The sequence below is a fragment of the Dermacentor andersoni genome, chromosome 1 (genome assembly GCF_023375885.2).
Source record: "Dermacentor andersoni chromosome 1, qqDerAnde1_hic_scaffold, whole genome shotgun sequence".
Taxonomy (NCBI): domain Eukaryota; kingdom Metazoa; phylum Arthropoda; class Arachnida; order Ixodida; family Ixodidae; genus Dermacentor; species Dermacentor andersoni.
In genome coordinates this window covers 93,362,218-93,506,396 of record NC_092814.1, presented here as the reverse complement: position 1 = coordinate 93,506,396, position 144,179 = coordinate 93,362,218, and the positions used below count along the sequence as shown (strand labels likewise).

The following is a 144,179-nucleotide window of genomic DNA, read 5'->3' as shown; positions in this document are numbered from 1 at the left end:
GGGTGTTAAGTAAATGCCACGCATTGATATATTTTGCCATCGAAGCCTGCTTTTCGGCTATACAGCAGGCTAAAGTTGAAGTTTGAAGTGCTGCATAACATCCTTGGCAAAAGATAGCTTCCAACAATCAGTCACCTTGTGGAAGAGTCTTCGTCAGCGAATTCAGTATGTTCGTCAGGTAAAATCCGCGAAAAAGAAGATCCACAGATGGACCGACACACACAAAGCAAATTTGTTGGAAGTGGAACTTCGTGTGCCTCGGTCTATCTGCGTGTCGTCGTTTGCACGCCTTTTACCTGAATAGGCAAAACCAACATGCACAAATTACCCGCCGTGGTTGCTCAGTGGCTATCGTGTTGGGCTGCTGAGCACGAGGTCGCGGGATCGAATCCCGGCCACGGCGGCCGCATTTCGATGGGGGCGAACACACCCGTGTACTTAGATTTACTGGCACGTTAAAGAACCCCACGTGGTCAAAATTTCCGGAGTCCTCCACTACAGCGTGCCTCATAATCAGAAAGTGGTTTTGGCACGTAAAACCCCATAATTTTTTTTAAACATGCCCAAATTTTCGTCCTAACGTCAGCATGTGTTCGGTATGCAGAATGTCCATGCAGTGCATGACGCTAAATTTATCACTGAATTTAGTCTCACTGATAGGCACAAATGGCAATGACTAGAGTCAGGCACTTGAAGTCGCCTATGCATGAATCACGAATGAACTATAAAGCGCAGTCAAGCTGTTTTAACGATAGAACTCGGCACGCATGACTCGCCGTTATCCTTCCGCGTTATAATGTCCGAGTGGCTTCGTACGTGTTCTGCAAGTATTCAAGCATGCAAGTGCGTGCGCAAGTATTCGGCGCCAAAAGAAGTTTATTTCCTCCTTCTCTCTTAAAAGACGAGATTAAATGTTCTCGGCAAGCCGAGAACTTTTCCTCCGAAGCATTCCGGTGATGTTCAATGCTAACGTATCTTTACCGAATGATGCATCTGCCAAAAATATCTTCCTAGACAGTCGGTTAGGCCAGACAGGCATTTCTTTATGACTGAATTCACAGACCGCGTTGTTGCCTTACACAATGTCAGGAGAGAGCGATCATACAAGATGTAAGGATTCGTATCTCAGGTTGCGACAATAACAGTCCGGAAAGGTTCAGCTCGCCTATCAGTGCGTGCGTGCATTCGCAGTGAATGGGTAAGGCATCTATGAAATAGATGTATTTTGTATCGCTTTGTTCCAGTTTCTTTCCGGTTGTTGAGCTATCGCGTCACATAGCGGCAGCGACACTTGCGAATTTTTACAGGCGTCAAACTGTATGCAGTAAGTCAAAGCGAGCACCGAGGCATACATCCGATGGTCAGTAATCGCAGAACAAGAAAAGCATATAGAGTACTCATGACTCAGGCGGTAACGCCAGAGGATTATTTTCTTTTGAAATTCGAACGTTGTAAGTAGACTATATTGTCCCGTAGTAGTGACGGGGAAGAAAACAGCAACAAAACTGTGAATATCTTAAGTTTTTATCGGGCGAACCTGTGCCCACAAAAGCAAGTGCTGCACAAGCATCGCAGTCGATCGTATACAGCGCACGATCTGTCCACTGGCTAAGTGGGCCTGATTGCTACGTGTGGGCAATCCGTTGGGCACTGTTCTATGCGCAGAGTTTCCTACAATAGATACTAGAGGGAACTCTGGATCTGCGATTGCTCAATCACCATAGGAATGATGGGAAGTACATGGATTTGTCTGATCTTCGGGCCTGTGGCTTCGTTTATTACGCGCCACCTGCCTTCAATGGCCTAAATTTCAAAGCAATCTGCGTGTGTGTGTGTGCATGTGTGTGCATGTGTGTGCATGTGTGTGTGTGCGTGTGTGTGTGTGTGTGTGTGTGTGTGCGTGCGTGCGTGCGTGTGCGTGTGTGCGTGTGTGTGTGTGTGTGTGTGTGCGTGCGCGTGCGTGCGCGTGCGCGTGTGTGTGTGTGTGTGTGTGCGCGTGTGTTTTTTAGTGCAGAAGGCAATAAGACTCTGCGAACACGCATAATAGCTGATAATTCCAGCAGTTCCACTTGTCCATGCGTCCGAGGCGTAATGCTTTCAATATCGGGCGTCTGTGTTATAAGTCCTGTGTTCGAATCCTGCCGTCGGGCAACTTTAATAATCTTTCCTGGATTATTTATAACGCAGTACTTTCTTGAAAATGATCAGTTCGCAAAGTCGCGAAGGAGCTTAAAGCCAGAAGGACGAAGTTCAGGCAAATCCGTTTACTAATGTACCATCATTTCCATGCTATAGCTGAACCGCCCTGCTTGCAGCTCCCCTAGACACTAGCGCCACAGCTCCCTCAGTAATTGTATGAAGCTCTTGTATATTTTTTTATTGCGTGAACATTATGTCTTAAAGACAAGCTGTTGAAGCAAAATGAAATCAGAAAATACAGTTTCATTCTCTGCATCTCCCCGTGAAACCGCATAAGAAACCATGCCACGAAAGACGAAGCGAGCACCGTGGCTGTACGTATATGTTTGCATGCCGTCAGACGTGTCCTCCCTTGAAAAAGAAGTCTGACTGCATAGAAACGTATACGCCGGCGCAATCGTATTTGAAGTTGTTGACAAAAGCATCGCAATTTGTCTGGAGTCGTTATAATAAACTTCCGAGATGAACTGATGGCGCCGTATCTTAGAAACTATATACACGACATTAATTTCTAGCCTCTATTACCCATCCTGCAGCTCTTTATCCTTCGTGTAAGCCAAATTTGACTAGAAGACACATACGCTGAAAAGGAAGTGCCTTTCCAGAGCTATATATATTCTTCTAGTTTCCGACTTACCACACGAATTTTACTCCGTAAAAATTAAGTATCAGCGATTGTCGTGCAAGATATACATATAGTGCGCAGGATGTGGACTTTGGCGCGACCAATGTGAGGTCGTGATTCGACGTTTTCTGAGTTCTGCACTCGATTCAGGCTCACCCAAAAGGTCATACCTGATTCGACGAGTGCGCCGGACTCGGGACATCCAACACTTTTTTACTCTTTTGGCTCCGGACCCGGAAGTGTACCTTTGTATCAGACGGGAGGAATGCAAATCATGACCGTAGCTCGACAGCGATGCTCGAATTGTTCACGCTCCGCTAAGAATGTTCTGTAAGACTGATCTAGTGCGAAAAAAAAAGTTATATATGTATAGCGCGTGGCATCGCGCCATATCACTGTCACTCCTCTGCACTTCTGAATAATGACTTTTGTCGCATTGTCTATTTTCCTTTTCTGGTAGTTTCTGCAGTGTGAAAACAAACGAAGAATCGCATATAGCAACCGGAATTAAAAGCACCCCAACTTGCCCACCGCATGCATAATTAAATACCGCTAGCTAACCAATCAATTCTACCCCTTTGTTCTTTCTCAGATCTGGCAGCTATACACTCCCTGTAAGACGCCTCGCTGCAGGGCTACAGTTGCTGCTGCGTATACCTAGCTAACTAATAACCCGAACACACGCGCAGCTATTGAGATTCAAATGCGCATACAGTGATCTGCGTGACCTTGGGTGATGAGGAGAGAGGGAGCCAAATGGCCGGGCACTCCGCGGGATGCTCCGCAGCACCAGCAGCGCTCGTGGCAAGGCGCCAGCAACCGCGCGACCTTGGCAGACCTGGGCTGTCGTATTGCGCTACCGTTCGTTGCCGCCACCTGCAGTCACGACTCACCTCCCACCGGCGCCGCGCGCTGGCCGAAGGCGACCGCCACAGCCCGCCTTAAACCTTCGAGGTTCGAGAACTCGGACGGCGCAAAGGATCGGAATCCCTTCGGCCACATCACTGCCAGAGAGATTGGGAGATATCAGGGACTCACTGAGCGGGCGGTGCACCTCGTCTATACCGCCGTCATGGAGAAAGGAGATGTAAGACAATGAAGTGCGTGGCTTCGCACGAGGAATTTGCTAAAATAAACCCGGCGCAACAGCGTTTCGTAAGAACGGCGTCCGACCAATGGGGAACGGGATGACAGCGACGGTACCGATCAGTGACAGTCCTTACGAGCGAAAAGCTTCGTGAATCTAACTATCAGGCATCTCTCTCTCTCTCTCTCTCTCTCTCTCTCTCTCTCTCTCTCTCTCTCTCTCTCTCCGGCTATGCCACGGAGGCTAATAGTAAGCAGTAATTAAAATGTTTTTTTTCTTGGAATATGACAATATTTCATAAGTGAAACAAAGTAAAAAAAAAAAGGTATATGCAGAGGTCATGGGTCCGGTCTCTACCGGTGCACTCCTGCGCCATGTTTTCTTCTACTGCGTTCATCCTAGATACAGTTTTAGCTCTAACTAATGTTTCGCTGCCAATAAAACGCTTATTTAGAAATAACGGTGATTGGTTAGCGGATGCCATCGTTCTTGCGTACAAAATAGTCCGAATGGCTTCTTGTAGTGCGCATGCGCAGCGCAGCCGGCGCCATTTCTTGGTTATGCTAAAACTCCCACCAATCCACTTCTGTCCGCTGGTTCTAAAGCTCTCCAATTTCCTAGCTTCATCTTCCGCGATAGTTCTAACAATAATGGCAACGTGCCGACCGCTAAGTTAACTCAGAACTAGGCTCAAGAAAGACGTTTCGGTTTCAAGCAGTAAACAGCGCTAAACAACAGGACGAATAGAGGGACACAGAGCACAGCGCTATCAACCAAGTGTCTTTATTCTTTCAGTCAGCATATATATACTCTACCGCTATCTCAAAGCACAGAAGTAATAGAATTCAGCACGCGCAGGGGCAATAAATTGCAATCAATGAGATAGGAAGGCTATCTCCTTCGGAAGGAGAGAAATTGAGGGGAGGCTTACACATGCTTCGCCGCTATTATGCATGTGCAAAGCTTCAGAAATAAGACTTGCGTGGTTATCGCGGTATTTTGACAAATAAGTCACATCTTTTTAAAAGATGGCTTGCAGCCGCATTCATTGCAATGCAGTAATAATTGACTCAATTGTCACTGCATTGCAATGAATGCGGCTCATGAACCAACCAGCCAAACTGCGTACTCTTCTGCAGTTTTGATTTCAGCACGACAGCTATGTTCGCGTTGCTTAATAATGGCCGTACATGGCTGCTGAAATTGGATGATGTCGGCACTTTGAACTTCCACGGTCAAGCAGATGTGAGTGATGGTATTCAGGGGGTGGCGCTCTCCAGTCGGAAGCCTTTACAGCTCTCAATATTAAAGCAAGCCTGATAACCAAATATTACTACGCAAATGTGCAACTTGGAGACTGATTCGTGAAATCATTTCAGGTGCAAGCATTTTGAGTTGACGACTCTGGCGCTGTCGTATGGCTCTCTCCATGGTTGACGCGGTTGCTAAAGTGCCATTGGGAATAGAACCCATGAAGGTTTGGTCTCACTGGTCTGAAAGTCGAATTCATGATTTGCAAGATTTGTGCGCACCTGGTTTTACCGGCATTTCTCGGTAAGATGCCTTCAGGTGTCCGAACTGACTCACATCTGGGAGAAAGCTTTGCGGAATATAAAAATTATATGGCAGGCAGTATTGTTTTCTTTACTTTCTTAGTTTTGAAATCCTCAAGATAATTGTGTTAAGAGGAAGCTTTAGCTCGGGCCTAACTCCGACGCGGCCTATTCAAATACATGTAAAACGCAAAAACGTTTTTCTGAGATAACCCCTGGACCGATTTTGATGAAATTTGTTGCATATGAAAGAGAACGTTAAATTCTAGTGACTGTTGGAAGCGGAATTTCGATTTAGGGCTTGAATTTTCTTAAATAAATTTTCAAATATCTGACCGTTTGAAAAAAATGGAAGCACGAAGTTTACAAATTCATAGCTCTGCATCAAAAACAGATATCGCGGTTCTGTAAACGGCATCCATTAGATCATTCAAAGCGGACAAATTCAATATGTCATTTTACATCTTACGTGAATTTGTTACGTCGGTTACAACGGTTTTGCAAAAGTTGTATTTCGCTATGGTTAATTTTTTTTATATTCATGTGTAACACATCAATTTTGTCCGCTTTAGATGTACTATTAGATGCAATTCACAGAATTGTATTATCATGTTTAGTGGTTGAGTTACAGAGCTGTAAACTTCATAGTTTCGTTTTTTGAAAATTTTCGATTTTTGGCAATTTTTAATAAAAAATTCACGACCTAACTCAAAAATTCGAAACCAACAGTCACTAGATTTTAAGTTTGTCTTTTAAATGCAACAAACCTCGTCAAATTTGGTGCAGTGGTTGCCGAGAAAAACGAATTCTCCTTTTACATGTATTTAGATAGGAGCACTCGAGCTAAAGCTTCCTCTTAAGGTTCGTTCTCTCTTGGCGGTATGGGGAGGGATGGGGGCGAGACGAAGTGAGGGAGGTGGATGAGGGGGGAGGGGAGGTGAGAAGCCAGCTTACCATCGAGGAGTTATGTGCCTTACCTTCCACTTCCGTGCGTCATTCTGAACATCGGCGAACAATACTATTTTGATAAGGAAGAAAGTTTGCGTATGTCATTGGACGTGCTATAGCATTAAGCGCGAAATGCTTTTAGCTCCCGTTGTCGGCGACCTTAAAGTGCCCTTGAGCCAAACGCCAGAGCCGTTATCCTGGCACTCAAACGAGAACATACGGGCAAGTTGCGCGAACAAAACTAGATCATCCGGGCAACCTGTTAAGACCACATTGCATACGCTAGTTACTTCCCAAACAAGTTACAAAAAATATTGCTTCCGAGTTCTTCCAAATGTTTGATCACAATATCACTCAAGCTGTAACTTCTTGTACGCTGAAGTATTATATGTCATTTCCAATAGCGACGTTCAAAAGGCAGGTACAGGGCACTATACACTCGATTGTTATCTCTTGGCGTTGAGACAGAGTTGCCTGTGCTCTGTTCAACGCCAGCGGTCCGTGAGGTCCGCGGCGCGTCCCCTGCGCCGGCAACGTCCGGCGCACCGCAGATGGCTGTTTGACCGGGACGAGACTTCCAGTGAAAGCTGCGTCGAGATTTCGTCCGAGATGCTACCTTACAGTCGACGACAAACGTTTACGGGACGCGGGATTTGCGGAAATACTGATTTCCGGTGAATAGGCACATAAGAACTCAAAGTTTCTACATCCGTAGTATAGGTCTTGCAGCCTACCCAGTTGTCTATTAAATTAGAAGCACCACGCTTTAACAGAACGGAGCTTTATATTTGCCGTAAGGTCCGTGTTTACGTAAACTTTTGTGGCCGACCGTGCTTCCCCTTTATTTTTCTCTTTCCCCCTTGCATAGGCTCCAATGTATCTGTGCAAGTCCTACGATTCCGATATTTCACGGTTGTCACTATGCATATGTCCATCGCTGACACTGAGAAGACTATAGGCACCCTGCAATGCAGTTTGCCAGCGACCCGTACGTCAGCCATTACACTTGTACCGATACTCTAAGAGGGCTCTGGCGGCCGTTTGTCTATACACTCTAATCTTGGTAACCTATAAGTATACCTACAAACGTGAGTAACGAATAAAATAACGGTTACTTCGCCCGTCCTTTTGATGTTTTCATTATATTGCTCATGCTAAGGGTTACAATGACGAAACTGAGTGAGACGGGTGCTGCTTATTAGTTACATTGATCTGCTGCCAGCATGTAACCTCTATATTGTAACCTATAGAATTTTAGTAACCTTTAACCGAGACCCCACGGAGACATTATATATGGAGGGGAAGTTCGCAATTTACACATTAACAAAGCGCAGGATAAGTTACCTGCGTGCACACATGGTTGATCCACTTGATAAGCACTTGTACGGGTGTTCAGTCGCAAATTTTGACTGAAAGCAAATTACTCATTGAGCCGGCAGAGCCGCATATCGGAAGTAGGCCGCGGGAAAAGAACGCTCTGCAAGAATAATGACGATTCTTGCCGGAAGTACAACCATCGACTGAGCAAGTATTATATACAATTAGCACTTTTCACAGACCCTACATGTGTCCTGCAGAAATCTATCTCGTTGCCGTCGCATGCCGCTGCCGACACATGCCGCCGCAAGTGTTTTTGTTGTTTCTTATGGGTCTCACATTCACGGATTGGGGAGCCCTTTTGACATACGTTTAGCTTATAACATGATAAAATAATGCTCCTCTGGCCCTTCTGCCTTCTTCATGAGGCGAGAAAAAAGAAGCATGGTTATTATTATTATATGGTAGGAACCTGGAAGGGCCTTTTGCCGTGTTTACTCAGTGCGAATTCGGTTGGTTGCATTCATGGAGCAAGCTCAATCGCAGACTGATGTACGAACATTTTCCTCATATTACAGCCATCCAGCGCAATGCGTCGTTGCCCAGAAAGCGTCCAAATAAATTAATGAGTGTTGCCCCCAACGGAAGATATATTAACTGGGCATTTTAGCAAACAATCTCTGCAGCCGAGGTGCGAATTCGGAGCAAACAAAATGCAATCATTAAAACGCTTGGCACGTTTCTCCCATTATTTTTGTGCACTCAGCCACGGTACGAGTCAACGTCTGCAACACGCCACATTTCCCTATATTGTACAGCAGCAACACGGTTGATGCAACGCGCCAATGCATGTCACCGCAGCAAACCCAGCACGGAAAAGCCGCATACAGCCGCTCCATTACCACGGAGCCCTGTAGACAGATGAAAAGTACTGTTGGCTGAAGTTCTACCACCATGATAGCTATAAAGAATAATTATGTTCAATGCAGCAGCATTGTTTCCAAGAGCGCACTATGTCCATAAGATTTTGTTTTTGTTTTACCCTCAACGAACCTCTGTTTTCGTTTGAATATGTGCAGCCGGATCAGAATGTCCCCATCGTGCTTCAGTTACTGTACTTCAGTACAGAAGCAGCGGCCATGTTGTTATGTCATCTCTCCGCGTTTCCGTATATAGTTTTAGCATTGCATGACGGGAGGTAGTTGCAAACATGGCGTTGTGAGCTGTGTATATGCATGTGTTTTGTTGCTAGTTTCGGCGCCAATTTTGTCAGTGGCAATGGCAGTGACGAACAGAGACTTGTTTGGGATAATGCGCGGCCGCTGCAAAGAGTCATTTTGTGACTGTGAGCGCTTCAGTGTCCTCATTTCGGCGAACATTTGCTGTGACTACTGCGACCACAGCCCCGGATCGCATGGGAAAATAGACGAACATGGTAAGTGTTCTTGCATTGTTCTGGTTTGTCTGTATTCAGCATATAGCTAGGCTGCAGCTTTTCCTTCATTATAGGTCAGGGAAGTGCAAAAAAAAGAGAGAGAAAGCAAAGGGGTAAGCAGCGATTTGCGCGGAAATGCATCCATGTTTCTTCCACACTCAAAAACGACACTTTAAGGCTTGTCCACGTTACCGGCACGGCAGGCCATCGCGCGCCGTTCGCGGGCCGCCGTTCGACGGCGGCTTTCCTCGCGAACGGCGAGATTTACTTGCCGTAGATAGGATGTGATCATATGATGTTACCGGGACCCGTTTGTGTCGCATTCGTACAGCGAAGTAGCGACCGAGGAGTGGTCGTTCTGGCAATGTCGGCAGCCTTACCGCCGCTCATCGCTCGGCGGCGCCGATATCGTCGCTAGGCCTTTTCCGGTTCACGTCGAAGCGAAGGCTGGCGCTTCGGAATGAATCACCGACGCTCACAAGCCGCAATATTACATACCGTTGCTGTCGCTCTTCGCAATAATTATATACAATTCAGAAAATACGCTAATATTAGCGGCGCCGTTGGCAGTGATGCGAGCACAGCCGCGCCCGTCGTCTGCCGTCGGGAGCCGTGCAGTGCAGCTGAGCTGGACAGGTATCCGTGCTCTCGTTCGTGTTTAACGTTTGACAGTGGATATTGTGACAGTGGATATATACTACAGTCCCGCCCTACACAACGACCTTATTCTTCCTCCATCATACATTTCCCCTCGTTTCGATCATGCACAAAAGGTGGGAATAATGTCGTGCTTAACTCAAACATGTTATCAATCATTTGTACCCCGCACCTCACAGGACTGGAACCACCTTCCTGGAGCAGTTACGTCCACTGTTCAATATTCCCAGTTTCATAATGTTTTAAACACTAATGTATTGCAATGTAACTAACCAACTATGTAATTATATTTGTTATCCGTCAATTGCTTGAATTTTTGTTGCTTCACGTTTCAGCTAACATTGTATTAGCAGAAGAAAAACCTGTATAGTGTCTTTTTTTTATGTTCCACTCCCCTCTGTAATGCCTCTGGCCCTGAGGGTAATACTAATAAATAATAAATAAATAAATAAATTGTTTTGCGTAACATGTACAATGTACGCATCACTTTATGTAGTGGAAATTATTTTGCGGGGATTTGCGTGGAACAGAAGCTGCAGCCGATGTTTGCGTTGCCGGTGGCGGAGGCGCGCAGCTTCGCGGTCGTCGATTGGCCCGTCGGTCGTGAGGCGGCAAGGTGGCTTTGGCGGCGGGCGGTGCGCCGGCCGAATTTCCGTCTACATTAGACACCTCTCGCGCGGCAGACGTTCTACGTCAGTGGAGGCCGGTTTGCCGTTCAGGAATATTTACTGCTAGTGTGGTGTCGTTGGGATGCATCTTTGCTGAAAAGAATGCAGACGTAGACCAAAGTGACCACAATATTCCAGAATAAGCTGAGGTATGCTAGTACAGTGCAGGTGTCCTGAGAAATGAAAGGAATTTGAGTTAGTGCCTCTCTCTGAAGTTGCTTGTCATCCTGACAACTGCAACAACTTTGAAACCAAATGACAGACAATCTCAATTTACGCACTGTACGTTAGTTCATGCATATATAATGGATTTGATTCTATATTCAGGGCTCATCTTTCTATTATACTTGAATTCGATATGAAAGTACTGCTGCTTGAACAGCCCTGCTTTTTTACGACGATTCTCATCAGCTTTCAGATACAATCATGTGTCCTAATGTGTATAAAATGAAATTGATCTAATGGGCTCTAATAGTAATAGTTTTTGCTTAGGTTTTCTTGCAAGTAATGTTGGTCTGGACAGATCGTTTATATGTAGTGAGGTCAGTATAATGAATATGAGTGCGTATGAAGAAAAAAAATAGTGCGACGTACATTTTGACTGGTGGACCAGCCTTTGTCAAAGCGAAACGTTCGGAAAAAAATGCACTGTGCAATAAAAGTGTGTGGCGTACCATCTTTTTTCTTTATTATACTACCAATACCAGCCCGATATACATATATATATATATATATATATATATATATATATATATTGGTTCATATGCCATTGATGGTGCCGATATGTGGTTTACATCTATGCCGTGGGAGAAGATCTTGTGCATTGTCTTGCTTGTTGTGTGACCTCTTCTTGCCTTTCATTTACGAGCATTAAAATAATGGGCTACAGATGTCAGCAGATAAATAAGTTCTGCTTATATCCTGGGCTGAATAAAATTTTTTACACAGATAAGAAGGCACTTTATTCGTTCTTTTTGTGGAGATATTTCTTCCACGAAAACTTTGGTAAGAGATGCGAACAATTAAGAAAACAACGCAGGGGAACTGGCTCAACCTACACTAGGCTACAGATGCGAGTTTTGAGCGTTAGTTGTTTTCAGTGAGTTAGGAAATCCAAACTACTAAGGCACAGTCAATGCATGTTGAATGTGAGTAACACACCTGCCCGTTTTACTAGTGCCACCTTTCCTAGCTGACTTCTCTCCTTTTGCCCTTGTTCGTACATCTCTTTTGTTTTATTATGTGGGAAAATGCGACATGCATGCCGTGCTCTAAACTACATAAATAAATTTCGGGCAGTGGTTTATATCATCTTTAATTTCTTTTCATAGATGGCATTGCCAGCTGATGAGCTCCAAGTAACAGCACCTCACATTTACTGCGCTCCTGAGAAGATATGTATTTTTGCTGGCAGCCAAGCCGAAGTCATCACTGTCTCCACGTCTGAAATACAACGGGCACTTATCTTTTGCCTTTTGGCATATTATGTTAAAAACCTAGAATATCCATTTGCATTTTACCAAATGCTTGCCCTCGTGCAAAAAGTTGTGCTCCCATAAGACAAGCTAGTGAAAGGACTGCTTTCCCGTCTCAAACGTCTCTTTGCGCTCCTAAGCAGCAAAAATGTAATCTAGGGAGTAGTGCTGTTCGCGCTGCTTTCCATGTTTTTCACCAACTCTGAAGTGAAAGAAAAAAAAAACAACATAGTGTGTGATTTACTTCAATGCGGTTGGTTAGCTCCAAAGATGGGAGAGGCTTACACCATAAGCAGCTGTTTTTTTCACGTCATACATTGTTTAATTCTAGTCACAAACAGTGCATTTACTTGCTCTAGTCATTTGTTCCTCTCCCTTGTGGTGAAGGCTGGTTAATTTTATTTCATTTGTGTATTCATAGGCCTCAGAATTTCTTATAAACATAGCTTAAGCATTTAACTCACCCACGTAAATGGTTGTTTTGCAAAATGTAATGCACTCTATTTGCCCTTTGCTCAGTGAGCAGATCGGTATATATCTCTGTGCCTGTGCAGAAATCTAGTATTGCAGTTATTAAATGGCATCAATTCTGATGTTTGTCATTTCACACAGTGGTGCTTCAATGACTGTATATGGGAGGTCTCATGGATGGTATTTTTGTATCAGACCTTGTTCAACAAAAAACTTGTAATAAAGAATTCGTACCTGAGAGTACTCCAACTTATTTTTCGAGAACATTCACAGAATATTAAACGGAACAGCTTATTACAAAGGCTAGGTGCAGAGTTAGGAAGTGAAATAATGACATTGCCTTCAACTACATTAAAACAACTCATTGTCACAATATTATTGCCAGCAGCGCTTTGCAGTATGCTTTTGCTCACCTGAACTAAATTATTATGGCCAATCTACAATACTCATGCATATGTTGCTTCCCCAAGTGTTTTTCTTCATTGAGTGTACTTCAAGTAATTTTGTGCCTTTGGAAGATGGATTTTTAATAAATAGTGGCTTTTCTGCACAAGTATGTAATACTCTAGGAACTGAAGGTATTTTTGGCTTCCACATATTTTAGAGGGACATTAACTCAGAGGCAGTATATGTTAGAAACACACAGCTGAGTTATATTGGCAGTCAAGCAGGAACTGTCCCCCAAAGGCTATGTTAAATTTAGGGGTTACTTCGGCTATTTATTCAGATGTCTTTATTGTGATTGCGCTGTATTGTTATAGCTAACCTATAAAATCTATCATGGCGTCATGATTGAAAATGTTCTGCATCTCGAATGGGGCCAACATTGTGATGCCTGTCAGTTGCCTCTGATTTCTTCTCGCCACAGATTGTCATGTAGAAGTTTGAATTATGGGACTGAAAGACAAATGTTTGGGTCGACACCAACCCGAGCAAATTACTTGCTGTCTTTAAAGCTTTAATGAAATGCATTGACAGTGAAAGTCTCTTCTTTTATAGTCCCACAATTTAAACACCAGCATAACTATAATCTGAGGTGAGAACATAGCTAGCTGGCAGGCATGACAATATCGCCCCAATTCGAGATGGCAATATCTTGTAGTGGAACAGTGCAAATTTTCTAGTTTGGCTATAAAAATGGAATGCAATCAAGAAGAAAATATCCGTATAAGTTACTGAAGTAACCCCTAAATTTAACACATCCTTTAGAGGTTACATTTGCTTTTAGAAAATAAAGGACTACAGCGTAACCTCTAAAGCTTCATATTTTTACGGGTAACAATGTACCCTGTAATATAATGGTTACAACGTACCTTATATTTTGTATTAGTTACAATGTAACTTATAATATATTAGTTACAATGTACCTTATAAATGCGAATTTGTGCACCTATACTAAGGGTTACCCAGCTAAGGGTGTACAGCGTAACCTCTAAAGTTGCATATTTTTCAAGGGTAACAATGTACCTTTTATTTTATATTGGTTACAATGTACCTTATATTTTGTATTAGTTACAATGTAACTTAAAATGTATTAGTTACAATGTACCTTATAAATGCGAATTTGTGCACCTATACTAAGGGTTACCCAGCTAAGGGTGTATAAGCAAACGAACGCGAGCATATCGTTTTGCATGCATGGCGCAATGCAAGTTCAAGACATTGGTCTCCCAGAAATACAACAGTGCTGCGTGTTCGTGGGACGTAATTCCCCATGAACAAGGTGAATATATATATATATATATATATATATATACAGCTCATACAGGACGCCATTGGGCTGTGGCACTACTGTGTGTCACTACATTACCTGAATGCTTATCGCATTAGGGTATTAACGTCGACAGTCATCGTCAGATCTGTTCTGCGGGAATCTTTTTTCCTTTAACATTTTAGTACCTTGACCAATACATGTTTTCGGTGAATATCTTACTCTTCTTGCACTTTGAAACGGCAATGACTTAGTGCCATCTGCTCTCGTGTGTGAAAATTCCGCAGTCGCCAGTCCTGTACAGCTCCGGAAAGAACGATCATCATGTAAACAACCGTTTTAACCAGCGCGACACAAGACACAGCAAAAAAAAAGAAAAAAATGAAACTGGGGACAGAGCGCTGACCAAATGCTTTATTTCTAGTGGCAGGGATGTCAGCTTGCTTCTTTTTTTTTTTCCTCTTTCCGCCCCTATTTCCTATCTTCCATTTCTGTTTTTCTGTCCCCCCCTTTCTGAAGTAGGCAGGTGTTGTGCTCCTTCCGGTGACAGTTGCCAGCCTGCTCCTCGCTTTCCCTTTCCTGTCTAATGTATATATGTTTTCAAGACAAATAATAATAATAATAATAATAACAATAATAATAATGATGATGTTAACGAGTCAAGAGTCCGGTTGGGTGCCCCACACTGCGGAAAGGGAACAGGGGAACAGAAGGGCGAGGAGAAAGAGAAAAGAAAGCGGCGCGTGTGATCACATGCACGGACAGCACTCCGCGGTCAAAGGCGCTCGCACAGGTCAGCCGTTTTCAGAAAGCACAAAAGTGCTTGCAATGCCTTCTGAGCTGATGATCGGTAGAGATGGTGTTCCAGTATTGTCTGTTCACTCAGTGGACTGTCATCTATAGGCTTCTCCATGCGTTCGGCATAGGTTGTCTTTGTGTTTCAGATTGAGAACAGTGGCACAATAGGTGGTTCTCCTCGCATCTGCAAACATCACATGCGGGACTGTCAGCCATTCCAATTAGGGCTGAATAAGCTTTCGGGAAGGCAGCTCCTAACCACAACTGACACAGAAGAGACGCGTCGCGTGGGCGCAGTCCAGCCTGAGGTCCGAGTTGCAGCGAAGAGTTTAGTCTTGCAGTCTGGTGCGGCTTGTATGGGTGGTGTTTCACCCCGCTAACGGGAGTGCGCGTTTCAGGATGCGAAGCTGTCTCGCAGCGTCTGTCCTTGAGAGAATAATGGGGACGCAGCGGTTGACGTCCGACCTGCAGCTTATCTGCGTCGTCCTTTCCAATGATACCGCTATGGCTTGGCATCCACCGAAGAGAAATATCATGGCCTTTTCATCTGAAGTGATTTTTCATCTGAAGCTCCAGGATTTCGCACGTTAATTGATCGTAGGTTCCATGTCGGAGGAACGACTACATACATTGTAATGCCGGCTTTGAATCGCAGAAGAGTGCCTATTTTCCAGGACTCTTTGTATTAATCCCATAAAGCACACCGCGGAGAGCCGTGCACGAGTTCTATAGCTGTAGACGTAGTGATATGACAAGTCTTGAACCTTTTCGTCATTGCCCTTGTTGGTATAACTACAGCACCACCAGAAATGGTTGATGTAGTGGAGTCACCAGTGTAGACGTGTGTGCAGTCGCTGTATTTCTCGTACAAGAGGGCTAAACTAAGTTGCTTGAGTGCAGATAACGGTAAGTCCGACTTTTTCTCAAGTCCTGGGATTGTGAGGTTTACTTGGGTAACGCTCACACACCATGGAGGAATCTCAGGTTTTGCCGCAGGTCCGTAACCTAACTTAAGAGAGGCACGGTGCGCGCAGATAGTTGCACTGAATGTCGTGTGGGGCCTTTCTACTGCGAGGCTTGCGAAGTGGTGGGTAAGGGTCCGGGCGAAGTGTCTTTCGTGCACACGCATTGTTTCAATGGCGATGTACGTTTTGATTGCGTAATCTTGAGCGATTGCAATAGCTTCTGCCGCGCTCCGCGGTAGACCAAGGTACCTCCTGAGGTCTTGGGTTTGGACAGTTTGGAATGTATTAAGGCTAGTTCTGCAAGTGTTGGAGATGACCCGTTGGCTGTAACGCAAAATGACCCTGTACAGTTGCAGCATGCAGTGTATTGAAGCTCCCTAGGTCTTTCTTGCTAGGAACCTAAACATTTAGCAGATTCCCGTCAGACGTTCTTAATGTAATTCCCATGGGGGACCTAGGGGAGAGTTCTGTCAATAACCACCCCTAAATATATGTGACGTGTTGTATGAGATCAGCTGTCCGTCGATGGATATCACGTACGGAGACATGTTTCCTGGTAAATGCCACCACTGCACCCTTTTCCCATGATATCTTAAGTCTTTGTTCACGAAGGTAGGATGACGATAAAGTGACTGCTTTTTGAAGCCGCGCACGAAGCTGAAGTCACGTCACACCTGATGTCCAAATGCAAATGACGTCGGCATTGACGGAGAGCCCAACGGTGCATGGAAGGATTTCGGTGAGTCCAATGAGTGTTATATTGAAAACCGTTTGGCGCAGCAGTCCACCCTGACGCGGACCCCATGGTTATTATAATTCTGGGTGGTAGGGCCATATTCGGTAAGCTTGAAAAAGGATCTCGTTTGTAGGTTGCTAAATATCCACAAATAGAGCTTGCCGCCAAGCCCTACTGCTTCTAACGTGCTGGGGATCGCTTTGTGAGTTATGCCATCATAAACTCCTTTAACATCCAGAAACAAGGCATGCAGATAATCTTTTTCGGGACTTCTGGTGCTCGAAGTACGTTACCATGCACATCGACAACGTCGTCTATAGAACAACGGTCACTCCTGAATCTGGCCATTGCGTCTGGATACACCTTGTAATGTCCTATATATCATTCTAATAGTGCTAGAATCATCCTCTTCATTAGATTTCCGACGCAGATGGCAAGCGCAATCGGCCGGTATGATGGAATATCTACAGGCCACTTGCCAGGCTTGAGCAGCGGAACCAAGCGATTAGTCTTCCATTCCTGGGGAACCGTGCTTGTTTGCCAGGAGTTGTTGAACAAGAGCAGGAGTACTGTCCGAGCCTCTTCGCCATTACATAGAGCACGGTAGGTTATGCCATCGAGTCCTGGCACTGATGAACAAGGCAAGGCACAAGGCAAGTGCAGCTTCGAGTTCGTCCATAGAGAAGGGGCTGTCCATGTGGGGGTCGCGTGAGATTGTTGAGTGGTCGAGCATCGATGTTCCAGCATAATTAGTTTCACCAGCAGTCCTCTTCCATCAATCGTCAGCGAATCGTCAACGAATAGTTCGCTATATGTGATACAACGGTTTTCTTGGATCTGAATACTCGCAGAACTACATCCATCTTTTTGATGTTCGTTTGGGCATGCGACGCTGAATTTTATTTTGAGTGCGTCTGGCCAAACTCAAGTCATGTACGGACTTCGTACACCTATCTTCGCCCCACAATGCGACAAATCGCAAGAAGCTTCTCCAACTAAATGCAGTAGTTGTTGCTTGAAAACGCTCTCGAAAGCGAATGCGTGGCAGCGTTTAAGGAACCTTTTATAGCGTCCTCTAGGTTAGAGCCATCCTCTAGCCATGACGACAACAGTCTTTCCACAATTGATTTGAACATCGGCCATCGATAAATTGGATGACGCCGGGTAAAAGTGAAGCCTGTCAGCCATTCCATTCTAAGATAAATGGGGAAGTGGTGTGGGGTCTTCGGGTCTCACAGGAGCACCGACCACCGCGGGTTCGAGCTTAGCGAGCCACAGGGCCGCGTCAGCCGTCAGCCTCTAGCGCCGCTGCGCGCGAGCTCAGGCTACAAGGGGCTACCGAGGTATCCCACGCAAGAACACAGTATTGCCCTAAGTTGACGGGAACCGTTTATTGTGTCCGACGGCACCCGACACTGCACAAACGCCCGATCCCGGGACGGTGGGGAACAAAGGGGTCCCGCACCAAGGGCGGAAAATACAGTGAGGGGCGCCAGTAGCACGTCACTGCGAGAGCACAGGCTGAAGCTGGGACACGCCGCTAGGAAAAGTCCCGGCGGCTATGCTACTTGCTCTCGCGATAACTGATGGGCCAACTCGCGAGAGTTCGGGCAATCTCCTTCGGCTTGGGCCTCCGATAAGTGCAGCTCGGCGTGGTACGACCTCGCGCGAGCACTAGGCACCCGTTCTTCGCCTTAGCGTCGGGGTAGGATCAACACGAGGTACGCGCTCCCCGCATGGGCAAAGGCACCGTGCGTGAGCTCAGTCCTAGTCACAAAGGTGTCGGCGGACGAAAGGAAGCATGTACGTACCTGGCGCCGTCCCAAGGAGCAAGAGAGTCGCTACTGTCACGGCAGTAGCCACCAGGGGCCGCTTCGTGACGTCACTAGCTCCACCCTCACCGCGAACCATCGCGAGTGGAGCGCCACCGCTGACAACTGGCTCGGAGCGAGGACGGCGTGGCCTAAGGATTGCAGAACATGGGTGAAATGCGCCCGCGCAATGGCGCGTCGAATTCCCCAAATCCCCACAGTGGTCACTTCCCAACGTTTCAGTATCCGAAAAGCGCCTAACCTTGCTGGTGAAGGAGTGAAAACAAAGGTGATGTCTATGCAGCTACTGTAGACAGTCCCACGCAGACAGATGGGGCTTCTACCATTTAACAAACACTGCTTTTGGTCGAAGGCAAATGACACTAATCTTCTGCCGTTCGAGTTCATCTTAGAGCTTCCCCAGAGACAGGTGGGCATTAAAATCTGCAGTCATCCCCCAAGGTTGTGGAGTCACTGTGATGATTCGCCGTAACCGGTCGCTGTTCAGCCAACTTGAGGCCGATATATAGGCTCCAACTACTGTGAAATTTAACTTGCTGTTCTTCAGTGTCAGATACACGTACTGGTTTTCATGGTCAGGTGACACTGGATGGCGGACATACGTAAAATCACTTCGTATGAAAACAATAATCTTGCTGTTTTCTCCGTGTGTGGCGGACACAAAGCACTCGTACCCGGACAGTCTGATGCGAGCTGATAGGTTGGGCTCGCAGATGACGATAATGAGCAACTGATTCATGAACACAAACTACCGAAAGTCAGACATGCATGACTTAAGTTCTCTGGCGTTCCACTGAAATATGTACGTGTTCCGGACCTCGTCGTGAAATGACCCCAGTCTGGCGAGCCATGATTTCACTCAAGGGCTGCAAGCACTGCACTCAAAGTGTCGAGCACCTATAGCGCTCTTTGCGCAGACAAAATTTTTATATTGTTCAGTATTACGCGAATTGCATTCATGAGAAACTGCAAAATGTTGATGACTTGGTGATCATCCGCCAACGTCGCTTCAACAGTTGCTGCAGGCATCGAGGTCGGTGCGTTTACAGGTGGCTCATCAGAACGTTGTTTTCTCGCTAACTCAGGCCATCCTTCGATATGCGCGAGTCTTCCCGTTTTGTTTTCCTTCTATCCGCCTTGGTGGTGCTGTGCGTTGAGGCGCCAACCCCTGTGACGGAAGATGGCTTGTCACTATCTGCAGCTGCGGTTTTTTTTGTGAACGTCTTCGGTGTCGATGCCGACGTCGCCTAAGAGCGGCAGCGGCCTCTCGATGCATTGAATCGCCCCGCATCATTCGTTTGAGGGTCGCGAATTTCTTCTGCACCCGCGGGCAATCCTTTGATGCAGCCTTGTGCGCACCACTTCAGTTAGGACACTTTAGAATATCTGTGCAACAGGCGTCTTCTGAATGGGACTCAGAACACCGTGGGCACACGACGTTGTTCACACAAACACTCTTTACGTGGCCGATCTTGCAACACTTGAAGCACTGTATAGCGCTTCGGTACGAATGGTCGTACTGGATGGCGGGCATGTCCTACTTTGACGTGGAAAAGAAGGATGTCTCCTTCAAACAAAACCTTCACGCGACGTATGTTTCCAAGTCTAGAAATCTTCGTAATGAAAGTGCCACCTGTCGTTAGTTTGATTAGCATTGGCAAGTCGTCATTCGGGATGACAGTGTCGACATCATAAATGACGCCTGCAGTGCCACCACTGCCTGTAGGGATCATTGATCATCCATTGCAGTGTCGATCTCAGTGATAATACGTATACGTCACGTGCGGTAGGACATTTTTCCGCGAGTTCATTCTCACTACTTTAATATGATTTCTGAGATTTTCTCGAGCAACAAAGAGAGGACATGCCTGTTTCAGGGCCTCATATTGGTCTTCGGGTCCACGGGCGTGAATGACGCAGTGTGCGGCCAGCGCTGCGGTGCACTTTTTTTGGTAAAACACTTGCCCACGACGACACCTGCAGTAGCCTTATTTTTGCTGTTCTACTCATCACAACTTTGAAGACGTCCGAGCAAAACTCGGTGGCCTCGCTGTCTATCGCTTGATGCTCTTCCACGTTTCCTGGACGTTATCCGACCGGACGGCTCTTCATTTCTTGCCACAAGGATAGAGCGGCAGCTCCCAGACTGGAAACAACGCGAAAAATTAGATACAAAAGTGCAGCGTTCTACTAAAGAATATACATGAAAAAGAAAAAAAGCCATCAGCATGGCAGGTACTATATTTCTTTGGTATATAGGCAGAGGGTCGGAGAACTGACTTACGTGTCGCCGCGTGTTGAAGATTGTGAACGCTTCAAAGATCTCGCATGCGAGATTTTCGCGGTACTTCTTGACTATTTTGCATTTTTGATGCGAAAGCAGCAAAAGCCCGCTGAGCGAGAAAGCCGGCGTCTGTAGCAGCAAAATGGCACTTAAATTCCCATTGGCTGCCACGCCACGTCTCATGCGCGTTTCGATGGAGCAGAGCGGGCGAAAGGGTAAACTGCTGGCGCGACAGGTGTCGCGACGTCACCTTCGCTCTTGGAAGCCTGTGTTATCCACGCGTTCTTTGTTCGCGCTAGCTCTCGCCTGCGTTCTAATTTCGCCTCGGTAATCTCTATAAAAAATAATGTATAAAAGAACAGAATAAGTTCGAAAAGAAACACGAGCTTCGAACCTACGACCCCACGCTCAGCGTCTTACCCACTGGGCTAAACCAGCGCCTGCTATATATAGCAGGCCTGTGCACTCCGCTTTATGACATCATGTTACTTGTATCAAAATTTCCGCTGCCATGCACGGCGTGGCTAAAGCGGTGACGTCAAAGTCACCGCGGCTTACTCGAGAGCTTCCCCACTAGATTCTATGGCAGTCGGGCAAGGTGGCATGACGTCACGGATCGAAGTGCACCGGCCTTGTGCTATTTAGGAGGCGTTGGCCAAACATCTCTACGCGCTCGCTTGCCCGCGACGACTTCACAACTCGAAGGACCGCTCAGCGACGTTCAATTCGACATTAATGCTTTCGCATTCACAACGCATAAGAAGGGCTTAGGTATCCTCGAATATTTTCTTTCCTTTCTTTTTTCGCAGATAGGAGAGAACCCACCCTTCTGGCAATGGGTGTCCAGATGGCTCTACGGCGAGCCTTTGAGTCAAGCCACATGTTCACGTATAGGTGGTCATTAACACATATCCCTGGGCCGTTTGACTGACGCAACAGCGCTTGCACGGGAGCGGAATCTCGCAGACAACCCGCGTGTGACACTCGCCAAAGCGACGGGCATGCCTCTTCGAGCAAGACTGTTTTGCATTTTGTTCATGATTCACTCTTCTATACACAATGTACCAAGCTTATTAGGGGCGCTAAATACAACCTTCACTTCAGCCTTCACCGCTGCCTTCATTATGTTGTAGGACTCGCGGTGTATACATATAGGTGATAACTGCAATGCTTGAGTGCTGTGATGGTTGTTTCCGCTTTGTACCGTTTTTCATTTCATTGACTAACGTTACTGCAATGCTGCGCAGGTCATTGTTCGGATATCCAGCACATCTTATAGCTTGTCAACTTGTGCTGAACGTTTGGTTCCACAGAGCGCTCGCTAGAGCGCGTCAGAGCAGCTCGCAAACGTAATTTTGCGATGCCTCGTTTTACGCGCTTAAGAACTTGCCGAAGACTAAGGAAGACCGTTCTTTGAGCGAGGTGCGTAACTCCAGCACATTTGCCCAGGCTTCAAAATTATTAAATTATGGGGTTTTACGTGCCAAAACCACTTTCTGATTATGAGGCACGCCGTAGTGGAGGACTCCGGAAATTTGGACCACCTGGGGTTCTTTAACGTGCACCTAAATCTAAGTACACGGGTGGTTTCGCATTTCGCCCCCATCGAATTGCGGCCGCCGTGACCGAGATTCGATCCGGCGACCTCGTGCTCAGCAGCCCAACACCATAGCCACTGAGGCAAAATTATATCAAATTCTAAAAATCATATCCTGCCATTGACTGGCTGTTCAGAACTTATTTTCATTTCTCTTTGAAGGCGTCTAACAAGGGTTCCAGATTCGGCTACGGGCCCAAGGGTCAGATGTAAATAGTCGGGAACGTAGTGGAACAGTTCTGCTGTCGTCCGCTGGCGGCGAGCAATAAGAGCCTGTCAAATCGCGCGGACGACCGTAAAACAAGTGAACAAGGCAATTATTCAGGCAATTCATTCAAGGCAATTATTTTTATTACTCTCTTGAACGACGTGATTATTGAAGATTGGCTTGGATTCTCGCAAACATGACTTTTCTTTTTAGTTCTGCTTTATCTGCTGCAAATTTTGTTAGCCACAGCGCACACTGGTTACGCTCCATTTTCATTGTACAAATCATGAGGGCATGGAACCAGCTTGCATCACGACCGAATATACGTATATGCGTTTTGTGTAATTGTGCTACCTGCATTTGTGTTCATTTTCAGCTTGATGATCACTTCTAAAAATTAATTGTACAGCATGTATTTCAACTACTTAATTTTTTTCTTCAATTTATGGATGCGTTCTTACTGCGAAAGCATTTAAAAGCCGGGTACTGGGTTTTCTGTGTCCGTCCTTGGCGTCACGATGTAGTCATGTCATCATCCTTATCGTGTCGTTATGGCCACATGGCGCAGAAAAAACAAAACCATGCCCACCACCGCCACTAAGGTCAGAGATCATGCCACTGCGGCAATGTGCACTTGGGGTTGGCGCATACTGTGTATGATGACTCTCATAGCGGTGGCGTCTGTGCACGTATTTCGGAGGCCACAACAGGCAGTAACTGTAGCGGACGAGGTTGTGTGCATATTGTCACGTCGTACTGACGGTGAAGAAAGTAGCGAAACTGGGAATGACGAAACTAGCGTTTCATTGGGCGAACTTGTGCCCTCAAAACAGGATATGCACTTAAAGAACGGCGACAGCGGCGAACACAGTCGGCGATCGTCGAAAATCTTATCAGCAGGTCAAGCGCGCCGGCTTTTATACATCATGCCATCGAAGGTTCCAGAGTAATCACTGAAGCCCGCGTGTCTTCCAGAAAGTTCTATACCATTCGCGTCATGCGATGAAATTAGATTGCACAAGGTTCGGTGACGACAGACCGCGGATAGTACCATCGATAACATTCGATAAACTTCCGATACATGCAGGTGCGTCCGGCGCTGTGCGATCACACTTGTTAGGCGGTGAAACGAGGTCACCCAATAAACAAGCACACGTGTCAATATCATATATACACTCTAAAACAAGATTACACCCTATTGCCACACAACGATAAACGTCATCTGTCTTGTTCCCATTTCCTTTCTTTAAAGCTGCGAGCCCGGTACTTCCCAGTAACGAAAGGCATGCGCGTTATCAGCATGACGTAGCATTGCCGACAGGAAAGTAGCGGGCGCGGCGTTTTCAAGAAAGGAAGCGCAAGCAAGGCAGATGACGATTATCGTTTTGGCAGATATACCCCCCAAAGGGCGTAAACTTTCTTTAGAATGCAATGGTCATTTGCCTTGCTTGCGTTTCCTTTCTTGAAAGCGCCGCGCCCGCTACACTCTAAAAACGTTTACACCTTTTTGGGTGTATATCTGCCACACAACGATAATCGTCATCTTCCTTGTTTGCGTTTCCTTTCTTAAAAACGCCGCGCTCGCTACTTTACTGTCGGCAATGCTATGTCATGCTGATAACGCGCATGCCGTTCGTTACTGGGAAGTACCGGGCTCGCAGCGTTAAAGAAAGGAAATGCGGACAAGGCACACTCTTAAGCAAAGCTACACCCTTTTGCCACACAACGATAATCGTCATCTGTCTTGTCCGCATTTCCCTTCTTTAACGCGGCGAGCCTGGTACTTTCTAGTAACGAATGGCACGCGCGTTATCAGCATGGCATAGTGTTCCCCACAGGAAAGTAGCGGGCGCAGCGTTTCCAAGAAAGGAAATGCAAGCCAGGCAGATGACGATTATTGTTGTGTGCCATAGATACACCCCAAAGGGTGTAACTTTGCTTAAGAGAGCAGATGACGTTTATTGTGTGGCAAGATACGACTCAAAGGGTGTAAACTTACAATCTTAAGGAATAATTACACCCTTTGGAGTGTATATTTGCCACACAACGATAATCGCCATCTGTCTTGCCCGCATTTCCTTTCTTGAAAACGCTGCGCTCTTTCCTGTCGAGAACGTTCTGTGTTGATGACGCGCATGCCGTTCCTGACTTGTAATTACCGGGCTCGCTACGTTAAAGAAAGGAAATGCGGTCAAGACAGATGACGATTATTGTTGTGTGCGAAATATCCACATCAAAAGGTGCAACTGTGTTTAGAGTGTACACTCTTAGAAAAATTTACTCCCTTTAGGCTTATCTTGTCCCACAACAATAATCGCGATCTGTCTTGCCCGCGTTTCCTTTTTCTAACTCGGCGAGCCCGGTACTTCCCAGTCACAAACGGCATGCGCGTTATCAATTGTTTCTCCAGTAGCGATCAGCAGTTGCCAATAGTGGATCTTTGGGCCAGTTGATAACAGTGCATCATTACACAATCGCAAAAAGACACGGACGAAAGAGGATAGCAGGAAGGCTTCCTATGCCCTCTGTTTTTCGCGCTGTTTAATCGGACAATGAGCGGCTGTCAATGCAAGGGGGAGAGACTCCGTTCTGCATTGCAAGGAAGCCGTGCTGCGGCGCCGAGGGAGGCCGGACGGTGTGGCGGACGAAGGCCGTACCCCGGAAGAGGGTGCACGGGCGAGGGGCGCACGTGGCAGAGCGCGCTCCACGTGCCCGCGAGGTGGTGTGCGCAGCGGCGTGGGGGGCGGCGGGAGGAGGAGTCTCTCCCGGGGGGAGGGGGGAGCGCCCCATGGCGGCGGCACCGCCCGCGCCAGTCCCGCTCGGACGGCCTGGCAGTTGCGTGCGGCGTCTCCAGTCGCTCTGCCGGTGTGGTGGCACGACGGCAGCGGATTAGCGGTGGCAGGAGCGGCCCTCCGGCGGCGTGTGCCCACGAGCCCCCGTGTCCGTCGACCTTAACGGTGGAGCCCGCGCTCTGCTACGCGCCGGCGGCGGCTCCGTGGACCTTGCCGGAGCGCGTGCGCGAACCCCTCAGCGTGCAAGTGTGCCACGACCAGGGCCGGTGGACGCCGTGGGAAGCTGTGCTGTTTCCCCGACGGGCCGAGCTGCCGTTGGCGGCCGCGGGCCGCGACGGCGCCGAGCGGCCCCGGAGCGGCAGCGCGGTGCTGCGCGCCGAGCGCCGCCGCACTTCGCCCAGCGCCACGGCGAGCGCCGGCGAGCACGGCGCCGAGACGCTCGACCTGTCGCCTGCCGCCAGCGGGGCCGGCCGCAAGCGCGACGTGAACGGCGCCGCTGCCATGGCCGTGGCCCGCGCAACCGGACAGCCGCCACCGGCGTCGAGCCCCGTGTACGCCGGACGCTTCTCCGTCGCTAGGTGAGCGCGCTCCGCCTAGCGCTGTCCACCAAGCCGGAGCAAAGCCGCACCTTTTACTCCCGCTTGGTCCGCCGCCGCGCGCACGTGACGCCCGCGGTCGCGCATTGACGCGCGCGAATTTCGCGAGGCTGCGTGGCCGCGGGAGAATCGTGCCGTCGGCGCGCGTGTTGCTTCCATCAAAAGTAACCGCGTTGTGCACGCCTTTAAGCACCCGCTCTCAGATCTGTCACCAACTTGGAAGCGCGGAACCACGCTGACACGCGATGACATCCTTGTTTTGTTTTCAAGTACCGCGTCGCGCATGTGCGTCTCCAGCTTCCTGGACACCGCTAGAATATGTGTGATGACTCGAAAAAGTTAACGATAGTGGATTTGTAGTCATGTGGCTCCTCGTTAGATTTCAAAAATAATGATTTGCACTCTCTTTGGCGAGGCTTCTGTCCATTCGTTCTTTGTGTAATGATGCCGTAATTGATTTCCATATTATTTGGTGCTGAGAGCATGACACTAAGACCACACCCACATTTATCGCTGTGACATGCGCAGACCGTGGCGCGAGAGAGTGTTCGGCTGCTACAACTATTTAATGAAGTTGGTTAGTCTCAGCATTGTGAAAGAACAGCGCGAACACGGAGCATGCAATGACACAATGGCGCTGTCCCTAGCTCTTGTCTCGTGTTCGCGATATTTCTCATGCTTGAAATGTCACCAGCTAGCTCACATGTGCATCCTGTTTGTTAGTCTCTTCAGCGTCACCACAATAAAGTGCTGGTTATCCATATGCATTTTGCTCCGATCTGAACGAATAGACTAAAAAGTCCGGCTCGAAATTGTCGGCTCAAATATTTTGGACGCCAGTGCATTAGTCCCGCTTGGCATGTCTTTCTTAATGAACCTAGACTTGTATAGCTGAACGTTTTAAAGGAAGGCCGTTTGATCATGGCAAGTGGATCCAGTGTACACGTTGATGACCTTACCTCTGTACCAAGACTGGAATTCATTCCCACGATCCAACTGATCTCTTGCGCGCACATCGTCTGCAAAAGAAAAGCATTTGTAACGGCGTCCATTCGTAACGTGATGCAGATGTTCCTGGCAACAAACAAAACTCGGCCCTAAGACAAGGGACGAAGAGAGAAGTGCACCACAAGAGCGCTGAAGCTATGGGTTAAAACAAGGAACGACGCCTGTTTTATACTATCTGGTGAATTAAGACTGCTAATTCGGCTATAGTTGGATTAGATTCGTGGAACCAAACAAATTTCAGCGCTACGACAATTGTCGAAGAGGTAAGTGCACCCAACGCGTGTGTCGTGCACTTCTTCGTCCCTTGTCTTATAGCACTGACTTTTGTTTGGTGCCACGAATCGAGTCCTACTATAGACCAAATTGCAGTCTTAACTTTGCAGATGTTCCTGTTTACAACGCAAAATTCCGTTCTTTCAAGAGCAAAAGTCATATCAATGTGGCACTTAGGGCGTGTAAATTTGTTAATTATGTTGCGTAGGTCTTCGCGTTGAACAGGCAGTGTCAAAAGAAAAGACGCAGACCACTTAAAACGCTGCATCTTCTCTTTTCTCCTTGTCTGTCAGCACTAGAGCCGTTCCAACTAAATGCAACTACGGCTTCCGCGCTTCAAGCGCAATAGCATTGAACTGCTTGAAGTATCTCAAATGCTATGGAGTCCAATTTTCGGTTCACCCGCAGACTTAGTGAACTCCGCGTGTAAATTTAGAGAATGGCGACTATAGGGGTTTGCTTTCAGACATTTGAACTACCTAAGCGTAATCACGGATCTGCTGAATCAGCGTGAATCAGTGGTCTCGTGTGCTTTACGAAAATCGTGCCGAGGAGGCAGGAAAGTGGACTCAACACGACGTCTACCAGCTCTTTGGGTATGGGTAAAAGGCACAGTTTACTCCTTTCCGTTACTATCTACTTCAGGAGATATGCAACAAACTGGAAGAGGAAAAAGAATCCTGGCTGTAAAGTAATAAACATTGCTCAAACGCAGGAAACTCCCGGTGCAGATGCGCCAACAAAGCAGCTTCACTACGAAACGTCTAAAATGCACGTGTGTTTAGATAAAGTTGCTTATAATGAGTCTCCCTTTAAGTTTCTCATTTTCGTGTTATCTGCTCATACTCGTTAAGCACAATGACAATGAGTTTGCGTTCGGCAGGTCGATCAACAAATATTATAGTGATGAGAGCGTGGCGGCCGTACGGTATGTTCCTTGAAACCTCGAAAACGAAAAAACGCTAGTCACTCCCCTTCGCTTTTCCGTATAGAGGAATAGCCGCTGAGTGTAATAATTCGTCCTTCATACGAAAGTCGTTGCGTCTTCAGCGCAAACCATGGGTGACTTTTTAGCCATTTCGAACGCAGTCTTTCTTTTTCTGAATGCTTTATAGTGCCAAAGAGCGAAAGCGTAGTGGAACGTACGCGTGTCCATGTCATGTTTAAGTTTGCGTTCACTCTTATTTGAATCACAGGCTCTTAGCTTTCACTATGAGAGGCGTGCTTTAAGCTTCCATGCATGAGCGATCCTGAAACCGTGCCTTCGTATTAGGACAGGGTTATTGGGCGGATTCGTTTCAAGCATTTTGGCGCCATGTACCTCAAGACTCGACATATATATCCGTACAGTCAACACTCTCGTATCATTCAATGAGCATCAGTAAATGTTTGTCAGCCGCATTAGACTCCGTCTGTCTTATTCATTAGGATCTACGGCTACAAGTGCTTAGCCGAAAGGCTGCCGAATGTCTTCGGCTATTTGCGCAGCAGCCCGATGGACTGAGCTTTCCTGCAGCAATCGAGAAACTCGTTGCTACGAAGACACGAATATGTGTACGAGCTTGAACACTGCAGGGGCAGTTTCGGTGGGCACGGTTGCAGAATCTTCCTTGCGTGACCGCACACAAAGACGTTGCGGCCCGCCACTCCAACCTGTTCGACCAGAGTATTAGCACCGCGTCGCGTGTCGCCAGACTGGAAAGACTGCGGCGTCGTGTAGTAAAAGAAATCAATGCTGTTGCGTTCTCGAGAAATGCAACGAGCCGCGTCACCATGTGGCAAATCCCCCGTATACATTCGCAACGCTCGAAGGAAACCGGCATGTGTGCGACAAAAAGGGAACAGAAAAGCATAAAAAAAGAGGCGTCAGCTTCTTTGAGAAACTAGCGTGTGTCCTTAGTTCCGTTTGCCGGAGCGCCCAAACCGGAGAACGCATGTCGTCTTTCTGAGATTATACAAATCCAACATCGGCGTTTATCGCCGGTGAGCGCACGGCACGGTATTTCATATAGGAGCCCCACTGTATCCATTGGGGTTAAGAGGAAGGCACCGTAAAGCACGACGATGGTATTGTCACGTCATATAGAGTGGTGCACCGAAGTCGGCACAACAACGTCAGAAAAATAAGAAAATTACAGGGAGCAGCAGTTACGAGGCGTTATCTCGAGGTCCCTTTCCCAGTCCACTTATTTTCGCACTGCTACACAGTGTCGTCTTGGAAGGGCATGCATCCGCTCCCGAGATGCTTCTTTTCGGGATTCCGCCCTTTTGGCCTCGGCCAGTCGACCCGAAGGCCCCAGCTGCGGCTTTCCATCCTCCAGTCCCATGGCGAGCGTATTCCTTTTTTCCGCGGTGCATACTGCGCACATAGCGAGAGTCGGCGCGAATCTTTTTTAATACTGTAATCTCTGTCCTCACACCCACCTTTCCGTAGCCCTTCCCTTCCTGTATAATGCGCGCCGCTATGTATTTTCCGGGGAATCTTACTCAGCTGAGGATGGACACGCTCGGCTAATTTCTTAGCTTATGACGATTAACAACTGATCGCAACAGAAGGTGAATGTGGAGCAGTGGTTATAGCGCACGCTCGGGGCTTATATATGGCTGCCGACTCGATTCCACGCACCACCACCCACTTGTTTGAGAACCGCATTCATTCCCTGTTCTTGAGTGTCAATTGGAAGGACAGACGGGGCTGGGCTGCTTCTTAAACGGGCTACAAGACACTGCGAGGTGCTAAAAAAAAAGTAATAAAAGGTGCCCCTCCCTGGAGAAGCGGTCTCCTCCTATAAAAGCCGTTGACCACTCTTCGCCTTGAGGGCGCGTGACAACCAGGTCGTGGTCACAATAAGCTGCAATTAGCTTCGCATGTGGGAAAGAAAAACAAAGCGGCGATAAACTTTCCAAGCGCAACTTCATCAGGTGCGTATATAGTATCCATGACGGGACTCGCCGCCCCGAGTTCTCGCAGGGCGCCTCGTTATTCACGGACGCGGCGTAAAAGAGGCGCACCGACCCCCGCCCCCCTTTTCTTTTTCTTTGTTTCTTTCGCCGCGTCTTTGTTTCTTGTTAACCGTGACTCTATTTAAGCATGATTGACAGTTCTAATTACGCCGCGCTTATTTAGCGTCCTTCGCGCGCCCTGCCCACGGTTTCAGCGATGAGTTTTCCGACAAGAGGCCGTCATCTTCACACGTGTTTCGAGGTGAAACGCCGCGGGCCAAGTCGAGCGGGGCCCAGCAGCGCGGTCTCCGGGGCTGAACAGGCAACATCGGCGCGCTTTACTTCCTCATCGTGCTCGCGATGATGATTCTGTCGGAAGCGTGCGAATCTGCAGCGTCGCATTTTAGCAGAGCTGCCGTCGCCCACTCGTCAGCGTGAGGCGGTGAACGCATCAGCGCCTATCACAAAACTCGAGGAGGAGGCGAGCGCTCGATAGTTGGCTTCAGCGGAGCCGCCAGCAGAATCGCCTCGTAAGCTTTGAGGAGAAAAAAAAGAAAGCGGTGCTCTTGAAAGCCACACGTATCGTGCATATCCCGCAGCGCTAGCGCGCGTAGCCGCCGCGCAACCCGCCGATTACAGAGACGGGAACCTTGTTCCGGGTCTGGCCAGCTGTTGGTATGCTCCCAGCCGTCTACGTGTGTGTATATGTTCGGACCCTCATCTGAATCCCTTTCTCGCCGAAAGTCTCGTAAGTCGTGTCCAAAGTGGGAGGAAAAACAGAAAAGTGCATGTATAGCGCGCAGGCATATACCCTCCCTGCCTTGCGTGTCGTCCATGCGCAGCGGACGACACGGAGCTTTACACCACACGGAGCTACACTAAACTTGCTTTATTGGAGCATCGACTATTCGTCCACGCCAGCTATCGCCGACTCTCTGCGATGTTATGAATTTATGGTCGTGACTAACGAAAGATCGATCCCCTGAGATCCGCTTATTCTCCTCGCTCAGGGCTACTATTTTGTCTCTTGGAACGCATGTATAGTCAATGAGAAAATCTTGGAAGCAGCTGAGTTACATTCAGCTTTACATGGGCTTCACGTATTACTGGTGTGATTTCTTGTCGGCAGTGCCATATATCGTTTAAGAAACGCTTTTTGTACTAGACACTGTCGATACTAATACAAGGTGTTATGTATGTTGTTCATGGTATACCCCTAAACGCACGCATGTATATTACTCCAGTCTATACAGGCTGCGACAAAGGTGGTGCCTGTCAGTGCGTACGTGTACGCTCCGCTTGAAAGTCTACTGTGTGGTCATCTGTTAAAGGGAACGCGTGATTTTAAAGCCCGTGTGCATTAATTTTTCCTTCTGGCAAGTACGCACTCGCCCGGCTTTGCAGCGGATGACTTGTGCTTGGTGGCGCTGGCACCTTTCTACGCACTTGCGCAGAACGTTGACGTAAACTGTGCCGGCATTTGCAGCTATAGAGTGCCGTCAAAGTGAGAGCCGCATATTACAGTGAACCCTTTAACAGTGTACCGCACTGCATATACGAGTGTGTGTGTGTGTGCCGTTCTTGTGCATTGCGTCCCTTCCGCGCTGTTGATTCAGGAAAGCGCACGAACTAGTCGAACAGCGAGCTCTCACACTGATAACGCGTTCTTTTTGGCAAGTGGACGCGTGGTGGAACCTTGCGTAGTTCAGGAAATGAAAGCGCCCAGACTCCCCCTTGCCTGACCTCCTAGCCCCGGCCATTATAGTCCAGTAGGATCGGGGCAAATTTTGAACTGTAACAACGAAGCAGTTCAGCAACGTCTTTCGCGCGTTCTTTTCTCCGCGCTCATTTATTTCTGTCAAGCTTATCTGCCCTAAACGTGGTGGTCGGCAAAGGATCATCGTACAGCATGATACCGTTATTTTCGCGGGCATCATTATACTCGTCGCTGCAGAACGTGCGGCTTGGACGGAGCGATGCACGGAGAGACAGGTGCGTGACACGTGCGCAGCTTCGCTGCGCTGGCCAGCGCCAGCAGTAATTAGCGGCGGTTTCGCTGAAAAGCGTGACGAGTTCCCTCCTCCGCTGAAAAATGAGCGCGCGCGCGGGACATCTTCAAGTAGTGGTGCTTTTCAGAGCACGACAAACTCGCGCGCCCGATCGGGGCAGAGCGCGCGCGCTATCGCGCTTCCGCGCCTAACGAGCTCGCCCAAGACAATGAGCGCAATCATCAGGGCCGCCAACAGCGGGGCACGAAGGGTCCGCAACAGCCACCGGGCGCTTTGCTGACCGCAGGGCTCGTGATGAGGGGCACCTGTTGCCGCGATAAAGGCGCCACTGCAATTTGTCCCATTGTTCGGGCCACTTTTCGCCACAAAAGCGGACGCCCCTGCTCAGAGGGGGAAGCATGTGCGGAGGGCAGTCAGTTGCAGAAGGGGTGAGCGCGGTCACTGGAGCGAAATGACTGCGCGATCGCTCCCGGCGGCGCTCCCCTGGATGGCTTGGCAAGGGCACGCTCCATTTTGAGCTCTACCCCTCCCGCCCGTCCCATTGTGCGCATTCCCCGGAGGATCGGCTGCCTGAAAACAATGCACCCAGATGCAAAGTTGAGCACGTGCCAGTAATGGGCGTTAAGCTTCGCGACCAATGACCTATGGAAAGCGAGACGCGTCGGCTCGGAGACGAGCGCGATTACTCGCGCACACATTTGGTGCAGACCTGCTCGCTGTGTGCTCAAGGTGTCTCCCGCGCGTAAATATAGGCGGCCGTGCGCCCCGCCGAATCTTGGGCACAAAACGTGGTGTCCGCGCGTGACTTCGCCGTGTTCGGAACCAATTTCTGGAGCTGCAGCGCTGGAGGTTGCAATTCCATCCGCTGAACTCGTGCGTGACGACCGCTACCTTGCGGTCCGGGGTGCGTTCTTCTTCGTTTGGTCAGAGTCAAAAGTTGCTCGCGGGTCTAGCAGATTGTATAGGTTAGTGCGTAGCACAGGTAATGTTACCACAATTAATACACGGGGGTTGCGAGCTGTAATTTGACATCTCCACAGCGTCCTTCCTCACAGTTTGCAGCAATAGCCTCTGTACACACTGTAGCTGGGCAGTGCGATGGTCGGCGAACGACCGTTTTCTAATCCCTTCCCTCCTTTATTTTGCTAACTATATACTTCTGACGCCTTTGCACCTCATCACAATTCACGGGTAAAACTCGTCGCAGACAAATTTCTCAATCTCTGTGTAAGCAGAGGTAGGTCTTGGAGCGTCGAAACCTGTAGGTTACCGAGTGCACTTTGCTTCTTTGTTTTGCACTGGCGCAGCCTGCAAACTGGGGAAGGGCGCTCGTGCAACGCGGCGGCTGGTGGGGGACGGGAAAGGGGGGGGGGGTGGTATGTGATGACTCCCACCCGACGGGTTGGCCGTGGTCACGGGCGGTCCCGATGGCCTCTTCTGAGCCGTCGGCGGCAGGTGTGAAAAGGCTGGCCAGCGTCGAGCGCGTAATTGCGCTCATCCATCACGGTGGAAGCGCACACAGCCGCCCAGAGAGTGGGCCGCCGGGGCTCGTTAGCCCCCGCGCGCGGCGGGCTCGCGATCCCGCTGCTGGACTTAAGTCCACCAGCGCGCCAACACCTATGCCCCCCTCCCTCTTGCCCCCTCATTGACAGTGCTATGATACGTGGATGTTGCGTGCCAGTCTAAAAACTTAGGTCGGAAGCGTGGATCGTTTCGGTGCGTGCTCATAGTGGCTGGGCGTTACCTGCGTGTTTAGCGGGCAGTCGATTGCGTAAAGGCTTTGTAGTCGCCACTGCGATGCAGTGGGTGACGAAAAACGTTCTTTCGTGTACAATATGCTCTCTCTGTACAATTCCCCTTATCTGCGAAGCGTTCCATGCTCTTGCGTACAGCGCTTTAGGGCGACATTGTCACCTCACATTGAACGGAGGGAAACGGACAAGGGTGATTAGAGACGCGACGGGATGAAGGGGGAATAAGGCGAGATAAACGCTTTCAGCAAAGGAGGCGAAGGAAGGGACTCGTTCGTGGTGGTCATATATTTCTCTTCTCGCGCTTTGTGCCACCTGGAAACGGGAAAACACCGGCAAACGCGGGATGCGGTTGCGCACCACTCGTTAAATTGTCCCTGTTTTCCCGTTTCCTTGTCGTAAAAAGCGCGAGAAAGATGTGCACGTTTTCAGCAACAAAGTTACGCATGATGTGCCTTGCGATCATGCAGCGGTTTGTTTCGCTATTACCGGGAAACCTCTGCTGCAAGTCCGACGCAGCGCCGGTCTTGGCGCGCGTGTTGAGTTGGTCGCATTAAAGGATAAGTTATAATTTATTGCTCATCAGAGCAATCGAGGTATCCCACCGGGTTCACAGAATTGGTTGGTACCCCACAACGCAAACAACAGTGAGACACAAGATGTTCGTCTCATTTCTTTCTTGAGCGCGAAAAAAAAAAGAGAAAAAAATTGACGACCTGCAAAACCCTGAAAATCAGCTACGCTGTTAACCTAGAGCATGCAAAACTAGCACGAGGGAATGGCTGGACGTACCTGTAAAGTATATGGTCACCAATATTTCATATGGTGGATGACGCATAACCTTACAGGGGACACCAAAGAGAAAAAAAAAAAACATTTGAGTTGTGTTATCAAATTACCCTCTCGCACTGCAAAACAAACAAAACAAAAAGATAAGAAAAGAAACGCATGCATATCGTGAGCAGAGGCTTGGCATCAGACAGAAAAGGCACAGGAGGAGACAGGCAGGTGGCGACGCCGCCTCTGAGTTCTGGCACCAGCTCGCCGTGACGTCATTGATTCTAACGGCGTCTGCTTGAGTTCGTTAATTTGTTATCAAAACAGATGGACTGCGTTGTATTCTAAGAGAGCCAAGGACTAAACTTGGCAAGTTTGAAAAACATTTAGTGAGCCACAGCGGCCCAAATGCGAAAACAAGAAAGATACTTTGTCACAATGACGCATACCGGGAGCTGGGATTTCGGCGCGAAATTCGGACTTTTGTCCTTCATTTCCTCTTTTAATAACTAACCTCGTAACGCTAAATTAACGTAAATGTAGTCTTGAACGAACGCTTTATCTTTCTAATCTTTAGTGCCTAACATCTGATCCGCTCCTGCGCATTTCAGGAAATAAAAGAGAACAGCCTGACTCTATTGAGGGTGGTGTAGAGTAGTAGGTGGATGAGGTTGAAGGTACACCTTGCATAGAGGCACCCCGTGTACCGAGCATTGGGTGGATGTTAAAGAACCCCTGCAGGCGGTCAAAATTATTCCACTATACGGCGTGCCTCATAATCATACCGTGGTTTTGGCGCGTAATACCCCAGAATTTAATTTAAATAGATGCATCGACGAGATCCGCTTGTTCTGAAGGACAAGCGCGGAGTAAAAGTGGAAAGCAATTTAGGGCGTCATCCTCCGCCCCACAAAGTGATTCCACTGCTCATGTGTTAACCAGCGACTCAGCGCTTGCGCGTTGCTCTGCACCTCGCGCGAGCTGCAGAAATCATCAGACCAACACCACTTTCGAGACATTGCGTCCTTAAAATGTGCCAAGAGATATATTGGCGCTCTAGTGAATAGCTTATCGAAAGCGTCTTTCTATCTGCCAGCTCTTTCGATCGATCTAGCAGTCCGCAAGTGGAACGCCAATGCACTTCTTCATCAGATTATGGGGGGACGGCTGCTAAGCAGACATTACTTCGCTGCAGCTCGGCTTCGATTTCACTGTTGCAAAATGTGCTCTAAAGTGAACAAACGAAAATTTCATTGGTGAATCATTTAATCAGCCGCCAGGACATTGCAATTTGTCAACTAACGTTGCCCCCTTCAAGTGATCCACTTGGACAGGCCAAATGGCACTATATGATCCGTGCTATATTTAAAAAATCTTTTCCCACTTAACTAGCGCTGCGGGCGTCGAATCCAACCGCAGCCGCCACTGCTGCGACACTGGGAGGGCTACTTCACTGCTGCGTCCGTCGGATAACTGTTATGCTCTAACATGGAATGCTAACATGCCCAAACAGCTGAGAACAATTGGCCTTAAATATACGTTTGACGACACAGGCTCTCCGGTCCGTCTTCATCCGTAAAAATGCGGGGCGAGTGTTGATGTCATTTACACCACATTCCTTTCCTCAGTGCGGAACGTTTGCTGGGCTTCCCTGCATCGCTTTACGTGTGGAAAAGTGCTCGTATCCATTCACCACAACCAAGCCGTGCTCCCTAATGTGTTGCAGAAAATAGCGCCTATTCCTTATTACAATCACTCTTTCTCCAAGGTGGAGAGGCACAACAGTATAGAAAGACACACCTCGATAATATTTCTACGTCTTCGAAGCTTCCTTCCTTCCATCTCTCTCGTGCTTCTTTTTTGCTGGCCGCTTTTCAAGTTTCAGACCTCAGAGTTTCAAACCTCTACCAAGGCAAACGTTCAAAGGAAGACTGAAAAGTGAAATGACGAGCAATATAGTCAGAAACGGAATGTCGCTTTAAGGGAACGTTTTCCGCTCGTCGAAACGTTGCCTTAAAGCGACATTCCTTGTTCAACTACAGATCATAACCTCAGCGTTGGACAGGTATGATAGCAGTAAAACGAGTCGAGAAGTGACATGCAAGAATTACATTGGTATTAAGCGTTGTCCCAATTCATGAAACACTGCGGCAAGAAGTTGTTGCTGTGCATCAGCGGCCTCCGAGATTTCGTCGGTCCGGGACACCGCAATGCCGTCGCTCGTCCTCAGACACGCGGAACGCGCAGCGCACGAGCGTAAATGCCCCGAAAAGGCCTAGTTCGTTCTGAGTTGAATTTAGAGCGTCGACCTACCTATATGTACATACCACCTGTAAGCGTTATACCAACTATACTGCTACGTTCGTCCTCATCAAAATACTGCCGCTACACGGCCTGGTTTTCATATCAGGTGGGTAAACAGGAAATCTACCCGCGGCGGGCTTCAATCCCGCGGCGTCCTGCTCGGCGACATAACAGTGTACAGCCACCGTGGCGGGTACACTACACTTCTTGATCGGTACCTGACCTTGTACGTGACTTAAACCAACCCTCATGTGTCGCAAACGGGAGAGGGAAGAAAATGTAGAAATAAACGTTGGCGACCGCGGTGACATGTAGCGCGTTTCGGCTTTTTTTTTTTTTTTTTTTTTTTTTTCGCGGGCCACCACGCTTCATAGGGCGCGCGCGCCGAATTCCCACGCACCGATTTCGGGCGCCGTCCATGAGAGGGGCGTCGCCTCTTTACTTTATTTCATCCGCGCCGGGCCGCGGTGGGAAGGAAAACAAGATCGAGCTCGGAAACGCGGTTCGGTCGGTATCGCGGAGCGTGCGGGGACGCCGCAAACGGCACAGCGTGTTTTTTGTACACTCCGCGGGTGATTAAACCTCCATCGATCTGAAAATGGATTAAACGCCGGGGTGAAAGAGAGCCGTCTCGCTCCCTTGCCGCCGCCTGTGCCCTTCAGCGCGCCTCTCTGTGCGCTGCCTCCGGAGCTCGGCACAGCGCGACAGGCTGCTCGCCGTCGCTTCTTATTCTTCGAGCGCGCCGAGCAATTTGCGCAGAGAAAGAAACATGCGAATTGCACGCGCGAACGGAAGCGCGAAATCATCCGCGCGTGGCGAGAACCTTTTTTTTTTTTTCCCTCACGATTTTTTGTTGCCCACGTGTGTTTTGCGCGTAACCGTTCGGTATACGCGCGCCAATTTAACGGCACAAAGCCCTTCTAGACTCGCGTCCTTTCTCTGCAGCGCGGTGTGCGCGTGTGTATACGGGGATTCAGTGAGGCGCATTTTCGATCAGCTCCGAACGATCTGAAAGTGACAACACCGTGCGCTTGCAGTTCGCTTTACATAAATATAGTTCAGAGACGGTTCGGGAACATTACGATTCGCCACCCAGGCGAATCTTGCGCGAAGGAAACTATCTTTCGATTATTGCCATCTCTTTTGCTGCGTTTTTAACGAGAAGGCGGGGAGGTATACGTACAGTATAGGTGACTTCTGTGATACTGATATATCGTCCATAGAAGTGGCAGCGCTAAAGATGAATGTAAATGTTGGGAGCTCGTGAATTTAATTTGTTTAAAATTTGAAAAGGCGTCTATGCATGGCTTCGGAATTCAAAAATTGAAGCTCGTTTGAGAGAAAGAAATAAGAAGCACATATTTGGAGTTTTAGCTATAGCATACATCTTGTTGGTTACTGTGGGGATATCTGTCAGCATACGTTCGCGGTGTGAATCATGACGCTTGTCAAAACAGGGGCCAAGCGCAGCCTGGTTTCGGCGATGAAGCTCGCGGCATTCAGAGGGTAATGGTCAAGTGGTATCATGGAATCGACCCTTCGATCATGCTTCACTCTGCACTTGGCGTTCTCCATAGTAGGCGAAGGCCTCTTAGACGGTCATCTGCTGTGGCTTCTTCAGGGAGAGTAGAGATGGTAACTGTGGTCGAGATGATGGATCCATGATGCGTAAGCAACGTTTGGAGTCCTCTGGACATGTTTCAAGGAGGCACTGTGTTGCTTTGTGAGGCTAACTTTGCAGACAGAGTCTGCTACTGAAAATTGGCAAAATGTTGACAGCGCCATAGAGAGCTGCAGATTAAGTTTGTTTCGCTTGTGGGAGGGGACGTACGTCAAGGTCCGCGCTTATGAGGGCTAATATAATTTCGCGCATATACCATGTTAGCTATAAGGCATGGCTAACGTTCTCTGTCGACATGAAATATATATCATTCGCATGTTATCTCCGCTGTTTGCGGTGTTAAAAGGTATACAATTAGAAATTAAAGTCTTGGGTTTTACGCGCCAAAAGCACGACATGATTATGAAGATCGCCGGATAGTGGAGGGCCCCGGGTTAATTTTGACCACCTGGGCTTCTTTAACGTGCACGGGGTTGTTGCATTTCGCCTCCATTGAAATGCGACCGCCGCGGCCGGGATTCGATCCCGCAACCTCGGGCTTCGCAGCGCAACACCAAAGCCACTACGCCACCACGGCGGGTTAATACGTAAATTGAATTCACCGTAAGTTATGCATCCGCCCCCATGACGCACCTGCATACCGCCAATAACTCGTTGCAATAACAGCGAATCTATGAGAATGTGCAGCTGCTGTGCCTGCGCATTTTTGCTCGCAATTATGCGCGCGCGCATGCTGAGTCAGAGCACGTCCATGGTGCACGCGCCTCGCAGACTGAAGCCGCGCAGGTGCGAGCCGTGACAAGATACAGCGGCGGCCAATTTGAGCGGATGTTTCGACAGATGCGGCAATGATTTGTCGAGCGGCCCGCGCCAAAAAACCTTCCAGGTGCTTGCGGATTATGGTCCGCCTAATTGGCTGCGACTGGACGAGTGTCACTGAGACGCAGATGGGCATATATTATGCCATGTCCGGGCGCGGTCACGTGATTGGGGAAGGAGGTGTGCAATGTGAACACCACCACCCATTGCGAGCGTAGACCGGCATCTCATTAGAGAGTTTTAGTTTAGGGGACGCAAACGGCTTGCGCACGCAAGAACTAGGGGCGACGGTACTGCGCACGCGCAGATGGTTCTGCGCATGCGCGTTGCCGTGGCCCCTAGTTCATGCGTACGCAAGCCGCTTGCGTCCCCTAAACTAAAACTCCCTATTATTTGTGTGCACATATCGCGCGACGTCTCTGGGGCTTCAGCAAACGTCAAGCGACGTTGAGTAACCGCAATGATGATGATGATGATTTAGTGGCATCCCCTTTGAAACGGGGCGGTCACACATAGTCACCTAGCCTGCTTGATTTAATCAGGTATGATATACATGTTTTAAAGCGAAGGTTTAAAGCGGTGTGCGCGACGTGGGTGGTTCAGAGCGTGTATATAGATGACAAGCGCGAGTAAGGGAGGAAAGGCGACGGGAGAATCTCGGTTTCGCCCCACCGCGTCGAATGTGCGCAATGCCCTCTGGAGCTCCCTGGCCGTCGCCACTTTAGCCGCTTGACAGCTGTAATTATCCGTGACTCCCCTCAGAAGCATCCCAGCAACTGCAGCGCTTTCATTTCTACTAACGTGCGAGGCCAGAGCGGATGCAGATAGAACTGTAGAGAGGAGAAGGAGAGGGAGGAGAAGAGGTAGTTCCCATATAAGAGAGGGGGGGGGGGGCGACGTGAGAAGGCAAGGAAACCCCACTACTATACGACAGCGGTTGCGGGGAAACAGGATAAGCTTAAGTTCAAGGTACGGTACAGTACGTTGCTGCTATTTCTGACAAATAAACGGCATGCAAACATGTCAAGCGGGAAACTTACGCAGGGCGTGCAGAAGCAGAGCCGCATTAATTAAAGCGCACCGCAGGATCCAGGTATACGGAAGCGGTCGACCGTCAAATCAAGACTTCTGTGCCCACCGCGTTAGCTTTGGGGCTATGGTATCGCTTGAGGTCGCGGATTTTATCCCAATCGCAGCAGCCGCATATCGACGGGGGCGAAATAGAAAACGCACGTGCACTTAGATTTTGGGACACGTTAAAGAACATCACGGTGTCAAATTAATGCGGAGTCCGCCACTACGGCTTGCCTCATAATCTGAGTGTGGTTTTGGCACGTACAGCCCCATAATCCAATTCCAGTTTAATACTTCTGCCACAATGCGATGTGTCATGTGAAGAAATGACAATGCTCAACCCTCTCAGAGGTTATAAAATACGGCGCACAACGCCTCAAGCAAACACCTCTCCCTGTGTGTTCTGTATACTAAGCAGACAAACAGCAGTGGTGCACGCAAGGTAACGTTTAACGTCACACCACTCTCGTGTTAGGCTAAACGTTGAAGAAATTAAGCTTTAGCCTTCAACATCACCGCTAATTATCGTCAATCAAAGCATACAGCACGGAATGCTTCGCTTACATCGATTCCCACAGTGCGTGGGATCTGCATAATGTTTTTATCTAGCATTTTTGTATACAATTCCTCAATCTTTTTCCCCCTTCATATCTACCTTGTACCGCTAGCTATGACTGTAAGAGATCCGGTCGTACCAATATCTTCCCTGCTTTTTTTTTCGCCAATGCTTTAAACGTATCTTGCTTATCTCGACTGCTGACCGGTTGACGCTTCCGTCACTTTAAACACAAGCGCTTCTGGAAGGTGTACGTTATCTACGGTTCTCACTGGGTGAATGTATCCCTTCGCATTCCATTAGGATGTACTGAGTGGTCTCCGGATTTTTGCTGCGACATACACGTGCCTCATCTAGTTCCGAATATGTGCTACGGTATGTTTTTGTCCTTAGGCAACCGGCTCGAGCCTCAAACAGCAAGGCACTGCCCTTTGTGTTATCGTACAGATTTTTCTTTCTAATTTCTTTCTTCTCATTCTTGTAAATTTCCATGGTCTTTTTGTTTCCATTCCTTGCAGCCAGTTAACTGTCTCTGTTTCTCTCAATTAATTTTTGATTACTCCTGGTTGTCTATACTTACGGTTTCTAATACCCTGTGCTTGGGTGCCAACTTTCTTGACCTCTTCCTCCATTCTGTGTCCACGCTTTACAAGTACATATACCTGTGCACTTTAGCTGCCCATTTTTTTTCACCCATGTTCCTGAGTCCTTCTTCAAAACTAATTTTGCCCTGCGCTTCTCTGCCTTCAAAAGAGGCCCAACCCATGTCACCCTGCACTGCCTCACTTGTGGTTTAACCGTGGGCTGCCAAAGTCAACCGGCCTACCTATCTTTGGTTAACTTCAAACCCCGACAAGATATCCGATTTTAAGCATAGAATGGCATATTTGAGGACGTTAGCGCTGGCACAATTACTCCTTCCCAGATTCCACGCACCACATCGTACTTACTGTGGCCCCACAGTGCTCTGTGTTTCATTATTGCAGCAATGCGATTTCCCTTTATTTTCGGATTGCCTTGGTGGGTGCTTCAGTATAAGTCTCTTCCTTCGTTTATGTATACGCCGAAGTGGTAGCGCCGCCGCTGTTCAAAGGCCCAGGCGGCATCCGCCCTTCCTTCTCACGGGCCGACGCTCCGAGCGAAACGTGCCTCAGCAATCAGAGAAACGAGACTCATTTGCGGCTGCGATCCTTTCATTGCGGTGTGTTTCTGCGGTTTCTGCGGCGTCCGCTGACAGCGCGGGGAGGTGGCCTGCCGCGGTGCGGGCGCTCTGCGCGTCGCTCTGGGCGGCTCTCTCCGACCTCTCCCTTTCCGATTGTGAGCGTTGCGGGAATGCGAGGCGAAAGTGTCGTGCGATGCGTCATGCAGTACAGGGCAAGCCCAAAACAAGACAAACATGTGGCACCTTATTTGTTACAAAAACATGCGTGTCTAAAGACGGAAGCCACGTTAGTTCATATTGTTTCCACTGACGTCAGAGCCGGGAGCTTCTGGTATGCGCCGGACGCGGACACACAGAACGACCTATCTGCTGCGAAAGTACTCGTTTGCCTTCAGAGATATATTGATCATTTCCACCATGCAGACTACTCGTAGCGAATGTTCGCTCGTGATTACCAAGGGGGCGATCAGTCATGCCGGCGGCCCAGTGTGAAATGACGCGCCACCGTCTCCGAACAGCACAGCCAGCGAGAGTCGAGGCTCGGGTGCCACCCGAAACGCGGTGGGCTCATATCGTTGCGGCGGCGCTCAAAGGGCCAAAAAGAACGCTCGTGAGAATTCGTGCCGGGGACCTCTTTATCACGCACGCCTGGAATGGTGGTCGTGTACTTCATTTCCGTGCAACCACCTAGCCGAGTGTCGTGAAGCTCGAAATGACCGCGTGCTGAAGCAGCATTGTACGGCGCCGTTTCTCCTGTTCCTTGTCTGCACCGAACTGGCTCTCAATGGCCCGGCACCACCATGCCAAACATCGCGCGCTGCGGGCACCACCTGCGCCTTCTGGCGTCCCTGAACGCGGTTGTTGCGAGTCCCGGCTGCTGGCGCGCGTCTCGGCATGCCAGGAGCCCGGCGGCGCCACGAGGGCCACCTTTCCCATCTTCCCCGTGAATGGATGGGGCGTGCGTGAAATGGGCCAGGGCACTCGACCCGATGGATGGCGTGCGATACTGACCCCATCCTCTTTTGATTTATGGTGCGACAGCCAATGGCCGCGTCTCGAACGCATGGCTGCCGCTAATTGCAGCCGTGTATATAGGCTGCACTAGGGGCAGCGAGAGACTGGCAGGGCGCAGCGGCGCAAGCTCACTGTTGCGCTAGCTTCCGTCGGTGGTCTCGATAATAATATACGCTCACGGCTGTCGCTTGCCCTACCTGTGGCTGTTGCCATCCAATTCTGTCGCGCTTCTGTTAAAACGACTGTGAAAAGGCGCGATGCATGGCTTGTCAGGATTTGTTGCTTGAGCTGAATTTCCTGCTTCACGGGCCCGGAATGATGACTGGTTTAGCCTCGCCACCGACGTTATCATGAAGAAGCCGGGAATTCGATATGTTTTCAGCCTTTTAAACGATCTAAAAAATATATTTTTAATGAGTAGGGGGTTCAGAACTTATTGCAGAACATTGAGCCCTGTTTGACATTGATTCTTTAATGATGCATCAATCGAGCTTGTCTCTCTCTCTCTCTCTCTCTCTCTCTCATGTTATTTTATTAATCTTAATCGTTATCTACGCATACTGCAGCCCTATTATGGGGCTATAGCAGGATTAGGAACAGTAAATTAGCATAAACGCAAACACACGCAAACAATTTGAAGCATTTAACATAGGCAAGTGAACACAAGCAAACAGACAAAAATATAGGTAAAGCAAATTACCTATTCGAAAAGTAATTTTCCATGGCCACCAAAAATGAATTTAATGGCAGGGAACGACCACTATAGGTCAATGAATTTCAGTGTTGTACGCGGAAAAACGAAAATCTATTTGAACGTGTTAGTATGAGCTACAAAAGAAAAGGCATTAGGTTGAAAACATGTGAACTACCAGTACAATTTTCTTTAGCAAATGTGATATGACTACAGTCGCAAAAGCCTGAGTTGGTGACGTGCAGGAACATAGGAAATTCAATGGGATAACACCGCAAGAGTGTTCGAAGGTTAATTCAGGGACTGCAGTGCCTGTATCGGTGAAAAACTGCCACTGTAATTATGGAAGATGAAACGCATAGATTTTCTTGGTACAGATTCAAGTGAATTTATTTCATACTGTATGGGGGGGTGGGGGGGGTATCAAACCACGCAGGCGCATTCTCTGTTTTGCGTTTTATGTGTTGCCCAACTTGAACACCGCACCGGCTTCAGATGAGTGCTTGCATCGCACTAAATATAGTTGAAGTCTAGAATACCCTTAAATACAGTTTGACATACTGATTTGTAAGTCGAGCTGCGCTGAAACGCGTTTTTCATCGAGGCCTAAATGCTATAAGGCGAACTACGTCCATTTGATGCGGCAAATTCAAGCGCGTCTTCTTTTTGCCCAATGAAATATACGAAGGAGAATCACCGCGGTTAAACCAATCTTTTTTGCCAGGACGGCTGCAGCGTGGTTCCACGTGTGGCAATGCTTTGCTTCGGCTCTCCGGACCTCAACTCTTTCATGGTCCCGCGTACGCGAGTCCGCTGCAACTGGGCTTGTTCCTCCGATACGATCGGACCTCCTGGTGTACATCGATCAGCTTCGCATTGCCTGGCGGGCCGCCATTTCAAAGTACGAAAGGAGCCTGGACAAATCGGTATGCATCAGCCCTGCGCACTGACCGTCTCCTGGTTCACGCTAATCGCCAATGCGTTAGGCGTAGTAAGATGAAAACTATGTGACCTTTGCAAAAGAAAAGTGAGCACGCCAAGAAGTCCGGCGAGGCTCTGATCGCTGGCGCAAGCGAGAACCGGCGACTCGCGAATGCCTGGTGCCACGGGCATGGAGCCGACGATTCCGTCTCGATTTATTCCCGCCTACCCAATCACTCATCGAGCTGGGACAGAGAGCAATGCGCCTGTAGAGACGCACAGAACAGGCTGTACGTTTTTTTTCTTTCTTCGCTAATTCCCGAAATGGATTGATGCCCAACGGAGGTCGTGCATGGCGCGCTCGATCCAGATTTCAGTCACGCATCTGGAATTGATTGGCTCGCTCTCTTTAAGGAGACAGTGGTTGCACAAGTGGCGATAAGGAATTGGCCCTATCGGTTCGTCCACAGCGGCCGCTCAGCTCGTGTCGCAGAAGCCGCACGTGACAATAATAAAACAGCAACCGCAACTTAATGCGAGATTTGTGCCCTGCGATCGTACACGATACGCCTGTATGCGAAGGTTCGCTTGAGCGTAACTTAAGCGGCTGAGAAAAAAAAATACTATTTCGTCGTCGTCGGCCAGATAGCCAGAGCGATTGGTGTAACAGGACTTGTTACAAGACATTAGCAACTTATACGCACTGCAACTTGCTTTCCTGTGCCGTCTAACCACGCTGGGCAATCGTTTTGACGCCCGATCAAAAGAGTGAAATCTCTTTGCCTTTACCCGCAAACCCAGCCCCTTCTTCTGCGCATGACACCATTCAATCTATTCAAATGCTCATTACAGACCGGATTACTCTATTATGCGGCCCGCAACCTTCCTTAACGCAGCTGGCAAAACGCTTAGTTACGAGTGCTGGCTTGCATGTTCTCGGTTTCTTCGCAACCTCCTCGTCATCGTTACATTGAGTTGTTTAGTCAGAAGGGCGTGGATACTCTGGTCACTCACGCGCCGTGCTCATAATGACCGCGATCGCCAACTATAACGCGAGAGTAGGAAGGGCTCGTTACGCATTCATCACCGAACGAAGTATACCAGAAAGAGAGAGAGAAATGCGCCGTTTTATCTTCAGGTCATGTCCGTGTGCTCGGGAGGGGGGGGGGGGGGATCTCGGCAGCTTCTAAACGTACCGAAATGAGAAAAGGTTTGGCGGGAACAAAAAATTAACGATTAACGGACGCAGATGCATTCTGCGAGTCGTCGGACAGCAGCAGCGCCTGCATAGAATCCGAAACAAAGGACCACGCTCTCTGCACGTGCGTGGCGTGCGTTCAGTCGTGCGGAGAAGGAGAGAGAAACATCCAGTATATATAGGAACCCTGAAGCCAGGCTCCTTTTCGCAGATAGGCAGTCGGCGTTCTTTTGAGCGCCTCACTGCAGGAGCCTCTCCATTCGTGCGCCATCGTCATCGTGGGGACTCGCGAGCCCGAGGGACCGAGATGAGCGCCACGCGGCTTATCGCGCCCGTTGTAGCCTCGCGATGCCAGGATCTCATTCGTCCGAGGCAAGTGTGCAAAGGGCCGCCGCGCGTCGTGTCGGCTCTTCCCTTGACCTAGAAGCTTCCGCGCGCTCCTCTGCCGTCGCCGTTTTGTCGGCAGATGCTGGTCAAAGCGGCGCGATGCGCGCGTGCTTTCACGGCCGGCTCCGGTGGGTGCATTGTACGCGCGCGATAGCAGGGACAAGCAAAACGGCCCGCCTCCCGCAGCTGCTCGAGGGGAGATAAGGAGAGAAAGAATAGGGGCAATTCCACGCCGATCGTGAGCCCGGTATAAGCAATTATGTCGTTTGACCGTCTCCTACAGTTCGGGGCAATGACTGAATGAAGCAAGTGCGGCTGTATTTGACTAGTTATTCCAGCGCTGATCTGTCAGCATTTACTGGTCTATCTTCGCGCGCTGGTGTAAACGAGTTTGCCACCGTATACGTTTCCGGAAGCTGTGCGTGTCGAGATACGTTCAGCGTTCTCCAAGCGATTTGTGTTTCTTTAGAATAAGCTCGCGCGGCCAAGTGTTGGACACGTGCAGGAACACGTATATTTATTGTTAGCGGAACGATAAAAATGCACTCCGTGCTGATGGCTGGAAAGTGCAAAGCCGGACCACCTACTCGTTCATTCGACGTCTCTGCATATGACATTGTAGGCTGTAGGCAGAGCAAGAACGACTCGGATTCTATGCAAGGCTTCAACTAAAGTGCAACTAACTGCGCGCGCGTGGATATTTAATGTACGTCCTTACGAGGAAGCCATTGCTGGGTGGAAGACAATGGTCCTGGCGCATGTCTGGTCGAAAACACGTGCTCCCCCCCCCCCCCCTCGCCTTCCGTGCCGACATCATCTTTTCACTGCCGCTCACTACAACAACACTGCACATCGTACGAGCTGCAACCACCGATAGGGCTGTGTTGCATGCTGTGTGAACGGAAAAGAGATGCGTTGGGGGTCCGGCACGGGCCGGGCCTTGCTCCATGCCGGAGCTTATAGCAGACGCAATGAGCGCATTAAAACCCACGCAGTAAGCGGATGGTGTCTGCGTGCACTCCCATGAATGCGATCTCGAGCGTGACTGCGCGAAGCGGAACCTGCAGGCCGCGATCTTTTCGCGGGCGTGTTCCCGCTGATCGCTTGGCCGTTTGCTTTTGAACTGGTTCCGGAGATTAATGAATTCCCGGTGGTCGAGCTTCGGCGCATGCGGCCGATGAAACTGCCCATAAGGCATTAAGAACTCAATGCGGCCAATTACGCTCGGGTTGGCTCTTTCTCCATCTTCATCAGCCGACGTGCGAACGGAGGCGTTGGTTTGAGAACTAGGTGTCGATTCGAAAACGATGCCACTCCAAAGCGGCGGGGGGGCTGGTGGACCTTAGGCAAGAGGGAATTATTCACGGCTTCGCGCTCTTTGCCGAGTGCCTTTCTCCTCTCCGCATGCCTTCTTGGGCGATGGACTGCTTGTTCTGCGCATGCGCGTAGCACGGACCTCGCGCGCGTATCATACACGCGCACGCGAGCTCTCGTCATTTCCGGCGCGTATACTGAATGTATACGTGTCGAAATCCGCCGGTAGCTGACGGTTGCACCGACTGCTCCTCATCCTAAGATGCAGACAGACAGCTTTATTGAGTTATACAGGTGAGAATGACGCAGCATAATTGCACCGATAGCCTTTGTGGCTATAGTGGCTGGTCCAATGAAGATAGGTTACGCATCATATATGCGTATTGCCCATTGAACTTTGCCCATTCATATTCATTCATTCACTACCTATGCACATGATGCATTCTTTTTTTCACTCATGAAAACAAACCATTCGCATATAAGTTGTATGTGAAAGAGCACTACACACTCGACGCATTCTTGCAATTATAAACTACACATTCTTATTGTGCATATATGAGAGTAAATCCTAAACCAGAACTAAATGTAGCTCATAAGCCAGATTTTTGAGCAAGCTAGTGCACTCTACAAGACAGTCAGTTGAAATTGGTGGAAGCCTTTATATCAGTATGTTTTATTCCACGTTTTACGTCCCACCAATTCAATGCCATTTCAACTTTTTAAAAAATTCTGAAGTTTTACGTGCCAAAACCACGATCTTATTATGAGGTACACTCCTTCACAGTATACGTTGTGACATCTAGTCAGATAAAATTTCCGTCTGATGCATGCCTGGTGTTGCGATTAGGCAAATAGAATATACCCATTGAGAAAGGAAAGTTACGATTTCTAATGGTGTGAACTAACGAATCAATTTTATAGTCACTTAGGAATACAAGCAACATTATTCTAAGGCCATATAGCAGGGCATCAGCTTGACCTTCATATGGTGAAAATGTAATTACTGGCACAGCGCGTCTTTCAAGTTTATGTACTTGTGCTAAGTACGTTTTGAAAGTTGGGCCCCGCGTATTTCGACGCCGTAAATGACTGAACTATCTTGGTAGGTCAGGGTTTTCATTAGAGTCCCACCAAACCTCTCAAATACGCGAGTTGAGCCCACTGCTGATTGCTGCGGTAAACAGTGCTACCAGGGCCCGTATAAACGCGGCAGTGTGCAAAACGTTTTTCGTGACAACAGCTAAAAGCTCTAAAGTTGTTTCGCGTTGTCGATCCATCCCCCCTTTTCGGTGTGGTAGATTTTGTCAGGCCTTGCCTCGCCAACCGCCTCTTCCTGAGTTTCACTTTCACCATATTGTTGCGAAAAGAGTATAGCGCGGGCCTCTTTGCTTACTTTCGGGGAATTTTGTGGGTTCCTCGACGCGGGGGCAACCTTTGTGCCCCAAATAACCGCGACGGCGCCGCGGGCAGGTACTGACCGCACCGCCGCCGCGCCTGACGTCACACGTGCACCTGACGCGCCCTCTTCCCCCCGCTCGGCTGTCAAAAGCCGATTAGTTAGGGTCAAAGTGCTTTTGTGTACGGAGTGTTGACTCGACCATTTCTTGACCCCTTGAACTCTGCCGCTCATTGGATGATGTCGGCTTGCCTGATTGGTCGGAGTAACGAAGTAGCCCATCAGTGGAGAAAAGTGTCTCTTGGATGCTGTGTAAACTTATTTAAGGAGTAGTTCGAGTAGTTTTTGGGTGAGCAAGTAGACAGCAGCAGACACGGCGCAACTTCACCAGGGGAGACCAGGCCGGTCAGGCAGGCCGACGACGACGGGTATGACATCGTTCTGTTTGTAAATATTTTTATACAGTGTTAACTTAAAGTAAATCTCAAGTGAATAAACTTAGTTATTGAAATGCTACTCTCGTCGTCGTACCTGCGGATTTGGACTGACCCCTGCCAGCGCTCATCCCCATTCATCTTCGTCTCCCTGGTGAGCTGATGCGTCAAGTATCTAACGGCTGCGTCACTTCGCTACAAAGTGGTGGAGTGTGCTGGGTACCGAAGTCCACGCTCTAATATCATAGGCCGTGGCAACAAACCCGAAGAACCTAGCTCTAACAGCTCGACTATGACCGAACCCCCTACTGTCCTCGCTACCATGTCCACCCCTCAAGCGGAACCTTTCATCGGACCGCCAGTATTTAAAGGCACACCAGAAGAGTCAATATCCGAGTGGCTGCTTTGCTACGAATACGTAGCCTCCCTCAACAACTGGGATGAAGGGACGAAAGTAAAATTTTTATATTTGGCATTAGAAGGCAATGCAAAAAAAGTGGCACACCACGCAAATTTTAACGGGTGCCCCTAATACATGGAAAGAGTGGACGACGCTCTTAAAAACGTCTTTCACAAGTCGCCACTCAGTTGAGATCGCATATTTGCGGCTCCAAAACCGAACGCAGCTGCCATCAGAATCTCCCGATGATTATTACTATGACGTTGTGCAGCTGTGCGCCAGAGCCAATCCATCTATGACGGAAGAGGAGCGGATGCGGCACCTCGTGCGCGGATTGCGTCCGGACGTGCTGGAAAAAATTCTTATTGCAAACCCGGACAGCTGCTCTGCTTTCCTCGAAATTTTACGCCGAATTGATTGGGCAGCTTTTTTGATGGTGCGTGCGTCGCAACCAGAAGCGACCGGCACCTATTTCTCTGCCGGCCAGCAGTCGTGCTACCCATTCGCCTCGGCACCTGCCGCCGGAGTGACACCCGCTGGAGCAACAGTGCAGCAGCCTCCAACATGTCTCGCCACCTGCGCTGCGGCAGAGCGTCACTGCCCGCTAGAGGCCACCGACCGCGACAGGGACTTGAGGGCGATCGCGGACTCTATAGCCTCATTATTTGACCGCCTGAAAGCTATTGAAGAAGGTGTACGTCGTCCTCCAGTGCCCTGGCCAGCGAGAAATACCCGTGGCGACGACGAGCAACCACGCTGCCAGCTATGCGACCGCATCGGCCACTTTGCGCCCCAGTGCCGGCAATGGCTCCAGGAAAACGGACCCCAGTGGAAGGAGCAGCGCTCTAACTTTGAGCAAAACAACTCCCGCACGCTTTCCCGACTTCCGTATGATTCCGCGCCAGCAAGCGACGAAAATCCCTTACCGTTGCTCGTGCTGGATCATGTGGACATCGGCGAAAGGCAGAGAGAGGATTCATGGATGCGAGAAGTAATACAGCACCTAGAGCAGCCGAGTGCGCCCGTTGCCAGAAAAACGAAAAGAACGGCACGGAGCTTTCGCTTGATCGGCGGTGTGTTGTATAGAAGAGCGAAAGGCTTTCAAGACGGTCGCACGGCACTTGTTGTCCCAGGGTGTTTGAGGTCGGAGGTGTTACGGCACTGTCATGTCGATAGCTCGGCGGGCCACCTCGACGTCAGGCGCACCTGGGGGAAAGTTCGCCGCCGTTATTTCTGGCCAAAGATGTTTTGCCACGTCAGCAAGTACGTCCTATCCTGCTCTGACTGCCACAAACAGCCGCTCGCCCACAGAAAGCCAGCCAGTGTCGCCCCCTTTGTAAGCTCCAAAAATGAGCCTCTACTTCAGGTAGGCCAAGGAACTCAACGCGGAAACCAGAACGCCAAGAAAGTGGCCCACCGAGTGGAGCCTCCTCAGATGTTAGTGAACCAAACCGGCAAACAACGCGACGCTTTTAATGTTGCGCGGTTAGAACCGTGCAACGTCAGACAGTGCTCGGATGATGACGACGCAGACAGCGAATCTGATAACGAACGTCCAAAGAAAAAGAAAATGTGTTGTGTTCCTCGCGTGGTGCATCAATGTAGTTCGCGTGGTGACCGGAGGCATGCCGCGTGTGATCGTGTGTGTGAGACGTCGACTAGTGATCGAGGACGGCAAGCCAAGATCCCGGACGGGACTGAACTTTACTCCAACTGGAGTACATTTAACTGGAGGACATTTCATAGGGAGGCTGAGTCTCGAACTATCACTGCTCACGACACGGACACTGATGTGTATCGCAGCGCAAGCGAATAATCTTCATTGTTAATTTTATTGTGTAGCGCGCGCGAATGAACTTTGATGTTTCTTCTCTTGTGCATTTTGTTTCCATTTTGTTAAAACTTGTTTTGTTTTATGTGATGTTAAATCTTCCTTACCGATACTTCAGTTTTTATATCAATCCCTAAATGTTCGTGTTTAATTTGTACGTGTTTAATTTGTTAATTTGGTTTTGTAGTAATGCTTTTAACGAGTGGGACACTTTTTCGTAGGGGGGAGGTGTCGCGAAAAGAGTATAGCGCGGGCCTCTTTGCTTACTTTCGGGGAATTTTGTGGGCTCCTCGACGCGGGGGCAACCTTTGTGCCCCAAATAACCGCGACGGCGCCGCGGGCAGGTACTGACCGCCCCGCCTGACGTCACACGTGCACCTGACGCGCCCTCTTCCCCCCGCTCGGCTGTCAAAAGCCCATTAGTTAGGGTCAAAGTGCTTTTGTGTACGGAGTGTTGACTCGACCATTTCTTGACCCCTTGAACTCTGCCGCTCATTGGATGATGTCGGCTTGCCTGATTGGTCGGAGTAACGAAGTAGCCCATCGGTGGAGAAAAGTGTCTCTTGGATGCTGTGTAAACTTATTTAAGGAGTAGTTCGAGTAGTTTTTGGGTGAGCAAGTAGACAGCAGCAGACACGGCGCAACTTCACCAGGGGAGACCAGGCCGGTCAGGCAGGCCGACGACGACGGGTATGACATCGTTCTGTTTGTAAATATTTTTATACAGTGTTAACTTAAAGTAAATCTCAAGTGAATAAACTTAGTTATTGAAATGCTACTCTCGTCGTCGTACCTGCGGATTTGGACTGACCCCTGCCAGAGCTCATCCCCATTCATCTTCGTCTCCCTGGTCAGCTGATGCGTCAAGTATCTAACGGCTGCGTCACTTCGCTACAATATGGCGAATACAAATAAAACTTTGTCCAGCATCGGGCAAAGAACTCGTGCGTCAATGTGTTGTTGGGATACGGACGCAGTTTCGAGAGCGGCGTGTTATCGTTTTTTACCTTCTTTTTGTCCGTGTGTTGTGTTGCGCTGTTGCGAACCTTACGATGAATGCTAATCAACTGGCCCAATTCACCGTCTTGATCGAGAGCTGGTGTTGCCGTCAGTGCATGCACACTGCAATGATGGTCATAGTAGGCAATATAGTACAGCGGACAAAGACGACATTGGGTGGGTACACCCACGTAACATATGTTTAACGCTCCAGGTCGCTCGCAACGCGACTTTCAGTGCAGCAGTCATCCTCGTCTTTCGTCTAAAAAAACGCCTCCTTGCTGCCTTGTATGTCGGGCAACGAAGTGTCTTCGCAATGTCGCCGTCATCTTTGCTGTATGCAGTTGGGGGACTTTGCGTGGGATTGTAACCAGGTTAACAGCGTTAGAGTGGTAGCGGTGCGGCGGGATGGCTGTTAAATCCTGTCGCATCAAATGAGCTCACAGTTCGATGAAGCCTGATACCTTTCTTAGCCTTTACTTACTCTCGACGTACATAAACATGCGCCCCCCCCCCCCTCCCCCTGACCTCCACTTTGCAAGGTATTGTACGGTGGCTTGAGTTGCACACCGTATGTGGCAGGCTACGCTCGGAACTCTAGCGAAGTTGACACTTCTCGGCGCCTGGCCTTTCTATTGACGTGTTCATTTTGCTGACGGCCCCCTGCAAGGATTGCTGTTGCAAATGTCCCCCGACGGGAGTCAGCTCCCGGCATCCATCCGTGCACGTGTATGGCCCGCAGCGATGGCGCCCCGCTGCTGCTTGCTGCGCCGACCACAAAAGCCAGGTGGCAAGCAATGACCAAAGTGGCCATCGGGAGACGGCGCGAGCTTGGCCTTCAATGGGGAGGGAATATAGCCTATTAGTACCGGCCACGCTCGGAGACCGCCAGAAGCAAAAAGGACTTTTCACTGAAAATCGTTGCCCTAAAAGAGTGCAATGCGACTTTCGGGCATGCGAACAGGTGTCTCCCTCGTCCTGCATGTTCCGGCGCACTAGGGGTTCCTTCGTGCCGCCCGCCCGGTGGCGCTGCTTTCTTCGCTTTCGCGAAGGAAGCGCCTCTGCGGGGGAGGAAAGGCAGCATCTTTTTCATTTTTATTGCTCCGCTGTCCGCGACGTGAGTAGTGTAGCTGGTGCGAGCGCGACATGGCCACTGAATGCACCGACAGTGCTGCTGCGTGGAGCCCTTGCGAAGAAGCCATGTCCTCATCATACCACTGGTCCAGGTAAGCGGGACGCCCGGTCGTTCTGTCACGATTCTGGTCGCCTGCCTCGTGTGCTGGCGGCCTCGGCTTTTCCGGGCCCCGATTCGAAGTGGCATTCGGGGCTCGCTCGCGGTTCTTTTTCGTTTGGTCTTTGCGCGCTCGTGTACTGAGTATGTATACGGTACGTCTGGCCGCTTTATTGGCCGGCGTGCGCGCTTACCCGTGGGATCCAAAAGAGTCGGCGCCTCTACTCGGCCTGTCGTTAACTGCCAAGAGGGCCAACCGTGCTGCGCCCGGATAATCCGATCATGCCGAGCGACGCCGCCGTCTTATCAGAACCGGAAGGTTATTCGGATCCGCGCAGAGCTGGCGACATTGAGGCGTGGATCGTGTCCGATAAGCGTCTTTTCTTTTCCCTCTCGGACTTCCACGCAATTTTATCGACGAGCGATCCGCCCTAATGCATGTCAGAGCCGCCGAAAGGCGGCATTTGCGTTTATGTATACAACCGTGCTTGTTTGCCTCTGTAAATCTGGATTCGTGGGCGCCGCGGCTTCAAGGCTCGCACGCACGCCGAGTCCTGCCCCGTGCATTCCGAAGCTTGGTCTTGTGCGGCTACCGTATCCTCCGGGTGTGTCTCCCGCAGTATTTTGCCTGCGTACGTGCGGACGCGCGATGGAACCGCTCTTTGTATGCGACCTCTCGGACGACGACACGTGTTTCGACTAAAGTGCTTGAGCCTACATTCGCAAGGCCTCGGCTGGGAGCTGCTGCGCGAGTGGCGACACAGAATACCCTCACCTACCCGCCTGCCCGGTAAAAGAAAATAAATAGAACGATGACGTCAACCCCCTCCTATGGTCAGAAAGGACTTCAGAAGAACGGTAGCTATAACGACGTCCGAGCGGTTTGTGGTAAACGTGCTTCACGTTTCGTGGTGTCTTTTTATATTTTTCCCAAGCTTTGCAGCTCACTAGAGATGCCAGCGGAGCAACTTCGCTCTGAACAGCCTCACGCGCTCGAATTTCCCCAGTCTAAGGCTGTCGCAATTCGTTCGAGTGGCCCCCCGGGACTCGGTAGTCGCGCAGCGTAGGCAGGTCAAGTGCACTTGGAAACAGGCACCTGGTGCCCGGGTAACCGTCATCAGTGGCGCGGTGCCCCCAGGTAGAGGCGCGGGCAGCGCTCGTGCTCACCCCTGCTCCAAACTGGGGCAGATGGGGCATGCAATTTTTGGGAGAATCAACCCTGATTTGCTTCTGGCAAATTTCGCCGAATGGGGCTGTCGCGTTGGCAACGTAAAAAAAAAGGCTAGAAATAAAAATACTTAGTATATAAAAATTCTACATGATCATACAAAAGCATATATAATACCTATATTATCTTAAGTCGTTCTTGAATATGTTTTCTTTTTTTTTCAGTCTGTTCTACTTGAATGGGGACTAATGGGAAAAAATGGTCCTGTAAAGGCGCGCTCACACTAGCGGGAGACTTCCCGCAGCGGCACAGCGTCAACGTCGATGCTGCGTCGCAGCTGCTCGGAATGACGATCACACTGCGCGCGTTTTCTCGCTGCAGTTGTCTTGGAATGTAGAGAGAGGAGGCGTTGAGGGAGGACCCTAACGAGCAGAGAGGGAAGGGGATAGTCATGTGACACCAGATTTCCCACGTGGTCGTCTTGACCGTCTGCTAGCTCTCCTCGCGTCGCCCTTTTTGTCACGAGGATGGCTGGTGGCAAAGCAACCGCCGAGTGTCCCGCAGCACGCGCGCAACCTCTACCTCCGCCGACGGGGTCACTGAACTGGGACCGACGTCACGGTTCGCGGTCGACCCCCATTGGCTGTTCTCGTCAGCGGCGCGGGAAAAATAGGTACCCGACCCATCGCTCTGCGGGACGGCACAGCAGCCTGTCTGCGGGAGAAAAACCGGTTTGTGCGGGAGGCGGCTCGCGGAAAACGTTCTGCGTTGCCCGTTTTCCCGCCACTGTGAACGCGCCTTTACAGCGCTCTTCGGTGCCCCTTGTGTTTTTCCCATAGCCTGCTGGTAGGCTGCCGTGCAAAGCTTTCAGGTCTCGTCCACAGACCAACTTCGAAATTTATATTGAGGAACAAAAGGGGTGAACGCCACGTGGCCGCTACAAACGGATCCGCTCCAGAACGAGATGTCTGCCCGTGACTAAGAGAGATAAAGATCAGTCCTTTATTTAAAGGAACAGAGAGGGGAAAGCTCGTTCTGGCGAACAGGTTCTGAATGACACTTGATCCTGAGACGGAACACAATTTCTGGGTTTAGTAAGCGGGAAAAAGAATAAGCCTGTGTGAAGGCATGATTATAAGGATAGTCAGGTTAACCGACGCCCTTGTGCTCGTGCTTTCCCTGTCATGCTTCTTCGAGGAGCTCGTTATTACAGCTTTCCGCATCGCCAACGCAGGGCCTGATTGATTGATTGATTGATTGATTGATTGATTGAAATGAACGGAGGCCGCTCCTTTGCCATAGAAGAAAATTTAAACGCGCTCGCAGAGCACCGTCGACTTTATAAAGAGACGCACTGCTCTGGTGGCTCAACAGGGCGGTGAAGTCCATGGTCACGATACGTTTTCTTCTGGGAAGGCCCAGTCGTCCTGTCGGTTTAAAGCAGCGCGCAAAGTCTGTATTTCATCGTCAAAGGGACAGTAGACGAGCAGATGTCAATCATGCCAACGTGCCAACGTGAAAACAGGCGACGCCCAGCCACAAGTGACACGGTAAAGTTGCGTCGCATCGAGGTAGGCCAGACGGTCGTCGAAGGCCCAGTGAATGGTCGAGGGAGCGCAGTCAGGAGTTTGCACATTCCGCTGAATTCCAATGTTCGAACGCATTGCGACGAGCAAGTATGGGACGAAGCCGCGCTTCATCAGGCCTCGACACTGACACAGGCGCGCGTATAGACGTTCTTCGCGGATAGTGCTGCTTCGTCGGCAGTTTGGTTGCTGATGATGCCACAGTGGCCCGGGAGCCATTGAAATTTGACTGTGTCCCGACGCTAATGAGAAAGATAAGTGCAGATGTATGTTGTAAGTTACCCATCCACGATGCCGAAAAAAAAATAGTCGCCCCTAGAGTGAGATTGAGACTTGGTGAACCATAAAAAAAAAAGACGCAAGAACTAAAGACGGTTGGCGACGCCGCCTTGAATTTCCCCGCATGCCGTGACGTCATGGCTTTTGATGGCGTCTGCTCGAGCTTGAGTTAATGTGCCATCGGTAAGGATAAGCTACAGTGTATTCTAAAACAGCCAGAGACTGAACTTGGCAAGCTTCAAAGCCATTTACTAAGTAACAATGCCCTAAATGCGAGAAAATATTTTGAAATATGTGACGTCACACGGCGCTAGGGTTACGGCGCGAAATTAAAGAAATGACTCTGGCCTTCATTTGTCTTCTAAGAACCAGCCTATTTCAGCGAGATTAACGAAAGTTGTTTCGACAGTATATTTGATCAGTTTAAACTGATTCTGTGTTTCTCTTTAGTGTCCTATTAAATTTACTTCATGCCCCGGCACATCCGTCATTCTTTTCGACCAATCCTCCCGCTTACTTTTTCTTATCTCTACCTTTCGCATATTAATATCCCCGTGGCGGCTTTTAAATCCCAATAGTTCTTGTATCTCTCTACGTGCCTCGCCTATTTGACGCAGAAGGAAATTGCATTACGCTGCTAAACACGAGGTCCAGCCGTGGCGGCCGCATTTCGATAGGGGCGAAATGCAGAATCTCCCATGTGCCGTGCATTGGGTGCACGTTAAAACAATTCAGATGGTCAAATCAATCCAGTCCTCCACTACGGCGTGCCCCATAATCAGATCGTGGTCTTGGCACCTAAAAGCCAATATATTAATTTTAAAAAGGAATTACATTTTATTAAAATATGTTCCATCGTTTTCCTGGCTTGCAGCAGCGGCACATGGCACCTACATTATGAAACGTTTTCCTATACCATCTTGCCTTCCAGTGCCCAGATCTTGCAAGGAAAAAAAGAAAGATCGCTTTCTTTAGGTGCCAAGAAAACATTTGAAATAAAGATGCGTTTTCTTTAGCCGTCCTGTACATGCATAATTTGTACGCTTGTCTTGTATTATAGCTCTCCAGTAAACCCTTTCGGAATTCTACTTCCGGTTTCAAAGGCTACATTTAGATATTTCGTGGTGCAACTTGACATCCGTATTGTTTCAATCCCGCCGCAGTGTTATTTTACATAATCATCATCATCAGCATCATTAATAATATTATTATTATTATTATTATTAACGTAAACTTCTATGAACACTACATAGAAAGAGAAGCGAGCTAGCAGTTTTCTCCTGAAAGTGACACCAAGCCCCCTCGCTTGAAAAAGGAGAGGAAAAGGGGAAAGCGCAGAGATAAATAAAAAGAGAAAAAAAATGTAAAAAGGCATCGCACGCAGAGTGCGATCTCTGCAAGCACGAGCCTCGTCCCGCGGGTGAGAATTCTAGCGCATACATCCAGTATCCACACCGCAGCGATGACACACCGAGACGGCGTTCTTGCGCCCTTTGCTTCGTCGCTTACCGCAACCGTTCTTCGTAGTCTATAGCTTGCCTTTTGCCTCTCACACTTTAAACTGCTCACCGCCCCATGGCCGTTCGATGGAGACGCAGACCACCCGCCCGTGTCCTTGAATTGATTTGTTGCGCTGTCATGCGTGCCTAAAGCCAAGGGCTACGACGAGTCGTCTGCTTAGCTTCAAGGCTATAGAATTAGTGACTGGTCTGAGACGCACTACTGTATGTATAGTTGCAAGCGTGAGACCCGGCTACCGTTGCGCCCTTCTACGTTCCGCGCATTGATTCACATTTATTATCACCCCAAATTGCCCTGCGGTTCATGACAGCATGGATTTCCTTTCGCATATTTTTTTTTCTTTACTTCCTCCCTCGGCTTTCGGATGTATTTCTTGCGATCATTTATTCACGCAAGCAAGGTATCGATATGCCTTGGCTACCGCACCATAATCGTGTGGATTTAATTATCCTATTGTACCACAACACCGGATTTTTTTTTCTCATAAAATCGTAAGTCTAAAACGTCTGCCATCTGTGCAGAAATGCCGATCAAATTTTGCTGGTTGTTTGTGTTCGTCATTATGGGCCCTGGCAGGCGATGCGTGTTCAGCTTGCCTAGTCGTGTGCAAAATGTCTCTCATTTGCAGGTTTCTTTCCGTTCCTGTTGAGTAAATCGTGAATAGCAGTTTTGACAGTGCATAATCCTTGCGGAAGTCTCGTTTGTAATTCTACGCTGTCTCCACACTCGTCATTGCTTTCCTTAGACTTTTTCTCATCTGTGCAAGCTTCGTCACCTAAAAGCCCTAAGGCTGTTGCCTCGTGCGTCTGCTATCCGCAAAGTCACAACAGCGCTGCTGCGTTTCTTGAAATGCACCAGCAAAATCTCACCTGTGTGAGGGAACGAGAACGCGGCCACTGTTCGACCGTCCGTGCCTGTTTGTGCACGTGTGCGTGTGTGCGCTTATTTCGTGAATCTTCTTGGGAGCCTCGCCGAAAACTTGAGAGATGGTTTAGTACCCAGCACTTTTTACCAACTTATTATTATCAACTTATTTAGCAACCTATTAGAGAACTCCTACACAAACATAATCCAAAGTTGCTGTGTGTTCAAGAGACACATCTAAAACGCACACAAACAAACTTTCTTCGTCTGTACACCATCTTCCGAAAGGACCGTGACGAGGCTAACACCTCGTGCGGCGGTGTAGCAATCCTTGCAGACAACTCTGTAGCTTGTCGCCACGTAGCCTTATAGACACCCCTTGAGGCAGTGTCATTTAGAGGGGTTCTTTTCAATAAGGTGGTAACTATCTGTTCCATATGTACACCCTCGAACTATCACCTCCAAAAAACAGATTTCTGTAACCTCATAAATCAGCTCCCGGAACCCTACATACTTGTGGGTGATTTTAACGCCCACAACACGTTATTGGGAGCCGCGCGATGCGATGCAAGAGGCCGACTCACTAAAAATTTCGTTCTTACATCTGGCGCCTGCCTGTTTAATAAGAAGGAGCCAACCTATTACATCATCCAACACAACTCATATTACATCGATAGATCTAGCAATAGGCTCTGCTTCTCTTCTGCCTTATCTGGAATGAAAGGTCATCAATAATCCTTTTGGAAGTGACCACTTCCCTATAATTTTAAGCTTAATAACGCAGCAAGACAACTCTCCCCGTGTTCCCATTTGGAAATTAGCATCGGCTGATTGGAAGCATTTTAAAGAATCAACTCATTTATCACCCGATTTTATAAAGAATTTTAGTATAGATGATGCTGTCGCATATTTTACCGCTTTTATTATTGATGCTACTGAAAAGTTTATCCTGCAAACGTTTGGTGGTTCGCTTAAGAGACGTGTTCCTTGGTTGAATGAAAACTGCAGAGATGCGCGAAAGAGGCAGAATAAGGCATGTGGCATATTACGCAGGTCGCCGAATGCAGAAAAGTTCATTGAATTTAAACACATAAAATCGCAGGGAAGGCGGATACGACGTCAGGTGAAGAGAGGAAGCTGGGCGAGGTTCCTTTCAGGTATAACTTCATATACACAGGAGACGAAAGTTTGGAATGGCCTAAGAAGGCTAAAAGGGCAGCAAATAAATCCGTTGCCTCTGGTGAACGAACAAGGGAATACCTTAGAAGAGCAGGCAGACTCCCTAGGGGAGCACTTTGAGCGTGTGTCAAGCTCAATCCACTACTCACAATCCTTCATGAAGTACATACAAATAGAAGAATGTAAGGCATTTGAGCGTAAATCCCCACAAAACGCACCATATAACCGTCCTTTCAGTATTGCCGAGCTGAGAGCTGGCTTGATCGCATGCAAGAGCTCTGCACCGGGACCTGATAGAATAATGTACATGATTAAGAACGTACGCACTGATGTACAAATGACACTACTTGAACTTTTCAATACTATTTGGTCTGCCGGATATTTCCCACCCGTATGAACTTTTCAATACTATTTGGTCTGCCGGATATCTCCCACCCGTATGAACTTTTCAATACTATTTGGGCTGCCGGATAACTCCCACCCGCATGGAAAGAAGCGATTGTAGTCCCCGTTATGAAGCAAGGTAAAGATCCTTCGTCGGCGACAAGCTGCCGCCCGATAGCTATCCCGAGTTGCCTTTGTAAGCTGTTTGATAAAATTGTTAACCGGCGACTGATACATTTCCTTGAAATGAACAAAATACTTCATCCCTATCAGTCTGGCTTCAGAGAGGGTCGGTCCACAACTGATCATCTCGTGCGCATTGGGGGAAATATCCGAGATGAGTTTGTTCATAAACAGTTTTTCTTATCGGTATTCCTCGATATGGAGAAGGCGTACGACACAACGTGGCGTTACGGGATCTTGCGAGACTTGTCGGGAATGGGCATCCGTGAAATAATGCTAAACATAATAGAAAGCTATTTGTACAAGCGTACCTTCCGCGTAAAAATCGGCAACGTATTGTCGCGTCAATATATACAAGAAACTGGTGTACCTCAGGGAGGTATGCTCAGCTGCACACTCTTTATCGTTAAGATGAACACATTCCGTGTCTCATTATCACCAGCTATATTTTATTCCGTCTACGTAGACGACAAATAGGGTTCATATCCTGTAACCTTGCAGTGTTCAAGAGACAAGTACAGCAGGGCTTCAACAAGGTGTCTAAGTGGGCAGACGAAAATGGGTTTAAAGTTAACCCCCCAAAAAGTTCATGTGTGCTTTTCACAAAAAAGAGAGGCATGGTTCCAGATCCAAGTTTAGAACTGTATGGAGAAGAAATACCTGTGCACAAAGAACAAAAGTTTTTAGGCGTAATACTCGATGCGAAACTGACTTTCATACCACACATGAAATATCTCAAGGCAAAATGCTTGAAAACAATGAACCTACTAAAACATTTCATCACACACAACATGAGTCAGTGACCGAAAGTGTTTAATGAAACTCTACAGGAGCCTCATCCGATCACGACTGGATTACGGTGCCGTGACATATCACTCAGCCACGCCACGTGCGTTAATGATGCTAGATCCCGTACACCATCTAGATATCCGCCTGGCCACTGGCGCCTTCAGAACAAGTCCTATTGAAAACCTATACGTAGAATCAACTTAGTGGTCACTTAATCTGCAAAGAACATACACGAGCTTCACATACTTTCTAAATGTTTACTGCAACCGCGAACACCCTTGTTATACTACAGCTAATGATATCTCGTATGCTACACTTTTTCACAATCGACCCTCTGTGAGACAGCCTTTCTCACTGCGTGTGAGGGAGCTGCGCGAACAAATGGACGTCCCACTTCTAGAACATCGTATAACGCCTCCAGCCAAGCAGCTGCCGCCTTGGGAGGGGCAGATGATAGAATGTGATACATCTTTTGTAACAATTACAAGATATGCACCAGAGCTCGAAATTCGAATGCGTTTCCATGAACTCCAATCGAAGTACTCTTGTTCTGAATTCTACACCGAATTCTACACCGAGGTGTATTGAACCCCCATACAAGTATCTTTACTGCAGAAGCTTATGCAGTACTGTCTGCGGTTAAACACACCAAGAAAGTAAAACTAGAGAACGCAGTAATATTCACGGACTCGTTAAGTGTTGTAAAAGCGCTAATGTCCTTAAGGAAACACAAAAATCCGGTTTCCATTGAGGTCTACTTTTATTTGTGCATTATTTATTCATCTCGTAGACATGTGACAATATACTGGGTCCCTGAACATACATGCATCGAGGGTAATGTGATGGCAGACGAAATGGCCACATCAATTACATCGCAAGCTATTAATCCTACCGCTGCTATTCCTACGACAGATCTCAAGCCTTTTTTTGCGAACGAAACTGCGAAGCCCCTGGCAACGCTTGTGGGATAATGAAACAAATAATAAGCTCTACTTGATTAAGCCAAAGATAGGTTTCTGGCCCTCCGTTACAAAATCACGAACTGATGTCCTATGCTGTCGACTCAAAATAGGATACACATATGGTACTCACAATTTTCTGTTGACTGGCAATGAGCCTCCAAGCCGAAAGAGAAAGAAGGAAACATTTTCCTCTAGCATACCGCTATTGTCTCCCTCTCCATCCCGCTATGTTTCTTCGTAAAAAAACCCTTTTTACCGCCAAAGCTGTCCTAGACTTCTTCAACGATGTGGTCTTGAATGTTAATAGCCCAATAGTTTCTAGCGCATCCTCTCTCCACAGGATGCAGCTGTGACAGTTGTCCTTATAGCACATGCCTTCAGGTCCTTGCGCTTCAAGGGCTCTGTTACGGTAGTAGTGCTTTTTGGAATTTTTAGCCTGTGACCAATTCTACCACATTTTAATTCTTTCACAATGCATCTTTCGTGTTCTTGGCACGCTTCATAGTTATTGCCATAGTTTTATTCCATGTTGCTCTTACGCACTTTACATCTACCGCCTTTTAGGCCACATTACAGCCCTGTCATATACATTGCTCGTGATTTATCGCTTCACTTTGAAATCATTACCTTTGGCCTGGCGCTCTTTGGTCATAATTGGCCCTTGCGCCACAAAACAGTATATTCATCATTATCATCATCTTTACCAACTTAAAGCGGGCAATGATTGCAGGTAACTCACAACTTCGTAGCTTTTCATTGCGATCAGATTCCGACCGGAGAAACCGTAGGCTATGCAGCCGAATCACAGACCACTATTTTCGGATGTTCGAGCACTCCCGGTGAAGTCACGGTTCTTTGCCGCCTTTATGGCGAGTCTCATCAAAAACGTTTCCACTTGACTACGCATCACTGTACAAACACAAATTTCGCTAGCCATTCCTTTTATCTCGTTTCAGCAGCAGGTGAAAATAAATATGCGGTTATATTTATTTGCTCTCCTTTATGCCTGTACTTTCTTTGAGTGTCTTGCATCTCATCTGCGCCGTTTACTGCGGTAAGCTTACGTCATGCTTTACGATTAGTACCGGCAGCCAGAAAAAAAAAAGACCGTTTGGCGCGCGCGCTGACAAATGAAGCTTTGCGTAACGGTCGCCCACTTAATGTTGCTTGACACTTTTTTGTTCTTCCCGGGTGAGTGTGCAGCGCGGTGGCCTTATTGAAATGCGCGGCCTGGCCGGAGCCATACTGGGTGGTTGTCGTCAAGACACCCCGGGGCGCGGCAAACACAACCGTGGAGGCAAGCCCCGCGTCTGGCCGCAGCACAGCGGCGAACGCGGTGCCTGCGGCCGCGCGGTTTCTCCGCCGGGATGCCTCCTCGGTCGGGGTTTTCAACCCGCGGGCGTCGGAGCCCCATCCTGGCGGGTCTCCATGGAAACGGCTCAAGTGCCGCCCCGAGCTATTTGTTCGCCGGCGCTGCTGGCCTGGCACTCTGAGAGCATCTCTGTCTGCCCCCGGGCAGCCCGTTTCAGTCATTTCCAGCCCCGGCCGAATGCGCGAAGTGTCCGACGTGGGGAGCCCCCTGCCGGCTGCGATAGCGCGCGCAACCAGTTGCTGACCGCTGGCGGAGCACTGACTGGCCTCACCGCGTCGCCTGCGTTCTCCGGTTTGTGGGAAATGCTTCACACACTCCTTTCAGGTCGTTCACGACACGTGAATGCTTCTGGGATAGGCCGTTAAAGCGGCTACAGCCTGCAGCCATCCTAAGTTCGCGCACGGTCACAGCAGATGGGCCGCGCGCGAACTTGTTCTCGGCACTGCGCTGCCCTTTTTTTTTACCTCAATCCTTCATACTTTGTCTTGCCGAACAAAACTGTACAAATTGAATCTGCGCTTTTCTCATGGCCATTATTAACCCTATGACTGCCACCGGCCCAAAGCGTTAATGGCGCCCGCAGAGTCGCTGATCGTCATTTTGGTGTCCGGGAGAAGATTAACCCAGCAGCGGGGGTCGCCTCCTATTGTTGGAGCCTGCCTTAACGACTCTCACGCCGTTGCTGCACGAGAATGCCATCCGTCTGGTTAAAAGGCCTCTTCTTCCTAGACGACAGCGCGGGAGCCGGCCTGACCCAGTCTAATTCGAATCGACTCTAAGGTCGTGCCCCCGGCGACGACGCTGGGCTGCTGGCCAGTGCGTGAGTTCCTGGGCACGTGACGGGTCGCAGTCCAGGCGGACGATTCGCTACGAGCTGTCCATTCACTGCCATGAAGCCGGGGCAACGGCATCCGAGCGCGGCCAGCGAAGCACTGACCCAGTTTGCACTGGGAACACCGGCTAGCAGAAGGCACCAAGCAATTAGTCACTGGGCATCTTGCTCCGCGAAGCCAAGTTGAGCGTCGCCTTCTTGACATCGCAGCTCGTCTCGGCTTCTGACGATGACACTGCGCAGCCGTAGCCTAATTCGCCTCACCGGAAAGACAATTCCACTTGTCTTGTGCGCTCATTTTTGAGGACATCAGTCACGATGTAAAGCCCATGGCCAGCTTACAAGGAAACTTAAACGGGCGTTCTATCCTCGCGTTAATTGGGCTGTGATGAAGCCGGAGCAGTCATTCGCTGTTACTGGGCAAACACCTATTCCTTAAACTTGCAACAGCGCACTTAGGACGGGACAATAGCGAAACGGATACGTATAGAACACACAAGGTACTGAGTTCAAATTGACGTTTATTTATGCATCCACACACTCGGCCTTCTATGCTTGATGACAAGATAGGGGAGTTGTGGTTTGGCTGCAGTCCTGATGATTTTTAAAAAATATATATGTATATATCCTGTTAATATTAAATACATTAAGTATGATTTACCAACTGGCCAATATCCGAACTTCATTATGCGCCTGTTCCGTTCCCGTTCACCGGATGCAGCAATGCAGCTAGAAGTCCAACTTCTGTGTGGCTCCTGTTAGATATGGAGCTGTTTCCTGCGCCTGCTTCGAGTTTCCCCAGACCACTTCGAATCGCGCCACTTCTAAGTAAGGGATGCAGAAACACGGATGACACATTCCAGAGGATCGCTCGAGCCAACAAGTTCACGTGCCAACAAGTTCGTACGCCGCCGGTAGCTATTCTCTGCTTGAGTTTTCCAGAAAACGAAGGGATCGCCCGGCATTGTTGCAAGGAAAGTGGGTCCCGAAACAAGACGGCTACGATGTACCGGGAAGGCCTGGGAGCGTCGCCCCCACCTGGCTTTTGTGACGGCGAGTTGCTAGTCAGCAAGGCAAGGGGGATCAAGCGATCAAGCAAGGGGGACCACGGCGACTCTCTTCGCCGGTGTGACACCACTGCCCGGGCGCCTTCCATTGGCCGAAGGTGGCGTCATCGGAGCGGGCCCTCCCATTGGCCGAACATGACGCGACTTCCAGTCCTCGAAGGGTTTAAAAGAAGCATTCCAGAGAGACCAGAGCATTCCCTGATTCACCTCTCTCGAACTTCTTGCCGCGGGCCGCAGCGTCAGAGTTGCTGCCGGCCCGTAATGACTGTACAACTGTTACTTGACTCTCACCTCTCTGTATATAATGTAAAATAAACCTCCCAAGTTTTGTTTTTCATCCCGAAGGCCGTCCCTCAACCCCTACACTCCTCAGTTGATTGTGCTATGCACGTAACGTTTCATTTTTATTTCTTTAACTGGGCTATATGTTCTTTCGTGAATTGTTTCATTCACGCACGTCCTAGCATGTCTATGACACCTCATCACGCACAGTTGCTGTGCCATAAACGCGCTACCGCATGTATGGTTCATTCGTTCTTTCAAGGCATGGAACTATAGATAAAGCTGCAGAGGATATCAACAATGTAACGAAGAACCTTGACAGAGAGAACGAACCAGGGAAATGACTGCGAAAAAAACAGAGTCTTCTTTGTTTACACAACCGCAGTCAAAAACTGGCCACGCGCATCTCCAGCAGTGCGAGATGCGGCCCTTTTTGTTTGCCCCCCCTCATCTGTATACATGCTCGGCGTGAAAGCGTAACACCCCTATATCGTATAAAGTGTACTTTTAAGCGTGGCGTCAGTACGTCTGTGTTAAGACGAGTGATGGCTGCTTTTTATCTGCTTGCCAATAAAGATGTCGCACGGTAAGCATTTCGTTCAAAACGCGGACGCTCTTTTGCCCTTCATTAAATGAACGCAGCGACGCCGAGCCACGTGACGCCGAGAATACGTCGGGAATACTTTCCATGTGGTTGGCCCCTTCGTGCATATATACGCGCAGCGCTGCGTGGCTCGCAAACTTTCGCGCAGTGATGGACGCCTCTGACCGCCGGTGCGATGAGTGCTGATCCCATGACGAAGGAACTGCAGCAGCAAAGCCGGCGGTGACAGCGTCATCGCTATTTCATCCACAGCTGAGTGCGAGAGGCGCGTGTCGTTGAGGTGCGGCGACCTTGGCAGCGGGTCGCGCGCCTGGCTGGCCGGGTCACGGCGACCGTCTCTTGCCGAGATGACAGGCGCCGCGCCTGTTCGCGACGGCTTGAGGGCCCGTACATGGTCGCTCCGCCCGTCCGTTCCGCCCTCGCCCGGCCGCGTGCGGAAGCCCGAAAGGCGGACGGTGTCGCAAAATTCGATGCACGCTCAATCCGCACGAGCGGAACGCACGCGTACTCCTATTGGGCGACGCGGCCTGTTGACAGCTGGCAACCGTTCGGCGGAGCAAAGGTGTTCAAGGTTGGCAACGACCTTTGACAGCAGACGACACTGGCATATTTTTGCAGATCTGATTTCAAGTTTCCGCGTTCCGGTGAAAATGCGACTCTAGGCTGCCACATTCTGTTCTGCAGCCGTATGTGTTGCATTGGCACCGTCATCCTTCGAAACATTGCACAGTCGTCTTATCTGCGCCACCTTTTACAGATGTATTGCAATCGCATCACGTCGCAGCACGCGACGTATTCTCGGATGATTACTTTCAGTGCGCGCTGCCTTGGCTGGTTGAACAAAACCTCTCTAATTATTCAACGTGCTGCGTTCTGCGTCACGCGAGACTGATAGTGTCGCCGGAAGCGCGGTTTCTGTAGTGCTAGTGACAACTTGCAAGAATACGGAACACACGCACATCTGTCGCGGAATGCATTTGCGTAGGTCGCCAAGACGCACCTTTTTACCACTGAGCACGCGTGTGAGGCTCCGAGTACAGCTTGCTGATACGCTCGCTCGTGCTTTTTTTTTTTTCACTCTGCCAATTTTAAGAGAGTGCTTAAAGCAGTTGGATTCATGGAATGCCTTTTCCTTAAATTATTTGCTCAGCGATGACTGAAGTTCTCACCGTGTGCAAAAAAAAAGTTATGCATAAGTGGTTAACTTCATGCAGCAAGAAATTGAAGGTTAAGCAGTGAATGTACAATTCATTATGACTGGCTTAAAGCAATATGTATGTATAGCGGTGACCTTATGCAGATATATGCATACTCATGAGATATGTTTCCAAGGGGAGTACTTATTTGAAAGCATATAATTTACATTGCTGATAAGAAAACTTATTTTGAGTGAAATCAAACAATTGCATTCTTTCTTGCCAGCCTGGCTACCCAATATGTTGCCACCTTACTACTTAACATACCTAATTTAACATTTCAACAATGCACAAACATTACCAAAGCGCACAAAATTAAGCAGTACCTTGACAGGCATGCTCCCTCTCTCACCCATGGCACCAAACAAGGATGTTCAACTTGAGATTGTTTGATACTGTCGGCATCATACATGCGTGTTCTATTTTGATTGCTCTACATATAAAAAATAAGCTATACTCAGGCTATATGAGTTAGTTGGGCATGGGCTGCATGTTCTTTATGTATTTATGTAGTAACAACCTTGCTAGCTCATGCACAGCCATATATTTAGGAAAATGAAAAATGCATAGCATAACATAAACAGCTGGCCAGTGCCTGTATTTATTTGAAAGCAAACCGACATTATCAAGTGTAGCTTAGCAGTGAGTTCAGTGGCCTCTTGTGGTGTGAAAAGGTTGATGTAGTTATTAGTTTTGTGTTTGTCTTTCTTACTTAGTTGCTGTTTTAACATGCACATGACAATGAAATGAAGGTGCGTAGGGCAGAAGACAGGGCCACACAAAAAGCGAGGAGACATTCATTGTCATTTTTTTATTTCCATAACAAACCAGCGAATAGTTCCTTAGGTTCAGTTTTGTGAATAATGCACAAGGTGTTCTGCGTAAAACTGAAAGATTGTAGTGCTCTATTACCTATTCACTATTTGGGTAGCCAAATGAACGATACTCCCATTAGCACTGTGAGAGCACAGAAATTTGCAGTCAAGAGGCCGTAGTGGCTCAGCCTCTGTGCCAAATGTAAAATTGTTCGAAAAGAAAACATGCATACTGGTGAATTGGGTATGCATTCACATCTACTATTCAAATCCACACGTCACAAGTTATCTTTCATTCCTTGGCACATTTCTCACCATTGTACAGACTTTGTTTCAGCGCTCTGTGTGTGCAGTAATATAACTTGGTAAATCAAAGCTGCGGTTATTCAGTACACTGAAAGCAACTTTGCGTGCGGGTTAGATAATATGATGCTCCTACATATGGGTCAGCTTAGTATTATCAGCCGCTTTGTTTACTAGTTCACTGTTATGCCTGAACTATACGGTGCCACTGGACAATGCTGTATCCCTGCAGGCACGCTAGAACAGCTTGGATATGCACAAACAACCCTTTACATCGCACTTAAATTAAGGTGGTGTAGATTTGCTGTCACAATGTGCTTGTAAGCATAACTGCCGAGCATTCAAAAAAGTGTTTGAAATGTAAGGGTGGATGCTCAGGTTTGCAGGTGTGACATTTTACATTTATAGTGCAAGGACACACCGATGAACAGGAAGGATACCACACAAATCCTCGCGTTGTGACCTTGCAGTCACAATGCAAGTAGTTTTCAGTGGTTTTTAGCTATAAACATGTGAAGCAATCTGTAAATTCAAAACTGTATTAAGTAAACTGAGACACCATGAAAAGCAACATAACACTAAGGTGTACACATTTTTTTGTCACATCAGCTCTTTGCGGTGCAGGTCAAAAATGTATACAAGCTATTTGTAGGAAGTAGGAAGCCTATCCAATATAAACAAGAAACTTGCAGGCAAGGTAATCACAACAAACCAGCTGAGACGGTGGTACTATTCTACTTGTTTTCGTTTGTGATAGCACAAGTGTTCCCACTTGTGCTGCTGGATGGTTGTGACTGATATGCTCGCGAAGGTTTGGGTCATTCACATTTCAAGGGATGAGTAACTGTTACATACTTAAATCATCTTCTTCTGCCTATATCACTGACTTAACTATATGTGGCAGGTTTAGCTGTGTGATTATTGGTGTAGCTGAAGTGATGTATCACACATAGTTTCCGCGCACTACCCAATTGGCGAAAAGCATGCAGGAATTGGCCTTTGAGCTATTGGTTCAGTGGTGGCTTTCCACTAAACTTACTGTTGAAGAGGCAGATTTCACTTCATCAAAAGGCCCATGTGAAAAATAGCCTAGAACTCGTGACGCCAAATACTGTCACCATGTGTGACTGAAGAACAATACGTTACAGAACAATGAGCAGTGGAATTAATCTCACTAGTATACAAAGAATCGCAGCTACATTCAGTATTTCACTGCTGGTATACTAAACACAAACCTTTATATGAGTTGTTTGGATGGCATAGTCAACACGATCCCTCTAATGAGCTGTGGCAAAAGCTAACTAAAAAGCTGCTACCCCAGGTACTGCATTGGCCTAAAATATGGATTCTCGCATGCAGTGAATACAGTTCTTAAATAGGTTTACATACAGGTATGAAATGTTGTAACTCCACCATGTGATAAAATTTCAAAACGATCAGCTGAATACCACATAGAACATCTTTAATGGGTATAGTTGGTACAACGTGCCTTGATATTAGAAGTTGTGCTGTTTTATTCACACACATGCACATAAATGCAAGGTACACATACATTTGTGTTCACATGTTACTGTGTGCATCAAATGAACAGCACCACTTATACTACAAGCCATAAAGATAAATAATTTTTTTGCACCAGTCTAATTCCTATTAGCTACGCAGTGATTTTTTTTCTCACATGCAGCAACTCAACTCCGTGCATAAGTTAAGCCATGGCTGTCATGCCCAGAAAATCATAAAATAAAGAAGTGACCATGTGTACGGGCCTAAAATTGATGGTTTGGCAATATCTTGTCTGGCTGGGTAGTTAATTTCTGTCAAAAAAAAGAACAATTCAGCATACTGACAAAGCAGTGTGGCTAACATAATATAGGGAACAGACACTCTGCCTGCAGAGTCGCTTGAAAATTTTGCCAGCAGTTCGTGCTCATTGGCTGGCTTCGGTCACATAACTAATGCTTACATAACTGTGAAAATTCGTGTTCAGGATAAACTCATAGCAGCCAATAGGCACGTTTTATATTGTGATAGCAGCTGACTTCTCATGGACAATGCACTGTGGCCATGAACATGCTAAAGAATGACAAGAGGCGAGGTCCCCCTTTCTATAGTGTGGCAGCGCAGCTGAAAACGGTTCAGTTAATGAGTGGAACCGTGGCCTATTCAAAATAAAGATCAGTCAGATAGCCACTTATAGCGTCCAACATCCCACACCCACGAATGATAGGTAGCAGTAAATTTACTCACAGATGAAAGTGCACTGGAAAAACATTTAATGGACATACTTTACAGGCCCAAGTCAGTTTAATGCACATTATTTGCTAATGACTGTTGGCAGAATGAACACGAGGAAAGAAAATAAAGCACTTATCAGGCATATAATGCTGGTACTTGTGCTATTGTTCGCTTTAAACTGAAGGCTCGTGCCAAAACAGGCGACACGAACCAGATAATCAAATAGGGTGAATAAACAAAGTAACCAAAAACTTTCGCTTACCCAATTCTGCCTGCATTAGTAACGTGGCCATGGCTGGCTAGTGAGGAAGAACTCTGGGCAAAATTTATTTCACGCAGTTCTGCTGGCTGCTAGCAGAATATTATATAACACCATACCTGTGACACTTACTTGTTACTACTCGTCCTACGTGTTCATTTTTACATTTATATTGCTTTTTGTCAGCAAGCGTAAAATTTTTAGTTAATAAGAAGGTAGTATCCAGTTCTTACCTATAACATATTCATCTACCATGCCACCGGTGTCTTCATAAACAGACGCTGTGCTTAGTCACTAGTCAAAAACAAGCAGCTCAGATTTTTGGCTATGTAAGCCGCTTGCACCACAAAATATAAAGCAATTTACTTCGTGAAATCTAGAAATTCTTGATCTTCACACTAGTGTCCACATTATGAAAATCAAGGCTCCCAGAAATTTGCATTCATGACATTAGTGCTCTCAGGCGCGTCCACATTTCACGACAGCGCTGACCGTCTTGACGTATGCAATTATTATGATGTTCCCTAATTTCCCCCCACCGATAGAAGCATCTTCAACCATGCAGTAACAACTTTTGAAAGAAAAGATAGATGTACGAAGCAGAAAAGGCCGGTGTGATAGGGCTTATCTGTAAGGGTACTAAATATGAAAACGCGATCGGCAACACATCTGCACAGTTCACTTCTGAGCAAACGCACATCGCGTAGAACGAGCACTTCTACACCCAGCAACGCTGCGACACATCGCGCATACATAATCACGGTTTGTAGCTTGCAAACACACTTCATAACAGCAAGAACACAGGTAGAACGTCGCGGTCACTTCGACGCGTCGCAGCCGGCAAAACGGCTCACACGCAGTATAGGACACACTTCATAACAACAACACAGCTCGAACGTCGCGGTCACCTCGGCGCGTCGCAGCCGCCAAACGGCTCACGCGCAGTATAGCACACGCGGAATGGCAGCGATAACAAGGCGATAAAAATTTATCGCTACTGATCGTATCATTACTTCTGAAAGTTGCGAAGGGCTGGCGTTCACCACTTCGCGGCAACGATCCGCATACACAGAGCAGAAACCAAACGTGTACGCTGGGTGCGCCAATCGGACGCTAGTTATTTTGCCACGCACTGAACATGTGTCCTGCTGCTCAGAATGCACGTGTATGTGATGGACTTCTCGTTTGCGACACGCACGCGAAGCATGGAACAAAAAATCACGAAGTCGACGGCTTCAAATATTTCTTCCGATGCTCTCGTAAACACAACACACACTTCCTGCGCTCCGTCTGTTTCTGTAGGCGATCGCACGCACTGATGAGGTCTGGAAGGGTACGCCGGCTTGCTGCTTTCGATGACTATCTCCGTGGGTGCCAGATAACTAGTAAAAATCACAAAAAGGAGAAAAAATAGACTGTTTCTGACGCGGCTGTAGCTTAAGCCTTACGTCCCCGCTTCGCTTCGCTTCGAGCAAGCGCCATGTTTGCTGTGACGACAGCCGAACTGTCCGCCTCGGACCAGCCAATGAGAGACGAGCAGGCGGCCGGACGGGAAACTTGCGTCCGCTCCTCGCTCACCAGTAGAGAGGCTTCCGCACGCGACCGGACGAGGGCGGAACGGACGTGCGGAGCGACCATGTACGGGCCCTGAGCGGCGCGCCATGGGGCCGCCACCTGGCCGGCTCTCTGGGGGAGCTGACGTCGTCGCAGGCTGCTGCTGCCTGCGCTCCGATGCGGACTTGCGCTCTTGTGGCGCGCTTCCACACGCGAGACGGCTATGTTTGTGCACGACCGGGAACGCGGGTTTCATTCGCAGCTATACTCGTATATTTCATTCAGGGCACACCTAAGCTTATAACACGGGACATGAGAAGCACGTTGCGGCACCTCGAAACGCAGCAATTGCCGGTAGGGAGTGGAAACAAATGAAAAACCGGCGATCACTTATTCGAACACTTCAAATGTATTTGGACAAAGCTTCTGTTTGGCAAAATACTGCTGTCCATGTTAATCTGATTAGCATTGAAGCAATGTAGCTGCGCACCGTGCTGTCACCGTCAAAAAGCGTCATCTGTGAAGCGTGTACGCAGCCGGACGGAGTCGTCTTCCTCTTCGAGCTCCCGCTGCTGCTTGTGACGGTTGCCAATTTGGCCAATGTACACTTAGTGCGGCTGAGTATCATCTCGTAGATCATTTATAAAGGAACAGCGGATGAATGTGATGATGTGTAATGCTAATCGCATTAACGTCGACTGTCATCTTCTTTCTCTACGAGCACCCACTGCTGCTTGGCGTCAAAGTTGGCATCGCAGAGATTCATTGAGAAGCGGCACATACCCATTCTTACATATTTCGTGACCCAAGTCTGTCGGACAGGGAATTTCGAACCCGGTCCCCTTGGCGCAGCACCACGATGCTCTACCCATCAGACCATGGACTATCCAGTGACCCAAGTTGGTGGGAAAAGAGTTATGTGCGGACAGAGACATACCGCAAACTGGGTGAAGTTCCCAAAGAGTGCTGATCGCATTAAAAATGAAACCCTCAAAGTACACAAATATAAACGTAGCTTAGAAGTCACATGCGCACGCCTTTATGTGAGCAGAGCCAAGGTAACAGAAGGCTTTCGCGCCTTGACGGTGACGCCGGAAAGCCCGTGTTCCCACTGAAATGCGTTACCTTGAAGGAAAGAATACGCACAAATGGTCGCCCGCCTCTTTAAACGTATATGGCTTTCGTCTTTCCCTCATGATGTCATCGCTCAAAGCACGCAGGGCCGCTACGTAGGAGTTGGTGTGAGCCTATACGTCTAGTCTGTCACAGCCACTCTATGGCTTCTGGATGGAATGCCCGAGACTCGCTGAGAATCTGGCCGCGCGGGCAGTGGCGGGAACGAAATGTGAACGACGCAGAGTTACGGCGGCAGAATGTTTCGCTCACTGTTGACGCCGATGACCGGAATGTGAATGTATATATTCGTCCGCCTAGGGAGAAACACCGCGTTAGAATTCGAGCGCTCATAAGCTTTTCATCTTGGAAGTAAACCCTGCAGTGATCTCTCGCTTCTTACTAATAGCTATCTGCGTTCGGTGTCATATCGGTGCTCTTTGTTCCCCGTAAAAAGAGTAAGTTTTGAGATTATATTGCTGGGGATCAACCTCACGTCAGCCACCGTGCCGAGCATGTGACACACAGCACCCTGTGTGGGCTGCAAATGTGACATGTTTGGCAGAGGGGCACAGTTTTGTGATGCCAAGGTTAATTATTGACTGAAGATTCGAGCACTCAGAATGCTCACGGGCGCAACAGACAGGGAGACGAGGGCCGCGTGTTTGAGACCTCTGCTCTATTGAATTAACTACCAATGAGCTGTACCTTACTAGAGTAAACGACCCTGTGCATTTAGCGGTTAGGCACCACAGTGTAGCCCAATAGCAACTCCTTCAAATGTAACTATTGCACATAATCGCCTCTCTAGAGTTTCCGTACTAGCGCTCATATGCGCCTCGTCGACTCAAAATTAGCATATTAACGCGTGCTTTTATACCTTCGCCTTCCACCGGAGTGTCCAGACGCACGCATATCTATGAAAGCCAGGGACGGCGCTAGGGGAAGCCGAGGCGTTGCCTACGCCTCCATAATTAAGTGAGTGCTACCATCCGTATGGTAAGAAGTCTAACACCCCTTGCTGAACATTGCGTTCTCACATTCCTTTATGCCTGTGCGGTATATACTAAGCAGGGCGATCGAGCACTCGCATTTTACAAATGAAGTAACGTTCCCAAACTCCCCCTTTCCGTTCTGCGTATAACCATTGGGAGACATTTACTTGCACAAACTTCATTGCTTGGTGACTAAATTGACGCAGCTTACTAAAGCGCTAGAGCAGTGTGAAGGCGTAGAAAAGGTGCGTCGCTCATATAGATACCGGGCACTTCTTTCGTCTTCGTCGGCCCTCCCTTATAGTCGTGGTCACTGCATTAGAACGCAACGCTATATATAATACTACGCGTTGCCGCTAATGTCATACATACGTGAAAGTGTGCGAAATGATTCGTGTCTTATACTCTCATGCATACCAAAGGTATATTCTGTCATTGCTTACGAAATTTCAAGCGATGCCTCCATTGAACTTACGTTCCGCGCCGTTACTGAAAGCTTGGCGCTAACGTGTGCGTAGCTTAACGAAGCGCACAAGTCCGCCTATCCATCCCCCTCCCCCAACCTCTCCCCCATCTTCTGTCATGACGGCGCCTTGCAGTTTGCAGCCTTCGTACTTTTCCCACACAATATCGAGCTTTGGCTATACCTCACGACTGTGCGACTGCAGCGCCCACTCGATGAGACGCATCTGCAGTTGCAAATGTAGTATGTCTGACTGAAATCGAGGCCGTGGGCCAAGGAGCGTCACAACAGGACGCGGTCGACTGAGGATCTAAGCGAGAAAGCGCGCACAATCAACGGCCGGACATTCTGAGCGCGCACTCCAGTCCTCCGGCATCGCCAGCGTCGACCAGCAACTCGAGCCCCGCAGAAGCCGGCGCGCGTGTCGCTTCTGCCAACGCCCTCCTTCCTCCGTCTTGTGGACGGTGTGTGTGCCCGCGGTGAAAAGTCGACTCCCCCTCTTCCCAGGCGACGTGGCGACGCTCCTTGCGTGGCGTTCTTTCTTTCTTTCTCGTTGCCGCCGGCATTTGTGCGGCGGCGATCGAGTTGATGTATGGCGGCGGGTCAGCGGCGAACCACTCGGCGCCGCCGCCGCGCACCCATCCGCCGCCACGCCCGGGTCCGCCTGGCAGCGCGCGCTGAAAAACGCGCCCCGGCGGCGGAAGATGGGCTCGCCGCTGCTCCCGCCGCTGCATCCATAAAGCGCGCACCCCGCTGGCACCTCGTCTCAACGCGCGGCACGCACGCGTCTTCTTGCTTTACGGTTATGCGCCGCATCTGCGAGAAAGGAGGCTGGACCCGCAATCGCGACATTACTTACGTTGACGCGTCAGTCCGCATAAACTATAGGCGCAGGCCGCGCTTATTTTCCGCGCCCTTTGAACGTGATCGGCGCCCCCTGGGAAGACCACCGCGTTATGGACTGGTTTTTGCCGGACCATTTCTTGTTTTTTGTTTTTCTCCTTTTCGTTTACGCCGTGAAGCTCGTTGGTGCGGGTTGCGATGAACAGGGTTCTTTAGATTTTTCGGGTGGCTGGCAGGTGTGATAACGGGGGGTGGAAGGTGTGAGCGGTGCTGGTCGCGTGACCTAGTTCTAAATATACGCAGTTTCTAGCACCCTGTCAAGCTGACTATACTCCAGGTCAACCTTATTAATTCGTAGCCCATTTACGTCTCGACGTACACGCGCGCGTATCTCACAACAAGACGACGCTCCCTTCTCTGCGTGTTGCGCCGAGTCCTCCGTCCTTTGCACGCGGATCTTCCTTACTCTGCGATTTTTTAGGCTCGTTTCACTGCAAAAGCGCCCATAGGCGTCAGTTCGACTGCACTTGGTGCGAAAATGCAGGCTGTATGAATCGTGGCTCACGCATGGTATTCACACTGCGTAGAATCATTCTTCTTCGTCCACTTTCTTCAACATTTATTCAAAAGCACTGTTCAGTGCCTCTACCATTGCGGGGTGAAATCATATAGGAGAGGCCCGATGGAGAGGCCCACTTCCACCGAACGCAGCTAATTACTTCTAGTTACCTACTACTAATTTTCACGCGGATCTCACTTCTGTCGCGCAATATGCAAGTGGCTTCCGCACATGTGCGTACTCACCGTTGTGCGGCGTCGCAATGCCTCGCACTAAATGCGTGCGTCCTACAGACTTTATCGCGCGCGCCACTTGCAGCCATAGTTTGAGCTCTGGACAGAGGGCCGTTTTGAATTCAGTTCTCTCTCTCCGTAGTCAAGTCGCGTAGCACGAAGCGTGCAGTACTGTCGGAGAAATATTCCTCCCGGTGTCCACCTATAGGGAGAGCAGTGCATGGCTGGCGTGTGGGCAGGGCAGACGAGCTTTTCGGGGCACGCAGTGGGAGCCTCCCAGGAAGTGGCAGCGCGTGCCCGCAGGCGGGCCTGTCTGCATGACTCCCGCCTCGTCTAGCCGGGGCCATCGCGTTTGAAGACACAGTATATATACTATACGCGCTTGCTTCCCTCGGCGCCTCGACGTAATCCGGTGCGGCCGGCATACGGGAAGCTGTCACGCGCGACAGAACATGCCTGGTGCCCGCTCTTCTACAAGGCTGCAGCGACAGATTCTCTCTCGGCCGCGCCGTCACGTGCTGAAAACATCACCTGACACATCCCCGGAAACAGCTCGACTCCTGCAAGGGCCGCCTGGCTGAGGCGGTGCGCATCAGGATGCTTGTCGCCGGTCGGAGGACTCCTCCTGCCCAAGTCAGACGGCCCCGCACGGGCCTCGTTTGCGCTTTTCGCCCGAAACTTGGAAAGCGCATGTTTTCTTTTGGCCCTGTCGATGGACGGCCGCGCTGTCATCGTGGGGGCACGCCCGTGCGAGAAGCACGCCCTCCAGCCCCGTCGAGCTGGCCGCGCGTGCCGGCCCGCGCGACCACCAACGGCGCCGCAGGGAGCGCGTATTTCAGCGCTCCTGCGGTCCCGGATGTGGGCGCCGCCGCCTCGGGGCTCCCCGCGGGGCCGCCGCCTCGGGTTCTCGCCGGCATCTTTACGGTCGCGGGCCAAGATTGTCATCTGCTGCGCCCAGACCGTGACGCCTTTGGAGTGCCGCTCGCGTTCGCCCTTTATTTACGGCGCGGGCAGGCGTACTCCGTGGTACTCCTGGTGACCCGAGACGAATCCGTGTCCAGCGGGGCCAGCAGAAACACGGCTTTGTTGCGTGCTCCGCTTTTGGAAGGAAAGCCGACAAAACTATTCTTCCGCGAAACACATGTGTGTCAAGACTATCCGATCTGCCGCGCGACAAGTCGTACCAACAGTACTAACAAGCTTCTGGCAGTTCGGCGTCCGACGGATCGGATGTTTTCGGCACACATGTGGTTCCAACGTTAGGCAGCGAACCCATAGTACAACGCGTCATACCATACGGCGTGCGAATCGTCGGAAAGTCGGCTGCTCCGACTGTTAGAACCTGATCTAATCTGTCAAAAATCTGCTGGATACGGTCGTAGGTACGGTGTGCCTTCTGCTTTGTCTTCTTTTTAGACTGCACATGGTCATGAGCAGATAACACTAACGCGACGGCCATGATTCTCCGACGCAAGTACTTGCGGTATTGAAAATGCGTGTAAAGTTAATGGAAAGGACAACGAACACTACTGGCAGCTGAATTACCCGTGGACAGCAACTTGCTTTTTTTCGCTGTTACCGGGGCTCTCGCGGACCAGCGCCGTAGATTTACGTTGGCACACTCACTTCACCGCATCCACGTGCATTGCCATGTGACCGGCTGGAAGGTGCGGGACACGAGCAGTGTTCACCGGCGAAACAGATGGGAGAGCTTCGAAACCAAAGCGACACCGGTTACTCGCGCAACCGCAGCTCATCGCGAAGGAGCGGTCGCGTTGCGCTTCTGTTGGGCATCTTTTGTTCTTCGAATCCTCCGAAGCTCGTTTCGCAGAGGAAGCGACGCCGCAGGCGGCATCGCCAGCCCAGACGCCCTCGCGCACCGCCGGAGGAGACCCCGCGGCTTCTCCGCGCCTATACATGACCCGGAGCGCCCGCGGCGGTGGTTTAGCTGTATCGACTCGGCGTGTTCTGAGTGCGCGCATGTTTCGCCGCGGAGAAGAGGAAAAACTTTCCAGCGCACCAAATTGTGTCCCGCGGGCAGCTGTCCCGGGGCGGACGTGCATGCTCCCCCGCCGCCGCCCCGGTAAACTAGCCCAACCTGACACACTGCGCCCGGGGGGTGGCGGGGCACTCTTATCGCGTCGCGCCGCAGCGTCGCCCGCGTTGCCCGAGGCCAGTCGTCAGAACGATCCCCCCGCCACGTTGCGCTGCCCCGCGGGGATAACACGGCTCGCTAACCCGACGCCGTCCCGTACGCAGAAAACGCGCCGCGTACGCAGCTGTCTTCTTCTTGCGCCCGGCGACGTCTCGCGCTCACTATTTTGTGCCACGATCGCCTGCGGCTCGCCGCAGAATTCCGGAAAAAAGAAAAAGCGAGAGGCGACGCCGCGACTGAGCCCCCGGGCGTTCGTCGACGATGGCCCCCGGCGCGTTGGCGGCTAATGGCCGCCGGAGGGGCTGCCCCCTTCGGACGACGCGGCTAATTGCGAGAAATGGCCCGCGCGCCGTGTCTCATCCGGGGGAGGACGCCTTCGAGCGCTTTAATTGGGAGCGTGTCTCCTTTGTGCGCGTCGCGCGCTCTATACGCTGGCTCCGATCCACGGTTGGATCCTGAGAAAGCGCGCCCTTATCGCTTCGCCCCATCTCGTGTCGCGCTCTTCGTGACTCGGGTCCGGCGTTCGTCCGCGTATTAGCATAATCTGTTCATAAGGATCGCCGCCGAGCCCTTCATGGTCCTTTTGCTACCCGCCGCGCTCCTTGAGACCGACCGGCGCGCGCTGTATCGCCCCGCATAGCAGACGCGCGCCTCCCGCGCGTCGCCCCAGACGCGGCTGTCTACTCTAGTGGAATGTGCCACTCTGGAAAAATGTCCGCCAGCGTCGCGGTCTCCGTCGGTAGCGCGATTGGTCGAGGCAGCACGCCGCACACACTTGGCCTTGATGCCACGCCGTTCTTGAGAGGGCCATGGTATGTATGAACCTAATCCAACAGTTTATGGGCTATGCGGGCTCTAATTCACCAGAATCGGTGACTCTAATTATGAGCTGTATGCTGTTCCCACCGGCAGCATTAATAGTTTAGTATATTGCTTGTGATGTCAAGAACTACATTTCGTTGTTGCATTGTGTGGCCGCGCTAATGCAAGACAGCATAGCCGCAGCGGTGGCTTAGCGGCTATGCTGTATTGCGCTTCTGTGAGCACGAGGCTGCGGGATCGAATCCCGATCGCGGCGGCCGCATTTCTATGGGGGGACAAATGCAAGAGTGCCCGAGTCCCGTGCATTGCATAGGGGCACGTTAAAGATGCCCTAATGGTCAAAATTAATCCGGAGTTCCCCCACTACGGTCTGCCTAATGAAATCGTAGTTTTGGCACGTAAAACCCCAGAATTCAGTATGGCGACACCACGCTGTCGCCAACGAACAGCTGATGCACTAACTAGTACACAGTGCCGCTGGTAAGCATTCGACCGTACTACCATATCACGCCGAAATGAACGGCAAGTGCATGTATATAGCCGCAGTTTCGCCGGTTTCCGTTCCCGACAACGTTGACAAAAACAGTATGCTGATCGCCGTCATCCTCCGGAATATTGGTCGCTGAGAATGATAATGCTGCACGTTTCAATGCCCGTATACTTGTATATCATACTTTGATTGTTCTCAAGCTAAGAGGAAACATCGTGAGTAGTTGTCGGCAGCCATACGCACAGGCTTTCGCTGATGTCTACTTTAAGCGAAGTTTGTTGGACGTAAAGCGCATTATATTCTTTTTTATATATATACGCGCAGGTACACAAACTAGTGTCATTCGTACTAAACAATTCAAGCGGAGGCAAGTGCCTTGTGGCTTTAGTGTGCGTCACACTGTTCCGAAGTAAACGGTTACTGACGTGTCAGGGACCGCGCGGCATCAAATGACTAACAGTGGTCTGTCATTTTTATCGAATATATGGTCTTGCGTACTCAACGATGCTTCTCCGAGTGAAGAGATCGAGTCTAAACAGCTCAGGATATGTGCACTTATTGCTGACTTGGCTCGCTATTTTCAGCGATGCGTTGTTTGTATTCAGGGTGAAGCGTATCAACCGGCGCCCTCGTGAAATGCAGAGTTGGGTAGCCAGACATAAGCAGCCTCTGTCTAGACCATAAAATTGACTCATATGTAAGAGTGCTCACATGTACGTACGAAGAACACTATTCACAAGTTCCGTAGACTGTCACGCCACCCCGCGGCCATCGGCGAATTCTTTAATTTTTTTATTTTTTTTTTTTTCAATGAGCATCGGAGTAACCGCAGGTGGCGCGGCAGTAGTGCATTTGCTTGCTTTCTTCCTGGCGGTCAGTAGACTTGATTATCTGCTTTTACGCATCGCTTGTGCAAGATGAAATCAAAAAGCAATCGCATTTGTTGCGTGCCGCGGTAATGCACCAACTTAGCTGTGGCAAGTGAAGTGAGCCTCCAATCGTTCCCCAAAGATGCGGCATCGAAGAAAGAATGGGTTGTCAAGTTGCGAATTGACAAGCCGGTCACACCACCGATGAGGGTGTGTAGTGCGCATTTTGTCGGCAGTGGACTTCTGGAGCCATGTAGTTAGGGAAACGAAAGTTCTTTGCTTATGTGCATTCTTTCATTTGTTTTTCTACGGGCAATCGATGTGTTAGAAGAGATAGAGCTTGCGACAGTGTATTGCAGCAGCGCGAACAACGACGTGGCTTTGATCCCGAGTATATGTAGTATGCGGGGGAGTGTCCGAAGTATTTGCTCAAGTTTCCCCTGCATCAACTCGTAGTGTGCGGTGTCTTGTTTAGCAAGAAACGCATGTTTTAGTTCCGCCGCGCGACCAAAGCTCGAGCTGCGCACTTCTGGCCAGCGTGACGAGAACACACGAGCATTTAAGATGAAAACTGACATGTTTGACGTAATAGTTCTGCGGAAACCAGTAAGGTGGAGAGAAGTAATTAATAAAGAGAAAAGCGAAGCGCCCACTCAGTCGCAGCAATTGCTACAAAGGAAACACATACGGGTTCCTCGAAAAAAAGAAAAAGAACACGCGCTGGCGGCCAGTTGCTTTCTTGTCCATTTTATTTCCCTTTAGCTTATCATTTCTACACTTAAATTATAACAAGAAATATTTCCCCCTGTGCTTTACTTATCTGTTGGCTTCATATAGCTGTGACTAACAAAAATGGCGCCCCCTTAGTTTCCCCTTCTCGTTATTTCGCGAAAGGAATTCGCTCTCCTTACTTCAAAAGTGCAGTGATACCGTACTTATGGCATAGCTCCGTGAGGTTGTGCTTCACCGCAGGAATGGTGACGGTTACGACGGAGAACATCGATGACGCAAAGGGAAAGCATATGTTGACAACTTATACAAGCTTGCGACGATTCGGACGTCTCTTTCTGACAATGGGCCTGAATGGTCTTAATGAGGGTCCCGCAGGCAGCCCTGGATGACTCATCGGCGAATCCTTGCTTTTGGGCCAGCTGGTGCATCTCTATAAAATAGGTAATTTAGCACCAGAAACACGATCTCAGCGAGTGGAGGACATGAAGACAGTACGAGCGTTCTGTGCGGAAGAACGGCATGCAGAAAGGGCTCACTCGCCGCAAGCGTTGCAGGTATGCCGACTTGCAACCCTTGAAAACAGGAATGCTGGGGACGTCTCCCAGTTGAGGGCAATGAACTTGCATTTGAGGAGCGCGGGACAGCCGCTGGCCGCGGGCTCGCCGAGGTGTGCCACGTACGACTTGCTACCCATCGTAACGAGAGTGCCCGCCGTTGACTACAATTACCCTGAATGAGAAAGGTGTGGGACAATGGCAGCCTCGCCGCTGGCTCCATGCTTGCCGCCGGCGTCCCATCTTGGCACGCAGAGGAAACTCGTCAGGAGGGCCGGTACGGGGAAGCTATGCGTGCGGTGACAGTTGGCGTTGCGAAGCCGAGCTTTGTATCATGTAGCCTGATCATAAAGACATTGACACGCTTGTCACCATGTTTCAGTATTTTAAAAAATATTGAAAAGTGGTATCGAAGCGGACAGTATGAGGGATATTGTGTGGTGTAGAAGAGGTAAAGATGAAAGAGACAGGGAAATGAACTTGTATTTGGTTACGCCAGTACTGTACCCTATTGTTCATACACTGTATCTGCAGCACGCACAAGACGTTTCACGTATCCCACAGAGGCTGCGTCACGCATGACGTGACCTGCTCGTTTTTTTTATCCATTCGGCGATTATACATACTTGGTCTAAGCAGGTCGGCAACCACAATAGCAACAATGCGCGCTAAGATGCTCTCTAACAACACTTTCGACATTGTGCCTTTTCTCGAAGGCATCGGCATCGTTCATTCAGGCATCGACCAGTTTGGCCTATAATACATACTGCTCACACGTGTACGACAATGGTACACTGTAAACGACGCCTTTACCAAACGGCACGAACTTATATTTATGTTTGGTTGGGGCAGTCTTGTTGAGAAGCTGAGCTAGTGTTGACCTGTGTTAATGTCATGCGGCCTCGTTGTCCTTGTAAGGTAAGGATCGAGCACTAATTAATTTTGCCAAGTGACAAGTGCGGTGGGGTGCTTCCGTAGATTGCATTTTCGAGTAATGCACAAACATCTTTTCGTTCGTATGTTTCGCTGTTGTGAAACATGTTTAAACGTGCTCCCAGGAAAATTAATTTTCTGTTGTTAATCCTGTGTGATGAGTCAATTCGGTACTCTGAAGCGCTGAGAAACTTGTATGAAACGAAGGCTTTTTTAAGCATCATTTGTGATAAATCCGGCGACGCGAGACGCCGTGAGTGACCTGCGTAATGGCCATCACTATTGTAATGTTAAGAGATGTATTACACTTCTGCAATACCACACAGATCAGTTTTACCGTAAGCGGGGGCTTGGGAGCCAGAAGAGCAGCAAAAAAAAAAAAAAAAAAACGTGGTGGCGAAACCGCATTGAAATTTCGGCCCTTGTCCCGACGACGTCAGTTTTTGACAGCGCCTTCTCTGGACTGCTTAATTACTTATGAAAGATTGCATTTCCAAAGGGACGAAATACTCAATCTAGCAATCTTTTAGGACTTGATTGCAGCGTAAAAATGGTCCGAATGCGTTGTGATACTGTGAGAGATACTATGAAATCCGCGACGACACTTAGGTAATGCACCATTAACTATCTCAACGCTCATGTTTGGCTTCAGAGAGGAAAGAAGAGTCATTCTCCCCGGCGAGATTGCAACTAATAAACTTCCGTTTGCGAGCCGATTGTTCTGTCCAATGCACCATGACAGTTTTGTTGAAGTTACGGAACAGCCGTAGCATGCTGTGCAGCTCGCCGCACGTGAGCAAGGCTATGAGACTCGCCATTTTGTGCCTGCCTCGTAGAGGACTAGAATAGTCTGGCGTTCCACGCACTGGAACGCTCTGCGCGACAGTGAAAGATCATATTTCGTTAGTGCTTGTAGAAACATTCGTCGTGTGATAAATAACAAACCTGACACACTTGTCAGAGACATTGTCAGCGAATGAGCCTTCTCTACGCATCAAAATATGGTGTCAACATGTCAACACATTCCAAAAGACGTAATCGTGTTGTGAAGTTCCCTCGTAAACGCATTTGTTTAAGAAAACGTGGGTGCCTCGCGGTTATTGCTGCTAGATCACGTTCGCTATCGATTGGTAAGGTCTGTCATAACTTTTATGTCTGGCCCTTTAAACTGCTGCTTCTACATTCAACAATTTATTTTTTCGCGTACGTGTTCATTCGTTTAGAGGTGCCGCTCTCAACGCCTGAACCTTGTTGCTGCCTGAGCCACCGGCCAGAATTCGATGCGTGGTCTATCTCCTTCAATTCCAAGTTACAATCGATGGCACTACCGAACGAGAGACCATTGCCGGTGCGCCTCTCATGGCACTGTTGGCTGAATTAAGTTATTCTAGATAGAGTTCAGCTCGAACGTACTATTTCGGATTTCCTGATCTGTCGAGTTCCAGCCTTCGATGACCAACAAACAAACAAAAAAAGAGTCAAATTTGATTATCTGTTTACATTATTCATTGTAAGGTAAACCCGCCGTGCCGGCTTAGTGGCTATGGCGTTCTGCTGCTGAGTGCGGGGTCACGAACCGTTCTATTCCCGGCCACGGGAGTCGCATTTCGATAAATGCGGTATGCAAATGAGAGAGAGAGAGAGAGAGAGAAAAAAGAAACTACTGATTGTCGACCTTTGGACGGCCATCGAAATATCCCAGGTGGGCAACACCATTCTGTAGCCAACTACGGCGTCTCTCGTACAGCCCCTTTTTTTAGCCTTCGGGCCTTTAACCCGATTAATCAATCGTATTTGTTACGCGACACAGCGGTGTGCCTGGCTATCCCTTGCTTATGACCAGCGACTGAAAGCTGGCGCAGTATATCCTGTATACTATATCCGCACACCGCAGACTGGTGCACGCGGCGTCTTGTCCAAGAAGTGGACGCCCTGTCTCTCCTCTTTTCTCGCTCCTCTCTGACGCGCACGCGGGGGAGGCGTCGCGTGTGCGGCGCAGTGCCAAAGGTGGGATGGGCGGCTGCGGTGGGTCTTTTTCATTACAGCCGTCGGCGGGACGCTTCGTTTGCGAAGCGGAAAACCATCTTCGCAGTCATCGGCTTCCTTTGTACGCGGCCCGTCTCATGGTCTACTTTCGCGCGAATAATGGACGCCCTGGGCGACAAAGAGCGCAAACGAGCGAGCGCGCTGATGAAAGCGTCGTCGTCCTCGTCACCCCCTCCTCCCCCCTCCCCCCCTCACCTCGGATCCGCGCTGCCGCCGCCAATTCGCTGATTGCACGCGCCGGACTTTCATTAGCCCTCGCTTGCCAAGGAACGTTGCCCTGCGCTCGAGAATCTTCGTTCGCCGCTCGCGTCCACTGTTCTATTTTACTTTACTGTGTGCGTTTTAGTTTTCTCAGCTTACTCGGCACATCGCGTCGTGACGGGAAGGCGGGAGGGGGGGGGGGGGGATGTGAGAAGTTGACATCTATTGGGTCCACCCTCGAAAAGTTTATTCGAGAGCGTTGCGTCAAAGGGGGGAAGGCGGTCGTTTCGTAAGCGCGGCGCGAAACGCTGTGGAAGCTGTTACGCGCTATGCGCGAGGACGATTTTGCAGGTGGCACTCTTTATCCGCGCACCCCGTGCTCGAGCACGTGCGTTTGCCACACCGTGAGGTGTTTGCTTTCGACGGATCGAGGCTCTGAAGGTGTGTGCGAGCGCGTGGGACGTGCCGGCGGCCTTGTTGAAACTTTTTCAGTTCCACTGTTAATGCTGAACCGGGACTTCTTCCATATAGGCACTAATTACTTCTCGCTGTGATTATAGCCAGTCGTGACCTTACCTAACATTGGAGTGCTCAGTGTAAGCACCGGCACTAGGCACCACTAATGCATTTTCGAGTTGAATTCCGCTCCGTTCTGAGAGAGAAATATAATTTTTTAGCAGGGCGCGTGGTATTGCCAAATAGTAACTTTTTTTTTTCTTTATGGGTGCGGGTGGAGGAGCGGGGGGGGGGGGGGTCGTGTGCGATTTCATGAACCGTTCACCGGCGTCCGGAAGCTGTCAGAATAGCTCTTGCTCGAATTTGTAATCTCGGTAGTGTTGAAGACATTTACCAGTTCTGAAATATTCCAAAATGTTATTTTTATATTCGCTTTTGAAACTATACCCGCAGGCCTGAATGAAATTCTTGGTGATTTGTATGCACAGTCATGTGTTCTTTCTTTCTTTTTTGTTGTATTTTATAAAGACAGAAATCGATTAACGAATAGTGAAATTTTACTTGATTATAATGACTATGGATACGACACGTTTATGCATATGCGCTGGTCTCGCATGGCAGTGTATGGTTTGGAAACGATGTCAATATGGCATTTGGTATAGCTAGGGCTCCGTGTTTGAGGAGTTTATTATTATTTTTTAATTCGGAGGGTGTTTTTCGGAGTTTATTTTTTGGCGGAAATTCGGCGTTTATCGGAGTTTATTTCTCGAAAATCCCCAATTCTCCGAAATTCGGAGTTTAATTTTGAATTATTCCCAATACTCCAAAATTTTAGACGAAATGATATCTGCACACGAAAACACCAGAACACACGAATCGTATTTTAGTTGTCCGGAAGATTTAAACGCACAAACACCTTACACACACGCACAAATACTTGAATACAAGACACCTATGTTTGTGCATATTACAACCTTAAAACTTGTTGCAATAGATGCAAGCGTACTTTACGGGGCTGCTGTCACTGATAGAAGCGCGCTCCTTTCGATCGACGATTCTCAGCTTTGAAAATGCCCTTTCAACGTTTGCGCTAGAAATTGGGAGAGCCAGAAGACTCAGCGCGCAGCGAGGAAGCACTGGCCACTGTGAAGTCTCCAAAACGACAGGGGTTTAACAGTGCTACTGATTTCATAGCTCTGATAGTTCGCAAAATCACTCATGAGCTGGCTCATGTCGTCAGTTTCTAGAAACACTAACTTAAAAATCGGCGCGTAGGTTTCGAACGCGCGGGTTAGCTCATGCTTCACATTTGGATTCACAATTTGAACACTGTACCAAAACGATTCACTGGTGTACTGGAGTGCATCGCAAAGGTTCCTCTGAACTGTCTGTCTCCACTTTTCAGCGACAGCAGCGTAGTATCCATGAAGGTCTGCGACAGCCGTTGAGCGGTCATTATCGTCAAGGAGATCCAACATACTTGTGACATCTGATGTGCAGACCTCAGGTGGGTCACGCCATTGACCGAGGAGCGCGTGCAAACGAACCCCCAATATGGGGTAAACCTGGTGTACCAGGGTTCCCTGCCTCAAGTTATTTAATTATAGAGAGCGCAACACACGAATTTGTCTCAAGAAATCTCAGCTTTATCAGCAACTCGTACACAACTTCAGGCGATGAAACAAGAGTTTTGAGCTTCTCACACTCCTTTCCCTTGGCATCGTCGCTTCTCAAGAAACACAAAATGGCACGCCAACAGTCCAGAACATCTAGGGCTTCATAAAAAGAGAACCACCTAGACGAACATACAGTCTTCGGCGACTTGATGGTCATGCCCATGGTCACGCACAGAGGACCAAACTTACGCCGCAGCCCGTGACGACTTCAACAGGGCAGGAAAGTGCACAACAAAATCGTGAACTACCTTAAATGAGCTCGTCTTAGTTCCATCCTCCAGACTGTTGTTAAGTACGTGGCACGGATCTTTGAAGTGAAGTGCCTTGAAATCGGGGATCGAGAGTTGCAAGTCCTTGTGAAGGTTCTGCATGTAGGAAGCTGAATCGGAGCACAACACAGCTACGTCAACTAAGCCCTTTCCAACCTTCTAAAGAGTGGTTTGTATCAACATGCCGATTGGTACTGCGTTACACTTCTGAACAACTTTCAAGTCTATCATGAGGGTCCTACGTCCAGGAAGCTCATCGCCGCAGAAGGTTGCCAGCACCGCCGCTGCCGGACGTCCGCGGAGTTCCGGCGACTCGTCGATGGTGATGGAAATGGGGCGGTCTTTCATCGAAGAGCTTATCGTTGCAATGTCTTTCACACTGACCTCGTGTAGGTATTTCTGATATAGTTGATCACTAACTGGCATCATGGGCGCCGCCGGACACTCAGTTGCTTCGAATAAGGCTGCCAAGAGGTCCATCAGGCTGGTGCAGTGGAATCCCAGCATGACAGAGTGCACGGCAAAACTGCCGCGGGATGTGATCCGCGTCTTGTCTGGGATCGGGCCCGTGTGATGCATTCTTTCAGCGAGATTTGCTGTGGCGAGTTGCGTAAGGGATAGGAATAACAACACGATTTGAACAAATTGGATTGCGACCGTGTGAAGTCTGTTAAGACACCTGGCATAGAAGGAAGCGTGCACAATAAACGGAGAAACCGCGTCAGGCTGTACAACGCATGCTACATACACTCTCACATAGCCGTAAATTCAGAGTACCAACAGTTAAAAAAGGACTCACCTGTGTCTAGACGGGGCTTCTTCAGCTGGACGTGGCGTTGTGATTGTAGACGCTCGGCAATTCTCAAGGCGCCCTTGCCGTTGGCAATGCTAACTGTCAAACGACAAAACTTGCAAACAATGACTCCTTCAGATGACGTTGACTCTTCAAAATCACTAAACTCCTTCACGTAATCGCTGGAAAGTTTTCGGTTTCTTCCCATTTTGCTTGCCCAAAATTTATGTTCACGCGCTACAGAAATGCGTCGTGCGAGCATGCCATGCTTTCCGCCAGCATGCTTTCCGCGCTCGATTCGGCCCCTGGTGCTCGAGTGCCGCCAGGGGCCCGTATATCAAGATGTCTTGCGCTCCCGTGGGTGACAAGCCCTTCGTTAAATGTGTGATGGGTGCGGTCTACGAGATACTGCTGACGTGAGGTAAAGTTTATATCGGCCAAACCGGCCGATGTATCAGTGACCGCTTAGAACATGCCCTTTTTTGAAAGGCTTTTTATAAAGAACGGAACAGGGTCATATTGGCCGTTAATCGAAGTTTCTCGGATGAATTCGAATTGTCAAACATTTTACCGGCGAATGCTTGTCGGATTTTTTCGGATTTATCCGAAAACAGGGAGCCCTAGGTATGGCATTGGGCGATAGCACCGTTAAAGTTTAATGGTTATTGAAGAGAACCCGCCAGCTCATAAAGATCATAATCATCATCATAATCATCATCAATCAACATCTCAAAGTCGGGCATGCCCCCCCTCTTGAAAGACACCTGGATTCGTGCCTGCTTGCAGGTGACTTCGCGGGTGCCGTATCCGGAACACCGTAGCTTTCAAGGCACTGCTGGAAATATGCATCAAATAGCGGACGGGATGACTTGAACAACGCCACTCTTGCAAAAGGGTTGACGGGCCGGCGATGCCATGTTTGTGAATGGGGGGGTACCAGTTTGCTTATGGGTACACGTACTGAAACAAGCCGAAGGGTGTATGTGCACGAGACTTCCGCACGCGGCTGCTGCAGCCGAAAAAGAAATGACGCCATCAAATTGCCGATAAAAGGAGCAACCGCACGCTTGCACGTCACGTGCGTCCTGACGAGTGCGCATAGTGTGACGTGCTGCGCGCGACCTGCGTGCGCCACCGCGCAGCCCGAGTGGCGCCGATGCACCTCTGCGGTGGTGAAAGGAAAACGCGCCGCTGGCCGGCGGCGTTGGGCCGACCCGAACTGGCCAAAGAAAGGTGCGCCTCGTCGGTCTCCTCGGGCGCGCGCGCTCTGGTGCCGTGAAACACGGTCAGGCACCTCCCTTTCTCTTGGGGGAAGCTGCTCCGGAACAGGACGCTGCTCTGGCCGCGGGAGTGGACCACGATGAAATATGGGCTCCGCGGCCGACCGTTCTGCTCTTCGAGGATGTGCCATGCGCGGCGCCTTCGACGCTGCCCCGAGAGGCTGCGCCCGGACGCGTGGCGGACGGGCCTGCGCCGCTGTCCTCAAACGGCCACGCGGATATCGCCAATTTTTTCGCCACCTCCTTCTTTCACATTATTTTTTCTTTGTCTATTCTCAAGATGCTCCCTCACAGCGTGAGATAGGATCGAAGGCACATGCGGAGTTAAATATTCGCGGAACGGAGTTTGCGTTGGCGCGTCACCGCCTGATAGCGGATATACCAGTGGAGCCCGCTGCAATGCTGCCTCGTGGGTAACGGGTCTAGCACGATAACGGGGGTTCTTAACAGGCGTACACCGACGAGCGGTGACGCGCTGTTGTCTAAAGTTGTTCTATATCGATGTGGATGTAGTGCGAAAAAAAACAACAACAACGAAAGTTGTAGGACTATACGCGGGACGGCCGCGCATGCACTTATACGACTGACCAGTGCGTTCTCGAAAACTTTTCCAAAAGGCATCGGTGGCGCATACACCTGCGGCACGGAACTACACAGGCCCGACTCGTGTGCAGAAGTTCCTCGGGAGCGTCGATCGCTATCTATAGGTAGTGCTGGTTGTATAGCGGCAGTCTCGTGCTCCCATGTTTAGAGTGCTCACCCACTGCGTGCGTTCGCGTGCTCTCTGATCCTCAGATCTTTCGTCAAGAAAAATCCTTGCTTCGCGCACAATTCGTACGGAAAAAAATAGAAAGGGACATAACAGAGCGCTTCGTTTCACCGCACATCTTGAAGAGCTCTTTACCTTCTACCTTTGTTCCTGCCAACTACAGAAGACTTGTGACTCGGGATGCACTAGCATTGTTTGTAAATGTGCGCACGTCCAGTCTATACCTTGGCATTCCTCGCCTCACCTTTTCTTCTTTTGTTTTTTTTACGTATGAATGTTCCCCAGTTAGCTGAAAAGTCATTCTATATATGTTCCCCTTGGAAATGTGGCTGAAGAGCTGCAGGAAGCATGTCGTGGTTGCACAAACTGTCGTGCGCTATCTGCGTGGATAGGAGGTCTGGGGTCAACACACTCTCAGGGCACTTAATCAGCGACGTCCAACCTTTGGTGTCTTCATCCTTTGTTTCCTTGCTTTTCCCTATCCCACCTCAGAACCCGCGGTACTCCCGGACGACCCATGACAAGCTTATGCGTGACACCTAAGGTACGCGTTAAAGAGAGTAAAGAAAGTATCTAACTTCGCGAGACAAATGTTTGCAGGTGTTGCTTTGTCTATAACGTTGCGGCCTTTTCTACGTCCTTTATCGGAAAGATAACTTACTAGCTTCAACAAATCCTCTTGTAAGGGGTCGACTGCATGCGCATTCCTCTTTGTTTTCTGGTGCACCGAACTTCTGTCATCAATAATCGCTCTTGTCATTCTTGAAAGGCAGTTTATCATTCTCGAGTGACTTCATTTTGACCTTGCGCTGTCCTTCTGATGGATCATCGTGGGTGCTGTTTTCTCGCACGGTGTGTTCCTGTAGCCAGCCGTGGCAACGTAGTACGTTGCAATATCGTAGCTTCAATGTTCTGTATCTGCTATTCACAAATACAAGCCCATGGACGCTGGCGCAGAAAAGCTTTTTTCAGAAAGAGTTACGACGGGGCTACAAGGGCACGGGGCATCCGGACCTTAAATTATGGGGTTTTACGTGCCAAAACCACGACTTGATCATAAGGCACGCCGTAGTGAGGGACTCCTGAAATTTGGGCCACCGGGGGTTCCTTAACGTGCACCTAAATCTAAGTACACGGGTGTTTTTGCACTTCCCCCCCATCGATATGCGGCCGCCGTGGCCGGCATTTGATCCCACGACCTCGTGCTCAGCAGCCCAACACCATAGCCACTAAGCAAGCACGGCGGGTATATCCGGACCATTCTTTCTATTCCTGCACGGTGTCGACTCCGAGCAGGCACTCTCTCCCCAAGTTCAGCAGCTCTTCAACGTGTATATATATAGTCATCGCGACCTAAAGTTGGACGAATGACGCGCGTATGCCTGTAGTGTCGCCGTGTGGAAGGCTGTCATCGTTTCCATCTTACACTACGAATGGCGGCCGCGGTGTTGTGACAGCCGGCCGTGGCGACGGGCGCACACAGCGTGCCCCAAGGCCCCGGCCAACTGGGTGGGTGAGCGCGCGCGGACGTTGTACTATACGTGCATCGGAGGCCTGCCTCTTGTCCTGACAGCTCGGCGATAATCCGCGATGGCAACTGACCTTCGCGAACTTAGTGTCGCCTCTGCGGTGTGTCGATTTGCCTCGCCCGAGTGTGATGCACACGAGGAAGTGTCATGCAAAAGAAGCATTTGTTTGGCAGCCAACAAATCGGGATTCCGTGTAAGGCTATACGCAAAACTGCTACTCGCGAAATGCGGTGCGCCGAGTATCTTCGGATCCCGGTTCGTGGAGGTCATTTGACAGCAATGCCCATATCGCATTCCGCAGGCATACTTCGCTGCAAATCTGGCGTGGTCTTAATTTGCGGAATACGTGTTGCTGTGTTTGTGTCATTTCGCGCCACGTCGATGCGTGTGATGCTTTCCTACCGCGTTTTCCATGTTTTATGTCGCCGGAGCCGTTGAATAAACTCCTGCTTCGTGTACCTCTAAAACCCTACCGAAAGGCGATTTTCGCCTCTGGTTAGGCTGGTGGAATAGAGGGAGCTGATAACGATGTGAGGGATTTGAGGCTGTTTTATAGTGGCGCTGCTCTAAAGGTTGTTTGTATTTGTTGGATTTACCACGGTTATGTAGCAGAAATTGGTGGTTGATTCCCGTCTTTCTTTCCACTCTGGTTTTTCGCAGCCCCCTCCAGGATGTTCCTAAAGATGGGCTTACAGACTTCATTCCCAAAAAGAGCCTAAGGAGAAGCGTTGCAAATGAAAGTCCAAGGTAAGCATTTCTCCACATTGCGGGAGGCTCGTATACCGAACATTAGCTGTAGAGACCCTGCAACACAAGATTTTCTTAAACGGCAATGGTTGGTGAATAGCGCGTTCTCTCGGTGCCAAGACTACAGCAGCAACAATGCTGCGTTTAGTAGATGTACACCAGAGCGCACTCTATCGGTAATCGATGGCGGACAGCACGCGCTGGGCCGCTGTCGAGATTGGCGTCGGCGGTTTTGGCGATAGCGGCCTGTATGCAGACAGCCAAGCCCACCCTCAGCTCCATCGTGCGCGCCGCTGCCGACGAGGATGCGTGCATCCTTTCCCGCGGCAGGGACAAACAGCCGTTCCGATATAGCGAACAGCTGGATGAAAATAGCAGGGGCTCGCGATGCCTCGCCGCCCGGTGCGCGAAAGGCGCCGCCCAGCGCCGGGCCCTCTCCGCCCCGAGGTGCGCCGCCGTCGCTGCAGGTGCTAGCGGGAAAGGCTTGACGGAGGACCCGTCCGGAACGAGGAGAGGCGCGCGAGCTGGGCCCGGGGCGACGGTTGGGGGAGGGTGCCGCCGCCTTGAGCGCCCTGCCTGAGCAACTCAGCCCGGGCGCGGCTAATAGACGGTTTCTCGGCGCGTCGTCGTCGTCGTTGCCTCGGTGATCGACCGCGGTGGGGCCGCTTCGCTTTTTGGTGTGGCGGACCCCGCGGAGATCCAGTTCATTAGAGAGCGCCCGGCCAAAAATGGCTACGGGCCACTCGGTGCGTCTACACAAACGCCTCTCGTTTATCGGCCATTGCTAAAATTGTGGCTTCCTGTGGCCCTTACGCGGCGCTACAGGAAGAGCGGGCCTCTGCGTTAAAACTTGCCCCGTTTAAAGTTCACGGGAGGAAGATGCGTGTCGGTGCGTGTCCTTCGGTTTCGTTCTTTGCTGCCCGCAAGGAACTCCTCGAGCCACGCCTATAGGGCTCTCGCGGTGCCGTTGGCTCATACATTCGCGTGGCGAACGCTAGTTCTTGCACTCGCGCTACCGCGCAGCATACGCCTCATGTCGTCTGGCAAGATACTCGTCGGAGCAGTACTTTGCCAAATGGCTACTGCGGCCAGTAAAAGCGCCCTGCTCTTACAAGAACTATAGTGCGTGGCTGGCAGTCGATCCGCGCGCAGCGAACAGGCTTGCGTCTGAACCGCCGAATTGATCCGTCTCCTCTCCGCAGCAGCGCCGCGTCAAACTGCGACAGCCGGCCGCACGACCGCAAATACGTCAAGACGCGACTCACGTCCGGGTGTTTGTAAACAGTTCCGCGGGCAGTGGCCAATCCGGGGCGATGGCGCTTCCCCCAGTGCGTCGTCGTGGGCGTCGCGTGGCCGTTGCCCGCAAGTGAGCCGTCGCGAGGCAGTGTGGGCGGGGTGCTGCGGAGAATACAGATGCGCGTCCGGGCGCCAGCCGTTATCGCAGGCCTCCGTGGTGCAGCTAATGCGAAGAGCTCACGTTGCGCCGTAAACAGGGCCACGCGCGAGCGAGCACAGCGGCTGACTTTGCACCGCTCCCGATATGCATGCAGCCCCGACCTAGCAGCATGCAGCCATCGGCGCGAGAGCTGCAGCTGGAGCTGTTCAAAGAGAGGCTGTGATTTCGGTAGCTGGACGGTGTTGTATTCATTCGTGCTGGTGGGCGTTTGGAAGGCGAAAGCATTCTTAATATTCCAGCTGGCCAGACAAGGACGCCTACTTTTAGGTCAGGTCTGGTTTCCTTAGGTTGGGTTCAACGAGTAATTGCAACTGCGTGGTACACGCGTTCGTGTGCAGGTCCGTTGGCCAATGGGGAATCGCACAGCGTGCACTGCGTCAATTTCGTAAACTACGCGAGTGGTGTCAGAAAATAGCAGCTATGAACATTGCCTCGAAGATTGACTGCTCAGCGGTCGCACCAACGTAGTTGCTTGGAGCAAAATTGTCAGCCTCAGGGCCACTGCTTCGAGCGTTCGCGCCCTCCGGGGCTGTTAATCCGTGCAGGTTATCCTTTTTTATATCTGAGGGAACGTCAGCCGTTTTACCGCTTTCGATCGACGGATGGGTTCTATCAGCTCGCACTGCTCCTTGTGCGGCCCTCTTCGTGGCCCAAACGCACCTCCTGGGCGCGGCTGCCCACCTCATCCAAAGCACCCGTTGTGCAGGCTATTATGTGCCCCCTTCAGCCGCCAGGTACGCAGTTCTGCCTATCGAAAATTCCTTTGGCGCGTGAATTCCTCGCATTTACCGCGCTATTCGAAGCACGCAGCAGCGGAGCAAGCCTCAGCTGTGACTTTAACGCATATACACTGAGTACAAAAATGTGCAGTCCATGATCGAAATCATAAAAATAGTGGGTACGGCAAAAAATCGCCTCTTTCACGTCTGGCGTGCGGGGAAAACAACTAGCCATTTAAAGGATCGGCCTGAAATAACGCATAAACAGCGAAAGTAAAACTGAATCTGGTCACATGACCGTAGACTGAGGCGAGCCGGTGACACGCTTTTCTCTAGAACACACTTGTCTCCTGACGGCCGAGTTTACTACACTGACTAAAAAACTGACAGGCACTTCAGAATACGCCAAAGAGGGTGAAGGCGAAAGCCTGCGCGCTCAAGAGACATTCATTAAATTACTTGGCATTCCCATTCGAATGCTTCATCTCTTATAACTTGTTTTCTCCCACCAAAGGTCGACGGGGCGACTTCCACCAAAGGCCGTGAGTTCGAGTGCCTTAATTAACTTCGCCTTAACACCAAAGGTCGTGGGTTCGAGTGCCGGAATTAAATCTATCTTAGTCAACTTTGCCCCCCCCCCCTTTTTTTTTTTTGCATGACGAGTGGCATCAGAGCCAACTGTGGACGAAGACGACGACGACGAACGCGCGAATAGTGGCACGAGCGCGTGTCTGCGCGAGGCGAGCTCCCATGACTTTCTGTACCGCACGCCTGAATAAGAAGTATATTTAGATAATCGCAACGTGTCTTCGAGCATGATTATTTCTTTCGACGTTTGTGATTCTGTGGCGTAAACTTCACGTGTACAACTGCAGACGCGGCACCCGAACTTTAGATACGCAGTTTCCGAGAACTCGCGACGTGGAACACCTTCTCGTGCTCCAGGCAGACGTCAGCGTCGGCCTACTTTCTAATTGTTTTCTTTCCGCGGAGGTCGCCGTCTCGCCCGGCGTCTCGCCCGTGCATGTGAAGCAGCGCGATGCCCAGACGACTTCCCGCAGTGGGCGGAAAGGGGAGGGGGGGTCGTCTGGGGCCGCCGGGGCGCCACGGAGGCGTCCGTGCTGCGCCGATAAGGGGACAACCCGGTGGGACTTGACCTGCGCACGGCGACCAAAGAATGATCGCGGCGCGTATACCGACGGCGCTTCTCGGCTTGTTGTACGCTATTGGCCGATCCAGCGGACGCCCACGATGTGTACAGCCTGGCAGCGCCAGCGAAGCCGCCGAGTACAGAGCCACGTATGTACCGGCCGACGACGCGAACCGTTAAGTAGGCGCCGCGGCTGGGCCACATTTATTTATTTTGCATTGACGAGAAACAGCGTCAGTGTTTCGCGAGATGCGCACGATATCACCTCTGCGAACGGCTGCAGTTACATTATCCGCGACCACTCAGAGCTTTCGTGTGTATTATTGCGATATTTTAGGAAGCCCTTCAAAGTGACTTCCTCTTTTTTTTTTTTTCTTATTTTATTTATGTCGTTCGAAATTAACTCACTCGAAAAGACTGCTTTACAAGTCCTTTTAGAATTTCCACAGTTCGTACGGCTTCCAAGGCGAGACTTGTACGAACTGTGCAATGTATTGTATTTTTAGCAATGGAAACAAATCAAGAAAGAAAGCGCACTGCATCGAGGATTCCTACTGCTGTGATAGATGACGATGATGAGGAACTCACGTTGTAAATAGAAGAGAATACGGAAGTGAAATTTTGTTGTTATTATTTACCGACAGAACTTCTCAAACGTACACGTACCTAATGCTCGACAATCGTAGGTTCCCTTCTGATGACATAGCCTATAATAGAGAATTGCTAGAAATTCACACGACGCCACTTGGTGTCTTACATAAGCGGCGCCTACCATGAAATTTGACGAGATAAAAAAAATAGACATTCATTATGCACTTCACAATACACATTATTGATCGATAGTTGATATGACGAATGAAATGAAAATGTTTGCCTTCCAGCTGATCGCAGTGAAATGCTGCAAAGAGCAATAACTCTGTTCTTCCAGATGCGAATGTCGAAAATGAAAAAAACAAGGGGGGGGGGGGGGGGGGGGGGGGGAAGAAAAAGACAGTACTAGAACCCAGTACCTCAATTAGAGAGGGCAGCCACTGTGACTTGTGTCATATGACCTGCAAAAGTTGGAAGGTAACAAGCAACATAATTTTCTGTTTTTATAACACCTTGCTTCGGTGGCGTGGTAAGGGAGAAAACTTGCGAAACGCGCTCACTTCCTATAAGATAATCGCCAAGCTAGTGCAGCGGTTTAGAATGCTAACTTAAAAAAGAACGTTTCCACAATTCGTTCGCTGTGGCCTGTCGCACGCGGCGAGACCACTCTCCAAATTAATCGCGTGTGCACTATTTTAGAGGCGTGAGAAGCTTAAACTAAATTATGAGGTTTTAGTGCCAAAACCACCATCTCATTTTGATGCACGCCGCAGTGGGGGACTACGGAATAATTTGGACCACCTGGGCGTTCGTTAACGTGCTCCTAAATCTAAGCACGGGGGCGTTTCCACATTTCGCCCTCATCGAAACGCGACCGCCGTGGCCAGGCGTGAGAAGCTCGCGTCTAAATGTTGTCAATTTTAGGACGAACACTGGTAGTCTCGTGCTGAGACGTCAAGTGCTCACTTCGTAGATTGACCCCCGTCGTTGAATAAGATACTATGCGGCGTGCTAATTCGTATCCGTTGTTTTAACTTTGCCGCGCCTCGAGCGATTCGTGTGCCATGCCGAATTTGCTACTTAGCTTCGGTCACGTGACGAGATCCGGCGACATCGTTGTCATCACCGTCAGCAGCAGCTTATGCTTATGTCCACTGCAGCACGAAGAGCACAGTGGGGAGACGCGCCTGCCTTCGACTACTGCGGAAGAAACCGTTCAGTTTTCCGGTCTGCTTCACGTGCCCCGTTTCTATACTATAGGTATATATAGGCTCGCTGTGTATCTCCCACACGAGGCGGTTGCGCCATTTTGCTTGGGATCCAACAAAAAAACAAATCCGACCGCTTGGAGTGGCGCCCCTCGTGCTTCCGACTGATGAAGGATAACGCTGCCAGTAAAAGTGACGTGTTAATTAGAGAGAGCGAGGTTTGTTTCAAGGTAATGAAGAGCAGAGGGCTGTGGGGGTTATAGCCGTCCCCCAGGGGATTCTCAGTTAAAAAAAAAACCCAGTTGATGCAGCAGGGACTAAGTGGAAGAACGAGAGGCCACGAAGTGGCGGATGGAGGGAGGAGGAGAAGCGAGCGCTTGTCGCAAGCGTGCACACTTGTGCGCCGTCCTTCTATATTAACGTCCCCGCGTCAGAATCGACTGCAAGCTGGGCGCGGTTGGACGCGATCCCCGCACTCGAGGGGCTCGCGCGGCACTCGTGGATCGCTAAGCGCGTGCAACGCGAATCGGTCTAAAATTCATTCTCGAAAGATTTGGAAGCCACACCAAAGTGCTACGCGGAGTAGTTTGGCTGGGTGTGGGACCCTGAATACACGTCACGTGGCAGCTGGGAGGCACTTATAGAAGTACATAACTGCAATAAATCTTTCGGCACTTCCCAGAAGCAGTTGTGCAGGACACTGTGCGTGACCACAAGAGTAGTGACAGTGGCCTTGAACTCTTGAGAGGACTGCTAGGACGTACTATATACAGCAGGCGGTGTATCTAAATATGAAACGCCCTTCTGATACTTTTTTTTTTTTCTGGAGCTAGTCGGCTCGTAGCGAAGAAAGAAAATGTTACATGAAAAAAAAAAGGCAAGAACACGGTGCGCGCGGAAGTCGACGAGCGCTACGCTTCCAATTAAGTGTTTATTAGAAAAGAACGCCACGATTAAACGGCTCTTCAAGCTATTTGTGAACCACCTCTGGGCAGCATAGTTTTCTCGTATTTCTTTCCACGTCCTACCACGTGTAAGGTAATTTAGAGCGGAGAACACTTTTAGTTGTCAGCATTTGTGCGCACGTAGTAATGTCCTACCGCCAACAATGATGTTAAACAATATTAGGGTTTATTGTTAGCGTGGGCACTGCAATCGTCTTGATTCCGCCACAAACGTGGTCCTGCTAGCGCTCGTCGATCCTCGACGGTCTCCCACTGAGCGAGCCGAATTTGCTACTTAGAAAGCGGTGGTCATGTGACGAGATCCGGCGACATCATTAGCATCATCGTTAGTTGCAGCCTATGCTTATGTCCACTGCAGCACGAAGGTCTCTCCCAGCGATTTCCAATTATTATTATTATTATTATTATTTGTAAAAAACCTTACAAGGCCCCTATATGGGGATTGAGTAAGGGGGGTATAGAATCAAGTAAGTATATACAATCTAGTAACAATAATATTAATTAAAAAAGAACGACACCAGCCAAGTGCACAGCCTAAAACATATTAGCTACATAAGGCTGTATATGAGTACAATAAAAAAGAACTCTAAGTTTGTAACAAACGTATTACAGTGCAAGAAAAGGGTAGGAAAAATAACACAGAAGAATGAGCGTGATATCAATGGTTAACAAGGGTTAAGCGAGTTGAGTGAGTGCCTGAATTTTTCACGGTCAGTTTCCGCAACTATGTTGTCCGGGAGGCTGTTCCAGAGCCGAATGGCACGGGCAATTGCAGACGAGTTAAATGCTTCTGTTTTCCCACAGATGCGCGTGAAGGTATGATGATTGTGTAATCTGTGCGACGTGTGCGATGACGTTTCTAGGTGTAGGGAGCGTTTGTTAGTGTGGTGGGCGTATTTATGAAATAATGACAAAAGGGTCTATGTCGCGACGATTACTTTGCAGCTGAAGTGAAAGGTGAATCTTTATTTGAGTTATGCTAGAACGGTAGTCATAATTCCGGGAAATGAAACGTGCGGCTCTATATTGGATTGATTCCAGCAATTACCCCTCCCTTGTGCTAGCTGATCCAGTTTATGACTGCAAATTTTTCATTTCATCACATCACCTACTTCTCTGGTATCCTCGACTCCGCCTCCCTTCTCTTCGCACCCATTCTGTAACTCTCATGGTCCACCGGTTATCTCCCTTATGCGTTACATGGGCTGCCCACTTCCTTTTCTTCCTCTTAATGCCAACTATGAAATATCGGCTACCCCCGTTTGCACTCTAATCGACACCGCTTTCTTCCTATCTCTTAACGCCTAACATTCATTTTTTTTCGTTCCATCGCTCAGTTGCGCGGTCCTTAACTTCTTCTCAAGCTTTCTTGTTAACCTCCAAGTGTCTGCCCTATATGTTAGTACTGGTATAATGCAGTTATTTTACTTTCCTTTTCAAGAGTAGCCGTAAGCTGCCAGGCATGATTGGTTAATGTCAGCCGTATGTGCTCTAATCTATTTGTACGCTTCTGTAAATTCCTGAGAGCCAGCGTCATCAGTATTACATGACCAATGACCGACGAAAAAGTAATGTCTTCTGATCGTCAGCGTTACGTTTCACCCCCCCCCCCCACCCCTTTCTGCATTTTCGCTGTCACTCTCCCGCGGTAGTTCCAGAATCTTTCGTCTCCGCCTTTTTCGACCACTACTTTTCAACTTATAACTTGATCGCCGGCCGCTTCTAAGTGCATCAGCATATAGTGTTCGACGTCGACGACAGTCACGGAAACCCAAAGGTTGCAACCTCAGCAATTCATTCTCGTAGACGCTTTTAGTTATGCGTGTCTCTTTTATGCCCACGCGTGTGCAAGTTCCGTGAAGTTTGCTTACGTACTACGCATAGCGCGCACGGAGCACGTGTTGCCTATATATGGGACATCGCATTATTGCGTCATCATCTCCCTCAGTCTGAAGCGTTAGAGCGAGCTACAGGCACGAATGTTGATCCGAACCACTCTTTGACCTTTTTATACATTAAACTGGTCAGGTTCTTTCTGTGCATACCTCGCAAAGCACCGCCTTAGCCTCTCCCTTTGCCGTTCTTTCAACTTCGCCCATACCGTCGGCGCGGGCTGCCCCGTGGCAGGCGAGACGGGTATATCTTCATCATTCCTTTTTTTTTTTTTTTTTCCTTCGATGCTCTCGTTCCATCCCGGCCCGCGCACAATTTACGAGAGGGGGGAGGGGGGGTGCAAAAGCAGCCCACGAGCGATGGTGGCCGCGCGTCGATTGCGTGGTCGCCCGGGGAAGCCGGCTCGAGAGCGTAAAAGCGAATCTGCCCTCGGGCGGCGACATACGCTTGCATTCCGCGCCGGGGCCGCCCGGGGCGCATTCCGAGTCGGCCGAAGCGAACAAACATGCGCCGCGGCGGCCGATGTGCGCCCCGAGGCGGTGCCGGGCCACTGCAGCGGCACGGGCAGCTGCCGGCGGTGCCTTCGCGCTAGTGTTTCATTTGCGGGCCGGGCTTGAATAGCGCGTCTCATGCCCGCGGGACCCCTGTGCCCCGGAGGCGCACTTTCTCCCGCCCGAGGGGGAGCTCGACCGTGTGAGGCGCTTGTGCGCGCGCCTGTGCATGAGGGGGCGGCAGCGGGGGACTACTTCTGGCCGTATGGGGTTCGAAACCACTCTCGGCCCTCACGATGACCAAAGCTATGCAGGGCCAGCGAACCCGAGACCGCATGCCGTACCCTCTCTCGACGTGGGCGGCTCCCATTCTCGTTATAAGGTGGCGTGGGCGAGCTGTAGAACAGGGAAGCGCCTAACCAGAACCAGCTCTTGACAGAGGGTCGCTTCATAGTAGTATGCGGGTGTGGAGGCAGTAGCTAATAGGATCGCTGTTACACGGGCGACGTCTCTCGCGGTGCTAGCTGGGAAGCAGTGTTTGTTATTACATGGGAAAGTGGTTGTCGGCTGTAGACTTGTAACGCCGCGGAAGTGGTTAGAGCAGAAGCCCTACACAGTACACTTTCATACTTTCGTGACAACACATTGCTGGACGCTGGGCGATTCGTCTCTGTGTCAGTGCGAATTTCGTTTGGACAGAGCTGTTGCCTGCCAAGTTTGTCAGGCTGCACTTTCATGAACCAGAATAAATTTTGAACACACGCTAGAACCCAGTCCGTCACCGAACTTAGAAATAGCCTCATGACTGTCAAGCAGAAAATGCAGCTTAACAGGCTGACATTCTTTTTTTCACGTATTAAGCGGACACTATAAAGTAGACTTAGAAAAACACATCACATTAGAGAGACCTGCTAACCCCAGAACAAAGCATTCAAAACATACTGAACCACGTAATTATAGAACAGGGTCATTGAAAAATTCGTTCCTGGTTCGAAGCATAGACGACTGGAACAGCCTGTCACATGATATAGTACGATGTACTAATTTACCATCTTTTGTAAAGGCTGTTACCAATTATTTGTAAACGGTTGAGAATACGTTTTATTGTTAGCTGTTTGTCGGTTGCAGTTGTTTTGGCGCATTACTTTTTCGTTAGACCCATATAGTGCTGTAACTTGTTAATTGTAACATGTTGTTTATTGCTTCGTATTTGTTTATATGCTGTGCCTTCCTATCCTGATTGCTTTCTATTGAATTGTTTAAACATGTACTATGTACCTTGTGATTGATTTCTATTGAACTGTTTAAACACCTACTATGTCTCGTCTGATGACAGCAATGTAACCGCAACTCCTGTCTTGGCTTGTGCTGACAGTATGAATGCATAAAAAAAAAAGATGTGCGGTTGGCTACCTCGTAATGAACACCGAAGTAAAAAAGAGAAAGAGAAACGAAGATGTGACCTTATCGGTGCACACGGCGGTGGCGTGGCTCACAATGACGCGCGCACAGACAGACACGCACAGGCGCGCGCGCACCAGCAGTGGCCTTAGAGACACTCAAGCCGACGTCGGTAGGGTCCAAGAATTCTGTTTCCCATGATGGGACGGTTGTCGAGTGCGTCTGTGGGACCAAAATCGCCCAGCGCGTTGCGAGAGCGACGTCCTTCGCGCGCTAAAGCGAAGGCAAGCCCGAGACAACGTATTTGCCTTTAATCAGAAGATGCTTCTCAAAGAGAGAACGCTGGGTGAACGGAACATATCCCTCAGGGCCCGAAGCTCTGTCGATCAGCTCCGTGTTTACAGACGCGCTTGCCTGTGACGACACGTGGGCGGCAGTGTGGAGGGTGGCATATTCGGTTCGTTACGCCTGCTTAGCTCAGCCTCTGTATATCGAAGCTATATATATATATATATATATATATATATATATATATATATATATATATATATATATATATATATATATACACACAACATAAAACGATTTATGCGCCCGATGGACAGAACCTGCCTCTATGGAGGTTACTGCGGAAATGTCGCTTGGCCGGCGCAGTCATCAGAAGCGCTGAGTTATCGATCTATTGAGATCTGTAGAGTTGTGAATGAACGTTGCCACTGTTCGGGAGCATTTCTCAAAACTAAATCCTTTGCGCTGTCTTTGAACTCAGCGCAGATCTGAAAGTTATCGTTGTCATTTTAGACGACTCACTAAAATGAAGCGTAACAAATTTTGGAGCTCGCGGGCTTTCCTGGATGAGTCGAGGATTTTTCAAACGAGTAACTTCAGTCCGTCCGCCTCAACTGCAGTTTTCTTTTAACTAGTTTAATAGCGGCATCTCGAAAAAAAAGAAAAACGTTTAGTCAAGCGGATCTGCGAGGCGCTGGTCATCCATATTTTCCGCAAGCTCTTCGCGATCGTATTTCGAAATTTTAGTCGCAATCTGACGTTTTTCTTTCTGCGTACACAAGTTTCATGCGCTCGCCATTGTCTACTGGATCTTACCAAGCATTTTTCTACTTGCCAGGGACCATATTTATTGGTCTTGCATATCATTTTTTATTCTTCTTGTCTTATCAGCCATCGCGCGGAGTGACCGTTCGCCATGATAACGGCGGTGCAACGACTTCCGAGCCAATGACAAAGAGTTAAAATAATGGGGAAATGAAATACAAAATGCGGCTCGGGGATTACATTTCTCGCCGTCGCCTGGACCTACACTGTAACGCTCATGACGAGGTGGTTACCGTCGATATTTGCGAGCTGGTACTGTTGAGCGCGATAGAAAGATAGGGCGATGTTAAGGAATACGAGAAGTCACGCGCTAGAGAGTTATAGAGCTCTAGCCTCGCAGAAAGTAAAAAAAGAAACGTGTATTATTCTCAGGATGGCTTGCGTGTATCCATTCAGCTGTAACGGCCAGGGCTGTGTCAATTCCGCAGAACGGAGTGTGTTTACATGTGCGCTTCGTTCCCGCCGCAAACTGTAATGATGGACGGGCAAGGAAAAGTGCACGTGCTGCATCTGTGTCTCAAGCAAACCCGAATCGTTTCTCGCTCCCCCTTTCTCTTCGAAGCAGCGCGCGGTGGTGGCGAACGCGAAAGCGGCTCTCGTCCGTATTCTTCCGTGCCGGATTACGACTGCAGCATGGAGGAGGAGCGCGGGCACGTTTGCGGCGGTGTGTATAGGAAGGCCGGGACTAGTTCTTTCAATTCTGTCGTTCTTCGAACAGTTCGGTTCCGACCGCCTCCTTGCTTGAATCTTCGATGAGTGCTTATCGCTGGCCGTGCTGTGCTCATGCGGAGCACGACGAACGCGACATTTCTCGGAACGAAAGTCAGCTCGCACGAACGCTCTGCTGCCTGCCAGCGTGTATACGTACGCTGCTGCGCAGCGGAGGCCGCCCGGGTTCGTGAGAGTGCCGAGAACGGGGCCGACGGGCGGGACTCTGTTTTCTTCTTCTTCTTCGTCGCCCATACTGTACCCTGCGCGATCTTGCGCTGCCAGCCGCACAACGGCAGCAGCACGCTTGAAGGGCTTCGCGGAGTTCCGCGAAAACCGCGACATTGGCCAGGCGTGTGTGCAGTTTTTTCGCAACGAAAAAAAAGAGTAGAAAAGAAAACCTGTTTTCGTCCTCGCGTCTCACCCCCGTCAGTCGCATCCATCTTCGGGCCATTATGCAAACAGAGGGAAAGCCGCGAGTGATCGTCACCGAGGCACAGGCTGTCGTCTCGAGGCGCGTGCGAAATCCCGGCAGCAGCCGTGGCGGCGACGGCCTCGTCGTCGACCGGCTCATTCGTCAAGGCGCCCCCGGCGCGTAGCTATTCTTCGTCATGATTAGCGATACGTTATCGAAAACAAGGCTTCCGCGCGCATGCGAGCCCGGGATGGCGGCTTACGCCTGGCTTGGCATCCGCCTGGCGGCGACCCGGCAGTAAGTAGTCGACGCCGCTGTGTAGCGGCTGCGCCGAGACCGACTGCCATGAATCATTTACGCAGATTGTGGCATTGTCAGGCTCGGAATGTCTGTTCGCCGGCTGTCACGCCTGTTTATGTACACGGAACGGGTACGCGGATTGGGCGCTCAAGAAACGAAACTAAGAAAAGCTAGTTTCTCTTCCTAAGCTGTATCGCTTGTGTCGATCCGGTAGGACGGTGCATAACGTGCTCTACGCACACGTACAGACCCGCTCACTGTTGTGCAGAGCGCACGAGCCGTCCACCGGAGCTGGCAGCTCGTCCGCTCTACGCAGAAGTGAACTGGTCTGTACACTTTAGGTGGGGGTGTTGAACGTTACCGCGCGATAATGGTCGGCATCCGCACGAATCTGTTTCGAACGTTATATTCAACTCGGTTTTATTCTTGTATCACAAAACAGACATAGGCGCGACGCGTTGAATTAGTTTAGACCGACGACAGTAGGGGATGTGACTAAAATGTGCGTTCATGCAAGTAAGACACAAGCTCCTTCGAGAATCAGACAAATCAGCCTGAAACGTAGTACATGTAATCGATGCTAAATAATGATTTGCAAATAATACGAGCTGCATAAACAAGTAGAAACGTCATATAGCCGTCTACAGCAAGCAAACAAAATTATTAAATCGAAAAGGCATTACAAGTGGTCGAACATCGGGTGTAAGAAGAGATTAAGCTAAAAAAACTAAAAAACAAGTTATCACAAATGAGGTGACCAGAGAATCCACGCTTACCTAAATCGTCCATACATTATTGTCAGCAACGGTCAGTAATATTAGTGTACTTTGTGTTAATCGCTTGCTTGCTTATATGCAGTAAGCCACTTGGCTTTGGCACACTCTGGCCGTATGTAATTCATGCTGGCGCTGGCTTCATGACAGTGGGATCTGAATGAGTACAGCGGTTAGCGGATACTTCCGTAGGTACTTCCAGCGGAGAGGGAGATGAAGAAAATGTTTTGTCTGACCTCAATATAAGGAACGCAGAAATAACGAAGTATCGGATACAAAGTAGCGTACATAAAACTTGGTTGCCTTTGCTTTATTTTAATGAATGTTCTGTTATAACGAGGTGGTGTAGGTTATAGCGAAACACACTTCTTGCTTGCACTATATATATATATATATATATATATATATATATATATAGCTTATTACTGCTAGCTTATATAGATATAAGCTAGCAGTAAATAATAATAATAATAAAGCCTGTAAGAGCAGCTCCTAACTGCTCCGCTGAGTCGTCCAATTTACAAAAACGTATTTTCTGTTGGTCGCATCATAACGACAACAAACGCGGCTAATCTTGAGCGGCAGTTTGATCACTTACTTTGTGACCTCCTATAGCAGCCGCAGTGCCGATGCGGCTGCACGTTACCTGTTAAAGAAAACAATTGGCAGCGCCAGTTTATCGTGAGCCCCTTGATTAATGGAGCCATTATTATTAATGGTTAATAGAGTTGCTCGGACGACCCGCAATGGAAAAACGCGGTGCTTGCCGGCCGGCCGTTTGTGTCTGCAGACTTGTCACCTCTGCCTTATCTGTACTGTATGGCTTCGAGTAAACATCAGTTGTCTAGCGCGCCTATAGCCCTGTTTGTATGTTTTGTTCCGTCGTATGTGCTGTTTGGCTGTGTTGAACGAAAACAGACTAGTCCAGCTTCGAACGCTTGTGAAGTGGATGTGCGCGTGGTGCTTTGTTTACGTCTGTTTGCTTACCACGTATTAAAAAAATAACAATTAACAACATATCCACGTTGTGACCCAGTTGTCAAAGCAGTGGATATTTCAAAGCCATCTTAGCCAGGTTGAGACCCTAGGTTGCCCACTGGTAACTTTTTTCTTGTTTACAGCGAATTGTTAATTCCGCGATCCGTCCATTTTCACCAGATATGCCTCACCGTCGGCTCCTTCATCCATTGACCTAATTTCGCTGTCCCTCCCCCGCCGCCTTCGGATGCCGTGCTGCGATTGGTCGGGGCCAGTGCCCTCACGTTCCTTAGTTATTCTCAATTGCTACACTCCGCCGGAGTGTAGTAATTGGAATGTAGTGTAGTAGACCTTGGCGTTGGCGCCACCGCCATATAAACAAACATTAGACTTCTACAGGATGGCTTAAGAGGACGTCATAAATGAAATGCCTTTCTTTTTCTCAGCTCTCCAAGGGGAGCCATTTACTTTTTCAGGCTAGGACTCGTTGATTGAGTACTAAATGCTAAAGGCGAAAGTTTGGCAGTTCTGATGATATTTGCCGCCGGGAAAATGATGGATGATATCTTAATACACTGTAATTCCCTTCAGCCCCAGTGCACGAGGCAAGCGCATACGTCCAAATAGGAATTGGATTTAAAAGCTGCCAAGGACGGAGAGAGAGAGAGAGAGAGAAAGAAAGAGAGAAAGCAGAGATGTTAACCAGCCAAGAGTTCTTTCGGCTACCCTACGCTGAGGGAAAGGAGAAGGAGAAGAGAGGGAAGGGAGAGGGAGGGGGGTTATAGAGACATGCACGGACAGTACTAGAGTCAAAGCCGCTCGTACAAACCAGACGTTCTCAGAAACCACAAGAGTGCCTTCACTGCCTTCTGAGCCGATGATTTGTGGGGACGGTATTCTAGATTAATAAGCAAGCAGTGGAGCTAGTTAGGAGGAGGCTGAATGATTGATAGAGAGGGATGACAGAATAAATATTTCAGAACATGAATGAAATGTTGGTCACATAAACGTTCCTTTGTAACAAGGTGACACCTGTGCCCACCCGGATACAGAGCCTCTAAATGTATATCCATCCCCCAAAGCCTCGACAACTGCTGTCGGAGCAGGTGGGAACTCTCTGTGGGGCTGTTCTTGTTCGTCCCCGCGCGGTGCCAGTAATCGGCCTGGAAGTTGGCTTCACTACTTGAGCGGGAGGTGTGCGGAGAAAGACACACTGCGGGTTCGAACACCGAGGCAAAGGGCCAGGGCTGCTGTTGCAGCGCACGTACTCCTCCGATGGAAGCATGCAAGCATGAACAGTAGTTGTGTTCATTACACGAGAAACTGCGCGTCAAGGACTTAATGCTGCAAGTTGCGCCTTCACATTGCGCTGGCAATGCCCCCGACTGCGGGCGGCTCGTGCGTCGAACAAACGTGTAGGCAGGTTGGTCTTACTATCAGTTACCGGTTTAGATGACAGATAAATATGGCGGCTAATGTTCTACAAAGGTCCTGCCGCGATGTACAGTCAGTCAGAACCTTGCAGAGGTGTCGATTTCCTCGCGCTGTTTAACAAACCCAGCTAGCCTGAATTCCATAACAATGTTCGGCCAACTGAAACGCGAATAGGAAGCCTATGCTTGTCTGCATATTTTCTGGCAACGTACAGGTAATTCTGCACAGTTGTTAATTATGGGGCGCTGGTCAGATTTGCCGACTGGCGGGTCCCTTTACCACAACTCCCGGGTGCGTTGTACGAAAGTACGCCGTTTCAAATCCATTTGAAGACACTGTTGTGATTGTACCGCTGGCACGAGTTGTTGGGGTCTCGGTTCTGACGCCCGTTATTGCCAATGGGTCGCAAGCCCCAAGGGTAGCGTTGGCCTGGCGGCCTGGGGCACTGGAAGCATCCGAAGGTCCCGGCAAAGCATGAGAAGACTGGTAACAAAACAACTTATTTATTCTAACATAGCAAAGGAGCGGCCGGTCAGGTCGACCGAAGTGGAGAGACGGGAGAGCACGTAACTCAACAGTACAAATCGGAGCCTCTCCCCTGGCGTCCGGGGGCAGCTGCTCTTATACTCTCGGCGTCGCGGTCCAAAAAGGAAGGAGGGAAGGTCACGGGATGAAGGTCACGGGACGGCGCAGCAGGGGCCCACGACGGCGCGAGCGGTTGAGCCGAGAGACCCCCAGGCCCCTCATTCGGGGAACTCCGCTCCCCGGCTGCCGCGCTTTGACAAGCGAGGGCACACACACACACACGCACACACGAAGACACGTGGCACTGAAACACGCCTGGACACGCTTGGCGGGTAGGCGTTGCGGCGTCGTTGAACGGGCCAAAATGTCCGCCGCTTTGAACAAAGCCCCGGCGTCCGTTGCATCCGCGCCGGCATTACCGCGTGTTGTAGGCGAAACGTAACAGACCGCCCCGCCGGGGGAAGGAGATCCCGATGGTCAGGGGACTGCATCCGCTGTCCGGAGGGATGTCGCTCGATGATGCCCATAACCGAAGTCGGGCGTCCTTTGGCGTTTCTTGAGCGCAGTGCACAGAGAAGGCCTCGTTCTCACGTTCAGGTGCACACAGGAGACTGCAAAGTGACTTCGGGAGAGTTGACATTTTGTTCTCGTTTCCGGCAAGCGTTAGAACTACGCCGAAAGTCAACCGCTCAGTCAGCAAGCACGGCACAACCCTCACTAAGCCCTGCCAGGCTCTTTCCCCTTTTATACTGCTGCCTAGTTCCTTACAGTAGTTTAGCAGCACTCAGAACGCGTCCACAAATCGGAAAATTTGCACTAAAAAGCACATCAGCACTTTGAAACACTACACAAAAGCAATAAGTTAAAAAAAAAATCCTGCCTCAGGAAGAAAAACATCAGTAACAAGCAATTTTGAGGCTGATTCCCACGTTAGGGGCTTCGACTTAAGCCATCGGCGTTACCGTTGAGACTCCCCTTTTTGTAACGCACCTCAAAGGAATATTGTTGCAAAGCGAGGCTCCAGCGCAGGAGGCGGCCATTTTTGGGAGAGATGGTCTGCAGCCATTGGAGAGGGCAGTGATCCGTTTCAATGATAAACCTCGAGCCAGCTAGGTAACATGACAATTTCTGAACGGCCCACACGATACACGCACACTCTTTCTCGGTGGCGCTATACGCCTGCTCACGACTCGTCAGCTTACGACTAGCATACAGGACGGGGTGTTCTACTTCTCCATTTTCCCGTTGGCACGGTACAACGCCCATGCCTCGCTCACTAGCATCACACTGAACAACGAACCCTTTTGTGTAGTCGGGCGATCGTAGCACAGGCTGGCTTGTTAGGGCGCTCTTTAGGGCGCTAAAAGCTCTTTCCTTCGTCTCATCCCAGACGACTGTTTGCGGCTCTGTCTTTCTTAGAGCATCCGTCAAGGGAGCCGCGATATCAGAGTACCTGGGGATGTACCTCTGATAGTAGCCGGCGACACCTAAGAACGACCGAATATCGGTCTTCGTACGCGGTTGCGGGAAGTCTCGCACAGCGGCCACCTTTATTTCAGAGGGGCGGCGTCGACCCCGACCAATCACGTGTCCGAGGTAGACAACCTCGGCCTGTGCTAACTGGCACTTGGGAGCCTTGACTGTCAAGCCCGCATCGCGCAGGCGGGTTAGCACTGCCCGCAAGTGCGCCATATGTTCCGGCCAGGATGCGGAGAATATCGCTACGTCGTCTAGATACGGTAAAGCGAATTCTTGCTGTCCCCGCAACACTTTATCCATGAGGCTTGAAAAGCAGTATGGCGCGTTCTTCAAACCAAAACTCAAAACTTTAGGACGGAATGTCCCCATTGGTGAAATGAACGCCGCATACCTACTAGCCTCTTCTGTAAGTGGAACCTGCCAATAACCCCTGACAAGATCTAGGGTGGAAATAAACTGAGCGCTACTCACTCTCTCAAGGCGCTCCTCGATGTTAGGGATCGGATAAATTTGATCCTTAGTGATGGAATTAAGCCTGCGGTAGTCGACGCAAGGACGAGGTTCCTTGCCCGGTACCTCAACTAAAATCAAAGGGGAGGTATAATCACTCTCACCCGCTTCAATAACACCGAGCTGTAGCATTTTCTTTACCTCAGCCTCCATAATATCGCTCTGGCGGGGTGACACCCGGTACGCCTTGGATCGTACTGGCTCTGGGGAGGTAAGTTCTATGTCATGAGTAAGGACAGAAGTCCTACCAGGCCTCTCAGAGAACAGACCTTGAAACTCTTGTAAGAGCTGGTGTAGTTCTGTTTTCTGCTCAGGCGACAGCGATGCTTTACTTATTAAGTCACTAATGACTTGATCGGTGTCTTTCCTGTTCGTCACTGAGCCTAGTCCCGGAAGCTCTTCGGGCACGTTTACCATCATGCACACCACTGCTTCCCGTTGCTTATAGGGTTTGAGCAGATTACAGTGGTAAACTTGCTGTGCTTTCCGCTTTCCTGGCAGACTCACCACGTAGTTAACGTCCGACAGTTTTTGAACAATCCGTGCTGGGCCCTCCCACTGCACGTCGAGTTTGTTCTTTAGCGATGTGCGCAATATCATGACCTCATCGCCCACCTCAAAACGACGGGCCCTGGCTGTCCGATCATAATAAACCTTGGCCCTCTGCTGGGCCTCTGCCATTGCTTCACCTGACAACTCCTGTGCCCTTCTTAAGCGTTCGAGGAGCTTAAGCACGTACTCTACCACGACTGGGTCGTCGCCCCTGCCTTCCCATGATTCTCGAAGCATGCGAAGCGGAGATCGCAGCGAGCGACCGTACACCAGCTCAGCTGGCGAAAACCCCGTAGCCGCATGCGGCGCGGTTCTTAAAGCAAACATCACTCCAGGCAGACACAGCTCCCAGTCAGTTTGATGTTCAAAACACAATGCTCTCAACACGCGCTTCATGACGGAGTGGAGCTTCTCAACGGAATTCGACTGGGGGTGGTGCACTGAGCTGTGTAATAGCCTTACCCCGCACCTTTCGAGAAAGGCTGTCGTCAAAGCGCTAGTAAACACTGTGCCCTGATCTGACTGGATTTCTGCAGGAAAACCAACTCGCGCAAATATGGACAGTAGTGCATTGACTATCTCAACTGAGCTGAGTTCTTTAAGCGGCACTGCTTCAGGGAACTTTGTCGCTGGGCAGATCACAGTCAAAATGTGTCGGTACCCCGTGGCTGTTACCGGCAGAGGTCCCACTGTATCAATAACGAGCCGTCTAAAAGGCTCCGTAATGATAGGTACCAACTTCAACGGCGCCCTCGATTTGTCCCCTGGCTTGCCCACCCGCTGACAGGTGTCGCATGTCTTCACAAAGTGGTCTGCGTCCCGAAAACACCCTGGCCAATAGTACTCCTGCAAGAGACGGTCCTTAGTTTTCTTAACTCCTAGGTGTCCGGACCACGAACCCCCATGTGACAAGCGCAACAGATCCTCACGATAGCATTGAGGCACGATCAGCTGATCGAACTCCACTCCCCTGCGGTCTAGATACTTCCGGTACAGGACCCCACCTCTTTCCACAAAGCGAGCATTTTTTTTGGCGATACCTTCCTTGATAATGCAGCGTATGTTTTCTAGGCTGCCATCCTTCTTTTGCTCGGCTATCAAAGCCGACCGGCTGACTTTTAGCAACCTGTTAAGTCCGTCTGACGTAGGCGCGATGAGCAAATCTGGAGACAGCTCTTCTAACTTTCCCGTGTCGGGAATTTCCTCTCCAGTATCTGCTGCCTTTAACGCTACAGGCTCAATTTTATTCAGTTCGGGCGTGCTCTGAATACCAGCTTGCTGCGCCTCTGACCCTTTTTCATCGTTCAACAACGTCGGCCCCGCAACTACCGCCTTTGCAGCGAGCTCCCGAACCTTCGATCTGGTTAAGGCCTGAACGCTAGCCTCACCAAACAAAAGCCCCTTCTCGCGCAGGAGGTGATCGGACCTGTTCGAAAATAGGTACGGGTACTGGGGGGGCAGCATAGATGACACTGCGGCCTCCGTCTCAAGTGCTCCGAAAGGTCCTTCAATAAGCACTTTTGCTACTGGCAGACACACGCTATGAGCTTCCACTGCTTGCTTGATCCATGCGCACTCGCCCGTGAACATATCGGGTTCTACGTAAGAGGGGTGAACGACATCCATCGTAGCTGCGGTATCGCGAAGCACTCGGCACTCTTTCCCGTTCACGAGGAGGTCTCGCATGTAAGGCTCGAGAAGCTTCATGTTCTCGTCAGTGCTGCCTAATGAAAAAAACACGACTTTTGGTTTTGTTTCTGGGCACTGCGCCGAAAAGTGACCCGGCTTCTGGCACGTATAACAAACGCGCGCTTGCCTCATCTCGAACCGCTTTCTGCGTTCGGCTTCGGTTGCCGCCGTCTCCTTACGTTCGGTCGGACTGCTTTCACTCGCATCCGCACTACGTGTGTCCCCCTTTGCTCTCATGGGCGTGAACTTTGGCCTCTCAAAATTGGAGCCAAATTCACCCTTTTGACCGTCCTTAGCTCCACGAGCCCGACGCGTCACAAACTCCTCGGCTAGCTCAGCGGCTCTAGCCACCGTACTAACGTCTGGCCTATCCAAGACCCAGTACCGCACGTTCTCAGGTAACCGACTATAAAACTGTTCTAGCCCGAAACACTGCAGAACTTTCTCATGGTCACCAAACGCTTTCTCTTCTTTGAGCCACTCCTGCATGTTTGACATAAGCCTGTACGCAAACTCTGTATATGACTCACTTTTGCCTTTCTCATTTTCCCGAAACTTCCGACGGAACGCCTCCGCTGACAGCCGGTACTTTTTTAGCAGACTCGATTTCACTTTGTCGAAATCCTCTGCCTCCTCTCTCTCCAAGCGAGCGACTACGTCGGCCGCCTCGCCGGGTAGCAAAGTGAGCAAGCGCTGTGGCCACGTTTCCCGAGAGAACCCCTGCTTCTCGCACGTTCGCTCAAAGTTAACCAGGAACAAACCAATGTCCTCTCCAAGCTTAAACGGCCGCATCAGGTCAGTCATTTTGAACAATACTCGTTCTCCTGCACCGTGTGCCTGACTTCCATTACGAGCGCGTTCCATCTCTACCTCGAGACGCTTCATTTCCAAAGCGTGTTCGCGCTCTTCTTTTTCTTTCTGTTCTTTTCGTTCACGCTCATCTTTCTCTTTCTGTTCTTTAAGTTCACGCTCATCTTTCTCTTTCTGTTCTTTTCGTTCACGCTCATCTTTCTCTTTCTGTTCTTTAAGTTCAAGCTCCCTCTCCTCAATGGTCTCAAGGCATTCCGACAGCTCGTCATCCTCAGCTTCTAACTCAAGAATAGCCCTTAGCAGTTCTGGTTTTCTGAGTTTGTCTGAGACATCCAGACCCAACTCTTTTGCAAGCTCCAGTAATATCGGTTTGCGCAACGACTTCAAATCCATGGCTGCTCTGAATGCTGCTTTCTCTACTGCCTACTATTGTCTTGCCGCAAACTAACCCGGTAGCAACGACAACCACAATTACCAGCTCTGTTTCTAACACTAACAAAAGCCTGGCAAAACTCAGAAGAAGAAAGTCCCGCACTCACCAAACCTCGCAGCCAAGACTTCAGCGCAGTCGTTCCGCTGCAGGCAACCAGTCATCACACAGGGCTCGTTGCGCTGCTCCCGGATGGTCGTTGTGCTGCTCAGCATACAGTCAACCGCATCTCTTCGCTGCTGGCCTCCGTTGTCGCGATCTCACCGCTGGCAACCAGATGTTGTGATTGTACCGCTGGCACGAGTTGTTGGGGTCTCGGTTCTGACGCCCGTTATTGCCAATGGGTCGCAAGCCCCAAGGGTAGCGTTGGCCTGGCGGCCTGGGGCACTGGAAGCATCCGAAGGTCCCGGCAAAGCATGAGAAGACTGGTAACAAAACAACTTATTTATTCTAACATAGCAAAGGAGCGGCCGGTCAGGTCGACCGAAGTGGAGAGACGGGAGAGCACGTAACTCAACAGTACAAATCGGAGCCTCTCCCCTGGCGTCCGGGGGCAGCTGCTCTTATACTCTCGGCGTCGCGGTCCAAAAAGGAAGGAGGGAAGGTCACGGGATGAAGGTCACGGGACGGCGCAGCAGGGGCCCACGACGGCGCGAGCGGTTGAGCCGAGAGACCCCCAGGCCCCTCATTCGGGGAACTCCGCTCCCCGGCTGCCGCGCTTTGACAAGCGAGGGCACACACACACACACGCACACACGAAGACACGTGGCACTGAAACACGCCTGGACACGCTTGGCGGGTAGGCGTTGCGGCGTCGTTGAACGGGCCAAAATGTCCGCCGCTTTGAACAAAGCCCCGGCGTCCGTTGCATCCGCGCCGGCATTACCGCGTGTTGTAGGCGAAACGTAACAACACCGTCTCTCTCCGTCGAGAAAAAAAAAGAAAGAAAAGAAACTTCAAAAAAATTTGTTATCGGAAAACAACAAATTTATAACGCTGTAACGTCGCGCGATTATTCTAGTTGCTAATGAGTGCATATGACGGACGTTTGTGCGTGCTCCCTTTGTGTGATCAATTTGTGCTTGTCCTCGGCGTGCAGGAGTTGGATGGACCCGAAGCTGATGCTGTCCGCCTCGCCGGACACGAACTTCAGTCCCAAGATCTCCGGCATTCCTTGCGTCGCCGCGGCGTCGCGATACACGGCGCCCGTGCACATCGATGTCGGTGGCACAATCTACACCTCGTCGCTGGAGACACTCACCAAGTGCGTGCTTTCATACGTGGGGATCATTTTTAAGTTCTGTGGAATTTTTAAAAGATGGCCTGTTGCGTATTACCTATTTCTAGTCCTTGAGCTGGTTGTTCAGTGAAACGGGCATTCGAAACAAATATGTAACTAATTAACATAGATCCACTAACTGAATTCTTAATTAATTATTCTACGGCACCTATTGCAATTTACGAATTGTAGGCGATAAGTTTGTCAGGAGTACCCGCTTGCAATGAATTTCCCGAATGACACCAGATTCGAGACTTGCGCTGTCAAACTCGCCGTAACAATGCACTGTTGGGTCACTTACTTTTTATTTAACAAAACGCGCTTTTATGCATTGAAGCACAAAAGCAACTGGAACGCCCATGTATTCTGTCCCACATTTTGGAAAATTATATCTCGAAAAAAAGGGCTCTTTGTTTCAGTTTCTAAAATTACGTCACACGCAATGTGCTCCCTTTTCTTTTTCTTCTTTCACTGTTTTCCCCTCGGCCTCATTCTCAATCTTCCTCCGTAAACAAACGAAAGAAACAAAGCGTACACACGCACAGGAATGCTATCAGCAAGATCAGATAAACAGTGCAATTGTAACAGCCGTGGCGACAGTCTCAGAAGTGCGAAAGGCACAAGAACTGCGAAACGCGTAGAGAGAGAAAGCTATCACAGCTGCAGTTCGGGGACAAGAAAACAAAGGCACAGCACGCAACCCTCTTTGGAAAGAGAGAGAGAGAGAGAGAGATTTTACTGTTTTTACCTCGTTTTCTACTCCTGTGACAGGCAATCGGTGGTTGACGTGGCCACGAGCGTTCGCCGAGGCGCAGGAGGGGGGGGGGGGGGGGGCGCCTCTGGTCAGTTTCGTCCCGACAGATGAGTTCGATTACGCGTTCGCGAGGGAGAACGTTTGAGCCGGCTTTGACAAACGAGCGATCATCGGGCAGAGTTCAGCGCCGCCCGAGAATTATCAATGAATAGCTTTGCCGCTGCTGGCCTGTAGCAAAAAAGAAAATGAGAAAGTACCGAACAACGCTTGCCGGCGTTTGGTCGCTCCGGGGCGAACCCGCATGCCGTGTGTGCCGCCACTCTGCGTTAACACGAAGGAAAAGCGAAAAAAAAAAACGTGAAGAGCGGCGGCAGCCCCTCGAACTCGGCAACCCCCGGGGCGAGCCGCGGAGGCAGGCGGCGACCGCATTCATTAACAGCGGCGCAGCTCGGATGGCCGCGGGCGAGGGCGGCCGTCGCCGGGACCGGATTAGGGGACGTCTCCGCAGGGCGTCTCCGCCGGCGCCGCTGCTTTGATCCCGCGGTGAGCTGGGACCGCGAGGTGCGCGGAACCCCGGCCCGCGTTTCCTTCCGGCGGATCGGCCCTATACTATACCGGCGCCGCCGTTTCTGGTTGACACCACCGTACACACCGTGTAGTATACCAACGCCGCTGTCACTCGACCGTGCCCCACCGTGGGCGCAGCTACCCCCAAGACGTGGTCCGCATTTCACAATGCTTCCACAGAGCCGTCGTAACGATCGGTATCGTTGAACCGTCTGTTCGTAAGAACTTTATTCTTCGTTGTTTTTTTTTTTCTTCTCACCTCTCGCGCAATGCAGTCAAGAAACAATTTTATTGGAAAGAATAATATTCTTCTATTCGGAGTTTTTTTTTCTTTTTTTTGTAAGCCTCCGTACCTCGGCATTCCACGTTTCCCTTCACCGTGGCTGTGTTGCGCGCCTCTTGGACGCAAATTATAAGCAGTGAAGCGGTCGCTTACGCCATGTAGTCAGCTGCGCTCGTCGACCCCAGGCGCACTGCGTTTTCTGCTCGCTGATTTGGAGTTTGTATAAAGGACGCGACTCATCGTTAGCGTGAAGGAAAACCTGTACTGCAGAGAAGCTGACCTCGTAATTATGAAAAAGGAGCAACGAAAGATGGGAGTGCTTTCACTTCAGTGCGAATATAAAATCAGCGCGAAATATACATCGGTGACGGGGAAAACGAACATTGGGACGTGTTTTAATGAACTAGAAATCACCTGCGAACGCCAAGAAAATTGGGTGCATTTGAAGGTATTCATTCCTAAAACAAAAAGAAAATAATCTTTATTTATTTATTTATTTAGTCCGAAATTCTTTTGTACCAAAGCGACATCGGTGATGGGAGTGAGACAGTAGGTGTTCCAGAATTATTATTTCAGTCACCTTAGGTTCTTTGACACTCCCAGTGCATGAGTGCTTTCGCCGTATGTTCCGCGCATATCTATAGCACTGCAGGGACCCAGAACACGGCAGCTCTGGTCACACCGTCACGTAGTCGTGCGACGCACCCGGATCTGACTACGCGCCACGTACCAAGTGTTGCTATCTCACCTGCAGTGCTCGTCTTAAACTAAACACAACATAGAGTAGTTCACCATCGCGCAAGGCTCCAACCACAGCTCTAGTGGCGTGCGCAGCTTTTATTCTCGCGACGACTTGCTGCACGCTCATATGTGGCACCCGCTATCGACCTATGTACGTAGGACGTATACAGTGCAGCGTGTGAAGAAAAAAAAAGGATGCGCAGAAGCCATCGACTATGCTTGTCAGTATAAGCGAATAGCACGAACAGACGAACGGACGTTTTCTTTGCTGAGTACGGCCATCGACCACCACCGACCAACCGCCAGAAACGACCAAAAAGAACTAAAGGAAAGTCGTTTTAAGGAAGAAACGCAGGGGGAAAATAATTACGCGAGCACTTTTTGCAGTGCAACGAAAGGGCAAGTCAGTGTCCACCTGAAAGTAACGCACTCAGTTCAGGAACGGAATCTGGCTTGCTTCCAGACGTTCTCTTTCTTAAAAAAAAAAGAAAAAAAGAAAGAAAGAAAAAGAAAAAAAATTTGCCTCGGTTTGGATTATTGCAGGATTTATTCAGCGCAAATCGCGTCGAACGTATTTCCGTCGAATTTTCGTCGTGCCATCGTAGAACGCAGGGACAGCTCGATTCTGGGCTGCATACGCGATCGCCGCGACGCAACTATTTAGGTCGAAGTCGTTTTCCGCGTGATCGCCCATTTATGCGTGCACCCGTGCGGCGCCCCCTCGAGACGCGACATAGCAGCCTCGTCACCACGCTGCACGAAGTCGACGCGCTGACGCCACGCGACAGTGCGTGCCACCGCGCCGAAAAATGCTTGGGAGACGAGCTCCCACGTGGTTGCTCCTTCAAGCGCGCCGCCGTGGTTCAGTCGTTGCGCATCGAGCGGACGCCGCGTGCGCGAGCGGCAGTCGCGTGAGCGCCCATTTCTTGAAAGGCTGCAATCAGCCGCGGCGCTCCGAAAGCCTCGTGATCGCTTGCGCGCGTACCGCGTCGCTTCTCCTTCACGCGCCGCGGACATCGCGCGACCGGTCGCGGGCGCAGTTTGCGTCCCAGCGTGGCAACCGTGTCCCGGCGGTCGAGCCAGTCGTCGCCCTTCCCCGGGTCGCTCCGACTCCGTGCTCCAGGATGGAACTTGCGATGGGACGAAATAGAGCGCCAATACGCGTTGTACGTCCGGGAATGCAGAAATGCATTAAGAAAGGGGAGTGGTAGCCTTCATTTAGTGCCGTTAATAATTCACCTCATTACGCCGAATAAAAGCAGCTGGACATTTCTTTTTTTTTTAAAGAGCAATATCTTAACTGGCCTATAGTGTTTCTCTTCGGTAGCCCTCTAAAGCTGTATTCACCGGGCGGGCATACATTGTATATTTAGCGTCGTTTCGTCTCCATTCGGTGTCACTTCGTCTCCATTCGGCGTCACTTCAACAGCCCGAACAGCTTTATCTGCGTCGCACATTGCGCGTCCGGGAGGTGCTTAATAGGAGCCGAACTGAGCCCTGGTAAACTCGAGTGATCTTCCGCGCGGCTTCCCGTAGCCTATGCACAGCCTTGACATCCTGAGATTCGGGCCAGACGCCTCGGGCAGGGTCGTGCCAGTGCGGCAATTGAGCGGTTCAAACGATCGACGGCGAGGCGCCCGGTCCGCTCTCCGAAGCCGCGAAGGGGCGCGGTCAATCTCCCTCCCATCATCGCGCGCTCACGAGCCGTCGCTGCGGGCGCCGGCTGTCGTCCCCGCGCTGCCGCCGTCCTCGCCGTGCGGCAAGCTCGGCTTCGCGTCTCGAGGGCGAGGCCTGAACTAAACTTTACAAGGGCGCACTTAGTTAAACTAGACACCCTAGGTAAACGTCGACAGACGCGTTTTGCCACCGAAGATGCGTTTCGTCAAGGTCTGCTCGCAAAATGTGCTCGCGTGTACCGTGCTCTGGGCACACGCTAAAGAAGCCCAGGTATTCGAAATTGACCCGCAGTTCCCACATTACGGCGCGCCTCATAATACGATCGCTTTCTTCATTCTTTGGCACGTAAAGCTCCAGAATTTAAAATATTTCGCCTTGTCGCGCTGCATATATTTATTATCCGTAATTTGGTCCCAACTAACAGGGCAGCAAGCGTTACGGTAAGAAATTGTATTAAAAAAATGCGAGTCAACCAAAGTCGACGCGAAGGAAGACAAAGTCGGCGTATACATGGTATGTGTATTTATATGTTCAGAATCGGGGCTTTAAATGTGATGAAATGTTGCATAATTGCGTGATATTCTTGCATTATTTGCATTATTTTCTTCGTCCCGTTATCAAACCTTAACTTTTTTTTCTAGACCCTCAATTTTTTCTTATTTGTATTCATGTTGAGTGTTTTCTTCCCTTTTTTCTTTCTTTCTTTCTTTCTTCTTTTTACGTGCATTTACGACAACGTTTTCTTCTTTCGCATCGACTTTTCTTTACATACTTTTTTTTTAATTTTTTCTCCCGACCAAGAGGCCAGGTGGGCTGATCACTGAGACCGTGAACTCTATGGTGCAGTGTGGTTAATTCGTTGCTATATTGGTGCTGATTGCGCCCGTACCGTTCCTTTTACCTACCCTGCGGCTCATTCTCGCTTCTTGTCTTGTTGAGACCTACATATGCAACTCACTATACGGCGCTCTGGAGACACGAAAGGGTAAGGGATATAAAGGTAAGGGGGAGAAAGATAGAATTCACTCGTATAGACCGTTGACTATTACATTGGTAATATACAGGGTAGGAATGCAGGCAACCAAATTAAAGCTGCAAGCATGGGCAGAGAATAATGGCATTTTGGGAGAACTTCAGAATGGCTTCAGAATAGATAGGCGCTTAGATGATAACTTATTCGTTCTTACTCAGTGTATTGAAATATCAGGAGTAGAAAGCAGACCATTATATGTGGCCTTTTGAGACATTACAGGAGCGTATGGCTACGTAGACCGCAACATTTTGTGAGATATTCTGGAAGGGGAAGGCTTAGGCGACGATTGTCTACAGCTTTTGAGAGAGATTTACGTAGAAAATACCGTTTGCGTTGAATGGGAAGGGATGAGGAGCGAGGAGAAAGTTCATATCAACAAGGGACTGAGACAGGGGTGCCCTTTATTTCCACTGCTGTTTATGATGTACATGGTGAGGATGGAGAGGGCGCTAGAAGGAAGTAATATCGGCTTTAATCTCTCATACAAACAGGCGGGTACAGTAGTAGAGCAGCAGCTTCCAGGTTTATTTTATGCGGACGACATTGTGTTGCTAACTAACAAGCAAAGTGATTTGCAGTTAACGTCTGGCTAATATCTGTGGACGGGAAGGCGAGAATTTAGCTCTGAAATTCGGCGCTAGAAAATCGGGTGTTATGGTATTCAATGAAGACAGTGAACAGACAGTGGTTCTGTAGGGTCAGGAAATACCTCGAGTAAAAGAATATAAATATCTTGGTATATGGATAAACGAAGGCAGTAGATATATAGAAACACAGTAAAAAACAATAACAGCAAAGGGGAAGCGAAATGCAGCCATAATGAAGCACAGAGCGCTATGGGGATACAATAGCCACGAGGTGCTCCGGGGTATGTGGAAAGGTGTAATGGTTCCAGGATCTACTTTTGGAAATGCGGTTGTTTGCTCGAAATCAGGAGTACAATCAGGACTCGATGGCAACCAAAGGTCAGTGGGACGCCTCGCATTGGGCGCTCACGGGAAGACTAGAAATGAAGCTGTCCAGGGTGATATGGGCTGGACTAGTTTTGAAGTGAGGGAAGCTCACAGTAAAATTGATTATGAAGAACGACTGAGGGATATGGAAGAAAGTAAATGGGCTGGGAGAGTGTTGAGGTATTTGTACAGAAAAAAACATTGCTTCACAGTGGAGGAAGACAACTAGGAGAGAGAGAGAGAGAGATGAATATAGGAAGGCAGGGATGTTAACCGGTCAAGGGTCTGGTTGGCTACACTACGCTGGGGAAAGGGAGAAGGGGAAGCGAGAGAAGGGAGAGAGAAGGTGTAGGTACGTGTACGGACAGTAGTTGAGTTAAAAACATCTAGGAAGCTTACCAGCAAGTATGCGGCCTGTAGGGTGAGCAATACAGCAACAAATAACGTCAAGAGGAAAGTCAGAGGCTGACATAATCTCATGGGTGGCGGCAATGGAAAAGAAACCTGCCATGAGTAAGTACTTAAGAGGAAAAAAACAAAATCGAGAAAGAAACAATTTACGTTAACTCAAGGGGAAACTCATTACTTTTCGAAGCGAGATCAGGATGCTTTAGAACACGTACTTATAAAGCGAAATATAAGAACGAAGAAGAAGCTTGTGCTTGCTGTGGTAAAGCTAAGGAAACGATGGAGCATGTTTTATTAGAATGTGAAGATATCTGCCCTGCGGTTGATTTAGGCACCACTGGACTCCTTGAATCCCTTGGGTTCAGCGAGAGCAGGGGGAAGTAAACATGTCCGCAGTAGAGATTAGTAAGAGGCGATCGGAAGATTGGTGGAAGAAAAGTAGGGAAACGACAGAAAACGGAGACGTACAAAAAGAAAGTTCACAATAAGGGGTCATGGAAATTTGGTTATGGGAATTCACCGTGCATTTTTATTTTATTTTTATTTTGTATTTTGTAAGCTAGGTAGGACATTAGGCAGTATAATAGCAAGGGCGTTGTGGCGCAACCCACCGCCCCGTTCCAAAGGGGATGCTCATAATATCCGTCCATCCATCAAGGGCCGTTTCTTTCTTCTTTTTTTTTCTTTCTTTTTTTTCTACCAAGAGATTAGATACATGCACAGATGCCACGTACGCCAAGCCCATCTGAAGTCGCCAAAGAAGACCTCCTCCACCCTCACCCCTTTCTTCCATCTAGTAAGCATGAAGTTAGCGCGTGCTATCGACCTGCACGAAAAAGAAACGAATCAAATTTTGAGTTCCGAGTTTGCGCACAGTGGCCAATTTTGCTTCTCGGGTACAGCAAGTTGCTTTCGTCGGCTGGTTCTAATTTCTTAAGTACCTCTACACTGATCCTTCTCACATGCCATTCCGTCGGTGTTTATCCCTTCCGCTCGACTCAATGCACTGCGCTCGTATACGTGGTGTCGCAGTCACTGCAAGAGGTGTCTGTGCTCGCCTGCGTTCGCTGACGCACGCGTTCTTCTAGCCATTACGGCGCAGGCACAAAGCTATGTCAAAAGTATAGGCGATGTTTGCATCGCGTTTGCAAGAGGAGCTCTGTGTAAACAAATCGATCCATTGTTGGCGTGCGAAGAGGCAGTGACCGTGTTTGACGACAATGGCGCGCAGTGACAACGTTGTTGTGTACTCCCCGTGGAAGTGACTGCTTTTTTTTTTTTTTTTGACATGGTTGTGTAGTATAAGTAACCTAGTCGAAGTTTGACGCTTGTCCCTTGTGTTACTCGTCTCGTCCCGTCTAAATCTCGCGCCGATATAAACCGCGTTTCGCCGTCACCTTCCGCAGCGCGGGCCAAGGTCTCTCCTCTGGAGCAGCCAAGCGCGCCATCATCCGCGGTCGGGCGAGCGATGCGTGCTGCGGCCGGCCGCATCTGTGAACGCTTTGCACCAGGGTAATTACTTAATGGGCGTCCAATTGCGCGCGGGCACCGGCGGCCCGGCGAGATTAATGGCGGCCATTCGGCGGGTCTCGCCGTCCGGCCGCGGGATCCACGTGCCCGGCCGGCGCCCCGGGACGCGCCCGAGGCGCGACAGTGTTGCGCTGCTCCTCCTCTTCGCTCGTGGCGGACGGAGCCGTCCTTTTTGCGAAGCGAAAATTTTTGGTGATGACCTTCGTCGGATTTCCGTGAGGGGGCGCGCGCGCGACAGACCTCACGCTCGGCACTGCCCTGTATACGTCCAGGACAACGTTCATTTGGGCTAGATAGTGCGTACTTGAATTAGGAAGGAACCGCGCCAGCTAAGACGATGCGTCGTTCTCCCTCTCGTGATCGTCTTAGTTACCCGCCGTGGTTGCTCAGTGGCTATGGTGTTGGGCTGCTGAGCACGAGGTCGCGGGATCGAATCCCGGCCACGGCGGCTGCATTTCGACGGGGGCGAAATGCGAAAACACCCGTGTACTTAGATTTAGGTGCACGTTAAAGAACCCCAGGTGGTCCAAATTTCCGGAGTCCTCCACTGCGGCGTGCCTCATAATCAGGAAGTGGTTTTGGCACGTAAAACCACAATTTAATTTTAAATTTTAAAGATATCTTAGTTGGCGCTGTTCCTTCCTAATTATGTGTACGTCGCACGGGCATATCGGGAGCAGGAGGAGGCCTGCGCTGACGGGAGCAGACCCCCCCCCCCCCCCCGCCCCCTTTTCGCTACGCCTCTGTGGAAAATGCATATGCGCACGCGCGGTGAACTGGTTTTCTTTTTTTTTCTGTTCTTTTTTTTCAAGCCTGCAAAAGGTTTTTCTAAGCCTGAAAGAAACTCGGAAAAGCGCTCGAAAGGTGGCGCGCGACTAATCGCGCGGCACATTTTTGTGGGCTTTCCTTAACGATTGGAAAAAAAATCTTGCAGCACGCGAGGAGCGACAGAAAGATGGATCGGGAATTTTTCATTATGGCCTACAATCTTCAGATTGACAATATTGTTCTGATTATAATATTTAATGAGCTAATTAATTGATAATAACTGATTACCTAATTAGGCAAATAAAAGAAGATAGTCCGACTTGCTCCAAGCGACGGTAAACAATATTACCTTGGTTCTTCCCAGCTACGTGGGCCCCCTATTTCTTTTCTTTTGTTTTATTTATTTATTTATTTACTTCTATGGTACATTCGGCTGTGTATATTCAGCTTCCAGTATTAAATAAACAAGATGGCTTGTTGCTGGAAAACAATAAGTTTCCCTTGAGATCTCTTAGAAGTTTTAAAAGTTGTTTTCCGCAGACGTTGTAAGAAAAGGGCACAGGAAATCTAATGACATCTTCTACATAATCGTTTCTGCACAGTTATTGAAGACAAGATTTTGGCTATAATGTGCGGATAAGCCGACTCTACAGTCAGATAAGGATTCGGTATTCGTATTGAAGCTGGTTTGGTCCCGTAATAAAGTTTAGTAGCTGCCTTAAGGGGAAGCTTTAGCTCGGGCCCAACTCCTACGCGGCCTATTCAAATACATGCAAAACGCAAAAACGTTTTTCTGGGGTAACCCCTGGATCAATATTAATGAAATTTGCTGTATTTGAAAGATAAAGTTCAATCCTAGTCACTGTACAGCGGAATTTCGATTTAGACCCTGAATTTTGTTAAGATTTTCAAAAATTCGAAAGATTGAAAAAAAAAAGAATAATACAAATTAATAGCTCTGCATCAAGAAGAGATAGCGCAGTTCTGTAAACGGCATCCACCAGATCATTGAAAGCGGACAAATTTGGTATGTCAATTTGTGTCTTACGTGAATTTTTTACGTTGTTACAAGGGTTCTGCAAAAGCTGTATTTCCAAATAACTAAATTTTTTGACATTCATGTGTAACATATAAATTTTGTCCGCTTTAGGTGTACTATTAGATGCAATCCACATAATTGCCATATTATTTTTCATTGCTGAGTTAGAGTTGTAAACTTCATAGTTTCGTTTTCTGAAAATGTTCTGTTTTTGCCACTTTTTTATAAAAAAATTAACGGTCTAAATAAAAAATTCTAAATCAACAGTCATTAGATTTAAGATGTTTCTTTTAAATGCGACAAGCCTCGCCAAATTTGGTGTAGTGGTTGCCGAGAAAAACGAATTCTCCTTTTACACGTATTTAGATAGGAGCACCCGAGCTAAAGCTTCCGCTTAAAGCATCTTTGTAGCGCTGCTGAAGGACCAGATGAAACGACACGATAAAACTGCACAAAAGTTCCCACGCTCAAGTTCGCGCGTTGAGGTGTGCCTGTGCAGCGTAACAAAAACAAAATCACGGTCCTCGTGTAAGACTATGACGATATTAGTGCAAACAGCTAGGACGAGTGCAGCAAGGGGCCATCGTCTCCCAAGTTTCACATTGGTCCCGATCTCTCCGTGCATATTAAACATGTTCTTCTGTCGGTTGGCGCACCTGACTTCTTAGCCAAGGAAAATCGAGATCACCAACCTGAGACTGGGTGCCGCCATTGTGGGTGGCTTGGTCTGTATTTCAAGAATAATTATTCTTTACAATCTCTGAAAACGCAAGTCTGGGTAGGTGAAAGTGTGTGTAGGATCTGTGCAATAGCCACCCTTTCTTCTCATGCACGCGTTTAGGTGCACGAGCGCTCGTGCGACTGCCACTTCAATCTGTCCTGCCCGTCGTCGCTTTTCCCCCGTTCCCATGCGCTCCTTCGCATTTTAAAGCGACGTGGGTAGCCGTCGCCGTTCTCTCAAGTCGGCGCTTCCCAGTCTCACGTTTGCGCGTTGGAAGCTTTTTCGTTTAAGCATTATCGCGTCGCAGGCGAAACTAGTGTAGCAAACTATCTTGCGCCTTCTGTTTTCTTTTTCGATCCCCCTTTGCGGGGATAAAGTTTAAGCCCTGTTTAATAGCCACCGTCTGGCTCTGACGTAGTCCTCGGGAGAGGAGTGGCCAACAGGCCCGCTCAGTGCGCGCTGAGCGGGGCGATACCGAATTCTCGCGAGACCACCGTATAGCTTAGACGTCTTTGTCTTTTCTTCTTTAGAATAAATCGCCGCTACGACTCATTAATAGGAGCCTGTTAATTTGGACCCATGGCAGGTCCAGTGGCGTTGTGTAGGGCGGCGCTTCCCATGCACCCGCTCATTACGCGATCGTCGACGCGCCCTTCCCTCCCGGTGTAGCGGAATTCGCTGCTCGGAAAGGGAGCACCCCCCCCCCCCCCCCCCCCCCCCCGAACGTCGTGGGAACAGCAGAGCCCGCGTTGCTCGGACTCTCTCGAGAATGCCGAGCAGTGACACAGGCCGCCACTATATAGGTACAAAAGCCCTCAGCGTTTTTCTTTTTTTCGTGGCCCCCTTGCGTAAACAACGAGTATAGGGCAAGTCATCAAGTAACATCGCCGTCGGTGCCGTCTAACTAAAGCGATCCGCATCGCGATATGGCGGTATATCACGACGTTGGTTTCCCGCTGCGTGGAGTCGTGAGAGAAATGACCTCACAGGAAGAAGCCCTGTGGTGTTGTACTCGGTAATCGCCAGGCAACGGTGGACGCATGTTCGGGCATGGCGCAGCGCCTGCCTCAGCAAGTGCGTCTTTCGCACCGGGCGTATGCACGCGTAGCCCAGATTTACCTTGCCATGCGAAAAGCTGGCTGATAAAATCTGGCGTTTCACGACATGCATTGTATTTAAAGGGAAACCAAAACTGCCAGAGGTCGGTCGTTGCCTTCATTTTATGTAGTTCGACGTAGCCATTTTTACATCTTTGAGAAAGCAGCTAACGAGCTGTATCGTGTGTAACAAGAGCGTGACGGACGAACCCTTGTGTGTGTGCAGGCACCCGGAGTCCCGGCTGGCGCGCATGTTCAACGGCAGCATCCCAATCGTGCTGGACAGCCTGAAGCAGCACTACTTCATCGACCGGGACGGCAAGATGTTCCGGCACGTGCTCAACTTCCTGCGCACCAACTCGCTGGCCGTACCGGACAACTTCGCCGAGCTCGAGCTGCTCTACGAGGAGGCGCGCTACTACGACATCCCGGCGCTGACGCGGCAGCTGGAGATGCTGCGCGCCCAGCGGCAGCGGCGCCCCGCCCAGCCGCAGGCGCCCGGCGGCGCCGTGGCCAGCACGACGAGCACGTCGCCCCTGAGCCCGGCGTCGGCGCCGCCCAAGCGACCCGACCAGACCAACCACTGCGACGGCCTGGTGGCGCCCTCGGAGCCCGACGCCGAGCGCTTCCACGACTCGGCCTTCCAGTGCCTGGCGCTCAACATCAGCCCCGAGATGGGCGAGCGCATCGTCATCAGCGGCGAGCGGTCGCTCGTCGAGCACGTCTTCCCCGAGATCTCGCAGGCCCTGATGGACGTGCGCAGCGGGGTCGCCTGGAACCAGGACACCAAGCACGTGATCCGGTTCCCGCTCAACGGCTACTGCAAGCTCAACTCGCTGCAGACCATCACGAGGCTGCTGAACGCCGGCTTCCGGGTGATGGCCTCCAACGGCGGCGGTGTCGAGGGACAGCAGTTCAGCGAGTACCTCTTTGTGCGCAAGAACCTGCCCGCCTGACGAGGTGACAGTGCGCGAAAGAACGGGGACGCTGCCGCAGGCCTGCGCCCCGGCGTAGTGGACTGGCTTTCACCTTCTACCCGCTCCGGAAAAGAATGGGGTTCTCGTGGGAGCGGTGCGATACAGCCTCTCTGTGCCACACTACACATTACACACACACACGCACCACTGCGCGCCCCTTGCCGCCCTCGGTGGGCCCTGGGCGCGCGCACTCTGTAATACATGCTTCATCGCTGGAACACGAGCCTGTGTATCTTCGCTGTCATATGGCGGGCCACTCTGCAATAAAGATCTCAGACCGCACCATCTGGATTGCAACTGGTATGCATCGAAGGTGCGCCTCCCGGCGAGTGTGCATGGGTAGGGCCCCTATTATCAGGTACATTTTTTACCTGCTATTACATATGCACTCATTACATCTATGTACATAATTAAAACGGCTCTGGTCGTAAAAGATGTAAGGATGCCGTGGTTTTTTTTTTTTTTTTTTTAATCTGAAGCACGTACAAGCAATATTTTCCCTCACGTGGGACAATTATTACGTGCAGTATTGTGGCTTTGTACTCTGCTTAGTCAAAGCCTTGACATGAACTGTTTCTTCAGGTTCAGCTGAGCGGCAAGCATAAGGTCAAAATAATGTTCTGGTATGACTGCTGTTTGGGAGACTGTTCCGTACGAGGCTACGTTATCTCTTGTCATGAGACAGGCGTATTCTTCTTGTGGAGTGGGAAACGAGCTTGTGGTGTTCCGGGTAATTATTTTCGGCACTGTGAAATCATGAAGTGCTAAGTCGTAGCTGGAACATCATTGCCTCTAGCCCCGAAATTTTGGGACGTATTTGTCGAAACTGGTCCTAAGCAAATATTTCTGCTAAATGTATTACCTCACTACTGATATGCTTCAATTCCTCAGTTGAGACATGTGCCATAAAGTGATCAAAGACAAATTTATTAGTCAGACTTTGTTGATTAGCCAACATATCGCACTGCTATTTGTCTTGCGAAGTAATGTCCAGCTACTCATGCAATCCAGCTGCAGTGTCAGCCCTCTGTAGGCTTCGTCTAGCGTAGACAGGATATGATAAATTGCGACGCGCGAACGCTGGCGAAATATGACGAGCAATAGGATGAGATACGTGAAAACCTTGCCGCACTGAACTTTCTTTCTTTTTTTCATTTAAGGATACCTACAGAGCCCAACTGGGGCACACTGTGTAAGGGGGGCGATGCATGAAAGGTATTCATTTGTTTATTTATTTATTTATTTATTTATTTATTTATTTATTTATTTATTTATTTATTTATTTATTTCACGTACTTTCAAGGCCCGAAGGCGCTACAGAAATGAGTGAAGTCAAAACAAGAAGTAATGCAGTAAAAATACAAACAAAAAGTATTAACAAAAAATATTAACAAAAGGCATTCTGAACGGCCGTTTTGAAGTTAGTAGGGTCGGTGATGAGTGGGATTGATGCGGGAAGGCGATTCCAGTCCGTGCTTGTCCTGGGGATGAATGAGTCACTGTACCGGTTTGTACGGCACAATGGCACCCCGATTTTAAGGCTGTGGTCAGTGCGGGCCGAAATGACATGGGCCTACCAATGACGACAAAAAACTTACGCTTCCCGTTACACACTCCGTATCGGCGACTATATGATCACGTTTGGGCGGTAATTTTGGCAGCCAACGAAACAAAGCACGTCCTCCTCCCCAGTATTTACGCAAAGGCACATTTTGAGGTGCAAAAGAGGCGAAATTTCCCAGCAAAAAGTCCCCACATTTCTCTCTAGGGACATTTTTGGTCGGGCAAACGCGAAACAGGAAGTTCTCCTGCCATGCGCTTTTATCGGCGAAGTGCCGGATGGTGCATGCCGAGCCCGCACCAAGGATGGTGCAGGCTCCCTGTGTCTATACAGGGCCAGACATTGGGATGGAAAAGCGATGGGGCCGGCCTGAATAGAATTTCTGATAGGCGAGTCAACATTAGGGGAGGATAATTTGAAAGAGAGAAAAGCGTTGATTGCGAGGACGAAAGTGGTAGTGGTTTGAACTGACATTAACACCAAAGACTCATCAAAACCTAAAATCTAGACCACTCTCGTACAGGAGTTCGACGCTAACCTTTTCAACATCACGCCAACGACGAGGGTACGGCCAAGGTCCCATTTTCGGAAAAAGGTTGGTTGTTGCACTTCAAAAAGAAAAAAAAAAAAGGAAAGAGCCCCATCAGTTATTGTCTTTCCACAGCATACCGTGGGCGTCTGCACAACACGTGTTCTGCGGTCTCGGGTATATCGCGATCCTCGCAAGACTGTGCACGCCCGATGAGGTGTAGATATACCGGCGAGTGATGCCAGCCCTAGTGTTAACCTGCGCTGCAAATCTGCGTTACTTCTCCTGATGGTGCGGGGTAACTTTAGTCGCATGCCCGTGTCGAGTACGCGAAGTCTGTTGATGACGGTGGCTCGGCTACGCCCAGTATGTCCCCGAATTTTCGCGCAATAGGGCACAAACTAGAGCATTACTGTGTGGTCGAGAAAATGGGATACTTACGCGGCATTATTGTGGGTCATCTTCGCCTCGTCGCGTGACTAGCGCGAGAGTAGACACGGGGGCACAAAAGGGCGACAAGGACAAGCGCAAACTTCCAACAGGTGTGTATTAAAAAAAAGGTTATACTCTCGCACACTTGATCGCAAACAGTTGCACACGTGCAAGACAACATGGTTATCACAAGCAGACAAGAGCGCACCATGGCGGGGGCAGGCCTTAAGGTGGTCTCCCAGAGGCAGACCCCAGGAATGCAAATTGTTTAGCTGTCAATGCTATAGATGGTTTGCTGACGCAGTTGCCTTCTGCGATAGCCGCTGTCTCAATGATGAGTCTGGTGTTTTCCTGCCCGTGCCTTGCAATTATTTCTGTTTTTTCAAAGAGTGGCTGACATTTACAATGGGAACAATGGCTCCCAAGGAAACCTTCTCTCCATTTTTGAACTTTCTGATTGTGCTCCTGTAGTCTGACGTTTAAGCACCTTCCCGTTTGTCCCAGAGTGGCCAGGAATTCATTGAAATGTGATACAATAGCCAGGTCTCAGGGCGAAGTCGTGCAATTCTACCACTTCTTGAACAAGAAGGCACTAGAGTGTTCGTTTAATGACGGAGTCAATTACTTGAGCGTTGATACGCTTCTGTCTACCGTGAAAAAAGGGGCGCTGTGGTCAAAGTAATGATAACACCATTGGTTTTGTGACATCAAGTTTGGGCAGCACAAAACGCTCTCCAACAAGGAGGTCGACAGCGTGTGCGCGCTGAGACCTTGTGTTTCAGTGACCACGGAAGTGGCGTACGAAAACTTGTGCGACAAGCGCCTATAAACTAAATATTTATTTATTCTTACTAATTACGGCACAGGTTCCAATCGCCGTATTGACTCAGTCTCAACTTATAGTAGGAATCCCGAGACTATACCCTCGGTTTGGGAGATTCGTTCACAAAATCTGCTACGAAGCTTAGTCGTCGTATACCAGGCTTCCAGGGAAAATTCATAAGTGAGAGAACAATGCGTTTCTCCGGAAGCTCTGGGGCATATTCAGTCTAGGAATTCCTGCCTAATGCTAGTGGTTTGATCACTGGCATCAGTTCCGCAATTGCAATAGATGCAGCGAGATAAGTATGTAAGTCCTATTTCTTGAATATGTTCGTTGATCGCATTCGTAACTATTGCACAAATTTCGGGGTTGGCAAGCGCTCTGTATCTTGGCCAGCAAAAATGACGATTTTTGTCCAGAATTCTCCTGTTTTTAACCTATTGGAAACGGTGATCGCTGCAACATCCCGTGTGCAGCGCGTATTTCACTGAGGTTGTGACGACGCTTCCTTCGCACGAAACAACGAACACAGAATCACCCTCGACGATGCATGTATTGCAAGCACGTGCGCGGGGGAGGGTACATAACGTGTGGCCGGCACTTTCCGGTTCAGCGCGATACACTGTATTCATATTTCTTTTCTTTGAGACTGCGCGCTGAACCGTGCGCCTGGCGACAATTTCGTATCCCACTGCAGCCAAAGAAGCTACAGAGCCAAACCACTCGAGAGCACTCCTGTATGCAAATCCACAACTTGGTAATAGTTTATGAGCTATTCAATCAAAATTTTATTTTTCTTCCCTTATGCCTACCACATTTCCGGAAGATGTTAAGTACAGTCCAATCTTCGTGAGGCACGCCGCGGTGGGTTTACTCCGGATTAAGTTTGACCACCTGTGGCTCTTTAACGCGCACCTAAATCTAAGTACACGAGCGTTTTTGCATTTCGCCGCCATCGAAGTGCGGTCGGGATGGGACTCGCGACCTCGAAGCTCAGCAGCGCGGCGCCATTGCCACTGGACTATACCGCGGTGAGTAACCGGAAGATATGCACGCTGGTGCGTTTGTGTCTGTCGCAGTTTATAGTGAAAGGAGGCGCGCACGGTGGAGCCGCTCGCACAGGTATACATGGCGGCCCCAGTTCCTCACGCCTCATCACGAATTCGTAACAGTGTAAGCTTTCACCGTCTGTAGGCCTAGTATGGACGCCTCGCCACGTAAGCAACGCGTCTGGAACAGCGCGACTTCAAACATGCAAGCTAATTTTTTTCTCCTACTTTTGCCTTGGGACGCTGTGGATATGAAAAAAAAAAACAGGAAAACTTAAGGAAGGCTGCGTCATAACTTGTTCTTCGCCATTCATTGCGTCATTTTGCTTGTCACAGTGTAGGAGAAGGGCAAAGACCATTGCTAAGTTACTTGCTAAGAAATTTTTCTTCCGTAGGGGCGCTAGGCGTCAAAACACTATAACCAATGGCCGCGTAAAATTAAGCCTGCTTGGCGTTGTGATACGTATGCAGAAGCTCCACCCTCATAGCTTTCCCTTCAGAGCCACACGAAGTTGTCAGCTACTACAGTGAGCATACTAAATAATTTGTGACTAACTTTGCCCTCTCCGCGGCTACACGACGTACTACGACCATCAAAATTCGCAGAATGGTTACGGCTAAGTGAGACAAAAAGTAACCATTACCATAACTTGAAGCCATTGTCACATCGCGGGGATGGCAATCATTAATCTAAACGAGCACGTGCGACAAATAGGCAGACTAAGTAGACAGCAGTGTAGCTTTTTAGGCTTGTTGGTCCATGACTAAGTAGACAATCGGCGAAAAGGAAATTGAAGAAGCTATAGAGAACGCGTCACAATCAAAACTAGCGAACTTGCGCGTTCAACCTTGTCAGGGACTCTGCTCCCCGGTCGTCGAAAGCTGATCACTCACTGCCTGGTAAACTAGTAGATCGTTTCACTAGCAGGTTTCGTACATATGCTACAGACATTAGGCCCTGCCCTATACAGCATTTTTGTAAGGCGCGTTGTTACAGCGAACTGCACGAAAGCGCAGACCTGCTACGGACACTAGATTATTTTGGTAGCTTATTGTTTTTTTTTTTTTCTTTCTGTGAGTGCGTGCGCAAGTGAAAGGCATAAAGGAAATTTAGGTCACATGACAAGATGACATGTCATCGCCCGAACACAAGCAGGCGGCTTCTAAATATCGAAATCCAATCCGAAGTCGTGTACTCGCTGAACGCTCAGGTCGTACATTACCTCGCACGGAGCCTGCATCTTGCCTTTCTTACCACTACCATTCATGACTTGGGGAAATGAGGAGGCGGGGGCATAAAAACGCAGGTTATGGCCAATAAAATATGTTACTTCACTGAGCATCTCGGAGCTCACGATTTGGCCTAAAAGACTGCGCGTGGTTTAAGAAAGAAAGAAAGAAAGAAAGATAGATAGAAAGGAAAAGGGAAGAGCAAGTGAACCAACATTTCAGGTGTTTACCCGTGCTAGCATTCACCTCTTCGTGTACTGAAGCCATGTATAGGTGGCAATTGGCCGGAAGCATTTGCGGCGAGTGGCACCCGGCTGTGACCTGCTCATGCCGGAAGGAAAGGGCGAAAGTGTTCTTTCTCTAGACCTGTTTTTGGGGAGAATGACAGCAACTTGGGGATAAAAAACACGGCATAGGAAGCGCCTCCAACCGCGCGTCGAGATCTGGTTGGTGGGTGCAAAAAAGTTGGACAGGGCTCAGAGAAAAGGGTGCTCTGTCGTTTCGTATACGCACTGGCCTGGCTGTCAGTAGAGCCCCTCCATTCACGTTTTCGCCGAGTGAAGTGGCGCGTGGTCTGAGGGGCTTTAGCTGTCTGGGCCGCTTCTCTCAAATCGGTAGCATGTTCAGGGTCATGCGCACTTCTGTTTGGTCAATGCGGCCTGCTCTCATGGACGCGCTTAGTTGACAGCCGCGAGTTTAGCGGAATTCAGCTAGCACTGAGCTCGCTAATGATGATGCGTGCGTTAAAAAAACAACAACACTATTATTAAAAGTTGCAGACTGCCGTAGAATAGCTGTCTTCGGACATCCGCAGAGACGCGCAAGAGTGGCGGTGTATACCGAGAGGCGAGTTGAGCCCGGCCACAGTTCACGCTGCGTGAGCGTGTCTTTCAAGTGTCGCTGCGCTGCCAGCCGTCAAGCGGAAATGCGAGCGGAAGAAACGAGCCGCAACTCGGAGCTGTCCGCAGGCCTTCCTGGAACTCTAGCTGCGACACGCACGCCGCGTGGAGGAAGATTCTCTTCTCCGGAGGTTGTACGAACAAGTGGAAAAGTTGCCCGCGCAACGCCCTCTCATTACTCAGGGAGCGTATAGCGCCCGCGTTGCGGAAACGCCGTGGGCCGCGTTGGGAGAGTCTTCCTCGCTTCGCCGGCGGGCACGTGCGACGGTGTAGCCAAGACCGGCACAGCGCCCGGCCGCGCAGCAGCGCCGTGGCCGAGCGAGCGCCAGTGGCGTTTCGCGTCTGGGCCCGCGGGGCGGCTGGGCAAAAGCGGCCGACGCCTAATTAACGCTCGGGGTTCCGGCAGCAGCCGGGCTCCCTCCCGGATGACCCTGGGGGGCCCCCCGAGGGCGGGCGCGAGCCTCAATCAGCGGCGCGCTGCCGCCGCGAGGCGCGCCTCATGCACGTCGGCGTGACGCTGGCACACGCCCGCGGATGAAGAGGCGGTCACGAGTGTCAGAAAGAGGAGTCGTGCGCATATCTTAAGGCACGAACGATCGGATCGAAATGAAATGCGGACGATTACGTGCGAGCCAGAGCACGCGCACTCGTCTCTGCATGCACGTTGGCCGACCGTGGGCAACTGCACGGCCCGATTGATGTTCCGACCTATGGAGGGTCGTACTTAATGCGAATTCAGCAACTGTTTACGCATTTATTTCACTCTACGGAATGCGAGTAGTAACACATAATAGGGCGTTCGCGTTTCCTGCCTATCAGGCCCGCAAGCGCGTCGTCAAAGTCCACGCAGAAGGCGCCAGGAGTTTGAATGTGCACCTAAAATACGCTGACGCCGTCCGGTATAGGTAAGGCCGCGAAAATGGCAGGGCATTTTGAACGACAACAGAGGCGCGCCTGTATCAACATTCGCTTTAATCCGATACGTGCAGCCAATGTCTGTGCATGGCCGCACGCGTACTGAAGAGCGAATGCTTTGCTACGTTCTGGCACGCTGGAGCCCAGTCAGGTCAGCAGCTGCACACATGTGATAGGCACGTGCCACAAGATGAGCGGTGCATTTTCTCAAGCGAAGTTGCAGCCTCTGCTGGCTGACAATGAGTGAGTGGTAAGGGAGGCTAAGCTACGTACGCTGCCAGGCTGTGCTTCTCGATGACGTCTTCAGCTCGTGCCAGAACCCGTGCGTGTCTGGATGTATCGGTCGGTGATGGCGAGAAGGGCCTCCCATTGTTCCTCGGTAGGGGGTGGCGAGACGAGATCGGCTTATGGTATGTGCTGGCTGAAAACTTTACTGCGCTCTCTAGAAACGCGCGCTTTGTCGACGCAGCCGAATATCCGAACGGCCAAAAATACACCGCCGTAGCCATAGACGCAGAGTCAAAAATCAGAACCACGTGCAGTGTATACACCAGACACTCGGAAATAGCGGAGGAAGTAGCGATCGCGCTGGCCCTCACAGAACAGGAATGCGAAGTCGTACTAAGTGACTCGCAAACGGCAGTAAAGAATTACGCCAAAGGTCGAATTTCCAAGGAGGCCCTGTCCATTCTGGCTAAAGCGGGCAGATCAAAAACCGTGAGCTCGAGGATCATATGGTTCCCCGCGCACGTCACCACGGAAGGCGACGCACTCCCGAACCTAAACGAGACGGCGCACCGGACGGCGGAGACATGACCCGCCGCGCCGAACAGGGCAACGCCTCTCGCACGATAGCGAACGCTTCTCGAGCAGAATGGGACAGGCTCACCAGTTACAACGACATAACCAGTGCATATTTGAACGCCAGAAGGATATACCCACCGCCGAGTCCCAAGTTGAACAGGAGGCAGGCCGTCGCTTGGCGACAACTCCAGACGAACACCTTCCCTAATCCATTCCGTCTGAAACGTATATTTCCAGATAAGCATCAGGACGACACGTGCAAATTGTACCAGGAAGGACCAGCAACACTCAAACACATGCTGTGGGAGTGCAATGTAGTCATAGGAGGGATGGCAGTTACTCCGGAGACCCTGTCGTCGAGGTGGGCCACCGCTCTGCGCAGCTCAGACCTCTGCAGCAAGACGTGGGCAGTCCAGCAAGCCCGTGAGGCGGCGTTGAGGCAGGGCCTTGACGTTCCCTCGTTGGAAACCTGAGACCGGGTCGCGTTACACCTTGCCGGGCGTACAAGAAAGTTGTATCCATCCATCCATCTCTAGGCTATGTGCCACGGTGCTGATGTAGGCACGCTTAGCATGAGCGCTCGTTGCCCATTATGGCATGTGCGCGTGTGTTCATTCGACGCGTTCGTGTCACCATCGAGCATGCCATCTCTCTAGTGGACAGGGAAGGCTGTCTATTCAAATATTAAAATATTCGAGGAGGAGTTGCAACCGTCTCGCACGTGGTGTCTGAAAAAAAGCTGATAGTCGTTAGCTTTAGGTAGTTTGGCACCACAGCGCAGTTCTTTTTACCGTGCGGGACGTTAGAAAACGGAAAAAATCGTAACTACTTATTTACAGGAATACATCTCAATCAACTCATTTTGTTGATTTTCTCAAAGCTATATATAGCTAAGCAAACTTTCCTTCACATCTTTCAAGCAGGTTTTTACAAGACTGGAAGTGTTGCATGCGTTAGTGTAGCTTTGCTAACCAGGGCAGAATAAGCATGTAATCGTCAAAAGGTTACCTCGTCTGAGAGCCCTACTGAACGTTCCGCGATAGCATCCCGCTACCGTAGTTCGCAATAGGCGCGCCGTGTTTGTTTCCGTCGTCGAGGGATCCTTTATGCGTATTGCACGCTCACACGCGAACTGACATGGTCTGCCGCGGGCGCACGTGCCTGTATTTATTGATACTAATGGCAGCGGGCGCGGTTCTCGCGGCGGCATCCGGTGCGGCCCGTACCGCGGCACCCCTGGCCTGCGGCCGGTGTCCAAATCAATCAGCTCATCTCGAGCTGGGCCTGGAGAATGCGCTCAGCGGGTGCGCGCGTTGCCCAGGGGTAAGAGAAGTGGAGGAGCACCGCGCCCACACGCCCGCGGCTGTGGTGGGCGCCGGGAGCCCCCGGGGGACGCCGCCTGTTTGGCCCCGAGGGGGCTCCAAGGACACCTGCGCCCCCCCCCCCCCTCCTCCCCCGCGCGCCCCGGGGAACCTGCTCGCTGCCGGAGGTCCGCGAACCCTGCCGGCGCCCGGGGCCTCGAAGCCATCCCTTCGCCATACCGCGAGTAATTGGCTGCCGCAGAGACAAGCGCGCCCATTCTCCTTTTTATTTTCGATGACGCCCTGTCAGTGAGGGCCAGGGCAATAGTTTTTTTCGGTGCCCCCTCCTCCACTTTATTCGCTCCCCATTGTCGCTGCTGCCGCGGGCGCCCCGGAGCGAGGCCGGCCGCTGGGTGCTCTCTCTCGAACTGGTTCCCTCGCAAGAACTTGGAGCGAAAGACGCCCGAAACACAGACGCAAGGAATGGGCCCGTGATAGCTGTGCCTCCCCGCTGTCGACAGGGCCCTCTCGGCGGGAGGCGCCGTGCCCTGCAGCGACGGCGGAGCGCTCTTCGCTCATGCGCTGCCCGGGAGAAACAATGCGCGCCACGCACTCCTCGCTCACGCGCCCGAGCTGGCCTCTCCTTGACAGCCGGAAACTTATTGCTTCAATATCTCTCGCGAGCGTGCACCTACAGAGGGCCGCATAGGCGCATGCCGGATACTTCGAGCCTACCGCAACGTTCGCGGAGGACGAACGCGTACACTATTATGAGTGCACTCGCGCATGACGCAGGTAGGCGCGTTCGCGAACGCAGGCCAATTGGTGTTGTGAAAGAAAGCTTCAATGTCACTATTTGCACAGCTGGCAGGCGCCCTATACTACAGAATTTTACTGTGTAAGTTTTAAACAACCTTTTCTATAAACGCAGGAAAAGAAATTATTTCCAGCAGAATGTTAAACTATTTTTTTTTAATGTTTCATCTCCGCGTATTCTGTTCTCTGATATTATGACTGGATTGATGGTGGTTAGCTGCACATTGCTTAACCTTGGAACTAGCCAACAGCTGTTAAGCTTGAGCAGCTGCAATTGATGGCCGTCTTACTTAGTCATTTGTCGGGTACGGTTATTTCCACTTTTTTAAGTTTCATCGTCAAACGTTCTTTATTTCAGCCAGCACATGTAAAGCTTCATCTTCAGGAGATGTATTGGTCGTTTGTTTCATAAAAGTATTGTGCAATGCATGGGCGAGTCTGTTGTTAATTCAGCATTACAGCAGCTTCGTGCGCTGTATTGCGACTGGTTAACGACAAGAGCTCCGCCAGAACGGCGTGACCTGCCAAATGAACCATTTCTAAAGAAATAGTGCGCCACGTGGAGGGCCTGCGCGGTTGTGGTTCAGAATGATTAGAGAAATTTAGATTAGGGGACGCAAGCCGCTTGCGTCCCCTGACCTAAACTCTCTATTATTCGCCAAGCGACATCCGCGGCGTCGACACCCTATTTTCTGCGATACGGGGCCCTTAACGCTGTCGCGTTAGTACATGACAGGAGTGTGGCACAAAGGAAAGACGACCCGAGAAGCTCGTGTCAAGATTTACGCTGCGTCGCATCTGCGCGATGCCCTCTGGACGCCTAACAAGGCGTGACCACTCACAAATGTTGTGCAGGAGCTGCCGCGTTTGTCTCCGTGTTCAGCCGCAACAGCAACGACAGTGGAGGGAGGAGGTGGGGAGAATGTTAGCGAGAGAATAGAGAGAGAGAGAGAGTTTTGTAAGCTACAACGCTGCAAACCATCACAGCGCCGAAGCGTGCACTTAGTGCTGACGAGACGAAGGCTCGCCTAAAGCGTCGAGCGGGCGGAGCAAGAACAACACACACAAGTGGAGCAGGCAAAGTAACATTTCACATCCCGTCACGACTGTCGTATGCCGTTGATATATCACCACCATACAACGTCAATGAACGCAAACAGCAGACAAAGCTTCGCTTACATCGATTCCCACAGTGCGTGGCATCTGCATATTTTTTCCTTCGCATTTACTGCAACAAACGGCAGACCTTGCGCGACGAGTATCGAAAATGCGTATAGAGAAGCCTACAACCTAAGAACGTTTTCTGATAATGCATATGCCGTCAGTCTATCTGATATATTAATAGGTATATTACCCAGACGCTCTGCCCCGGTGGCCCACGCGCGCACCGTTACGTCGCTTGAACTTGGCTACCACTCGACAATTCCACTGATATTTGCTTTTATTTTAATGCTGTAGCAATATGGGGGGGGGGGGGGGGGGGCGGATCATTCAAGGGCGATCAGTGTTGTGGGTTACCATCAAAAACGACTTTGTGAAAGGGAAAGGAGTCTGGAGGAGAGCAGCGAAAAGGGAATTTGTGTTAGTCAAGGCTACGACAACGGCAAGTCCCTTTAACGAAACGTTCGTTCCTGCCTAAGGCCCTGCCTTGTTCGCCCGCTGTCGAACAATTTTAGGGTCCAGCTTCCTGTTCATCCTTCGCCTTGTGTATAGTTCTGCAGACGTGTAATTTTGTTTATATCAAATCTAGAGATTGTTTACCTACACAATTAAGTGTCGTCAACTGGTCTATTTCACTTAGTCTAACTGTTGTCCGTGCTTATCAATGGGCTGCTTGCGGAGAGTCCAAAGACAATAGTCGACAAAACTGTAACACCAAAGTCAACAGGCTATCGTATATATTCTCTAGAATTCACAGAAAAACGTCTGTAAGACCTCCTCTAGGTTGTCTAAATCTCAAACTTCGAGGTCTTGGCGACTCTCTTGAACAAACCGCGTGGATTGCATGGCCCAGTTAGAAAAATCACTTCCTCTTAACGGATTTCACGGTGCGGCCGGCTTAAATACCCACGCAATGTATGGCTGCCCGGCCACTTTGACTTGTGCTTGAGGTCACTGGTATAAATAAATTCTCGCCAGGGCACTCTTTGTCGACCCGGCAGCGTCTTTCAAAGTGTTCGTTTAGCCTTGACAACTTGTTTTTTTTTATTTGGTATAGCTCCTTTGTTTGTTTGTTTGTTTGTTTGTTTGTTTGTTTGTTTGTTTGTTTGTTTGTTTGTTTGTTTGTTTGTTTGTTCGTTCGTTTGACGTTATGTAAACAAGAACAGCGACGAAGTTGCGGAAAGACAGTTATGCAAAAGTGTCTAGGTTGCTGCGACGCTCCTGACGCGCAGAGTCACAAAAGACGGCTAAATGGCGTGGTTTCTCTGTTTAAACGAAATAACCTTATGCTTGTTCAAGCGGACAAAGAGGCTGGGTTTGTTGTTCTACCAAAGGGAATGAACAATCAAAAAGCACAATTTTGTGCCTGTTAAGAAAAGTGCTGCTAGGTTCAAGACCAAGTTTGTTAACTTGTGTAAGGAATTAAATCTTGACGAACTCGCGAAGGATATTGCTAAAAGCAGAGGTAGTAGCCTAAACGCAATTTTTACAGCCAAGACCCACAATCCAGATATTCCATTCAGGACTATCGTTAGTGAAGAAGGTTCGTGGCAGATAAACGTTAGTCGGTTTTTGCAAAAGCATCTGAAAACGCTGGCTTTGGATGATCCGTTCCTTACAAAGAAATCTATCGATGTCACGCTGTTTCGTGAGGGCACAGATAGCATTGGCTTTGGTTTCTCCGTAGATGTACAAGACTTGTTTTATTCTGTGCCTCACGATCAGCTTTTGTTGGCTGTTAAGGAATGCGTAGAAGCAAACGGCGAAGTGTCTTTACAGAATTCAACAGGCTTGTCAGCAGGTAATCTTATACCTTTATCGCAGTTTTACCTCAGATCTACTTTTTTTTTACAATTTGCCTTTTTTGCAGCGCAACGGTATCTGCATTGGGTCCTGCGTGGCCTCAATTCCTTGTGACATATTTTGAGCAAGAGTAGATAAATTTTTAGATAGGTCTTCTTTCGGGGGGTTTGTTTTGAAGGTTTTTATGTACGTTGATGAGCTTTTAGTGCTTTTACAAAAGCAAACGGCCTTCACCTACCTCTCTACAGTAGGTGAAGTTGTAAATGTATTTAACAAACATGGACTTGAGCTCAATTTTACCCATCAACTACCTGACGCAGATGTTTTACAGTTTTTAGAACTGATACTAACCTTTTGTGAAAGGCACGTTTGCTGGGGCTACTTCCCTCGAGCAAAAAAGGAATGTTTGCCATTTGATTCAGCGCATTCCAAAACTGTAAAAAGAGCTATATAGCGTCGCACTGTTTGGAACCGTCTCTTCAAAAATCGTGCCCGCACCTAATGCAGAAATGTTTTGAGAATCAGGCCAGCCGACTTTTGGCGGCGGGGTTCCCTGGTCGGTCTTGATTGCTGTGTCTGACACCCTCCTTCAAAAGCTAAAACTAGGAACGCGAAGAAAAGACGACCGTCGGAAGACCGACAAGCCTTTGGTTGTGCCGTACCTACAGAAGACTTCGCACTATCTCAAGAAGTTGGCCAACAGGCAAGGGGTGTCCGTTGTTTTTTCGACAGCCAACAGGCTGGCACAGTTATGCCCACGCACCTGTAACTCTAAAAAAAAAAGAGGTTGTCAGGTAAAACATGACAAGCCGTTCGTCAAGTGTTCCACAGGAGTGGTCTATGCCATTCCCTTGAAGTGTGGAAGGCTTTATGTCGGCCAAACTGGCCGCTGCAATAATGAACGCTTGGGGGAACATGCACGAAATTTAAGTGATTTAAAGGACCAGTACGCACATTTGGTAGCGCACGTAATTAAATGCAGAGGTTGCGAGGCTCGGTTGGGAGAGACAGATTATCGGTAAGAGTGCCGACACGACGGCGCGCATCAGTTTGGAAGCGTTCCGCACAAAGAAATATGGCAGCAAGTGCGTAAGCACCCCCTCGGTATCGCTATTTGCTGCAGAGCTTGAATTTTTGAAGCGACCGCTTACTGAATTGATTGTCGTTTAGTATCTCTTGCCTTTTTCTAGTTTTTTTGTTTACTGTTTCTGTTTCTATTGATTGCCAGCACGTACGTTCAGCGATGCGCAATGTCATTTTTCCCGATTGCATCGCTTCCTTCCACTTCATCTCTGCCTTTCGCCTTATATAAGGTGTTCGCCTTCCGTCAATAAAATTTAGTTGACAGTCAGCGCTTAGTGTCTCGTCCTTGTTCCTTTTGTGGTTGCATGTGGTTGCGCCGTTATAATCT

General features: G+C 49.7%; 1 protein-coding gene across 2 annotated transcripts; it reads left to right on the top strand.

The window, feature by feature from the left end:
* The first annotated feature begins 25,103 nt into the window (after window positions 1-25,103).
* On the top strand, window positions 25,104-129,730 carry twz (BTB/POZ domain-containing protein twz). 2 transcript variants are annotated; one of them, XM_050192187.3, is made up of 4 exons: window positions 25,104-25,936; window positions 93,942-94,028; window positions 116,718-116,882; window positions 128,695-129,730. In XM_050192187.3, exons 1-4 carry the CDS (start codon window positions 25,119-25,121, stop codon window positions 129,422-129,424), a joined length of 1,800 nt encoding a protein of 599 aa, XP_050048144.3. In that variant the 5' UTR covers window positions 25,104-25,118; the 3' UTR covers window positions 129,425-129,730. The 2 variants fall into 2 exon arrangements, with proteins under 2 accessions (XP_050048144.3, XP_050048143.1); XM_050192186.3 differs by lacking the exon at window positions 25,104-25,936 and adding an exon at window positions 53,925-54,062.
* Window positions 129,731-144,179: the final 14,449 nt, after the last annotated feature.

Coding starts and splice junctions, on each gene's coding strand:
- twz (XM_050192187.3), top strand. CDS start 25,119: ATGAGCGGCTGTCAATGCAAGGGGGAGAGACTCCGTTCTGCATTGCAA. Junction 94,029..116,717: donor GTTGCAAATGAAAGTCCAAG/GTAAGCATTTCT, acceptor CTCGGCGTGCAG/GAGTTGGATGGACCCGAAGC. Junction 116,883..128,694: donor TCGCTGGAGACACTCACCAA/GTGCGTGCTTTC, acceptor GTGTGTGTGCAG/GCACCCGGAGTCCCGGCTGG.